The sequence below is a fragment of the Chiloscyllium punctatum genome, chromosome 9, assembly GCF_047496795.1.
Source record: "Chiloscyllium punctatum isolate Juve2018m chromosome 9, sChiPun1.3, whole genome shotgun sequence".
Classification (NCBI taxonomy): Eukaryota; Metazoa; Chordata; class Chondrichthyes; order Orectolobiformes; family Hemiscylliidae; genus Chiloscyllium; species Chiloscyllium punctatum.
In genome coordinates, this window is record NC_092747.1 from 117,166,583 (window position 1) to 117,270,649 (window position 104,067).

The 104,067-nt window shown below is 42.5% G+C and overlaps 1 long non-coding RNA gene across 1 annotated transcript; it reads right to left on the reverse strand.

Moving 5' to 3' along the window:
* Positions 1–48,284: 48,284 nt before the first annotated feature.
* LOC140481640 (uncharacterized) lies at positions 48,285–103,451 on the reverse strand. The gene is made up of 3 exons (XR_011961571.1): positions 103,210–103,451; positions 87,740–88,275; positions 48,285–48,853 (listed from the first exon to the last, which is right to left on the reverse strand). It is a non-coding gene; the product is annotated as an uncharacterized lncRNA (long non-coding RNA).
* Between the last annotated feature and the right edge of the window lie 616 nt (positions 103,452–104,067).

The window sequence follows — 104,067 nt, forward strand, 5'->3', positions numbered from 1 at the left end:
GTTGAATTAACTTTGATGCTAAAAGTCACAGCAAAATATTGTTCCAATGAAAAACCAATGAGATTTGACCATTTTTCAAATATTAACATGATTGGCGATGGCAATTTTTCTGTGCACAGAGGCTGAATAACATAAGGAATACTTGTAAGTAAATCACTAGCTTGCAGTTGGACTGCACCTTTTAGTCTGAGACCAATCTGTAGCTGCAGATTAGGCTACAGCCACGTCACACTGTGACTTAATTATGCTTCTGCTTAGCGTGAGTTCTAATTATCCTGCCAGGATACAGTTTGTGGATGCATCTGCAGAGCCCACTCCCCACTGTTCGAAAATTAAACGTTTATAAAACTGGAGAGTCACACTCACTAAACATTTAAATTGATGCCAGTTTTGTTTTTTTTCTTCAAAACAAAAACTCCAAGTATCCTGGAGAACTGGATTTGAAACTGTATGTTCAGTGTGCAAGCCCAAGAGTTACAAGAATCCCTCCGGGAAATCCAACTGGAAGTCTAACCTAATGTCGCGTCGGGGTGGAGTGAAATTTGCTTCATGCTTGCACTGAACTTGGATTGGAAGTGAACTCTTGGTAGACATCAGATGTCAGAATATTTGGCCCTGTCATCCTGACACCAGGAGCCAAGCCACATTTAAGAAAAGATCTGTTTGCTGCCACCCAGTACAAATGTCTGAACATACACAACCTTCAGATGGTTATTGAATATGAAAAGTTCTCCTTTGTTTTACAGCTTGTTTGTGTGGCTGCTGTCACATAATATTATCACAAATCTCCTGGTTTGTCAAAATACCTTCATTAATTAACGTTTTAACAAAAGTACTGCTGGTTATGTCTGACTGCACTTGTGACAATATTGAGCCGATTTTTTGAAATTTCAAATAAAAGATCCCCCTTTGTTTTGTCGTGATCTGACAAACTGTTAAAATAAAACATTATCTTTAATTGGCACATGTAACTATATTTGTAAGAGATATCAATTCTACATGCTCCTTTAGTGCCAGAAAATGAAGTGAGTGGCAGGGGTGCCTTCTGCTGCAGACCAGATGGTAAAACAATGCTGTTAAATAGGGAGGTCTAGGACATTCACTGAACGGGTATGAAAGAATGACAAGTTCTCTTGGCCCGCTGTGGTGATCTCCCAGTGGCAGGCTCTCGGCCCAGTTTGGTAGCCTTTTGGTGGGCCGTTGTGGAGGTCTCTCGATGGCATATGGCAATCTCTTGGCCTGGTGTGGCCTCAGTGTGAATGGCTCGCCCAGAGTGGTCTCCCAGCCTGGAGAGCCTCAAGGTGAGGCACAACGTGGACTGGAGCCTAGGTACCAGTGCAGACTCTGTTGGAAGGACGGTTGTTCTGAACTTTTTATTTCCCTATTTTCTAATTTATTCCTATGTTCTGGGCTTCTTATTTCTTTATTTTTCTGTATTTTATTTCCTTAAGACCTTGTACTGAAGAAACTATCTTGTACCTACGATGTAGCCATACATGGTGACTTGTAAATTTTTCACAGTAATCACTTGAGTACATGTGACAATTAAGCTAATTCAATTCAATTCAATTCAATTCAATATTTTCAAATCAAATTGATGTGTTCTGTAGAAGAGAATATGTAGGTGCTGATAATCCCATGTATTTGCTATGCTTTCCTTTGGAGGTTATAGGGCCTGTGGATTCGGGAAGTATTGCAGAAGCAGCTTTGGCCACTTGTTGTCGTATATTCCATATGTAGTTGAGACTGCAGCCACGTCACCTCGGTGATGAAGGAAGCTGGTAGTTAGACGAGTAGATGAATGGCTGGTGGAGTGAACTCGTTTGAGATAAATGGTTCATAACATTTTGGATGTGACTGCACTTAAACACTTACAGGTAAACAAAGGTATCCCATCAGCAGCACAATTTATAGAACCATAAACAAGTTGCAGCATAGGAAGAGGCCACTTATTTCATCACATCTCCGTCAGTCTAATCCCAATTTCCAGGATCAGTCCACGTCATAGCTTCAGGTGAAGATTAGTTTTAAGTTGGTTGAGGGTTTCCATCTCAACCACCAAACTAGGCAAAAAACTCCAAACACCCACCATCCTCTTTTTTCCTCTAAATCTTCTACTGATCACTTTACATTTGTGACCCTTTGGTCATCCACCTCTCTGTTAGAGGAACCATTTCTATCCAAGCCCATCGTCATTTTATACACCTTCATTCAACTACCTTTCAGCCTCCTCTGTCTGAAAGCAATTACCCCTCCCCTATATGATTCTTTCTCAAACTTGGAATTTTCAAGCCCTGGCAACATATTTGTAAATCTTCACTGTACTCACTCTACAGCAGTTATGTTCTTCCTGTAATATGTTGACCAGAAAATGGACACAAATGTTAGCTGTGACCTAACTAGAGTCTTTTATAGTTCTGGCATTACACCCCTCCTCATGTATTCAATACTTCACACAATGAAATAAAGCATTCCAAATACCTCCTTCACCACTTTATCGACATGTCCTGCCACCATCAGAGATTTGTGGAGCTATGGATATGCACTTCCTCTTCCCATTTCAATAACATTCTGTTCATTGTACGTTCCCTGCTTTTTAAGTCCTCCCCAAATGCGTAACCTCACATTTCTCCAGCTTCAAATGCATTTGCCAGTAATCCACCTTCTCAACCTAACTATTGATGTCTTTCTGCAGATCATGGCCGTCCTCTTCACTCATAATACTCGGCCAATTTCTATGTTCTCTGCAAATTTCCCAGTCATGCCTCCCATGTTTAAGTCTAAGTAATTAATAAAATGACAAACAGCAAGGAATCTAAGACTTTGTAACACAACTGGAATCCATTTTCTGCTTCAAAAACAGCCATCAACCATTGTACTTTGTTCCTGTTGCTGATCTAAGTTTGGATCCAACTTGGCACATTTTGCTGTATCTCATGATCTTTAACTTTTCTGTACCATTCTGCCATGTAGGACCCTGTCAAATGTCTTACTAAAATCCATGTAGACAACATCCTTGATATGTATGTACCGATCAGGCAGGAAAGAAATGGTCGTGTGAGGGAGCCTTGGTTGACGAGGGAGGTTGAATGTCTAGTAAAGAGGAAGAAGGAGGCTTACATAAGGTTGAGGAAACAAGGTTCAGACAGAGCAGTGGAGGGATACAGGATAGCCAGAAGGGACCTGAAGAAAGGGATTAGGAGAGCTAAGAGAGGGCATGAAAAATCCTTGGCGGATAGGATCAAGGATAACCCCAAGGCATTCTATGCGTATGTGAGAAACCTGAGAATGACGAGAACGAGGGTAGGTCCGATCAAGGACAGTGGTGGGAGACTGTGTATTGAGTCGGAAGAGATAGGAGAGGTCTTGAACAAGTACTTCTCTTCAGTATTTACGAATGAGAGGGACCGTATTGTTGAAGAGGAGAGTGTGAAACGGACTGATAAGCTAGAAGAGATACCTGTTAGGAAGGAAGATGTGTTGGACATTTTGAACAACTTGAGGATAGACAAGTCCCCCGGGCCTGACGGGATATATCCTAGGATTATGTGGGAAGCGAGAGAGGAAATTGCAGTACCGTTGGCAATGATCTTCTCGTCTTCACTGGCAACTGGGGTGGTACCAGGGGACTGGAGAGTAGCGAATGTTGTGCCCCTGTTCAAAAAAGGGAATAGGGATAACCCCGGGAATTACAGGCCAGTTAGTCTTACTTCTGTGGTAGGCAAAGTAATGGAAAGGGTACTGAGGGATAGGATTTACGAGTATCTGGAAAGACACTGCTTGATTAGGGACAGCCAGCACGGATTTGTGAAGGGTAGGTCTTGCCTTACAAGTCTTATTGAATTCTTCGAGGAGGTGACCAAGCATGTGGATGAGGGTAGAGCAGTGGATGTAGTGTACATGGATTTTAGTAAGGCATTTGATAAGGTTCCCCATGGTAGGCTTATGCGGAAAGTCAGGAGGCATGGGATAGAGGGAAATTTGGCCAATTGGATAGAAAACTGGCTAACCGGTCGAAGGCAGAGAGTGGTGGTAGATGGTAAATATTCAGCATGGAGTCCAGTTACAAGTGGAGTTCCGCAGGGATCAGTTCTGGGTCCTCTGCTGTTTGTAATTTTTATTAATGACTTAGAGGAGGGAGTCGAAGGGTGGGTCAGTAAATTTGCAGATGATACAAAGATAGGTGGAGCTGTGGACAGTGAGGAGGGCTGTTGTCGGCTGCAGAGGGACTTAGATATGATGCAGAGCTGGGCTGAGGAGTGGCAGATGGAGTTCAACCCTGCCAAGTGTGAGGTTGTCCATTTTGGAAGAACAAATAAGAATGCGGAATACAGGGTTAATGGTAGGGTTCTTGGTCAGGTGGAGGAACAGAGGGATCTTGGGGTCTATGTACATAGATCTTTGAAGGTTGCCACTCAGGTGGATAGAGTTTGTAAGAAGGCCTATGGAGTATTATCGTTCATTAGCAGAGGGATTGAATTCAAGAGTCGTGAGGTGATGTTGCAGCTGTACAGGACTTTGGTTAGGCCACAGTTGGAGTACTGTGTGCAGTTCTGGTCGCCTCACTTTAGGAAAGATGTGGAAGCTTTGGAGAGGGTGCAGAGAAGATTTACCAGGATGTTGCCTGGAATGGAGAGTAGGTCGTACGAGGATAGGTTGAGAGTTCTCGGCCTTTTCTCGTTGGAACGGCGAAGGATGAGGGGTGACTTGATAGAGGTTTATAAGATGATCAGAGGAATAGATAGACAGTCAGAAACTTTTTCCCCGGGTACAACAGAGTGTTACAAGGGGACATAAATTTAAGGTGAAGGGTGGAAGGTATAGGGGAGATGTCAGGGGTGGGTTCTTTACCCAGAGAGTGGTGGGGGCATGGAATGCGCTGCCCGAGGGAGTGGTAGAGTCAGAATCATTGGCGACCTTTAAGTGGCATTTGGATAGGTACATGGATGGGTGCTTAATCTAGGATAGAAGTGCGGCACAACATCGTGGGCCGAAGGGCCTGTTCTGTGCTGTATTGTTCTATGTTCTATGTTCTATGTTCTATCCATTGCACTACCTTCATTAATCCCCTTTTTTATTTCCTCAAACAACTCCCTTCAGCTATAAGACTTGAATTACCCTTAACAAAATAATGCTAACTATCCCTGATTAATCCCTGCTTTTCCAAATAACAACTAATCCTACCTCTAAATATTGATTCTCATGATGTTTCTGCACATGGTCAGTCTGACTGCCAGAACTTATTGGCCTATTCCTCAAATCCTTTTTGAATAATGGTGCAAGGTCTACAGTCCTTCAATTCTCTTGTAGTTCACCTGCAACCAGTGAGGACTAGAAAATTATTCTCAAAGCATCTGCTATTTTCTCTCCAGCTTTCTTTAATAGCCTAGGACACAATTTATATGGACCTGGTAATCTATCTACCTCCAAAGTGGTCAGTCCTTTCAGCTCATCCCTTCTCATTACTCTTATTTTATGAAATACTTTACACAATTCCTCTTCAATTAGAATGTCTGCATCATAATCCTTTCTTTGTGAAACCAGTTACCACTTACATACTTGTTAGGCCCCAAACTTCCTTGGTCCTTGTTTTGCTCATAATGTACAGATAAAATATCGTTTGACTTCCCTTAATTTAAAAGAAAAATTGTTTAGTTTCTTTTGTATCATCGCTTTTCCTGTTTTGCTTTAACCTCGTTCTTTCTATCCTCTTCTGAGTTTTCTACAGTATTACTTTATTGAAATTGTCATAAGCTTGATTTTTCTGCTTATTCTTACCCTGTATACTTTTGGATAATCAAGGTACTCTAGTTTTGGTAATGCCACCCAGTCTACTTTGTGGGAGCAAATTTAAACTTAGTCTACAGAATCTCTCTTTCCACTGATTTGTCATTGATGTTCCTTCAAGTAGCTGTAACTAGTCCATCTTTGCTAGACCATCTCTCAGCTTTATAAAGTTTGCCTCCCTCAAATTAGAACATCCACTTCTTTCCCAACTTTCTCCTTTTCCACAATGGTGCCAAAGTTAACAGTCTTATGATCACTATCTCCAAAATGGTCACTTCATTTCAACTGCTTCCCCATCCTCATTTCCTAAGATTAAATCTAGAATTTGCATCCTCTGTCAGTCAGCTCATTACATGGTGCTAAAAACATTCTCTTGAATGCAGTTCATGAATTTTGTGCTTTTGAACCTTTTACCCTACTTCATGTCTGTAGCTTCTTCTGGGCATTAGAGTTGAGCTGCTCACTGCAGAGTGCTCAGCCAGGCATTCTATTTTGTCTGTTGTTTTCTTTTCATTCTGCGTTCTCTAAGATTTCAAAAGCTTTTAAATCATTGTCTAATTGTGAGCCACTGATTTTTGTACCTTTACTTTTACTCTTCCCAGTACTGATTGTGATCTGTTGTACAGGCCTAGTCCAGGATTCATCCTGGTTTCAATATCCAAAATAACTTGGAGAATTATTTCAGTGCATGTAATGTTACATTTAGTTCAGCAGGGGGCAGGAGAGCATCATGGTTCACAAGACAAAAGGCACAATCCTGCAGGACCAGGCTTGTTTTAATAAGTTCGTTATATAACAGTCTGACAGCCAGATGGTGCTCTGGTTTTATTTATCAATGTTGTAGTGGATGTTTTTTCTGTAATGCTATTACTTCAATCATTCATTTTTGCAAAAATGTGAAAATATTTCTGAATAAACACCATATAAAGGGCATACTTTACCTTAAAGACATCCTCTCGACAAAAGTTGCTTCTACAATGTCAGTAACAAAAATCTAAAGCATTTTTGCAACCAGTGAAAGTTCTGAGGTTCAGTCATTGTTGCAAAGTAGGGAGCATAGCATCTGAAATTCACACAATAAAGTTCCAGAAGTAGCAACAGGACAATTAGGTGTTGGTTCAAGATGTCCTTCAGATGATGTGACCTATTATCTGACGGGGGCAGCTGGACACGCAGTTTTGCATCTCACCTTACAGTTCAGCACTCTGTCAGTATGCCACCCTAAATGCCAGGCTTTGCGATGTGATCACTTCAGATGCTATGGAATTTGAAGCTAAGGACCTCTGATTCAGAGGCAGATTGGTGTCACCAAGTCTTGGCTGTTTTAGAAAAGCATTGATGTTTATTTCAGTGGTGTATTTAACGTAACACAGAAAGTAACAAAGTGGGGTGAAAAGACACTGAAAAAGTCAGCTCTAAGAGTTTGTTAAGCTATCTGAAAACATAATTATAGAGATCACCATGAAGAGGTTTTTGAAGGATAGAAGTGAAGTTGAAAGGGAGAGAAAGTTAAGGAGATGTGCTAGAATGGGATATCAAGCAACTAAATTTGTAATTAATTTTTCTTATTGATGGATTGTTGAAAACTTTTTGTTACATTACAAAGAAGAGGCAGCTGTTGATGAAAAGATATAGATAAAAAATAGTTTTGTCTTTTTGTGCCAATTACTGAATGCTTAATGTTCAATCAAAAGAAATTCATACAATTATAAGAAGTTATAAAAGTATTTTCCATCACATTCATAGATGCAGAAGTATCTGGACACACAAGTTTAAAACCACTTGATCGTCTAAGAACAGAAACTGAAACATTCAAAATGTTAAATATATCTGTTATCTCTAGTAACAATTAATTTTTAAGTACAAAAATGTTCCCTTCAGTATTTTAAACAAATTAATCTATTAATTTTGGTTAGTTTGTATGCCAGTCTGTCAGATATCTGTTTTAACATAGGAGATTTTAAAGAACAGCACAAATGAATACAATAACCTGAAACAAAAAACTGCGGATTCTGGAAATCTGAAACAACAAACAAAATTTCAGACGAAACTCAGCAGGTCAATCAACATTTGTGCAGAGAAGGCAGAGTCAACCTTTTGAATCCAGTAGCCCTTCTTCAGAATGAAAACAATTTGATTTCAGATTTTCTTAAGCTTTGTTTATTTATCTCATTACAGTGAGATAATTATAAATTATTAAGGCTCCTCAATGACTAATAGCAATATGCAAAATTGCAATTCAGGATTAATTGAGAATGAATCAATGTACTCACAAGCTAATATTTAGAGCATAATATATCGTGTAACAGCATTGGGCAATATGTTTGTGGACAGAGAAATAAAGATTTTTCATGTATGTAAGGCCATAGTCTATCCTCGGAGAAAGCATGTAATTTATTTTTCAAGTGAAGTTACTGACGGCAAACCTTGCAGCAAAGGTGCACACAACAAAGTCCAGCAAGATAATTAGCTGTTGATGAGGTTAGTTGAAGGAGATATACCGATCTAGACACCAGGAGACCTTTCCACTCTTTTACAAATAGGGCCAGGGGTCCAGCCAGCAAGGTCATGACTTGCTTCAACATCTCATCCAAATGGCATCACCTCCAATAGAACACAATTCCTTCAGTAATACATAACAGTGTTAGCTTCGCTTCTGAGATGAACTTCCAAAATGGGACTTGCATTTACAATGTTCAGAGGCAAGAGTGCTGTCACGGAAATAGAATTAGTTATTAGCTGGTGTTGTTTCTAAGACCCAAGACTTCAGTATAACCTTTAGTCAGTGGTCTGTTTAATGTTGTACAAGAGTATTTATTTGTTGTGAGACGCATTTCTTTTGTATGTGACCCAGTATATTTTTACTAATTTGTTCATGTAAAGTGAGTATCACTAGCAAGAAAAATATTTATTAATAAACCTGAATTGATCTCAAGAAGATAGCGGTGAATCACATTTTTGACTCTGTCCATGTATATCCATGATGCTGGAGCAAGAATTTGCAGGATTTTGACCAAGTAATGAGAAAGGAGCAGTGAAAATATTTCAGGTCAAGTTGGTCTGTGACACAGTGGGGAGCTTGCAAGCAATGATGCTGCGATGCTCCTGCTTCCTTTATACTTTAGGGAGTGGAATTGCAAGGTGTTATCGAACACATTTTAGTCAGCTAGTGCAGTACATCTTGTAGATGGTACACATTGCAGCCACAGTGTGCCAGTGGTGGAGTAGGAGTGGGACGTAAGGTAGAGGAAGGGCTTGTTCTGCACCCACCTCGGCAATTTGAGTGTATCCTATCATACTCCTGACATAGATCATAGAATCCCTACAGTGTGGATACAGGACATTTGGGCCATTGAGTCCATACTGACCCTCCAAAGAGCAGCCCATCCAGACCCACTCCCCTACCTTATCCCTGTACCCTGCATTTCCCTTAGCTAGCCCATCTAGCCTGCACATCCCTGGACACTATGGGCAATTTAGCACAGCCAATCCACATACCTGCACATCTTTGGACTGCAGGAGGAAGCTGGAGCAACCAGAGGAAACCCACACAGACACGGGAAGAACGTGCAAGCTCCAGACTCTGTGGCCTGAGGCTGGAATCCTTGGCATTGTGAGGCAGTAGTGCTAACCATTGAGCCAATGTGACGTCTGTGTATTATGTAGATGGTGGAAAGGCTCTGGGGGTCTGAACGTAAATTATTCACTGCAGAACATCCAATTTCTGATCTGTCAAAGCCACGGTGTCTATGTAAGTCATTCATTTAAGCTTCTGGTTAATGGTGACCCCTCAGTTTGGTGAAGGTGGGAAATTCTGCAATGACAAACCCATTGAATTTCAAGCGAATATATTTAGAAACAATTATGTTGGAGGTGGTCATTATCTGCATTTGTATGCTGAAAATTTTAATTGCTACTTACCAAGTCCTCACTGTTACCGAGTCACAGAGTTGTACAAACACTTTGGTCCCACTTGTCCATGCCGACCTGATATCCTAAATAAATCCGAAATTAATCTGGTCCCATTCGTCAGCATTTGGCCCATATCCCTCTAAACCCTTCCTATTCATGTACCCATCCAAAGGCCTTTTCAATGTCGTAATTGTACCAGCCTCCACCACTTCCTCTGGCAGCTCATTCCCTACATGCACTACCCACTGTGTAAAAATGTTGCCCCTTAGGCCCCCTTTTATATCTTTCTCCTCTCACCCTAAACCTATGCCCTCTAGTTTTGGACTCGCCCTACCCTAGAAAAAAAATTCCTTGGCTATTTACCCTATCCATGCCCCTCATGATTTTATAAAACTCCGAAAGATCACTTCTCAGCTTCTGACACTCCAGGAAAAATAGCCACAGCCTATTCAGCCTTTCCATAAAGCTTAAACCCTCCAACCCTGGCAACTTCTTTGTAAATCTTATCCAGATCTTCCTGAAAATGGGCTTAGATTACTTCAGTACAGCAGGAGTTGCAACTCAAATTGAACAATGTAGTCATCAGCAAACATTCCTACTCCAGTATTATAATAGAGAAAAGGTTAGTGATAAAGTAGTTGAAAGCTGTAAAAACACTGTTTTGAGGAACTCCTTCAGCACTACCTTGGGGCTCTTGTACAACCACAATCACCTTCTCCTGATTCTATTGATGATGTGGAGGTGCCAGTGTTGGACTGGGGTGGACAAAGTCAGAAGTCACATGACACCAGGTTTTAGTCCAACAGGTTTATTTTGAATCACAATCTTTCAGAGCACTGCTCCTTCATCATTTCAACTAACAAAGAAGTAGCGCTCCCAAAGCTTGTGATCCTGAACAAACCTGTCGAACTGTAACCTGGAGTTTAGATTAGATTACTTACAGTGTGGAAACAGGCCCTTTGGCCCAACAAGTCCACACCGCCCCGCCGAAGCGTAACCCACCCATACCCCTACATCTACATCTACCCCTTACCTAACACTACAGGCAATTTAGCATGGCCAATTCACCTGACCTGCACATCTTTGGACTGTGGGAGGAAACCGGAGCACCCGGAGGAAACCCACGCAGACACGGGGAGAACGTGCAAACTCCACACAGTCAGTCGCCTGAGGCGGGAATTGAACCCGGGTCTCCGGTGCTGCGAGGCAGCAGTGCTAACCACTGTGACTTGATTCTAGTCAGTGGAGAGTTTTCCCCATTTCCCATTGATTTCACTTCCATTAGGGTTATAGATTAAATGTAACTTTGAATCATTCACATAATCCCTACAGTGTGGAAGCTGGCCATTCTGTTCATTGAGTCCACACCAACCCTCTGAAGAGCAGCCCATCCCCCACCCACCCCACTCTATCTCATAACCCTGTATTTCCCATGGCTAACCCACCGAAACTGTACATTTTTGGACTATGGAAGGAAACCAGAGCGTGCAGAGAAAACCCACACAGTCATGGGGGAGGATGTGCAAACCCCACACAGGCAAGGCTGAATCAAAACGGGGTCCCTGGCCCTGTGAGGCACCAGTGCTAACCACTGAGCCACCATGTCACCTAATATTTGATGGTGCACTCAGTGAAAAACTGCCATAATGCTAAGGGTAGACAATCTCACTTCACCTTTGGGATTCAGCTTTTTTTCTCCATGTTTTGACCAAGGTTAAAATGCGATAGAAAGCCTAATTATCTCAATTTTTGAATGGAAGTCATTTACCACTTTCATTGGTAAAACATTCATGTTAGGTAGAGAATAAACATTTATTTAAAATTTAAAGACTTTATAAAGAACATGAAAATACCTTCTATTGAGAGATATCCTTGTAAGAATTCCTACTAGCACCTAACAGTGTAGAGTTGGCTGTATGCATTATAGCAGTTTGGGTAGGAAATTAAAGTGTCATCTTGGATCAGTGGTGACACTAGTCCCTCTGAGTCAGCATGTTGTGGGTTAAAGGCTTACCCAGACCTTGGAAGATACGCTATAGGCTGCCCTTTCAGTGCAATACTGATAGTCTGCTGCACCATCAGATATGTTTCTGGATTAGTGGTGCTAGAAGAGCACAGCAGTTCAGGCAGCATCCAAGGAGCAGTAAAATCTCTTGTAGAGAGAGGAGGAAAACATCTTCAAGGCAGCCATCCTTGCAAGAGGATATATTTGTCAATGCTATCCCATACTGTTATAATTTTATCAGAGCTGCAGCTGTTTTATTTAAGGGTTAGAGGGATTCTTACTCCTTCTAGAGTTGCCCTTTAGTAGCACTTTTTTTAAAATGAACTGCTGTACCCAACATGTACTGTGTAAAGTGCGAAAAATTGACTGAAGGTTCCACTTGAGAGTGACTAAAATAGGATAGGAATAGGAACATCAAACAATTTGCAAAGAGCTTATCAGATCTCCAGAATCACACGATAAATAACCACTAAAAGCTTTTGGAGTCAATAGCATTAACCAGATGTTCATCCGTCTCCATTTCCTTCAGTGAGAGAGCATTTAAACTGGAAAAACCAATAAACACAGCACATAATAGATCTTGCTGAAAGAACTAGTTCACAAATCTAAAATTCGAGGGAAACTTGGTTTTGAGGTGATCTGTTGACTTCACTGTAATTATTTAACAGTGATTTCATTCAGATATCAGAATTCCCATCTGCCTTTGTCTTTGGTGGGTCAGACCACACACACACTGAGCTACCCATATATATAAAAGTGTATATAATGTACCATTTCATTAGTTGGTGTCACTGTTCTGTCATTTCCAATTACAAATCATTTCTTGTTGAGATCCTGTAGATATATTGCCCCAAAACAACCCACTCACTTTGATTTATGGTTGTCACTGTGTGAAGGGCATGTTTACATTCTCAGATGCTTTCCTTGTTCAGGAACAGAGACGACGGTATAGTCAAATGAAAACATGGGTTTTTTTTGTAGCAATATCACGTTCACTTTTACTCACAGTCATAAAGAGACTTTAACAGTGTGATCAGTTATTGTGGGTTTGTTATAAACAATAATAAAGCATTAGAAATTCTTGGTGACGATGGAAAATTAATTTGATGCTGATTTTCTATCAATGCTCTGGTTTGCAATGTGTTTATTGTTTCTTGCCTGCAGCTACTTGTTTCGAAAACATGTCTACCATCGTGCAAAATTCTTTGGTTCTTCAACTTTCACCATCAAATCAGATAGTATTTCCTTGACACAAGAATTTCACAATTCCACAAGTACATCGCATGACCGCAAAGTGCCAAACTTTCACCGGAGTAATTTAAAGGCAAGCTGTGGAATTGCTCAGAATTGTGTTATTGTATAGACACACCTTTGCAGTGCAGAAGGACAGGTCATTAATGAATTACTTTCAACTGACTTTACGTTTAAATGTATGGCAAAAGTGAAGCAAAAACTGGGAATTAAACAAGGAGGTACCACATGTAAAGAAAACTTTACTGGCACCTGTTCACCCATGGCAGTTAAACTATTTTGCATGCACTGTTCTCACAAACTGAGCATTCTCCTTATAATGTGCTTAATGTGCTGTGACATGATTCACATATTCACTTATAAGCACTACCATTTACCGCTACTGAAGGTAAATGTGTTTTATCAAAGGGAGGAAGTGAGGCGATGATGAGCGAGTAATCAATAAGCACGAACCATGTCACTGTAGTAACTCATCCATTGGTATGGAATCAGTGAGAACTGAATCAGTTTGAGGTGTAAATGGGCCTTGTAAAAGCTGAGTATTTACAATTAACCAAGCTGGTTAGTATGAAAATTACAATGTAAAGCACACCACGATACATGCCTTGTGTTTGCAAGAGATTCGGCTTTAACTGAGGCTTTGAGGTGGATGATTATTGGGGCGTGAGTGAGGCAGACTGTGGTGAGATTTGTAGCAGAATCGTGTGAGAAATCCAGTGAGACCCATTTCAACGTCGGCAGAAACCCATTGCTTCATCTGAGCATTTACTGAGCAATGAGGCGAAGTTCTAACCAGGCAGTGGCCAGTTAGGAGTGTTGCAGCTTGTTAAACACTTTATGAACATCATAACTTATCTCATTAATACTCACCTTACCAAATGTACTAAACCAACTAAACGTTGAGTGCCCTTGCCATGGAAACTGGAACTGGTACTCTAACCATAAGACCATAAGACCATAAGACATAGGAGTGGAAGTAAGGCCATTCGGCCCATCGAGTCCACTCCGCCATTCAATCATGGCTGATGCGCATTTCAACTCCACTTACCAGCGTTCTCCCCGTAGCCCTTAATTCCTCTAGACAACAAGAATCTATTAATCTCGGCCTTGAAGACATTTAGCATCCCGGCTTCCACTGCACTCCGTGGCAATGAATTCCACAGGCCCACCACTCTCTGGCTGAAGAAATGTCTCCGCATTTCTGTTCTGAAATGACCCCCTCTAATTCTAAGGCTGTGTCCACGGGTCCTAGTCTCCTCGCCTAACGGAAACAATTTCCTAGCATCCACCTTTTCCAAGGCATGTATTATTTTGTACGTCTCTATTAAGTCTCCCCTTAATCTTCTAAACTCCAACGAATACAATCCCAGTATCCTCAGCCGTTCCTCATATGCTAGACCTGTCATTCCAGGGATCATCCGTGTGAATCTCCGCTGGACACGTTCCAGTGCCAGTATGTCCTTCCTGAGGTGTGGGGACCAAAACTGGACACAGTACTCCAAATGGGGCCTAACCAGAGCTTTATAAAGTCTTAGTAGTACATCTCTGCTTTTATATTCCAACCCTCTTGAGATAAGAGACAACATTGCATTCGCTTTCTTAATCACAGACTCAACCTGCATGTTTACCTTTAGAGAATCCTCGACTAGCACTCCCAGATCCCTTTGTGCTTTGGCTTTATTAATTTTCTCACCATTTAGAAAGTAGTCCATGCTTTTATTCTTTTTGCCAAAGTGCAAGACCTCGCACGTGCTCACGTTAAATTCCATCAGCCATTTCCTGGACCACTCTCCCAACCTGTCTAGATCCTTCTGTAGCCTCCCCACTTCCTCAGTACTACCTGCCTGTCCACCTAACTTCGTATCATCGGCAAACTTCGCTAGAATGCCCCCGGTTCCCTCATCCAAATCATTAATATATAATGCGAACAGCTGTGGCCCCAGCACCGAACCCTGCGGGACACCGCTCGTCACCGGCTGCCATTCTGAAAAAGAACCTTTTATCCCAACTCTCTGCCTTCTGTTAGACAGCCAATCCTCAATCCATCCCAGCAGCTCACCTCGAACACCATGGGCCCTCACCTTGCTCAGCAGCCTCCCGTGTGGCACCTTATCAAAGGCCTTTTGAAAGTCTAGATAGACCACATCCACTGGGTTTCCCTGGTCTAACCTACTTGTTACCTCTTCAAAAAATTCCAACAGGTTTGTCAGGCATGACCTCCCTTTACTAAATCCATGTTGACTTGTTCTAATCAGACTCTGCTCTTCCAAGAATTTAGAAACCTCATCCTTAATGATGGATTATAGAATTTTACCAACAACCGAGGTTAAGCTAATTGGCCTATAATTTTCCATCTTTTGCCTTGATCCTTTCTTGAACAAGGGGGTTACAACAGCCATCTTCCAATCATCCGGGACCTTTCCTGACTCCAGTGACTCTTGAAAGATCTCAACCAATGCCTCTGCTTTTTCCTCAGCCACCTCTCTCAGAACTCTAGGGTGTATCCCATCGGGGCCAGGAGATTTATCAATTTTAAGACTTTTTAACTTTTCTAGCACTATCTCTTTCGTAATGGCAACTGTACTCAACTCAGCCCCGTGACACCCTTTAATTTTTGGGATATTACTCATGTCTTCCACTGTGAAAACTGACGCAAAGTACTTATTAAGTTCTCCTGCTATTTCCTTATCTCCCATCACTAGGCTTCCTGCATCAGTTTGAAGTGGCCCAATGTCTACTTTTGCCTGTCGTTTGTTTCATATGTACTGAAAGAAACTTTTACTATTATTTCTAATATTACTGGCTAGCCTACCTTCATATTTGATCCTCTCATTTCTTATTACACTCTTTGTTATCCTCTGTTTGCTTTTGTATCCTTCCCAATCTTCTGATTTCCTACTGTTCTTAGCCACTTTATAGGATCTCTCTTTTTCTTTAATACATTTCCTGACTTCCTTTGTCAGCCAAGGTTGTCTAATCCCTCCCCGGTTAATCTTTCTTTTCTTGGGAATGAACCTCTGTACAGTGTCCTCAATTATACCTACAAACTCCTGCCATTTTTGCTCTACTGTCTTCCCGGTTAGCCTCTGCTTCCAGTCTATTTTAGTCAGTTCCTCTCTCATGCCCTCAAGCCCTCTCCTAACGATTGGAGTGAGACTGAATTGAATATGAGCTCCATGATTTGGATTGTTAACCTGGTCCAATCAGGGAGTTCTGGCTGACAGATAGAAACAGGAGTGTTCACTCGGGTGTTTTCCCTATCTTCCTGGTGGTGGAAATTGAATAAAGATTTGTGCACTTTGTGTCTTTTCACTGTGTCTCACACCTGCACACACACACACACTATGGGTGCTGGGGAATAAAAATAAGCACTACCGCACTTAGGCGGTAGTGTGGGGGTTAAATATAAAAAAGAAAAAAAAAAAAATTAACAGGAGAAAAAAAAAATGAAAAAAAAAAAGAAAAAAAAAGAAGAAAAATAAAAAGAAACAGGAGTGTTCACTCGGGTGTTTTTCCTATCTTCCTGGTGGTGGAAATTGAATAAAGATTTGTGCACTTTGTGTCTTTCACTGTGTCTCACACCTGCACGCACACACCATGGGTGCTGGGGAAAAAATAAGCACTACCGCAGTTAGGCAGTAGTGTGGGGGTTAAAGAAAAGAAAAGGGATATAAAAGAAAAAAAAGCAGGAGCGTCTCACACAGCATTGCCTTTTGAGAAGGGCACAAAAAGAAAAAAAAAGAAACAGGAGTGTTGTAGACCGAGAGCCAGGAGGTGGGTAGACTGTCCTCAGTGCTGTCACCTTGGGCAGGTACCGGGACGGTCTGTCCTAGAGGTGGCCACAAGATGCTAAGGGTGGTTAGGGAAGCCGGAAGGTGGGAAGGCCGTCCTGACCGCTGTCGTCCTGGGGGTGTTGGGGAAGCAGGATGGTCTATCCTAGAGGTGGTCGGAAGGTGTGTCAGGGCGGACCGAGAGCTGGAAGGGGCACAGGGTGGACCAAGATCCAGAAGGTGTATAGGGGCCGGGTGCCTTAGAGAGGCCAGAAGGTGGGAGGGACTGGGGGGCCTGCTGGATTGCTTGGGGTAGGTATTATATGTACTTTTTAATGTAATTGGACTGTCTTGTATGTACAAATGTCATTGTTACTGGTTTGTAATGATTGAAACTGAAATTTGAGGTTTGTCCTCATTGCCGGAAAACTGGTTGAACGTTAGGGTTTGGGGCCTGACTTTGCCGATCCTCTCCCTTGTAAAATTGCTGTTTCTTTGTATACAGTTGCTAATGTTAATTGTTCTGTAATTAAGAATTAAGAATTGTTTAATAAGATATTATAACCAGGAAAAAAAACAATAAAAAAGAATTTTTCTGTTCACTTGAGATGTCAATTCTATGCTAGCCGGACCAGTGTCATGCACTATGTACATGTAAATAAAAGAGGACTTGGTGACAGGGTACCAACCTTCGCAGAGTTATTCCAGGTACCTGGCAACATCAGCTCAACTCTGTCTGTGAACATCCTCCAATTAGACACCGGGCACCAACATCACAGGCATGCTGCATGGGCACTGGCTACATGCACCTCACATCCACAGACATTAACATCCAACATGTGCCAGCCTCTGTGAACCCTCATAGTACATCTGCAACCCACTTGTAATATGCTTCTGTCACTTCTGCTATGTCTGTGGCACCTCTCAATGTCATTCTGCAGCAGAGACACTATATGCTCAGTGACACACCTCACTGAGGCTGCATCTCAGAGCTCCTCACTCACTGTCATAGCACCCAGTCACACCTGAATGCTTACAGCATCCTTGCCTTGTCTTGTCTCTTGTTGCCAGTGCAAAGCCAGGAGGTTTATTTATTCTTCACTAGATGAAGGCATTGCTGGCTAGGCCAGCATTTATTGTCCATCCCAGAGGTTGGTTAAGGGTCAACCACATCGCTGTGGGTCTGGAGTCACATGTTGGCCAGATCAGGTAAGGCTGGCAGTTTCCTTCCCTGAAGGACATTAGTGAATCAGATGGGGCTTTCCAACAATTGATATTATTAGACTCTTAATTCCAGATTTTTATTGAATTCTGTGGCAGAATTCGCACCCAGGTCCCCAGACATTCCCTTGCTCTCTGGTTTAATAGTCCAGTGATAATACCACTAGGCCATCACCGTGCCCTTGTCATGGTTGTCAGCAAACCTCAGTCAAGTCATAGAGTCATAGTGTCAAACAGCACGGAAACAGATAGATCTCAAACTAAACCAGTTCTACCTGCCTGATCCTAGCCCATATCCCTCCAAACTTTTCCTATTCATGTACTTTTCCAAAATGCATTTTAAGCATTTCCGAAGGAAGTCAAGAGAGATAGCCTTCATTCAGGAGGGTCCTGGTGCAGTAAGTCAAGGGCAGCTTCTGTTGTCACTCTGGGGGCTTGGATTCAATCAGACTGCATGATGCTTACAGTCAAGACACTCTGCTGCCTGAACTGCTGTGCTCTTCCAGCACCACTAATCCAGAATCTGGTTTCCAGCATCTGCAGTCATTGTTTTTACCTCATTGATTTTAACCCTTCTGTGAATCCACTTGCAAGCATGCCTGCCTTGAAGAAGTTTTCCCCCTCTCTCTACAAGAATCTCAGGGAGACCCTCTCCCACTGCAACTCCCAGGTCATTTCCTCTGCCCTGAAGCTCTTCAACCATGTCGTGAACCAAACTCGCTACCACAGCCACATTTGCTTCCTCAGTGCCTGCCTCCGGAACCAACTCATCCCACACGGACTCCGGACCACCTTTAAACCAACAGAGTTCGGACCCGAACAGGACAAACAGTACAGACTACAGATTCAAAAACACCAGCAACGGTTCTCCTTCAAGATCCTTCGCTCCACACTCGCAGCAATGCACCGGCACCTACCCTCTCTCCAGTCAGCCCTGCCTCAGCTGAGGGCCACACTCTCTCAGAATTGCAAAGGACCCACTCTGTACTACATCCTCAGGAGAATTCATACTCTCAACAAACAGTATTTCAATTCCATCTCAAACATCAAAAACTGTAAGCACAACAAACTTTTATCTACCCACCTCCATAACCAGCGCTCCTCAAACATTCCAGAAGATTTCCCTGTCTTCGAAAACTATCAGACGCCATTAGCTATGTGGCTGATGCAGCTGCCACCCCCATGTTAATAGATGATGTCACTTCCACCCCCCATCATGAGCACTCCCACAACCACTTCTGCCCCCTCACAATTCCTCATGCATTACACGTGACATCACTTCCGCCACTCACATCATCGCTGATGCCACACGCTCAGTGACTTCCGCTACCCCTACTGCCATGGTCACCACCACTTCTGCCCCCATCAGGTCCACTCACCTGCATTCTGCTGACAACGCCCCCCACAGACCCCACTGTCACTATCCCCACCCCCCAGAACCCCGAGGGGAACACTACGCCTGCTCATGACTCCACCCCCATTCCCCCCACCATCACACCCACTCCAGTTACAGGTTCCGCCCCCACTCCCAGCTCCACACCCAGACCAGATCCCAGCTCCCAGCCCTGCCGAGTTTTCACCATCCCCCCAGACCACCCACTCACTGAGGACAAACGATCAGTCCTCAGCAAAGGACTCACCTTCATCCCCCTCCGTCCACGCATCAATGAATTTAATACACGCCATGACATCAAATAATTCTTCCGCTGCCTCTGCCTTCGAGCTTACTTTCACAATCAGGACTCCCGCCCACCTTCCGAGGACCCCTTCGTCCACTTCCAACACACTGCATCCACCTGGACACCCCGCGCTGGCCTATTACCTGCCCTCGACCTCTTCATTTCCAACTGCCGCCGGGACATTAACCACTTCAACCTGTCTACCCCCCTCCCCTACTCCAACCTCTCACCCTCACAACGTGCAGCCCTCCAATCCCTCTGCTGCAATCCCAGCCTCACCATTAAGCCAGCGGATAAAGGGGGCGCAGTGGTAGTCTGGCACACTGACCTCTACACCGCTGAAGCCAAACGCCAACTCAAGGACATCTTCCTACTGCCTCCTCGACCATGACCCCACACCCCATCACCAAACCATCATCTCCCAGACCATACAGAACCTCATCACCTCAGGAGATCTCCCACCCACAGCTTCCAACCTCATAGTCCGGGAACCCCGCACTGCCCGGTTCTTCCTCCTTCCCAAGATCCACAAGCCTGACCACCCTGGCCGACCCATTGTCTCAGCATGCTCCAGCCCCACTGAACTCATCTCCACCTAATTCAACACTGTCCTACCCCCCAGTCCAGGAACTCCCCACATATGTTCAAGACGCCACCCATGGCCTCCACCTCCTCCAAAACTTCTGGTTCCCCGGCCCCCAACGCCTCATCTTCACTATGGATATCCAATCGATCTACACCTCCATCTGCCATGACCAGGGCCTCCAAGCCCTCTGTTTTTACCTCTCCAGACGTCCCCAACAGTACCCTTCCACCAACCCTCTCATTCGTTTGGCCGAACTGGTCCTCACCCTTAACAATTTATCCTTTGAATCCTCCCACTTCCTCCAGACCAAAGGGGTAGCCATGGCACATGTATGGGCCCCAGCTATGCCTGTCTCTTTGTTGATCTTCCATAATTACACCGGCACCACTCCCCACCTCTTCCTTCGCTACATTGATGACTGCATTGGCGCCACCTCGTTCTCCCGTGAGGAGGTTGAGCAATTCATCAACTTCACCAACACATTCCACCCTGATCTTAAATTTACCTGGACCATCTCTGACAACTCCCTGCCCTTCCTGGACCTCTCCATCTCCATTAATGACGACCGACTTGACACTGACATTTTTCACAAACCCACCAACTCCCACAGCTACCTGGATTACACCTCTTCCCACCCTACCTCTTGCAAAAATGCCATCCTTTATTCCCAATTCCTCCGCCTCCACCGTATCTGCTCCCAGGAGGACCAGTTCCACCACAGAACACACCAGATGGCCTCCTTCTTTAGAGACCGCAATTTCCCTTCCCATGTGGTTAAAGATGCCCTCCAATGCATCTCGTCTACATCCCGCACCTCTGCCCTCAGACCCCACCCCTCCAACCGTAACAAGGACAGAACGCCCCTGGTGCTCACCTTCCACCCTACCAACCTTCGCATAAACCAAATCATCCGCCGACATTTCCGCCACCTCCAAAAAGACCCCACCACCAGGAATATATTTCCCTCCCCACCCCTTTCAGCCTTCCACAAAGACCGTTCCCTCCGTGACTACCTGGTCAGATCCACGCCCCGGACCCCCCCCCTACAACCACCCTCCCATCCTGGCACCTTCCCCTGCCACTGCAGGAACTATAAAACCTGCACCCACACCTCCTCCCTCACGTCTATCCAAGCCCCTAAAGGAGCGTACCACATCCATCAAAGTTTTACCTGCACAAAGTTTTACCATTTATTATATCCGTTGCTCCTGATGTGGTCTCCTCTACATTGGGGAGACTGGGCGCCTCCTAGCAGAGCGCTTTAGGGAACATCTCCGAGACACCCGCACCAATCAACCACGCCGCCGCATGACCCAACATTTCAACTCCCCCCTCCCACTCTGCCGAGCACATGGAGGTCCTGGGCCTCCTTCACCGCCGCTCCCTCACCACCAGACGCCTGGAGGAAGAATGCCTCATCTTCCACCTCGGAACACTTCAACCCCAGAGCATCAATGTGGACTTCAACAGTTTCCTCATTTCCCCTACCCCCCACCTCACCCCAGTTCCAAACTTCCAGCTCAGCACCGTCCCCATGACTTGTCCGGACTTGTCCTACCTGCCTATTTCCTTTTCCACCTATCCACTCCACCCTCTCCTCCTTGACCTATCACCTTCATTCCCCCCCCACACTCACCTATTGTACTCTATGCTACTTTCTCCCCTCCCCCACCCTCCTCTCAATTATCTCTCCACACTTCAGGCTCTCTGCTTTTATTCCTGATGAAGGGCTTTTGCCCGAAACGTCGATTTCGCTGCTCCTTGGATGCTGCCTGAACTGCTGTACTCTTCCAGCACCACTAATCCAGAATCTGGTTTCCAGCATCTGCAGTCATTGTTTTTACCCCAGTGGAGATAAATGTCAGGGAGGCCATTACCTGTCTTGATTCTCTCTCTGCCCTATTGTGGGCTCCTTTCCTCCAGGGATGAGAGAGGAGGGTATTTAAGGGAGATGTAAGTGGGTGATGTCACTGTTCCTGTTGGAGCCTAGAGGGAGTTGTCCCACGTGAGTGAGTATGCAGCACAGAGAGCATGTTCTATAAAAGGGATGAAGTCAATGTGAAGAGCGTGAAGTGATGAATGAGTAATCAATAAGTACAAACCGTCCAACTGTTACAGAATCAGTGAAAACGTGCAGTGTAAGGTGACAATGGGCCTTGAGTAAGGTGTCAATGGGCCTTGAGTAAGGTGTCAATGGGCCTTGTGAAGGGTGTCAATGGGTCTTGTGTAAGGTGTCAATGTGCCTTGAGTAAGGTGTCAATGGGCCTTGAGTAAGGTGTCAATGGGCCTTGAGTATGGTGTCAATAGGCCTTGTGAAGGGTGTCAATGTGCCATGAGTAAGGTGTCAATGGGCCTTGTGAAGGGTGTCAATATGCCTTGAGTAAGGTGTCAATGGTCCTTGTGAAGGTTGTCAATGGGCCTTGAGTAAGGTGTCAATGGGTCTTGAGTAAGGTGTCAATGGGCCTTGTGTAAGGGTGTCAATGGGCCTTGTGTAAGGTGTCAATGGGCCTTGAGTAAGGTGTCAATGGGCCTTGTGTAAGGGTGTCAATGGGCCTTGTGTAAGGTGTCAATGGGCCTTGAATAAGGTGTCAATGAGCCTTGTGTAAGGGTGTCAATGGGCCTTGTGTAAGGTATCAATGGGCCTTGAGTAAGGTGTCAATGGGCCTTGTGAAAGGTACCAATGGGCCTTGTGAAGGGTGTCAATGGGCCTTTTGTAAGGTGTCAATGGGCCTTGTGAAGGGTGTCAATGGGCCTTGAGTAAGGTGTCAATGGGCCTAGAGTGCTTGGAAGTTGACAATGGGCCTTGTGAAGGGTGTCAATGGGCCTTGAGTAAGGTGTCAATGGGCCTTGAGTAAGGTGTCAATGGGCCTAGAGTGCTTGGAAGTTGACAATGGGCCTTGTGAAGGGTGTCAATGGGCCTTGAGTAAGGTGTCAATGGGCCTTGTGAAGGGTGTCAATATGCCTTGAGTAAGGTGCCAATGGGCCTTGTGAAGGGTGTCAATGGGCCTTGTGAAAGGTACCAATGGGCCTTGTGAAGGGTGTCAATGGGCCTTGTGAAAGGTACCAATGGGCCTTGTGAAGGGTGTCAATGGGCCTTTTGTAAGGTGTCAATGGGCCTTGAGTAAGGTGTCAATGGGCCTTGAGTGCTGGGAAGTTGACAATGGGCCTTGTGAAGGGTGTCAATGGGCCTTGAGTACTTGGAAGGTGTCAATGGCCTTTGTCTAAGGTGTCAATGGGCCTTGTGGAAGCTGAGTGTTTGGAAGGTGTCAGTCGGCTTTGTGAAAAGTGAGTGTTTGGAATTAATCTCACTTGTTAGCATCAAAACTGCAAAGCAAAGCACAACATGACAGACGTTTACTGTTTGCTAGAGACAATAGACAATAGGTGCAGGAGTAGGCCATTCTGCCCTTCGAGCCTGCACCACCATTCAATATGATCATGGCTGATCATCCTTAATCAGTATCCTGTTCCTGCCTTATCTCCATAACCCTTGATTCCACTATCCTTGAGAGCTCTATCCAACTCTTTCTTAAATGAATCCAGAGACTGGGCCTCCACTGCCCTCTGGGGCAGAGCATTCCACACACCCACCACTCTCTGGGTGAAGAAGTTTCTCCTCATCTCTGTCCTAAATGGTCTACCCCGTATTTTTAAGCTGTGTCCTCTGGTTCGGCACTCACCCATCAGCAGAAACATGTTTCCTGCCTCCAGAGTGTCCAATCCTTTAATAATCTTATATGTCTCAATCAGATCCCCTCTCAATCTTCTAAACTCAAGGGTATACAAGCCCAGTCGCTCCAGTCTTTCAGAGTAAGGTAGTCCCACCATTCCAGGAATTGACCTCGTGAACCTACGCTGCACTCCCTCAATAGTCAGAATGTCTTTCCTCAAATTTTGAGACCAGAAGTGCACACAGTACTCCAGGTGTGGTCTCACCAGGGCCCTGTACAGCTGCAGAAGAACCTCTTTGCTTCTATACTCAATCCCTCTTGTTATGAAGGCCAGCATGCTATTAGCTTTCTTCACTACTTGCTGTACCTGCATGCTTACCTTCATTGACTGGTGTACAAGAACACCCAGATCTCTTTGTACTGCCTCTTTACCTAAATTGATTCCATTTAGGTAGTAATCTGCCTTCCTGTTCTTGCCACCAAAGTGGCTAACTATCCATTTATCCACATTAGACTGCATCTGCCATGCATCTGACCACTCACCTAACCTGTCCAAGTCACCCTGTAATCTCCTAACATTCTCCTCACATTTCACCCTGCCACCCAGCTTAGTATCATCAGCAAATTTGCTAATGTTATTACTAATACCATCTTTTATGTCATTAATATATATTGTAAAAAGCAGCACTGATCCCTGCAGTACCCCACTGGTCACTGCCTGCCATTCCGAAACGGAGCCGTTTATCACTACTTTGTTTCCTGTTAGCCAACCAACTTTCAATCCAAGTTAGTACTTTGCCCCGAATACCATGCACCCTAATTTTGCTCACTACCCTCCTATGTGGGACTTTATCAAAAGCTTTCAGAATGTCCAGGTACACTACATCAACTGGATCTCCCTCGTCCATCTTCAGAGTTACATCCTCAAAAGATGCTGATTTAACTGAGGTTAGGAGATCTACTTATCAGGTAGAAGATTATATCAGGAGTTTAGCTGTGTGAGAGCGAGAGGAAAAGCTTTGATGGAGCACGGTGAGCATGAGAATTAGTGGGAGATGGGAGCACAAGCAGAGATAGAGTGCGGGTGAGGTATCAGAGAGAAGATGACTTTCACTGGTGGAGTGGAGAACATCTTCCTGCTGTGCTGTGCATTTGTCCAGATGGCCAAGGCTGCTTTCACATGGGTAGCAACCTCGGGACAGGTTGGCATGGTCAGGTGTTGGGCCTCCACTGCTGGTCCTGGGGGAAGAGTACACCATCCTGTCCAGCAGTGCCTCCTGCCCCCAGGAGGGACATCAATTTTTCCTTCTGTGCCCGGTCCAGTGCAAATATTGGGAACCACGCAGAGCAGCTCTGGAGTGGTGCACAATGCCCAGGTTCACAAAGATCAGATTCACAAAGGACTCTGGTGAATTCTGGGATGTCTGCTGAGTAGTGAGCTGTTCCAGGAGGGTGCGCGGTGAGACGGGGCTAGGATAAGCCAAGAGGGGCACCATACAAGGAGGGGAGATAATTAATGAAGCGCGCTCAGTAAGTTGCAGTGAGAAAACTCGTTAGGTCTCACAGGGAAAATCTCTCCAAAAAGCCTTGCTGCAGCTCACATTTACCCTGAAAAAGGCAAGATTCAGCCCATCATCATTTTGTGTCTACAAGCCATTTGGAATGTTAATAGACTTATTATTTCCAGCCTCAATGTAAAATGTTGCTCAAAGCAGTGAGGTCGCCCTTTTAGTTTAAATGAAAGAAACTTAATAACTTCAGTAGGTCGTGTGCAGGCTTGATGATCTGCTACATTTGTTGGATGAAGAGAAATGAAATTCTCCAATAGAGGATTGAGAGCAAGAATCTTTAAAGTCGAGCTATGTCATTTCAATGGCAAATCAGGAAGCATGTTTTCACAATCTGCAGTGGAAGGGCTAGAATGCTCTCCAGCAAAAGCCTACGGGTGTTGGAATGATTGAAGCTTTCAAAGATCAAAGCGATAGATTTTTGCTCTGTAAACGTATCAAGGGATATGGATCTAATGATATAACTGAATGGCAAAACTGCCTCAGGAGGCTGTATAGAATACTCCTGCTGCTTGAATCAGTCTGACTACAGTTCAAGAAGTCCAATTAGTCCTATGCTTATCTTGAGTGTAAGATGGTGTATATTTCCAGTAAATGCTGGAAGTGTTCAGCAGGTCAAGCAGTATCGATAGAGAGAAACAGTTAACCTTTTAGGTCAACAGTAACCCTGAATTAATTTTACTTTTTTCTGCTGACACTGATCTGAGGACTATTTCAGTCATTTTCCATTTTTTTATCCACTTGGTTTTCAGCGTTGATTGTTAATATGAGATGTACCCTCCACTTTCTGTGAGTGAACAGCAACAGGCATTATTAAATGTAAATTTAAGAAAAGCTTCATAAGAAATGTCGCAGATCCCAGCTCCTGATATGTGCAATCTAGCATCAAGATGATGTATTTCCTTTTTGCCCAATAGCTCTATCCAGAGTAAAGGTTCAATTCCCTTTACTCTGCATCTCCCCTCAATTTCCCTTTTCGCCAATAACATTCAACCATGAGCATTTAGCACATTGACACCTCCTTCCTCATTCCACTGACAATGACAAATCTCTTGTCCATGAGGGACTAATCTCCAAAAGAATTTTCAATTCTTTTCAGGCAAGTGGAGGATATATATGCTGTCTTGTCATCTGCTTGGAGGGCGAACACACCAGGGGAGTAGAATTAACAAGCTGACACAACCAATGGTTAGACTGTAACAGCACTGATGACCAATGAAAAATAAACTGGTTGATGTGGGGTTAGGGTGAGAAGTGCAGCAAGCACTCCTGTGTTGTTTGCTCAGCTAACTCCGTACCTTCATCAAGATGCTAAGGTTAAGGTTGGAGCTGAATGCACATTGGAAACGTACACCTCACTATCGGGATACTAAAAGCCTCATGTGTGTAGTCCCAATATGCAGGGTGTGCTACCCAGAGACTGGAACATGTTTTGCTCCTTACATTCCCAACAGAGATCATCACCAGACAGACCCCTGTGTCTAGCTGCTGATGGGATGTTGGTCATTATGCTGCCTTCTTAAGAAGGTGAAGGTGGTTACAGTAGGACAAGGGCAGACAGTAAACCCAGAAGGAGCAACCAGCCTTCACTGAGGAGCACCCAGCTCAGGTAGAGATTGCTGGGGTCTGCAGAAGAATGATCACCCATGACGCCACTTCCTGGGAATGAGCTCTGTATGTGTCAGGTCCCTCATGACCCTGGATGGTGGAACGGGAGCTGAGAGCTGTGGGAGTGGTTGGCCATTCTCTCCCCATGGTTGTAAATGTGACAGCGACTTGAACCCCTATACTGTCTCCTTCCAGGGAAAGAAGGGTGACTATATTGGATCCCTCAGCCGTGCACCCACAAATGCATCAGGACAGTGAATGGAGTTATTGGCGTAAAAATCACAACAGACGATTCTATTCTCCCATGGTGAGGTCAGGGCTGCAGCCCAAGTGGTAGAATTTAAATATCTCACTGGTTTCCCCATGTGTGAGGTGGCAGCAATGGCGCTTACGTGGCACTGAGAGGCCCATTTTACACATTGCAGAATTCATACATAGAAAGGGGTTCCTATTGATTAATGTCCAGGTGATCCTGTGATCCTGTGTACCTGGTGTGTTGAGGTTGCACAGGCTTTACAAGTCTGTTACTTAGAGGAAACAAGGGTTACCCACTACGGCCATGACTCATGACACCATTCTGCAACTCCCTGACTGACACAGAGCACAAATGCAATGTTGCCTATGCCACAACGTGGGAGTTGATAGGATGTGGTTCTCCTGCTTGGGCAAGTCCGGGAAGTTGGGTTGGGAATCAGGGTGGGATGATTTCTCTCCATTATAGTCTGGGTAGTGTGTGCTGCTTCACCCTACTGTGCTGGGCTGCACACAATTGGAGCAGGAAACAAGGCAATGTGCTGGATGCTGAGGAACTGGGCGAACAGGAGCTGTCTTCTGAAGATAAGGACATTGGAGGGAAGCAAGCTCTCCCTATCCATGATAGAGCTCAGCTACAGACAGGACCTGATTGACATTTGGCTACAGGAAATGAGAGCTGAGTGCTGCAGACCACTATCTATATGGGACTTCTATTTTGCCAGAATTTCATTTGTATCTGGAGGCATATTATTCATTTTGTTTGTGTCTCCCTTTTGCAGGATGTAAATAAAAGCTCATGTTTGAAATTGTCCAGTTGCTTACCTTGTGTGATGCTCCCCTATGGGTCAATGTCAAGTTATGAGTATCCAATGGGCCCTGGGGACTGAGTAGTGGTGATAGAGGGAGGCTTTCTTAGATGGAATGTAACTAGCAACAGGCTGCCTGTGTGGCCTAGTGTTTAAAGAGCAACTAGACTGAGAGAATGGGCTTTAATGTGTGAGGGAGAGTCAGCCATTTGGGTTTAGACCCTGAGTAGTGTGGCTTTGTGGCTGCTGTACCATCCCATTACCAGTGAGGGGCAATAACAATTGCCACCTCTTCTCAGGGAGCATATCAGCTTTAATATAATGGCACAGGTAGTCTATTGGCCAACATCTGTTGAGTGGAAAGTTGAACCAGGCAGGATGAGACTAGAATCAGCCAGAGGGAGGCGCCAAGGTGGTGGGTTGATTGTCAATGACTAAGTTTGGTGCGATATGGAGAGAGAGCTCACTAGGCCCTCGAGTAGGAAACTCAACACAACTGTCACTTAGTTAAAAAAAATTAAGATTCAGGCCTTAGGGAATAATGGTAAGATTTATGAAAAAGAAAATATGTTTGAGAAACATGGCAGAATTGTTTGAAGATATAACCAATAGAATAGATAAGAAGAAATAGGTGGATGTTGTCTATTTGTATTTCTGCATGTATTTCCATATGTTCTTACACAGGACGATGTGGGATGTGGGATTGAGGGATAGAAGATGTGGGATTGAGAGCAGTATATTGGCATCAATTGAAAACAATAGAGAAGAATAAATTAATCATTTTGAGTTGTTAGGCGAATGAGGTACTGAAAGGATCAATGCTTAGACCCCAACTACTCTAAACATATATGAATGATTTGAATGTGGTAATTAAATGTACTTCTAAGTTTGCAAATGACACAAAATGGATCGGGGTGGGAATGGGAGTTTTGTGGAAGACATAAAGATGCTTTAAGGGGACTGCATGAGGCTAAGTGAATGAGCAAAATTTTAGCAGATGAAGTACAATGTGGGGAAATGTGAAGTTGTAGAAAAAACAGAAAAACATGGTAGAAATCTGGACAACATGGGTGTTGATAAGAAAGTTGGGAAAATCCTGTGGATTTACAGTGATAAGATATTCAACTATGAACATATTCCATTTTGAACCAAAATATTGAAAAGCAGGACGCGAATCTTGCTTGAAAGCTGCAAGAAGCTTATTTGCATCTATTTGCATACTATAACATGTTGATTGCAAGACCATAAGAAATTGGAACAGGGATTGGTCATTGGCTGTACTCTGCCAACACCACTAATCCATTTGGTTCCTCAAGCCTGCTCCAAGCCTCAATAGAGTCATGACTGATCCGACATTGCAGACATCCACTTCCCTGCATTTTGCCCATTGCCCTTGATTCGCTGGCTGATCAAGAATCTATCCAACTCAGCCTTAAATATACACAAGGACTCTTGGCTAGACACATGAATGGTAGTAAATTGAAGGGTATGCAGGTCAGTTTGATTCTAGAGTAGAATAAAAGGTCATCACAATATCGAGGGCCACAGGGCCTCTATTGTGCTGTACTGTTCTATGTTCTATGACACTGCCCCCCCGCTCTCTTTGGCAAGGAGTTCCAAAGACTCACATCCCTTTGAGGCAGGAAATTCCTCCCCATCTCTGTCATAAATTCTGAGACTCTACCCATGAGGTCCCAGACTTTCCCATGAGGGGAAACAGCATTCACCTTTAAGAAACCTGTGTGTTTTACTGAGACCACGTCTCAGAATGGTTCCCCAGCAATTCCAATTTGCGGTTTGCTCCTCCATTTTGGACAGCAGTCACCAACATCTCAGGGCATTGCTCTGCAGGAAGTGACAGCCTGCAGTGTCTCCCCAAACAGCACCCCCACACCCCAGAACCTCCCAATCTATGGACGGTGGCATCAGATACATACCAGCCTTACTGTGCCCGAATGGAATATCTCCGATCCATTGACCATCCTATTCTGCTCTCCAATGCTGCACTTTGAGTGCATTGGAACCTTTCATTGGAATGATTCTGCCAGGATATACTGTACACTGGGGACAAGCACCCATCACGGATCAGACCAGTGGACTTCTCAAGGCTCCTTCCATGCTCTTATTTTGCCTTCTGCCTTGAAACTTTGCATTTTAGCCACCTGAGACAGAGCTGAAAGGCTCTCAGTCCTTTTGTCTTGAGTTGCTTTAACATAGCCACAAAGCCAGGGCTGCTTGGAATGGTTATAAGCAGACATCAGTCAAAGGAGTGAACATGCAGCTGTGCAACACTATGCTATGTCAAGCTAACACTTCCACCGTGTGCCAGCAGTGTAAATGGCAAAGACACTGCGATTGTTTCAGCCAGATAGCCATATCTTAAAGTCTAAGGTGAGTAGTCCTCAGTCAGGCTAAGGGAGAGAGCGTTCAGTTAAGAGGTTGCAGCACAGTAAGTCAAGGACAATGTCTGCGATCAGTCCAGATGCTTGGACATGTTCCGTTGGCCATTTGGGGTGGTCAGAGTCTGGGAGTCTGTACCTGTGCAGCCACTGTCAGTTCTAACGGTAGTGTAACCTGTCCTGAGGTTTGCAAAAGGTCAGTCAGGGAACTGCACGGAGTTCAGTCAGGAGTCCAATCAATCATCATCCAACCAGGTCAATCATAGGGTTGGGTCACAGTCAGTCCTGGCATTCAGCTCAGTAAAAGTAAAGGGGATGGTGATCAGGAGTAATGGCTGTGGTAGGGAAGTTAGGGAAGTCAGTTGTGGGGATTGGAGGCAGCATACTGGGTGCTGGAGTGGATAACAAGGTGTCAACTCAGCTTATAATGGAGGGGAGACAAGAGAGCATGGGAGGGAAAGGGTTAATGTAGGAGGGGTCGCTCCATCGGCAGTCAGCACTATCCTGCTTTCAACTGGGGCACAGTGCAAGATGATAGTTGGCATAACTATGCTGTAAGACTAATGGGCATTGGGGGAAATATAGCAATCCCTTAGATAAGGTTCTAAGTGGGGCTGAAGCTAAGGATAGATATGTTGTGCTGCTTGCTTCTTAAATATCAAAAAGTTTGCCAATGTCCATTTCAAAGTCTCACCACCTGCCATGGGTCCTGGTCACTGTTGGCACCATGTGAGATCCACATTCCCGCATGTATACTGCAACTATCTTTGCAGAATAAAATTAAATCCTGAGGATGGTAAGATCTTAGATCCAGGCCTGAAGACGCAGAGTCCAGTCTCATGCAGTCTGATTTCATGAAATGCAGATCCTTTTGCATATGTTCATGAGCTAAGTCCGGACTAAAATTCCTTAGCTGTCCATCTTGTACAGTATTATGTGTTTTAACATATTTTTAAATGTCTTGTGAACAATTGTGAAGACTTTGTGTGTCATGTTCTTTGAATTGTGCTCAGTGCCATACCAGAATCTATGCACAATGCATTTTTGATCCTAGGCAAGCCACTTGGGGAAAAGCAAAGAGTGGAGTAAACTTGCTCCGATCATTATCATCTCGTGTTCCAGCATCTGACTGAAGGCTGTAAATAGCAATTGTCCAGGATCAGGTCGACTGTCTTCCACTTAACTAAGTTGACTGAGTGTAAAGATTGAGGAAGAAGAACAACTTTTTTTGCGTAAAAAGTGACGTATAAATAAAGTCAGATGAGCAACGTTCTGAGAATGCTGCAAATCAGAAATAAAACAGACACAGATAAAAACTGAAGCAGCTTTCATGAAGCATCATTAACTCCAAACATTGTCTCTCTCTCTCTCTCTCTCTCTACAGATGCTGCCAGATCTCATGCATGATTCAAGAATTTTTTAGAGTCATAGGATCATACAACACAGGAGCAGAGCCTTTGGTCAAACTCAAGCATGCTGAGCAATTTCCCCAACTGCACTAGTTCCATTTGCCTGTGTTTAGCGCATGTACCTCTAAAGCTTTCCATGCCTTTTAGATTTTATAACAGTACCTACATTCACCACTTCCTCTGCCAGTTCTTTCCACATATGAGTCACTTTCTGTGTGAAAATATTTTGTTTTTATTTACAATGAAATGATTCTGTCTTAGGAAGCATGAAGGATATCTGCAACCTTGAGAGGGCTTTAAATTCATTTAGGCAGGAAATGCCAAATGGCTTCCTGCTGTGCTAAAAAATTCCATGTTCCCAACGTGGGCTTTAATTCTTAAAGACAGCTTGAAGCAGCTTCAGGGCAGAGAGACTTGACAGCATGTGCACACACTCTTCAACCTGACTCCACAGATGGAAATCACAGGGATTAAAATCTAATCAATGCAGAGAGTGGATGTGCCTTGAGTAGCAAAATGAGAAATGTTTCTGAGGGAACTTTGCTGGAAATCATCCAAGTAAACTATAGCTTGTGTGACAGGTACCCATGAAGTGTTTAAAGACAATGCTGTTGATATCAGTTCTCGTCTTCTTCTGTGAAACTTTGCAGTAACATAAAATTCAATTTGGACTGAATATCACTCAACTCTCCCTTTGCCCAAGAAAGCTTCATTGATAATCCAATTTCTCAGCTCCAGTAGCCGATTTCTTTCAGCTTATGATGGATGCTGATCAACTTTGATAATCTTTATAATCAATATTCAATCATTGAATGTCCGATGTTTATTGATGTCTTTAAAAGACAGATTGGAGTAGTTATTAGACTTGGCATTGCACATGCAGTGCTCAACAGCACCAAGAGACTTGAGAATGACAAGACAATGTTCCTCAGTCTCATCTATACAACCAGGTGTTGTCCGTACTTTGGACACTTTGACCAGTTTATGTATTAAACCCACTTTATCCACATGCTTCACACAGTAGCTGGACAAGAACTTACAGAATTCTTCTTGTGGCTCAACTCAATTTTATTAACAAAATACTCCTTATTAAAAACATCATGTGACCATTTTCCAAATTCCTACAATATTGACTCTTTATCTACTTCTTTTTGTCTGAGTAAGGATCACTGTTGGGCCTGGTTGGGTCTTCACTGTGAGTCTTCGTTCGGGGGTGCAGCCTCCAGGTGTGTGTATGTATGTCCCTTGCCAAACCTTCCAGAATGTTCTGTGCCCTTTGCCCAATGGGGCCATGAGCTGGGTTCAAGCATCCAGTTGGGTCACGCCAACACCACTGTTTCTAGGCTGGCAAGTTGTAAAGTGTACAGCTAACTTAGAATGTCCAATTCTGGGTCTGTGGTTGCTTGATCACACAGGACCTTTTTTTATTCATTCAGACTGTGGGCATCACTGGCCAGGCAGTATTTATTTCCCATTCCTAATTGCCTAAAGGGCAGTTAAGAGTCAACCACATTGCTGTGGGCCTGGAGTCACATGTAGGCCAGTCTAGGTAGGAGTGGCAGCTTCCTTGCCAAAAGGAAATTCGTGAGCCACATTGGTTTTTCTGAGAATCGATTCATAATCATCATTAGATTCTTAATTCAAGATATTTATTGAATTCAAATTCCACCATCTGCTGCGGTGGGATTTAAACCTGGGTCCCCAGAAACTTGTCTGGATCTCTGGATTAATAGTCCAGCCATAATACCGCTAGGCCGTTGCCTCCTGAAGTTATATGGTAACATCCTGATTCCACAAATAACCTACCACATGAGAAAATTCAATTTTAGGAGACTTTCCTTGCAGGCTGTAAACTCCCACAGCAGGCACAGAGCAGGCAACAGTGCAAGGAGTTCTCAATCCCACAGCGGGCACAGATCAGGCAACAGTGCAAGGAGTTCTCAATCCCACAGCGGGCACAGAACAGGAAACAATGCAAGGAGTTCTCAATCAATTGGAATGTGGAATTTGGGGGTGTATGATGGCACAGATCTCAGAAAGACACTATTGCTTTAATTTTCCATTATGCACCTAAGATTTTGTACCAAGGTATCTTTGTACCTAATTTTATAAGGACTGTAAAGCTGATCTATAAGCATTATTTCTTAATTTTTCTAATTTATGTGTAAGACTTTGTACTTTATGCTTCTGATGGCACCAGAAATGGGTGAATTTGTGCACTTTTCACTGTACACATGTATCCCTGTACTGGAGTACTATGCCAATGAACCTAACTCTAATATCTTGAAGACAGTTGGATGGCATAATGCCATGCCAGACTTTGGCATGAAAGGTGTCCATTTTGCTCTCACTATCTGCCTGAACAGACAGCCAGACTGCCAACCAGTCAATTTGACACACAGTTAGACTAAGTCAGTCAGTCAGTCATACAACTATCTACATTCTGTCGTGATGTGGAGATGCTGGTGCTGGACTGGGGTGGACAAAATCAGACATCACAAGGCACCACATTACAGTCCAACAGGTGAAGTGACTCTGAAACCTTGTGATTTTAAATGAACCTGTTGGACTATAAGCTGTTGTCATGTGACTTTTGATGATATTTTCTAATAGTAATACAAGGTCCTTACTATTTGCAAGCAAGAAAAATCTGAGAAATAGTGAAAAAATGAAAAATAGAGATTCATTTTCCATAAGAAATCATGGAGTAAAGCAAGTTATATGGACAAATTCTTTAAGTGCAGAAGTTACAACGGTAATTTCCAATTCAGTCAGGGTCAGAAAGAGGATTTTTGACCATGATCAGAATACTTGGACCATGATAATTCAATGCAAAGTTACTTGCCAAGATTTTCAGTAGCCCTGTTAAATCTACATGTTACTCCTCAAGGTAATGGATTACCCTCATCAGCTATTCCCATGACTGGAAGATGGGCCAATACAGTTATCCCATCACGCTGTCGCACACTTTTTCTATCCATATATAAATGATACATTGTTGAAGAGAAATGTGAAAGTGGTACAAGAGGATGGTCAACAAGTATGCAAATAATAATCCCAACCTGAAACAGAAGAAAGTATCAGCGTGTTTATATGAATATGTGCGTTCATTGAAGGATACTACAGTGTCCATTTGGATTGTGTCCCACATAAATTGCACAATCTTGTCACAAATAATAATCGTATCCTTCAATAAATCAATTGATGCATTCAAGTTATACACAAACAATTGTCCATCATATAGGACAATACCTTTGACAGAGAATTATTGCCCTAGACAACAACCAGGCATCTGTGATGTGGGGTGCACATCTATCTACAAGAACAGGGCAGCATGCTGCAGAGTGAAGCTACATGGCTGAGTTGTAATCATTGTGCAAGGGCTGGTTGTGATTGCATCACAATCCACCAAAAATGCTATCTTTATGTGTAAAGACAATGTACTGATGCATATCCTTATACACACTTATTAGAGCAGGGTTCCTATTGAAAGGGAAAAGCAGATGTTGTGTTATGGCACAGATCTCAGAAAGACATTTACACTTTTAAGACATCTTGTTGATATCATGACATGTGACCCTGTAATATACAAGGTTTCCAACTTTCTGTTTAAGTAGGTAGCTAGTTTGTTAACAGTCAGTTAAACAGAATCAATTTGTGAATCAATTATATACATGCTTTAATAAGAGGATGAGTAACCACAGTCCAAGGCTATGTCTGGCCTGACAGGGTTTATTAGTGTGCATTGTTTGTTGTTAATAACTATAAGACATCTGACTCAAGAAGCATCTGATTTTCTGTTGTATATGTTCGGCTGACTAATGTGTAATATGCCACAAAGTGCAGTGGGTCCAGCATGCCTGCTCCTCTTAGTGCCTTGCAAAGCTTTTTAACTTGGTGACTATTTTGGTTACAAATCTGTTCTAATCTTTGTGAGAGAGGTGGGTCAGAGTGAGAAAGAGAGAGAGAGAGACTGTGTTGTGAGGGCCCCATTCATTCTTTAAAAAGTGTTCAATTATCCAACGCAAAAACTTAAACTTTAAATTCAACTTATGGCCTCATTTGTGTTTTATCAAGAGTTAAACTGGTCAGTGAGAATAGTTTACACTTGAGAGACAGGGGGCTACTTTCTAACACCTCAGCGAGGGAAAAGAGAGACACAGGAAAAGATAAAAAGGCCATAGAAAAGCAATTCTTCTCATTTTAGTTTGAACAAAACAAAAGGAAGATTGAATATTGTCAGCAACCCAAAGCCATTGAGAAAAGTCAGTATTTAAGGAAGGAAGGAAGCATCTAACATTTCATCATATGTTATTGTGACGGACAGAGAAAGATTGAGGGCAAGACCAGTGGCTGTAAGTGGGGAGGATGAGGGGGCTAAAGGATGTGCTTGGGTAGAACAAAGATGAAGAAGTGAGGTAGCGTTGTGAGTGAGGAAATGATAGAAAAGAACATGTTTTGGGAACATGAAGTGATGGTGGTTTGGGAAGGTCTGAATCATTTAGGAATGAATTGGGAAGTGAGTTGTTGATAATTACGTTTTCCCAGCAATGCCCATTTCAAGTGGAATTCTGCAAATATTGATTACTCCTTTCTGACTCAACAACGTGTGACAGAAACTTTAATGGAACAGAAATAAGAAAGAAATCAAAGAAAGCAAAGACCTAAAGGGAGAAATCAGAGGAAAATGTCATTACAGGAAAGTGCAGAGTGCAGGTAAGAAAGAAGAGATAGCTCTGGTTTGTGTGTCCAAACCAATGAGAATTTGATCAAATTGTATGCACAGGGTGAATACTTACCTAAACCTGTAAGATGATACCTATCAAAAGGCAACAGGAATTAACTGTAAAATCATAGGCATGCTTTTATGTTTTGATCTCCATGGAGGGAGAGTGTTGGTCATGATGCAAAGGTTACCAGTTGGGCTGAAAGAATTTATGATGTCTCCTTATAACCAATCCTCTTTCTCTTACCTCACTTCTTCTGTATCACTGCCTTTTCTTGACCATAAAATTGTAGATGGTATGAGTACTTTTTCTTCACTTTATCTTTCCCCTTGCTTGTCCACTTTTAATTTAAGATATGCAGGAATGTGAATCGTTTAGGTAGAGGAGAAAGAGGACAAACAGGGTTCAGTCATGGGACCACAACTATTCATGATCTGGACAAAGGAACTGAGGCCATTGTTACTGTTTGCAGATGACGCAAAGGTGGGTGGAGTGACGTGTAATGTTGATGAAACGGGAGAATGAAGAAGGACTTGAACAGGCTAGAAAAGTGGGCAAAAAAGAAGATGGAATACAATGTGGCAAAGTATGAACAGGAAAACAGAGATGTAAACTATTTTCTAAATGGGAAAAACTTCAGAAATCTTAAGCATAAAATGACTTCGGAGTCCTAGTTCAGAGTTCTCTTAAGGCTAGCATGCAGGTTCAGTTGACAATTAGGAAGGCACTGTAATGTTAGTATTCATTGCAAGAGGTCTAGAATACATAAAAACATAGCAAACAGGCTCAGGAATGGGCCAGTTGTGCAGAGATGTACTGCTGAGGCTGTACAAACCTCTGGTCAGACGCATTCAGAATATTTTGAGGAGTTTTGGGTGCCATAGCTAAGGAAGGATGTTTTGGGAGAGGAGACCCCAGAGAATGATTCAAGAATGATTCCAGGACTGAAGGGCTTGTCAAATGAGGAGAAGTTGAGGACTTTGAGTCAGTACTCGATGGAATTTAGAAGGATGAGGGAGAATCTAATTATAACTTATGGAATACCAAGAGGCCTGGATAGGGTAGATGTCGAGAAGATGTTTCAACTAATAGGTGAGACTGGAACCTGAGGGCACAGCCTCAGAGTGAAGCGATGACCTTTTAGAACTGAGATGCAGAGGAGTTTCTTCAGCCAGAGGGTGGTGAATCTATGGAACTCATTGCCACAGAGGGCTGTGGAGGCCCAATCATTGGCTTATCTTTAAGACAAAGATAGCTAGGTTCTTGATTATTAAGGAGAACAAGAGTTCAGGTTATAAACTTGCTTGCTGAGCTTGCAGGTTTGTTTTTAGACATTTCATTACCATGCAAGGTTATACCATGAGTGAGCCTCAGGTGAAGCCCTGGTGTTCTGTCCTGCCTACTATTTATGTGTTTTGGTCTCTTAAGGTGGGTGATATCACTTCTGGTTCTTTTTCTCAGAGGTTGGTAAATGGGGTCCAAATTGATGTGTTTATTGATGGAGTTCCGGTTTGAAAACCAGACCTCTAGGAATTCCCCTGATGTCTCTGTTTAGCCTGTCCTCGGATGGATATATTGTCCAAGTTGAAATGATGTCCTTCTTCATCTGTATGCAAGGATACTAGTAATGATAGGACTTGTCTTTTGGTGGCTAATTGGTGTTCGTGTATCCTGGTTGCACGTTTTCTGCCTGCCTGTCCGATGTAGCGTTAGGTACAAGCAGCCTGATAATGGTGATCCCCAAAGCAGAGACTTGAACAAACAGCCCTCCCCATGATCCAATACAAACTTTGGGTCTGCTATGTAGATGACACTTTTGTCATCACAAAACGGAACAAATTGGAAGAAATCTACGACACTATCAACAACATCCTTTCTGTAATAAATTTCACAAAAGAGGAGGAGAACAACAACAGACTCCCCTTCCTAGATGTCATAGTGGAATGAACAGGTAATGGGGAACTGCAGACGTGTCTACAGGAAAACAACAAACACAGACCAGATACTTAACTACAGAAGCAATCATCCCAACACCCACAAACGGAGCTGCATCAGGACATTTTTTAAACAGGACACAACACACTGCAGCATCCAAGAACAGATACCCAATAAACACAGTCCGCTGATTCATAGACAACAAACCTAAACAAGTAGACACAACACACTCAGAAACTCTGGCCACACTACCAGACATCAAAGACAGCTCAGAGATGACTACCAGCCTACTCTGACTCCTTGGCCTCATGGTAGCCCATAAACCTACCAACCCACTGATGAACCTGAGCTATTGATAAACTTAAAGGACGCTATACCAACAACCAGTAAAGCGAATGCCATTTACAAAATACCCTGCAAGGACTGTAACAAACACTACACTGGACAGACAGGCAGAAAACTAGCCATCAGGATAGGCGAGCACCAACTAGCCACCAAAAGACATGACCGATTATCACTAGTGTCCTTACATATAGACGAAGAAGGACACCACTTTGACTGGAACAACACGTCCAAATTAGGGCAGACTAAACAAAGGCATGCACTCAAACCAGAACTCCATCAATAAACACATCGATTTGGATCCCATTTCCCAACCTTTGAGAAAAAGAGCTGGAAATGATATCAAGACCAAGGCACATAAATAGCAAGTGGGACATAGCACCAGCGCTTCACCGAGGCTCACTGATGATGTGACCTAACATAGTGATGAAATGTCTGAAAACAAACTTGCCAGCTCAGTGAGCAAACTTACAACCTGAACCTCACCGTGAGCTACAAACCTTCTCAAAACCAGGAACAGGAGTTATGGGAAGATGGCAGGAGAATGGAATTAAGAAGCATGTCAGCCATGATTGAGTGGTAGAGCCACCTCAATGGGGCTGAACAAACTAAATCTGCTCTGATATATAATATGCATGATGTTATGGTCTTAAGACGAAGACATACTATCCCTTTATCTTTCATTCTCACTTAATGACACTGCATATACTTAAAGATAGTGGAAGAGGGATGAATGTGATAAGACAATTAGTAAAAGTGGGCAGTAGTCAGGATGAGGTGAAAGGTTGACTCAGATGCTTGTGCATGGGAGGGGAAAGTCCCATTGGATTCTACTGGAGAAGCATCAGTTGTGGGTTCTAGCTAGGTTATATCAGGTAGCTGAGTGTAGACAACCAAATTCATGGTGTAGTGGGAACCCTGAGCCAAAGTATCTGCTCAGCGTGAAGGAACATGAAGGAGGCTGACACCAATTTGATGCTGGGCTTTTGGAGATCTTGAACTCCAACCCTTCTGAAATGGAATGAATGGTTAGCTCCATCAGTGCAGCTGTGTAACCTACCCCATAATATATCCAATGGTCAATGTCTCAGTTCCATTGTAAGTCAAACAGCTTCTACAAACAGTGTCGGAGGGCTGCAGTGAAGTTAAGCCCACTGTCATGCAAATTAAGATTGTTGTGGACACTAGAATTTAAAAGATTTTGCAGCCTTAATGCATTCATCAGTCTTCTTCTAGCAGCTTACTGGCATTGTCTGATGACCTTCTTCACGACAGCGATAGTGGCATCATGAAGCATGAATCTAATGTTCTTTCTCAGGAGGACAGCACTATTCTGCCACCCCATGCTTAACAGCCTGGACCCTTGCTATTGTCAGTCAGATAGCCCAGATAATCAAGGCTGAAATGATACCATCAGAATCTGTGCCACCATTTTGTGGAAAAAGAAACAAATTCATTCATGGGACGTGAGTGACACTGACAAGGCCAGCATTTATCATTTATTAATCCATTATTAATTGCCCTTGAGAAGGTACTGCTGAGTCACCTACTGATTTACTGGAGCTATCACATGTAGATGCATCCATAGTGTTGTTTAGGAGGAAGCCCCAAAGTCTTTGATCCACCAATTGTGAAGGAATGGTTCTAAGTCAGAATGGAGTGACTGGGAGATGAACTTGCAAATGGTGTTCCCATGGATTGGCTGTCATTGCTTCTTTGATGATAGAGATTGTTCATTTGGAAAGGGCTTTCAGCAACCTTGACAATTCGTTGCAGTTTGTGCATCTTGCTGATGGTACATTTTGCTGCTACTTTCTATCAGTTGGAAGGAGTGAACGTTTAAGCTAGTCAATGGGTTAACAAGCAAATTGGCTGCTCTTATTTTATGGTATCAGGCTTCTTGAGTGTTGACGTAGAACTCATCCTGGAAAATGGGGAGTTTCTCATCAGACACTTGGCTTGTACAGTGTAGGTGATAGAATCGAAAAGTGTGGCACTGGAAAAACATAGCAGTCAGGCAGCATCCAAGGAGCAATAAAGTCAACATTTTAGACATAAGCCCTTCACCAGCCCCCATCTTTTCCTCTGCTACAAAACTTTCTCCTCATTGTAGATGATTGACAGTTTCTAGAGAGTGAGCTACCAGTCTCAAAATTCTGTGTCTCTCTGACTTCCTCTTGTAGCCACAGTACTTAACTGGCTAGTCCAGAACAGTTACTGGATCAAAAACAGAAATTGCTGGAAAAAACTCAGCAGGTCTAGCAACGGCTGTGGAGAGAAATCAGAGTTATCCTTTCGCATCCAGTGACCCTTCCTCCGAACTGACCTCAGTTACTGGGTGGTTGGAGCGATGGTAATGTCTTCGAATGCTGAAGGGAGGTGGTTAAGTCCAGAGCTTCTAGACATTTTCTAAACTGAAAACCAATCCCTTTCCACCATCTGTGCCCAAGCCATAAAGGAAGCACATGGACACAGGTATGAAGAAAAAAACACAATGGCAAATAATTTATTCCTATTGCTATTACATCATGATGAATTTACAAATTTAGATTGTGTATTTTGATTTGACTAAAACTTTTCATGATGGCAATTTAGAAGAATGGCAGAATCAAAGGAAAGTTGGTGGGATGGGGAGAGGTGTGGTTGAGATTTCTGCGTAACTCTTAAAATGTTTGATTGCCTAAAGTGTCTCTAAGCAGGGAAATGTATACATTGCAGTCTTCACTCCTCCCTTACTGCTCCATTTTTGTTTGTTCTCTATTTCCAATCCTATACTTTGGCTCCACATCCTCTTGCCTGATAAATAATGCACGGGCAGCTCCCTCAGAAAGGCAAGATTGTGTGGCCTGCAGCATCCTGCTAGAAATCAGGGTAGGGACACACCAAAGTGGCCTAGCTATTGGAAGTATTGGCATGACACAACAATGTTGTGCTCTATAATGTTCCTTGTGGCATCATAGCTCCCAGTGAAGGCACACAGTACACATATGTATGTGGGTTTTGGATCATAAACATGAGATATATGATAAATGAACAACCAGTGTTGCTTGGTGTGTGTGTGTCCCCCCCCCCCCCCCCCCCACTTGATTAGCCGTGATGGTTCAATGTAACTAACAGTGGGAAGGCTACCGTAGACTGAAAGAATTGTGACTGCTAGGATCATAGACTTATACCAGCAAAACATCCTACTGAGCTAACAAAAAAAAAGGCACCTCAAGCTACTTGTCTCACAGGCATAGACAATGATTAATTACTTAGAAGAGGGTCTGTAAAATGCCCAGGAAATATGTGGTGCTTTCACATGGAATAATTATGAATTTGGGAGTAAATTGATTAAAACAGATTTGTAAGTGTCATGGGACAGCACTTTATCATTAATGTATTTTCAATGTCATTATCCTTGCTTTATTACTTCATCAATACAATAGCCTGTATTGAAGCATTTTAGTAGAAAATGCTGGAGGTGAATTGCACCTGATAGCTTGGAGACTTTGTCTCTTGAGTACTGAGCTATACAGAGCAGGGTATTTGGATATTTGGATGTTTACCCCTTGATTGCATTAAGTTAGCTTAATTTTTTAGCCTAGTTAGCAGAAATTGTGCTAGCTTTGGACTCTGTATCATTGCAGAATAGAGATTAATTAATTTAAGGATCTGACTCCTGATTGTGATCCAGTAAAGTGTACTGATGTTGCTTGTATATGTATTTCAGTTTAATGTAGATTATTCCAACAGTGATCATCAATAACAAAATGAACCTTTTTAAGTACATATAGCAGGGACTTGAGTGGCAAGCTGAAATTTTAGGGTTACAAGTTCTGAAGCTGCATTGGCTATCTCTTGTCCACTTGCCCTCATAGGTCTTCTCCTTATTATCCTCACAAACCTCCAACTGTTCACTCAGGGCAAAAGATACCCCAGCCTCAAATTGGGGTCACGGTGAAAATAATTTGGGAAACATTGGCTGGGAGTGTGATAAATATTGTGCAATGGATATTGAGCTTCTGTGGGAGAATTAATCTGAAGGTCACCGTAGAGTGCTTCTTTGAGATTGGTTTTAAACGTTGGAAGTGGGGATTGGGGAAGGTAGATAGTTTTGGGGATGGAATTTCTGACAGTAAGGTCAAGCATCTGGCACCTATAACGGAGTAGAGGGAGTTGGAGGAACATAAAATGCCTGAATCACAGGTCAGAAGGCTACCAGAGGTATGCAAGCCTGGAGAAAGGAGCAGAGGTATGATGAAAAAATATGGAAGGAGTTTTGTAGATCATGATGAGGAGCTTATATTCAATCTGTTGGGGAATAGGAAGCTAATATATCAGTTTCAAGCTTGCTGGTTGAGTGTAGATTAGTACAAAATAGAATTTGCTTAGCTATAAATGCTTCCAGAGTTAACTTGTTCTGCTCACTGCCAAAAGGAAGTAAAAGTCTAATAATATACATGCAGTTGAACATAAATTGTGACCAGTTTAGGAGTATCAAATCTGGCATATCAAATATATAAAGGAAATTTTTAGTTACTGAATCTTACAAATTTACAAGAAATGGAAGCGAACAGGATGCAAATGCAATCATCTTTTAAATTTTTTTTAATATTCACAAGGTAGCTCATAGTCTGATGTTGGGTACTTGCAGTGAAAGGTATCAGCATAGGTTCAGGATTATGTATATGGTTTGCCAAAATTATTGTACATCTTATTGTAAAAATGACAATATAATTTCAATGAAATGTACATAATGTGCAAATTCAAGAATGAATCAATTATCTGAGGTACAACGCAGGAAACAAGAATTTGAGAAGGGAATGAGCTAGTAGTCCAGATCTTGGCTCAATTGCAGCTGTATAAACAAGGAACGTTGAAACTGATGTGCAGTAATAGGGAATAGCTTCACATTGTTCATGAAAATCAGATGTGCAATTCAATACCAAGGTCTTAATAAGTGCTGTTCTATTAGGATATTGTATTGCAGTTAGTTTAACAATATTCACCATTTGCTGTTGTGAGTGATTACCTTTAAAGCATCAAAATTCCTGGGGCTGCCTGCATTGTTATATCAATTGACAACTGATTGCAAGAACAACACATTTGAAGGGAATCCAGTCAATCTGAAAAGCCGCAGAGCGTACAGAAATGGGATTTATGGCAACATAAATTGTGAAAAGTCTTCCACCTTATCTTATGACATGTCTTGAGCAATGTAATGTTAAGCTGTCTCAAAACTCACGTCCTTTAAAGATGCAACTGCCATCATTTATCTGCTGTTAGATGCAGGTAATGCCTATTCAGCAGATTCATGTAGTTGATGCCTTTCATAGAAAAGGGAATAATTAGGGGAGAATACACTGGAAAGAAACTCACCATCTGAGCATTAAGTCTGGACAAGAAGGTCCATTGGGACTTACCTGACTTAGCAACATAGAAACACAGAAAATAGGAACTGGTGTAGCCCATTTAGCCCTTCGAGACTGGGTCTGCCATTTATTGTGATTACCCAACTCACCATCCTGTTCCTGCTTTCTCCCAGCATCCTTTGATCACTTTAGCTCTAAGAGTCTGAAGGAAGAAGTGTGAATTAGAATAATTATTGAAATTTAGCCTTGTGTACTGAAAACAAATTAAAGAAGATGAATGATAGGACCCTGGGAAAGTACTGTCGATAAGAGGGACCATGGTGTGCATGTCTATTGTCTCTTAAGTTATCAGGACAGGTGGATAAAGTGGTTAAGAAGGCATGTGGTGCATTTGTCTTCGTTAGTTGAGGTACAGATATTAAGAGCAGGGAGGTTATGCTGCAACTGTATAAAACATTGGTGTAGCCACATCTAGAGTATTGTGCAGTTCTGGAAGGATACAGGAGGGATGTAATAACACTGGAGAGAGTGCAGAGGTGATTTACTAGGATGTTACCTGGGCTGGAGAGTTTCAACTATGAAGAGAGATTTGAGAGGCTGTTTGTTTTCCTTAGAACAGAGGAGATTGAGATGTATAAAATTGAGAGGCATAGATCGGGTAGACAGGAAGAAACATTTCCCCTTGGTAGAAGCATCAGTAACTAGGAGACATAGATTGAAGGGAAAAAGCAGAAAGTTTAGAGCAGATGGAAGGAAAATCCTCTTTTTTTAACCTAGAAGGTGGTGGAAATCTGGAACTCACCGTCTGTAAATGCGGTGGACACAGAAACTCTCATAACATTTAAGAAGCATTTAGATGTGCACTTGTGATGCCAAGTCATACAAGGTTAGAGGCCAAGTGCTGTAAAATGGGATTTGAATAGTTTGGTGAGTGTTTTTGACCAGGGTGGTTTGAAAAGCCTGAGGGGCCGTTTGCTGTGTTGTATATCTCTATACCTCTATTTCACCTAACTTGCCAGCAACTTGGGCCCTCATTCTTCTTCAGCAGTTCCTCAACTGGGGCTGACTCTCTTCCACCCTGACGTTCCAGGTCTTGAGGTGACTAAACTGCTTGCTGCTAGATCAGCACACCACACCACAGATGGTATTGAAGAGTTGGGTGGGTGGAATGCTCAGAATTCTTCTGCTATTTGAATCTGACTTCCTCATGGACATGTCAGAGATACTTGAAATTGAATGGTCCTTCTTCTCAAGTGTGGGTGGCTTCAGGCAAAAGATTCCTCTGAGACAGTGAGGGTATCTTTTTTTTTTGGAAAGCTTTGAGGGTGTACTTGAAGCACATTCACTGCCCACCTGGTAACCAGTTGCCATATCAAAGCTCTGAATAGAGAAACTGTTTTGGAAGACTCAAGTCAGGCATAGAATCCCTAAAGTGTGGAAACAGGCCCTTCAGCCCAACAAGTCCACATTGACCCTCCAAAGAGCAACCCACCCAGACCCATTTCCCTAAATTTTACTCCTGACTAATGCGCTGAACCAACACATCCCTGATTACTATGGGCAATGCAGCATGGCCAATTCACCTAACCTGCACATCTTAGGATTGTGGAAGGAAGCCAGAGCACCTGGAAGAAACGCACGCAGACATGGGGAGAATGTGCAAGTTCCACATAGTCAGTCACCCAAGGCTGTAGACCAGGGTCCCTGGTGCTGTGAGGCAGCAGTGCGAACCACTTAGCCACTGTGCCATCCTGTGGACAAAGTAGCCCACACAATGCATTAGTTTGACAGGAACCAGTGCTTCTGAGCTGGAGATGTTGACCTGCAAGAGATAATCATTGCAGCGTCATTGGATTTTCTGGACAACAAAGTATTTTGGAGAATTCACCAGCAACTGGGGCTCTTAGGCAATCATGGGCACAGGATAGTGCATTGATAAATGCCCTGTAAGACCGAGTTCAGGGCTTCTCCATTCTTTGTGACATTTTGTTGCCGTTTCATAAGAAATACTCTTTCCCATTGCTCAGTTGCTTCAGATGCTTTATTCTGATATAGTTAGTATAATTTCATTCCATTATTGATACATGGTGGAATGCCTTGGAAAAAGTCTAAAATACTCAGATCTGTGGTGATGTGATTTGTCAAGGTTATAGGTTCAATTATGGATGGTAAGGATGAGTTGTGATTTTATTGATCAAAATTTACAAACAGCAGCTTTTTGTCAATAAGAGTATTCTGCCATTCAAGATGCCTCTTCAGCTGACTATGATGTGTTACAGTAACCATAAGGAAGCAAGATATGTCAGCAGTTTGCTGAATCATAGTTTGAGGGCTGATGAAGGGGTCCTGCCCGAAACGTCGATTTTCCTGCTCAACGATTTTGTTGCATATTGCATGTCTTGATTCCAAGAAAAGTTTAGTCCATTCATAATTAACCCCTTGGAAGATGATGGAATGTGACAATGTTGTATTAGAAAGACTAGCATCTAACATATTTAGTGAATTCTTGGGACCAATGGGTTTTGAATAGTAAACTCCAAAGTAAACATTATCCCCAGAAGGTCAATTAGCTCAATGCTAACTGATTGCTGAGAAAAAAGCAACAACTAGGAATTGAGTTTTTGTTTGCAAAACATATTCATCTTTGTCAGATCTATCCTTCCAATAAACTCTGAAGCCTTCCGAACATGCCGCTGCCTCTCCAACAATACTTAACATTATCCAGGAGAAAGCATTGTTTGGCACCACATCCACAAACATTCACATTTCCCACCAATTACATTCAGTCACAGTGATGTGTATCTGTAAAATGTCCAGCACAAATTCACCTAGGTACCTGAGACAACACCTTCCAAATCTTCAATTCTGCTTTCTAGAAGGACAAGGGCAGCAGATAAATGGGAAGACCACCACCGCCAAGTTTCTCTCCAAGGCACTCAATGTTCTGACCAGGACATATATCACTGTTCCTTCAATCGTTGGTGCAAAATCCTGTAACTCTATTGCTAATAGCCCTGTGAGTGTATTTACAGCACATGGATTGCACCTGCTCAATAAGGCAGTTTGCCACTACCTTTGTAAAGGCAATTAGTGACGCTGATAATCACTGATGCTATCCAGTGATGCCCACTTCCCTTGAAAGATTTTTTGAAAAAAATTCAACTTGGAGTTTCTTGTGCAGCAGTCACTGAAGAATTGAGTGGGAAGTAGAATCAATTCACTCTTGATTCTATTTTGATGGGTTGCCATCTCTTGTTAACCTGCACATCTGTGCTTGCTCTACAATGCCATGTATGAATAAAGTGGAAGTCAAAGAATCATAGTCATAGAACCATACAGCATGGAAACTGACCCTTCAGTCCAAGCAGTCAATGCTGAACATAATCCCAAACTAGCCTGATCCCTCCAAAACTTTCCTAATCATGTACCTATCCAGATGTATTTTTAAACATTGTAATTGTACCCACATCCACCACTTGTTTTCTCCAAGTAAACTCAAAAATACCAGAAGGACATCATGCTGCACCTTCCTCAGATTTTGCTTTGTCAGGAAGGATTGTATAAGCACAATACAGCAAGATAAATGAGCTGGGGAGGGTAGGTGATGAAACCTGCCCAGTTTCCATTGTTAAATTCACAAAAGATATCACTGTGAATGCCTGAACATCTGATTTCAACTTCAAGTTTACTTGTGGCCCACAAGCTTCTGTTTCTAATTCATAAAAATGCTGATATGTCAGCTTGGCTCAGTTGGTGCTATCCTTCCTTTTCGAGGTAAAGGATTTTTTAAATTTCAAAAATATACTTTATTTATAAAATACTTTGATGATCTGTACAATTGGTGGTGCCATACATACGTATACATTCCATTTCTTTACATACAGAGATCGGAATTAATCATTCGTATATACAGGTCTGTACATTTATTATTCATATATTTAGCTGAGGCGTCAGCAGAGCCTAAATGACTGCGCGGGCCCCTTGTTCTTCTTAGGCAGGCAGACATTACACGGTGGACTTTCCCCACCGCGCCTTGGCGGCAGCTGCCCCAAGCTTCAGCGCATCCCTCAACACGTAGTCCTGGACCTTGGAATGTGCCAGTCTGCAACACTCAGTCAGGGTCAGCTCCTTCAGCTGGAAGATCAACAGGTTTCGGACAGACCAAAGAGTGTCTTTGACCGAGTTGATGATCTTCCAGGCACAGTTGATGTTCGTCTCGGTGTGCGTCCCGGGGAACAGACCATAGAGCACGGAGTCCTGCGTCACGGAGCTGCTCGGGACGAACCTCGACAAGCACCACCACATTCTTCTCCAGACTTCCTTTGTGTAGGCACATTCCAGAAGGAGGTGTGTGATAGTCTCGTCCCCTCCACAGCCGCTTTGAGGGCAGTGTGCATAAAGGATCTCACAGGCAGACCCCTTCTCACCACCAGCCAAGCCATGTCTTGGTACTTGTTGGAAAGTTCTGGCGATGTATTGTGGAGTTAACCCATGCACCAGAATCTAATGTAAACAGGTAGTAGTGCTGCATTCTTGTACTTGTTCTCTTTCTCATCTGTTACCATCACCTGCAGGTAAAAGACGGCAAATATTATTCAGGCTCCTTTCTCTGCTGGACATATATGGTCCACTTCAGTATTACAGAAAGATTCCTGTATGAAATCAGGGCAAACACGTGCAAGCAACAGCATGACATCTTGCTCAACTAGCAAATGACCTTCAGGGTATTGCCAGCAATTGGTATTTTTCTGTGCCTTTTCCTTCCTCTTTTCCCCATTGGTGAGCATTTGCAAAGGCTGTATAATTAGTTTTGTACCTTTAAAGATATTCCAACATCTTTTATTCCAACATTTACCTTTTAATTTAGAGTTGTATACCAGTAAAAATCCTCAGGTTCCTGACAATCTGTGGGTTCACCTTTATTGTTTTGCACGCATAAGTTTTTTGCAGTGGTTGTCACTGAACAAGATTCATGAGCTGGTCTTGCAACATCTGCTCTGGGATTTGGATTTATATTGTGATCCTTGCAACATTTTGGTTGAGATCACCGAATGACCCTTTATAGATCACGTACCTGCTACATTCCACAATAAATAATCACAAATGCTCGCTTGCTCTAATCCAGTAATCATAGAGGGTAAATAAATTATCTAGAGAGTAGTTACTATGAAAATGAGTTTCTGAACATGAGCCTCAGCAGCTAATCATACATTATGAAATGCTCTAATCATTTAATGTTCATTAATTTAAATCAGAATATGCATTTGTAACTTTATCTTATAGAATAAATAATCATATATGTCATACCTGATAGTTTATATTGTACCTTCAATCACAGGTATTTCCTACCTGACTACAGTTATAGTATAAATGGCCATAGAGATTTTAAATCTTGGCATTTTAGACAATTAATGTATTTTTTTCTAATCTCGTCAGTAACCCAGAACTAAAAAGCCTTTGTGTAAGTAATTTCCAATGGCACTAACTCTGACAAAGTTTACTGTATATATCTTGCTGAATGTCACTTTGACATGACTAAGCCCATGGAAAGAAAGACCTATTGATCATTACTTCAATACCTAAATGTTGAGCATGAGAACATTCCCTGGGGCTGCTCTTAAATCTACAGCCAGGTGACAGCCACTTAATGAAAGGATACTGTTACAGACAACATGAGGCCGGAAATGCTAAACAGAAGGAGAAGCAGAACAAAGTGGGGGGTACTCAGGGAAGAGTTCTCGTCGAGCATTAGCCGAGGAATGCTTAACTGCAGCTTTTAATTTTCACAGTGACTGGAAATCGGTTTGGAAAATGAATGGGTTAAATTGAAATTTTAAAAAAAAATGAAATTGCTATTGATTTTAATATTAACATGCACAATAGTAGAATCAAATTCAGCTATTTTTAAAGAGTACCTTTCTCATTTTGTAATGTGAATGTCTTGAATTAACATATAAAGAGGTCAGAATTTTATCACAGGATCGAAAAACCCAATTTCCCAAGTGGCATTAAAACTTACTTTTGATTGCTGTTGCATATCTGAGAGAAATAGTCAAAATAATAAATATACACGTTCGTTTACATGGTCGGTGTATTTGTAATTTCAATGGAAACAAACATTTGGAGAAATATATAACACTTGACTCATCCATACTGACCATTATACATTTTCACCAAAGTCCTTTGGATGTAAAGATATTGTTGAGAGCACATTTCTAGGAACCTATGTAGAATATTTTTCAATGAAATAAACTGACCAAATCTCAGGAAACTCTAGAAGTTGGGTTTTCAGCTTGCATATGAACTCATCCCTGAGGCCATCATTCACAGAAGCAGACTTTTTTTGATGAATGGTAGAGCATTTAAATTAAATCCAGAAGTTGCTGACAATCTCCATAATGCGTTCGGCATGGTCAACTTAAAAATATTTGTTACTTACGATCAGAAGCCATAAATTAACCTATTTGTTGCTTTCCTTTTCCGAGCTTTCTATGTAATTTGGTTATTATGGTTAGGGGACTGAAAGGATGATGGTGATTTTATCAGATTTTGAACTATGGAAATGAAAGTCTGTCTTCTATTTCCCTTCTCTCCTTCCTTCCATGCCCATGTCTCTCCTTTTACATTTCTTCTTCCTTCTTCTTTCTTGATTTGTCCTACTTTTTCTTTTTTCCTATCTTCATGGAAACCTCTTATAATTAATTAATTCCTGCAAACTGGGGCTCGTGTATGTGGTCCAAATGCATTCTTTTTCTCTACTAAGATGTAAAGTACATAGTTACAAATTCAACATATACAACATATACAACATCGCTGGCTGCAGGTAATAAGGTAATCAGACATCGCTTCTGTGCATGTATTTCTTCTGACTATTCTAACAACTGTTTCTCACTTGTGAGCTCATTGTTGCATGGAAATGCTGTTTGATATGGTGAGATCCTTGTAAATGAAGATGCTGTAAGTGATCATATATCTCTAACATCGGTAAGAGAGAAGACAGCAGTCAAGAATAAGCATTTGAAGAGAGGCGCTGAACAAGAGACCTTTATTTGATAACATCTTGTGCACAGTTGTAAATAAAGAAGTGTTACTATACATACAGAGGTTAAAGAGCCTTACATAGAGATAAAAAGCAAAGACCCGCGGGGACAGCTAGTGCTCAGATACCCGCAGCTAGGGATATTCTAGATCAGTATCTCAACCAGCAGGTAGCAGTATTAGTTTATGTACAAAATAAATCACGGTGACAGTTCGGGACAAACCTCCAGAACCAGGATCTGAAGTTGAACTAGAATCCAAGGGACACAGCTGAAAATCAGAACATCCAAGAGAAGTCTTTGAAGACCAAGAAAATAAAGCTAAGAAAGGAGAAGATTTCAAAGGCAGGGAAAATTCCTCAGAAGCATTTGATTATAGCCTACAGAGCAGGATGATCCTGAAAGACAGGAAAGAGAACATCAAGGTTTTGAAACCCTGCCACCACTCAGCATCATTCTCAAGAGGCCAAATACAGCATTGAAACACTCCAACAGTGAGAAAGAAAAACCCAAGTGTTTGCTTGGGTTAGTCAGGTGGAATAGTCCATAAGAATGGCAACTCTGACTGGCCCTTACCATTACCTCAGCTATTTGGCAACAAAATCCCACAATGAGGCCAGAAGTGAGAACTCTGGAAGCAGCAGTTTCAATATTAGAGAATGCCCAGGCTTAAGCGAGAAGGGGCACTGTCATCAAGTAAGCACACGTTTACTGTAGGCCCTATAACTAACGATGTTCTAGTAAGACAACACATAGAAGAAAGTACTGTGAATTATGAGGAATTGATTAGAGCACTTGACACAAACGTTAACCTGAAAAGGGATTTATTGAGAGAATATGTTTAACCAGTGATCTTAATGTTCAAGGGAATCACTAGAGGCCTTTTTAATGACTTTATCATATAGCAGAATGTTGCCTGTGTGGAACTTTGAAGGATGAATTTATCAGAGACCAATTAGTCACAAATTATATAACAGTTGATGTGAAGGATGAGAAGTTATCAGATATTCTTCAATCCAAGGAAAAATCGATGTTGGAATAAGTAGTCCAATTTGATATGCAAGGAGAGATTTCTTGACTCCATGCAGCCCCTCTTAGGTGTAAAACCCTAGACCTGTCTTGGTCAATAATTCCTCCACACTGATATTGGTGCATAGGTTGTTCACACAGAAACTGAGCTGCAAAGACTCCCCCAAACTGGTAACTTGTTCTCCTTTGGATGTAAGTGTAAAAATAAAAACAGTGTCTAAGGGTCAGGCTGGCACAAAGCCTCATTATTTTAGTGGGATCTTGTTGTGCACAATGACTGACAGATTTTTTCTAAATTGTAACATTTCCTATAATTCAAAGAGAAATCGAATTGTTCTTGAACCATTTTGAGGTATCAACATTGTGAAAGATGTGATGTTGATATAAATATAAGCTTTTCATGCATTCTAACTCTGGTCATTTAGCAAGTATTGAAAACGACATTTGTTACTTCTAACCCACTTCCTTCACTCATTGGTTAGTTGAACTATAAGGCTTACTATAAGGCTCATAAAACAAACCTTTGAATTTTTCTGAAAGATTTCAATAATTCATAAATTAAACAGAAAATCCATGAAATTTTGTAGTAGAAAATGTTATGACAATGAAAAGATTTATTTTATCTCTGAGACACGAAGGGAACTGAAAAAGTGTCATTAACAGACAAACCTTTGGTGATTTCATGCATTTATCAAATATTATAACATGAGAAACCTTGGTGAAGCCAAAATTTGTTGTCCATCCTTAATTCCCTTGGAAAGGTGATGGTAACCATTCTTGACCTGTCACAGTCTATGTATTAAAGATGTTCCCCAATTCTATTAGAGAGTCCAGGACCTTACCCAGTAGCAACAAAGAAATAGTATATGTCCAAACTCGGGTGACTTATCTCTCGGAGGCAAATGTAGAGCAGATGACTTTTGTATGGACCGGCTATCGTTGTCCTTCTAGGAAATGGAAATTGTGTGTTTCAGGGGTTCTACTGAAGAAGGCTTGAGAGGTTGCTAAGTGCTTTCAGTAAAATGTACACGCTGCAGTAATGTTACACCGATAGGATTAGGCAAGACACACTCCCCACACTGCAGAAACATGGACCCCACTGACAGAGAATACCCTGACCAGACATCCAACCATAGCCAGTTCCCAAGACTGGTACTAGAGGATGCCCTTAATTCTATTGTGCCAGGGTTACCTGACTGACAGATGCCTCCATGGATTTTGGTAAGGATTACTCCCCTAAGACCTAGCTGCTTGCTCGCTACACGTGCAGTAAGTAGGATAGATACCATAAGATGGAGGTGTGAGATTGATGCAGCATGACAACATACTACAAGATGTTCATCTCCTTGACTGAGGACTGTTGAACAGCAAGGCAAGCTGACCTGGTTTTATGACTGCATTAATAGGCAGGGCAGGGATGCTGGGAGTATCCAGGTAGGTGTGCTGAGTGTGTTAGTGCAAAGAGAGCAGATGAACTGCCCAAAGATGCAGCCTGCTCCAGTCTGTGTGCAGGGTACTTTTCCCTGTGCACAAAGTGTCCTTGTAACAGCTAGTGTCCTTGTTGATGTGAATTGATGGTGCACCCTGAAATGCAGGCCTCTACTTCCTAAATATCCTGCAGGTGCATTTGAGAGGTGCCATGAGGACCCTCAAGGGTAGGTAGTTATTAAATGCCAAATTTGATGAGGCATGTGAGCAGCTGGTGCCCATGAAGCATGTCGTGAGAATTATTTGCATGGTGACCAACGTGGAGGCTCGTCGTAGCCAGTAGTGAGCTGAAGTTGCCAGGTACCTTCTCTGATTTCCAACGTAAAGAATTCTTAGTGTCTAGTTTGTTCATCGTGAAACATGCAGTAGAATGAAGTGAAATCTACAAATTGAGAAGATTGTTCACAAGCAATAATCCCTTTTAATCTGCAACTCACCATTGGCTGGTGTGAATCTCACTTCAGCACCCAGAATTTAGTTAAAAATCACAGTGGATTATTCCTGACATTCAGTTAGGCCTTGCTAGAGCCCTATCACCATAGCCATGTCATTCAGAATCCTATAAAATTTGGTTTCTGGCATTTAAATAGGGGCTTTAATATATTGAAATATTGCAAGGTGCTTCAGAGCAATATTAATAAACAAAATATTACTCCATGCTATCAGCCATGCACCGCCTACTACTCTATATACTTCATCGGTTTACTCATTTCCCCTCCCCCCACCTTAGCCCAGTTCCAAACTTCCAGCTCAGCCCCGTTTCATGACCTGTTCCCTGTCAATCTTCCTTCCCACCTATCTGCTCCAGCCTCCTCTCCGACTACCATCCACCTATTGCCCTCTTAATTACCTTCTTCACAGCCCCCTCCCATTTATCTCTCCACCTCCGAGGTTCTCAGCCTTATTCCTGATGAAGGGCTCTGGCCCGAAACGTCGATTCCCCCGCTCCTCGGATGCTGCCTGACTGGTTGTGCTTTTCCAGCAACACAGTCTCGACTCTGATCTCCAGCATCTGCAGACCTCACTTTCTCCTAAAAGTTTACACTCACACAATCAGATGATCAAAATCTTTGTAATAGAGTATTCTATGACATGGTTGGAAGGAAGAACATGAGGTAGAGAAGCCAAGTGATTTAGGGTGGAATTCCAGACCTTGTAGTCTAGGCAACAGAGGGCATAGACATGATTGGTGGAGTAATTGTTATTGGGAATGATAGTATTGAAGGAGATTGAAAAGTTGGAAACAGACCCTTCGGTCCAACCTGTCCATGCTGACCAGATATCCCAACTCAATCTAATCCTATCTGCCAGCACCCGGCCCATATCCCTCCAAACCCTTCCTATTCATATACCCATCCAAATGCCTTCTAAATGTTGCAATTGTACTGGCCTCCACCACATCCTCTGGCAGCTCATTCTATACACATACCACTCTCTGCGTGAAAACGTTGCCCCTTAGGTCTCTTTTATATCTTTCCCCTCTCACCCTAAACCTATGCCGTATCACGCGTAAATTATAGATATGTGTGAATCAAGGTACAGTAGGTAATACAAGAGGTAATCACAAGGAGAGAAGGCATTGCACGTGACTTCCAGGCTATGATTAGATTAGGTAATAATGGAATCATGTAAGAGCAGTCTCACCTAGCTGCTATCAGTGTATAGGCTTTGAAGGAGAATGGTCATCGATGATGGCAGACAGTTGGAGATGGACGAGGAGGGAATGTTTCCTTTTCCTGACATCACAGAGGATGTCCTTTCAGATAATGGAAGGTGCAGATGTCTGATTGGAAGAACGTGGTGTTCTGTTGGAAATGGGAGTAGATCTGGAAGGCAATTACATGTCCAGGAAGTTTGAAAAAGAGAGGGAGATTGGAGATAGCAGTTGATAGTTTGCAAACAAAGGGAAATTAAGTGTTTTTTATTTTGGGTGGGTGTGGTGGGGAAGGAATTGATAACAGCATATTTAAATGAAAGAGCAACAACAGCTAAGAGATATTTACCACATTGGCTAACATGAGGGGCTTGGAAGGAAGGTTTAGTGATCAGCAATATATTGGGAATAGGATCAACAGAACAGAAGTTGGTTTTCATGGAGTAAATGAGTTCGCTGGAGACATGGAGGAAATGTAAGAGAAATGAGAGTTCAGGGCTCTAGGAAGTTTCAGCAGATAGTTGAGTGGACAGCTGTGGCCTGTTAGAAGCAGCTGATCAGTTAGTCCCAATCTTGGTACCAAAGGGGTTCATGATATCTCTGACTGTTGGAGGTGAGGGTGTGGGACTCTGAAGATGTCTTTAAGAAGGTGGATTGCTGAAGAGAAATAGGATGGAATTATCCAGGATGTTCCTGGAACAGTGAGTAATTTAAGCAGATGAAAGCAGGACATAATAATGTTTAAAGTAGTCTGAAAAGAACTGACAGTGAATATCTAAACCAATTGTCTGCAACATCCTTTGAATTCTACCTCTTTTGAATTGCGAGGAAGAAGAAATAAGGATGTTAGGACGCTGCTGGGTGAATAATAAGGGGAGAACAGTGTAATGGTTTTAGTCGGAACCAGGACGTCCAATGAGAGCAAGATTGAGGAAATCAGTAGCTAAGAAATATTGTGATAACTGGAGAGGATTTGACATTAGTTTTCACCTTCATCTTTGGCTTACCCTAGTGTAGGGCATCATCAGTTGCACCCAGTGACCATCAAGGTACCCAGTTACCGCCTATTAGATATATTAACGTGGATGCCTTCCACTTCCTGAACATTCTCCTGGTCAGCTATCACATCAAGAGCTTCCTTCACATGTGCTCCCATTCTCCTGACAATTGTCATGATTCCTTCTTCATCTGCCTCAGATCTTCAATATATCCTCCGAATGCTTGGATGGATCCAAGAGGACTAGATAAATCCTGATTCTTCCATCTCTGGAAGACCCAGAAACAGAGGTAATGTGAAAACTGCCAACCGCTTAGCAGCGTAACCATTGTGTAGGCCATCAGATCACGGTGCCTGGATCAGTCAGGATGCACTTTCCAATATCATCCTGCCATCATTTCCATCCCTTTGGTGGTGCGATCTGCTTTTTATAACATCGCCCTCCAGACATGTATGAATCTCCAGGACAGTCAGGCTGAGGAAGGTGACAGCTTCTCAGGGGGTGGAGCAGGAGGCAAGACAGGAAGACATGATTGGATAACAAAGGATTGATTGCTAAAAGGAAAGATTTCCCTGATGTCTAATGAGGTAACTCTTGTTGCTCACCTCCCCCCCCAGCCACCTCCCCCCCTCCCCCCCCCCACCCAATTTCTCAGAAGCGGATATTCTATTTCCCTATCATAACTTGCAACCAGTTTATCACAATGACAAAATGAGGGGCAGCTCTGCCAGCCTGTATTCCAGGCTTCTGGTTCCCTAATGGCACCTATATTCCCTACAGTGCAACAGAGGACTTTGGTACAGATTGCAGATTTCTCCCTCAGGAGGAATAGTAACCTGAATGAGGACTGCTACGGGGTGTATAATTGAATTTTGTACCCCATCACCTGACACACATCTATTCCTAGTCCTTACAACTCTGCCTGGATAGGAAAACCATCTCCATATCTATTAAAGAATTATTCCCATGCAAACTTTATTGAAGCAATCATTTATCATTATTCGCTGAGCCACTTTTTTACTCTTGAGTTTGGGGCGCACCAACTCAGGGCAATGTGAACCAATGATCAAATTTTCATTGTAGAAGAATGGGTTCCAACGAGACTCAAGTCCAATGTCCTGGGACCCATTTGGATAGACAAAGGGATTACTGAATGCCAAAACCTGCTGTTTGAAATGCCTGTCTCCTTCTGGTTGGTCTAGGACTCCTTCTGAGTTGTTTTAAAAAATGTAAAACAAAACATAGCCTTCAAACCTTCAGACTTAATTTCTTCTCACCTCCACGTACCTCCTCATGGAAATTCAAATCATCTCATTCCACTCCCTTCAAATAAACCCCATACCCTCTATGCCAACTCATGAACCCCAATCGTTCCCATTGCCAATTTTAACCCTCATTTCAGTTTCGGACTAAATCATGCCAGTCCATGTCTTTAATTGATATCGCACTGTCCATGTAAACTCACCCAGCAACCATCAAGGACAGATCTTAGAATGTTTTATCTTTAATCCGAATATGGTTCCTAAGGATCTATTACAGACTTCACTGTGTTGTGAAGGCTGTATATCATACTGGTCAGTCTTGGGGTTGGAGGTGTGTGGGGGGTGTAGGACCAATGCAGCTGGAGAAATGTGCAGGCATCAGTCAGAGTTTTGAACATTTTTTTCCCAGGGTTGTGCTCCCAAACATCTAGCCACTGGGAGTTTATGCACACACATCTTTGAAGATATCTAAATAAGATGCTGCTCATTAACAGGAAACAAGTCATTGTGCAAATCTGATGCATATATATTGTCAGCTTTGACTCTAAGGATTACTAGTCACTCAAGCTCTTTTGAATTATTCCTCTTAAAGAAGAAGGAATCTATGAGGAAGCCATAAAGAGGCCCAATGAGATTGAAGCAGAAGTTGAGGAACATAAATGATGTCAACTTTCCAAGGTAGTTGGAGAAACTCAACAGGTTTGGCAGCATCTGTGGGAAGAAAGCAGAGTTAACATCTTAAGTCCAGGGAGCCATTATCAGAACTGTTAGTAGCTAGGAATTGCTGGTAAATTATGCAAAAGTGAGGACTGCAGATGCTGGAAAGCAAAGTTTAGATCAGACTGGTGCTGGAAAAGCACAGCAGGTCAGGCAGCATCTGAGAAGCAGGAAAATCGTCGTTTCAGGCAAAAGTCCTGATGAAGGGCATTTGCCCGAAACTTCAGTTTTCCTGCTCCTCGGATGCTGCCTGACCTGCTGTGCTTTACCAGCACCACTCTGAGCTAAATGCTGGTAATTATGCTGAAGCCAAATGAGGAGAAGGGTTAGGGGAGAATGGGAGAGGTGAGTGGATAGGTGGAAGAGACAGAGTTAAGAGAGAGTGACAGGAAAGGAGTAGGTAAACAAGGAAATAATGGATATCAGACAGAAGAAATGCTGAATGTTATAATGAGAGCTAAGAGTGAGACAATGGGTAAGCTGTGCTGAATGCAAACATATAACGTGATAACGGGCCTAAGAGTTTGTGGGAATGGGTGGCTCTGCTAAAAGCAACCCATGTCATAACGGCATCAGTTGTGGGGGTGGGTAAAATACATGGAAGGATAGAATCAGGGTCTAAAGTTATTGAACTCGATGTTGAATGTGAGAGGCTGCAGGGTCCCAAGCAGAAAATGAAATATTGTTCTTTAAGTTTGACCTGACGCTCAGTGGAACACTGTAGCAAGCTGGTGACAGAAATGTTGGTGTGGGATCACAGTGGTGTGATGACTATAAGACCATAAGACATACGAGCAGAAATTAAGTCATTCAGTCAATCGAGTCTGCACTGCAATTCAATCAGGCAACTGGAAACTCAGGGTCATTCTTATGGACAGAGCATTCCCGCAGCCTCTAGGACTCGATATCGAGTTCAATAACTTTATATTCTGAATTCTAAATGGCTCATCCACCAATAGGACTCTCATTAACTGTTAACCAATACCTTGTTCATAATGAGCTGGGGGATATTACTTTTTGGAAAGAGGTTTTGTGAAAGAAACATTCAGGAGAAAACATGATGAAAAAAGAATTGCTGGAAATAAGTTTGACATTTACAGAAAGTCTGCAGTATGTGCAAGACCTTTCCTGTTACTACAGGGTACTACAAGCAATTACTCTCAGACAGAAAGTAATTAAGAAATGCAGCTTGGCTGTGGATAGAGAAAGAGAGTTAAAATTTTGAGTCAATAGACAATAGACAATAGACAATAGATGCAGGAGTAGGCCATTCTGCCCTTCGAGCCTGCACCGCCATTCAATATGATCATGGCTGATCATTCCTAATTAGTATCCTGTTCCAGCCTTATCTCCATACCCCTTGACTCCACTATCTTTAAGAGCTCTATCCAATTCTTTCTTAAAAGAATCCAGAGACTGGGCCTCCACTGCCCTCTGGGGCAAAGCATTCCACACAGCCACCACTCTCTGTGTGAAGTAGTTTCTCCTCATCTCTGTCCTAAATGGTCTACCCCGTATTTTTAAGTTGTGTCCTCTGGTTCGGCACTCCCCCATCAACGGAAATATGTTCCCTCCTGCCAGAGTGTCCAATCCTTTCATAAGCCTATACGTTTCAATCAGATCCCCTCTCAGTCTTCTAAACTCAAGGGTATACAAGCCCAGTCGCTTCAGTCTTTCCGTGTAAGGCAATCCTGCCATTCCAGGAATTGACCTCGTGAACCTACGCTGCACTCCCTCAATAGCCAGAATGTCTTTCCTCAAATTTGGAGACCAGAACTGTACACAGTACTCCAGGTGTGGTCTCACCAGGGCCCTGTACAGCTGCAGAAGCACCTCTTTGCTTCTATACTCAATCCCTCTTGTTACGAAGGCCAGCATGCTATTAGCCTTCTTCACGACCTGCTGTACCTGCATGCTTGCCTTCATTGACTGGTGTACAAGAACACCCAGATCTCTCTGAACAGCCCCTTTACCTAATTTGATACCATTGAGGTAGTAATCTGCCTTCCTGTTCTTGCCACCAAAGTGGATAACCAGACATTTATCCACATTAAACTGCATCTGCCATGCATCTGCCCACTCACCTAACTTGTCCAGGTCACCCTGTAATCCCCTAACATCCTCATCACATTTCACCCTACCACCTAGCTTTGTGTCATCAGCAAATTTGCTAATGTTATTGCTGATACCATCTTCTATATCATTTACATATATTGTAAAAAGCTGCGGTCCCAGCACGGATCCCTGCGGTACCCCACTGGTCACTGCCTGCCATTTCGAAATGGAGCCGTTAATCACTACCCTTTGTTTCCTATTAGCCAACCAATTCTCTATCCAATCTAGTACTTTGCCCCCAATCCCGTGCGCCCTAATTTTACTCACTAACCTCTTGTGTGGGACTTTATCAAAAGCTTTCTGAAAGTCCAGGTACACTACATCCACTGGATCTCCCTCGTCCATCTTCCGAGTTACATCCTCAAAAAATTCAAGAAGATTAGTCAAGCATGATTTCCCCTTCATAAATCCATGCTGACTCTGTCCTATCCTGTTACTATTATCCAGATGTGCCGTAATTTCATCCTTTATAATAGACTCCAGCATCTTTCCCACCACTGAGGTCAGACTAACTGGTCTATAATTTCCTGCTTTCTCCCGCCCACCCTTCTTAAAAAGTGGCACAACATTAGCCGCCCTCCAATCCTCAGGAACCAACCCCGATTCTATTGAACTCTGGAAAATAATCACCAGCGCATCCACGATTTCCCGAGCCACCTCCTTCAGTACCCTGGGATGCAGGCCATCAGGTCCCGGAGACTTATCAACCTTCAGACCTAACAGTCTCTCCAACACCAAATCCTGGCATATAGAAATTCCCTTAAGTTCAGGTCCTTCAGCCACTGTTACCTCAGGGAGATTGCTTGTGTCTTCCCCAGTGAACACAGATCTGAAGTACCCATTTAATTCCTCTGCCATTTCTTCGTTCCCAGTAATATATTCCCCTGCTTCTGTCTTCAAGGGCCCAATTTTTGTCCTAACCATTTTTTTGCCTTGGACATACCTAAAAAAGCTTTTACTATCCTCCTTTATATTCTTGGCCAGTTTACCTTCGTACCTCATTTTTTCTCTGCGTATTTCCTTCTTACTAATCCTCTGTTGTTCTTTAAAAGCTTCCCAGTCCTCCGTTTTCCCGCTTATCTTCGCTAAGTTATACTTTTTCTCTTTTAACCTTATATGTTTCTTTACTTCCCTTGTCAGCCACGGCCGCCCATGTCTCCTCCTGGGATCTTTCTTCCTTTTAGGAATGAACTGATCCTGCATCTTCTGCATTATACACAGAAATATCTGCCATTGTTCCTCCACGGTCTTCCCTGTTAAGGTATTAAACCATTGAACTTTGGCCAGTTGCTCCCTCATAGCTCCATATTTCCCTTTATTCAACTGAAATATTGTCACTTCAGATTGTACCCACTCCCTCTCAAATTGCAGATTGAAGCTTATTGTATTATGGTCACTACTTCCCAATGGCTCCTTCACTTCGAGGTCACTGACCAATTCTGGTTCGTTACACAATACCAGATCCAGAATCGCCTTATCCCTGGTCGGCTCCAGCACCAGCTGCACTAAAAATCCATCTCTGAGGCACTCCACAAAGTCTCTTTCTTGAGGCCCGATACCATCCTGATTCTCCCAGTCTACCTGCATGTTAAAATCCCCCATAACAACTGTAGTAACATCTTTGCGACAAGCCAATTTCAGCTCCTGATTCAACTTACCTCCAACATCCAGACTACTGTTTGGGGGCCTGTAGATGACTCCCATGAGGGTCTTTTTACCCTTAGTGTTTCGAAGCTCTATCCACACTGACTCTACATCCCCTGACTCTAGGTCCGCCCGCGCAAGGGACTGAATATCCTCCCTTACCAACAAGGCCACCCCACCCATGAGTCCATGAGAGCCTTCTTCAGAACATTCTAGGACAGCAGCTTTATTCTCTTTTTGCATTGTTTAAGCTGCAAACATTAAAAAAGAATGTATTAATGTACAGATAGTTTGGCATGGTCGATAGATGAACTTGGGAGTGGGGTGCAGAAGATCCTGTAAAGGTGATGGACATGAAGGTGGCTCACCATCACCTTCCGCAGAATCATTACAGGATGAGCCACAAAAGCTGGCTTGCTCAGTGAAGCACTCGTGCACTAAAGGCTAAAAACAAAAGTTGTTGAACAACTTCCTTTTTCATTGTAACAGTGGTTACAAGGATGATAGAATTAGCTGGGCCTTGAGCTTTCTTCATCAAACAGCTTCTATGCTCCTCAGACACGAATTCACACTGGATCGATTACACGTTTTCTTTTGCATGTCTATCTGTCAAGAGGCAATGAAAGCAAATTCTGCCCACCTATATATTATGGTTGGAAGATACACCTATTCTTTCTCAGCTTTTCTTTATTCACTTAATTGTTTACTATTTGTTTACTAATTGTTTACTATTTTCATTACAATATAGTTCCAAGAGCAGCATGGACTGACTGTGCGAAAATATTTTTTATTGCTGCAAAGTAATCATGTATTGATTATGTCTAACACCACTGCAAACTTTCAAAATAATTAGACTTACTGTTATAGAAATAGGCATATCCCTTCCAACCATATATTTATGATAAGTGATTTCAACGTCTGAGCGAATTGAAAGAAACGCAATGGATTTTTAATCATCTGAAACTCAACATTTGTAATGTAATATGCTGATTACATTAGCTCTTATTGTACAAAGCTATTGTCAACTTCACAATACTTGAAGCTGGCCATGGTTTATAATATGTCTGACAAATCTCCCATAACTGCAGTACTCAGTATCATACCCCATTGATTTATTAAGTGTGTAATGTAGTTGAAATCTCAAGTGATTTACATCTGCTCCATAATCTATGAAACAACAGATTGCTTCCTTAATCAATTGTAATGTATTCTTCAGCCTAATATCCATTAGATACAAACAGACCTAAATTGTCAGTGTGTACTGACATATCATTTCGCTTTGTGATATGTCCAGGAACCACCAATCCAATCAGTCTGATATCAAGTTGGAATAAGGTTGGAACTAAACTGAATTTAAATCTGCTTAATTTTTGTGAGTTTCTGTAATTTGTCCTTCAATAACAAATCAAGAATTTACATCATGTTGAAATAAATCGCAAGGCCTCTTTAAATTGATAATGGGTGTGATAAAGAAAGGTGATTAGGAAAGGCAAAAGAGAACTTGATCAAAAAAGAGATTTCAAAGATGACCATAAAGGAGGAAGGTGAAGAGGAAAAGTAACGGAGAGGAATTGCTGAGTAATGGGCGTGGAAAGCTGAAGGTACAGTCATCAAAGGGGCAGCACAGTGGCTCAGTGGCTAGCACTGCAGCCTCACAGTGCCAGGGACCCAGGTTCGATTCCACCCTCAGGCGCCAGTCTGTGAGGAGTTTGCAAATTCTCCCTGTGTCTGTGTGGGTTTTCTCTGGGCGCTCCAGTTTCCTCCCAGAGTCCAATCATGTGCAGGTTGGGTGGTTTGGCCATGCTAAATTGCCTATAGTGACCTATATGTGCAGGCTTGGTGGGCTAGCCATGGGAAATGCAAGGTTATAGGGTAGGGGGATGGGCCTAGGTGAGGCAGTCTTCATAGGGTCAGTGGGGACTCAATAGGCTGAATGGCCTGCTTCTTCACCATCAGGATTCTATGAAAGAAGGATAACATGATATGGTATGTCGGAAAGGCCAGTACCACATGATTAGAGTGGGATTGGTCCATGGGGGAAGGGAATGATAGTACTAAGGCAAACCTTTGCAAAAGTCAGAATCTTGGGTAGAATCTCTGGCTCACGTGGTGAGTTTGAAGGCTTGTAGGGCATTTAATCGGGCAGGGTGGTGAACCCCTTTACTTTTCAGCCTGTACTGGAACTGTTTCAGTATAACAGAAACGCTGTTATACACCTTGTGACATCTTATTTTCCCATCACCAAATTGCCTGTGTTCCTAATTAAATTTGTGTTCATGAGGAATGAAAATTCATGTGCACTGCCTACTAGAGGTAACGCAACAACAGCAACAAAAAGTAAGAAAACGGGAAGTTAGAGGAGGAAATAAAGCGCTCCACCCTTTGTTGTCCCCATTTCTCTCCGAAAGATTCCAGACCTCAATTTGAAAGGGTGGGGAAGCTCTTGATTGTCCTTCCTGTCCTGAATCCAAATAAGGTCCTTAAGTCGCCAGATAATGTTGGAGGGCCATCATTTTACTGCTGCTGGAGTTAATTCAACTGCCTGTCCCCATACGCCATGCATAAGAGCTGAAAACATCCAGGCCTCTGGTTACCATGGAGGGGGCAGGCAGGGCACAACTAATCAAAGGCCTGATTGAGAGGCTGAATGTAGGGAACAGAGTGGTGGCTGCAGCAATGTTTTAGCAATCGCCCTGGGCTGCTTCCACGGCAAAGTATAAGAGCTCCCAGCCTTGTTAGTAACTGGTAAGGGTGGGAGCAGGATGTTTGCTGAGCTACAAACCACGACAAATGACAAACTGAGCTACAAACCATTACACAAACCTTGAGCAGGTAAATAGCTGTCATAATAATTCTAGCTAATACATTAAAATTCAAATAATGCCAATGAATCATAAAAATTATGTTTTTTTTTCTGGAAGAGAAAATCGGTGTGGAACCAGTTGGTCATAATTCTAATGTTGCTAACAATTCCCATTGTGTCTTCATCCATCTCATTTGTGCAAATATTTTAGAGCAAATGTTATTCGTTCTTTACAGAGAGGCAGCACTGTTCTCTCAGTCGCCTAACACCTATCAGAACTCATCAATTAATTCCTGCTCAATGTAATGAAGATGCTGGGAATATTTGTTACTACAATAAAGTTCATTAATTTATTGTAAACCAAAATAAACAGGCAGCATAATTATCGACTTTCAATAACTAACAACTATCTATGAGCTTACACGGTATATCTGCACATGGAATTTTTATGATTCATGTACTAGGACCTCCAGGCCCACCTACATCTAAGCACTGCAATCTCTCACTATTCCAATAGGATATTAAAACATATAACCATATTTTGCATACAACAGAGTGCAATTTCATTCGGTAAACAGCTGAGGATCCTGGGATTGTATTCATTTGAGGTTGGAAAGTTGAGGGGAGATCTATTAGAAACTTACAAGATATTGCATACCTTAGAAAGGGTGGACGGTAGGAATTTGTTTCCATCAGGTGGGGATACTAGGACCCCTGGGCACAGCCTTAGAATTAGAGGGGGTCAATTTAAAACAGAAATGAGGAGACATTTCTTCAGCCAGAGTGTGGTGGGCCTGTGGAATTGATTGCCACGGAGTGCAGTGGAGGTCGGGATGTTAAATGTCTTCAAGGCAGAGATTGATAAATTCTTAATCTCGCAAGGAATTAAGGGATACGGCGAGAGTGCGGGTAAATGGTATTAAAATGCCCATCAGCCATGATTAAATGGCAGAGTGGAGTTAATGGGCCAATGGCCTTACTTCCACTCCTATTTCTTATGGTCTAATGGTCTAATTTATGTTGGACTTTATTTGGAGGGTTTTTTGCCACATGCCAGAAGTAATTTCTGATTGTATTTTACAAAAGATGTCTTCTTAAGTAATTAAATGCATCTCTCTCCTCTGATTCTGGCTCCATCTAACTATGTGCCTTTTACAAATCAACTCACCATTCTCCACATGTCCTCTGAAAGGCCAACATCCCTGGTGCCTGAGACATCTGTAAAAGGCTGCTGTGTACCTAGACAAAGACTGACAATCCAACGGTATTCCTCACTAACAGTTTAATGGCACAACAGGCACAAATCCAAGCTGATCATGGCGTATAGTCAGCATAGCTGACACTCACTCATACACATCCCCATTCAACCACCCTGGACATTGTTTAACAATTGTGCTATGCAGTTTAGCTCTCCTACATCCTAAGAAGCCTCTCAAACATAGCGCTACTTTGTCCCCACTGGACACCCACATCTTGTCATTGTCCAGTGGGAACATCACATACAGGGAAGCAATGAGATAATTTGAAACATGAGCTTTTACTTACAACTAGCAAAAGAGAACACAAAAAAACAGAAGCACAGGCTACATATCCCCCCAGCAATGCCAACCCAATACTGGCATTATAACGCACAACTATTTCATGTTCCATAATGGTCTGCTGCACCTGGTTCTCATCTCCTCGAACTAAGTGTCAATAAGGTCCTGGCTGGCTCAGACCAGCCAACACAACTGAGTTCTGTCATGCACAAGGACCTGGGGAGGATGAAGCTCTCCTTGTCCTCCTGCTCTTCAGAAGACTGCTTTCCATTCCTTTCATTTCTGAGCATATTCCTCATTGTCGTGATGCGTGCTCCAACTGTGCTGAGCACGTCACTCAGAATGATGACCCCTATCCACAAGCAGTGAAAGGACCCACAAGACTGTTTTTGCTGCAACCCTCCAATGAGTTTTAATCAGCAGCTCCTGGACATGACAAAGTAGACCTGTGACACCTGTTTACAGCTCCTCAGGTGATGAGACAGGTTTCTCCTTACTTTTATGCTGGCCCTGCCAGACTGACTATCCCATTCCCCTCACCCCACACTACTTGGACGTATTGCCAACTGTGAGAACCTCAAGATGAATACTAACCATGTTGAAGGCCCCAAACTACGCCCAGGATTGTTGGTACTGCAGCCCCCTGACAGACAGTAGGCTGTACTGTGGAATAGCCCCCACCCAATTCTTCCCCATGGTCAATTGTTGAATGAATATGCTGTGTAGGCAGCCGGAACATATGAAGTTGGTGCTAAGTTGATGTCATGGTGTGCTGTTCAGAAATGTAGTGCCTTTCCATGGCACACCGCATGCTGGTTAAGCACAGCAGATTGAAGCAGCGGTACTGACAACCTTTGGATCTGGCTGAAGAGCGAATGTGTTAACAGGTCAGTGCTTAGAGAGAAGGAAAGAGCAGGGTACAGCCTGGTCTAGTCCATGAACCCATTGCCTTGGTTTGCTACAGCCTTTCAATGCAAGCAACCTGCAAGTGGATCAGAGAGGCACTATGATAGTCATGACGAGTTGGCAAATATCCAGTGGGAATGTCTGTGGATGAGGGCTGTATGCAACAGGTTTGTGCTCTGAAATACTGTTTGGTTTTAAGCAACATGATGCCTCTTTGTAGCAAGCAGTGAGTCTAAGTTGCCAGTGACCCGATCAGACTTCCACATCAAGATCCTCAAGTTCTCATTTATCTGGTATATTGATGAGGTGACTTGTGGCATTAATAAGGAGTTTAATAAGTTCTAATTCCCCTTGATTGGTAACTCCCTTCTGCTAATTGAGAAACTTGCTTCGGTGCCTGGCAGGTGTATAAACATGTATAAAAGATTGACCTCATCAACATCTCATCTGATTCCACCACAAATCTCTCCCCGTTGTTCATGTCCTTTGTAACATTCCTTCCACAGAATCGAACAGAAATGCAAAATAGAAGCAACTGAGGTCATAAAGGACTGGGCTCTACATTGCAATTGTGTCAGTGTTTTAATGTTAATCTGTGCTCCAGCAGACTCACTTGCAGCAGGTTAGCGGAACCTGTAGCTTAAACACTATCCAAATGATCCCTCATTTGATGAGGATTTTGACTGATCAAAAGTAAAACATATTCTTAAATGTAAAGATATCAATTTGTGAAAATTAAATTTCACCCTCCTTCACCTCCCAGAAAACTGTCAATTTTGTTTAAGGACCAAAATAAGATCAAAGGGGTCTGCTTGAATCACCTTTATCTGTACCGCTCCACTGAAATCCTGGGTAATGAGAAACTTTTCTTGCTCATACCGGCTCCATGGTATGTTGCCTGTCATTAAATATTTCCTGCATTGTGTTGGAAATGGGGATGATCAACTTTCCTATGCGTCCATCAACCACATGCCTGGCCACAGCTACCATTGCCTTTAGATGAGGTCTGTGTCCTCAGTTCATTGGTCTTTAGATGACAAGATTTTGAGACTTGCATCCCCAAGTTCCTCAGCTGAGAATGGTCATTACTTCTTCTTCATGAAAAGAACTGCGTGTCTTCCACCTCCAGGTTCTTATTCTCATAAACACATTCCATTCACAGTTTTTTTTTAATTGTCTAAGTCATTTCACTTGACCATGTGGGCTGGATGCTTGCAAACAAAACAGAAAGATCAAGTCAGGTGCTCAGCTGTCATTGTCTCCTTGTAAAACACCCAAGTCCCTCAAAGTTTCATTCTGGTGAGGTAGAGAGTGGAATGCAGTTCAGCTGCAACTTTGGAGCTGGTAAAGTGGACAGATCAAAACACTCACCTCATTTCTCTGAGACTTCAGCACTGCTGTCTTAAAAATCATTAGGCCCTCCAGTCCTCACTGATAAATCACATCCCCACCCCTTTCTATGCCCCCATCTACACTTTATAATCACCCTGTCAGCATATCTTATGAACAGATCTCAGGAGACATTTGGATCTGAAAATAAATTAAATTTCTGACGATCTGATGGAGGGGAGTCCCAGCGCAGAGATGAGCAAGCCACAGCATGGAGGAGAATGAGCCCCAGCGCGGAGGAGAGTCAGCCCCAGCGCGGAGGAGAGCGAGCCAAAGTGCGGAGGAGGGTGAGCCCCAGCGCAGAGGAGAGTCAGCCCCAGCGCGGTGGAGAGCGAGCCAAAGCGCGGAGGAGGGTGAGCCCCAGCGCAGAGGAGAGCAAGGCTCAGCGCCGACGAGAGTGAGCCCATATGGAACCCACGGTGGCATGAGTATGGGCCCAGCAGCAAGAGATGGCGCTAGAGCTGGGTGACTTCATTTGTGGGCCCACCAGCTCAAGGCGGAGGCCGGAGTTCTGGCACTGACTTTCAAGACGGCGGTGGCAGCTGGGTAGCCTCTGCAGTCGGTGGAGGGAGCAGCATCAGAATCAGGATGTGGGGCTTCAGCGATGCAGTAGGCCCGAATTTGTACCCCTAGTAAGTCAATGGGAGTGGTGGTGGTTGTATCAGTGGCAGTGTGGTAGGGCTGGTGTGGGATTCCTGGAATGCAGTAATGGCAATCGTGGCCCGAGAGTGGGACTCGTGGATTGGAATGTTATGTGGGGGGGGGGAGGGGGTGCATTCGAGGGCCTTGGACCTGTTCTGGAGAACCCCCATTCCCTGCACCCTCCCCCCTCCCCCACACCATGTCAAGCAGAGGAGGAAGAACTCTGTTTTAATTTACATTATAGTTATAACTTCTGTGTCGCAAAATAGTGCCAGACCATTGCGACATATTACACTTTTCACTGTCTTTATGTGTTAAATACAAGTGACAAAAAAAATTCAATTCAACTCATTCAATTCAAGAGTTAACATTTCACGTTAGTGAACCTTTTTCAGGTGATAATGGAACATAAATGTTGGTAAGGAAACTGTAATGACTCTGTTTTGCAGGAGGGGATTAAGATTTTTCAGATACTGCCTCAATTTTTCATTCTTCTTAAGTGGACTCAAGATGTTCATTCTCTTTTCTCTCCAAAAAGGTTGCCAGATCTGCTGAGTTTCTCCAACAACTTGCGTTTTTGTTTCAGATTTCCAGCATCCGCAGTTCTTTTAATTTTATGAATGGAAACTCAAACATTTCGTTTTTAAATTGCAAGTTATGGGCTCTCGCTGTCATCACCTCTTTCTCCTCTACCAAGTCTCTAAACTCTAACCACAGGCTACAGAACTGATTAAAGGAAATCTTTCAACAAAGGTTGAAGCAAGAATGAGAAAGCATATCACCTTGAACTAATTTTAGGAGCTAAACTCCGGGAGTTGTATTTTTAGCTCCTGTCATGTCAGAAGCTGAACACATGGAAAATATACTAGTTTCAAGGCACCATCCCACACACATTGATTTTTTTCTGAGGTCGGAGGAGGATTACTCACTTGAATGAAGTTAAAAATCACACAACACCAGGTTATAGTTCAACAGGTTTAATTGGAAGCACTAGCTTTCAGAGCGCTGCTCCTTCACCAGGTGGTAGTCGTTCCGAAAGCTAGTGTGCTTCCAATTCAACCTGTTGGACTATAACCTGGTGTTGTGTGATTTTTAACGTTGCACACCCCAGTCCAACACCGGCATCTCCAAATCATCACTTGAAAGAGGTGGATTAGAGTCTAATTAAAGAAGGTCTCCAGGTCCTGTGGGTGATGGGTATAATCGCAATGCTTGGAGGTAGCCCCCTAGAGGCAGATAATGGAAGCAGGGCTCAAGGCTGGCCAAGAACCTTAGACTTACCACCCATACGATGTTGGGTTGGCTCTTTTTTGAAAAAGCTGGAGAAAGGATGCCTCTGTTTTGCAATGGACTCTCCCTCATTTAGCTTGTGTTGTATCTTTCAGGTTGTAAGGGCCAATCAGTAAGGCTCCCTGTCACCTTTAATCAGCCAGCAATTTCACCCTCTGACCATTAGTGTGACAAAGTCAAATGTAAACTTTGTCCGGCTCAGTGTAACGTTGGCACCTTCACATCAAAGTCAAAAATGACTCAACACCAGGTTATAGCTCCTTCCTCAGGCAGCTAGCTCCAAAAACTTGTGGTTTCAAATAAACCTGTTAGACTATCACCTGATGTTATGTGATTTTTGACTTTGTCCACCCCAGTCCATCACTGACACCTCCACATCCATTAATCTGACAGACCAGGGTAGATCGTAATGACTGACTGCTCCCCATACAGTGCAGACTTCTATTCCCCTTCCTGACCTAACAGTGTGGTTCAGAAGCCCACAGGAAATCTTCGCACTCCAGATTTGAGGCAATTATATTAAAATAAAAGTCTAATATTTTGTCCGCTTAATCTGAGCAGGTCAACTACAGAAATTAGGCAAAAGTGAGGCCTGCAAATGCTGGAAATCAGAGTCTAGATTAGAGTGGTGCTGGAAAAGCACAGCCAGTCAGGCAGCATCTGAGGAGCAGGAAAATCGACGTTTTGGACAGTCCTGATGAAGGGTTTTTGCCCGAAATATTGATTTTCCTGCTTCTCAGATGCTGCCTGACCAGCTGTGCTATTCCAGCACCACTCTAATCCAGACCCAGCCACAGAAATCGTTGAATTGTAGCATATCTTCCAGACAAAAGAGACCTATAATTTTATATAACATCATGATAGGTGATGTTTTTGTTTAAAGGTCTCCACATTTAGACACTCTCTGAGTATCTTAGTCGGTGTATGGTCTTCAGACAGTCATATGTACGTACAGTAACATCAGGCACAGAATGTAGACCTGTGTGTTATTTTGTGACATCGTAGTTGGTAATAAACTTGTAAACATCTGCCTCAATAAGGACCTGGCTTGCTGTAAAGTAATCGTCATGTAAACCAACACATAGAAAAGTACGAACAATTGATTTCAATGGTAAGTTTAAAAAGAAAGCTGACATCTAGGCTGTTTTCACAAATTGTTCAACTTTTTGCTTCAAATAACTACAATCTTATAGAGCAGTGGAATTACGTTACAATTACAGTAGGCATCAGTTATTGTTGTAAAATGCTGTTGCTGTTTGTAACAGGCAGCATACATGTCCACATATTTAGAGTTAAAAATCACACAGCACCAGGTTATAGTCCATCAGGTTTAATTGGAAGCACACTAGCTTTCGGAGCGCCGCTCCTTCATCAGGTGGGCAACCACCTGTTGGACTATAACCTGGTGTGTGATTTTTAACTTTGTATATCCCAATCCAACACCAGCATCTCCAAGTCACATATTTAGAGTTAGATCTCTTGGTCATTAGGTTTAAATCTGTGAAAATCTCAAATTCTCCAAACAATATAATGGTGACTGCAAGCAAATGTTATTTTCAACTTTTGAATGATCACCCTTTCTAATATTTTTAGCATGTCTATTCTACTGAGACCAATTGCTAAAGGGGCACAGTTTCTATTTGGATGCTCAGCAGAGTGAAGTTTTAAATGTATTATAATTGGATTTGTTATTTTTCCACAGCTTGTTGGTGAAGGCATTCATCCCCTGTGTAACTCAGGTGTTACCTGCAAAATTGACAATTTTAGCGAACACATTCCTTGGAAAATAAAGGGCAAAGACAGCTAAAACTATGCTTTGCTTTGTTAAAATGGCTTCCTCTTAGGAGAAAATGAATTTAGTATTTGATTCAATTTTGAAGAACAATTTAGGCATTTCACATACAAATTTCAAATGATTTAACAGATAATTTGATAATTTAAAAAACTATGTACCTATTGTTAAAATTAATAAATGAAGCTGATGACTGTCTAGCGATCTGTATTGTGAAGGCTTTTCGTTGTTCATTCATGGAGTGACAGCATCACTGGCTAGTCGGCATTTATTACTCAGTGGGCAGTTAGAAGTAAATCGTATTGCTATGGGTCTGGAGTCACACTTAGGCCAGACCAGGTAAGGATGGCAGTTCTCTGGTCCACTGAAGGATAATGAAGGAAGGCTGTGTGTCGAACCTGAGAGAATGGGTGAGATTCTGAATGATTACTTTGCATCAGTGTTCACAGAGGAGAGGAACATGATGAATGTTGAGATTAGAGATAGAAGTTTGATTAGTCTGGATCACGTTGGCATAAGTAGAGAAGATGTGTTGGGTATGCTAGAGGTTATTAAGGTGGACAAATCCCCAGGACTGGATGGGATCTATTGCAGGTTGCTGAGGGAGGTGAGAGAGGAAATAGCTGGGGCCCTGACAGATATCTTTGTGGCATCCTTAAATACAATTTTAAGGATTGTGGTGAGGTGCCAGAGGACTGGAAGGTTGCTCATGTTGTCCCCCTGTATAAGAAGGGTAGTAGGGATATTTCGGGTAACTACAGATCAGTGAGCCTGACGTCGGTGGCGGGGAAGTTACTGGAAAGGGTACTGAGGGATAGGATCTATTCATATTTAGAAAAGAATGGACTTATCAGTGATAGGCAACATGATTTTCTGCAGGGGAGATCATGTCTTACCAACTTAATAGAGTCCTTCGAGGAAGTGACCAAGTTGATAGATGAAGGAAGGGCTGTTGATGTCATACACATGGACTTTAGTAAGACATTTGATAAGGTTCCCCATGGAGAAAGTGAAGTCACATGGTGTGCAGGGTGTTCTAGCTAGGTGGATAAATAACTGGTTGAGCAACAGGAGACAGAGAGTAGTAATTGAAGGGAGTTTCTCAAAATGGAGAAAGGTGACCAGTGGTATTTCACAAGGATCAATGCTGGGCCACTGTTGTTTGTAATATACATAAATGATCTGGAAGAGGGACTGTCAGAGAATACAGGACGATATAGATAGACTGGAGAGTTGGGTGGAAAAGTGGCAGATGGTTTTCAATCCAGACAAATGTGAGGTGATGCATTTTGGGAAGTCTAATTCTAGAGCAAATTATACAATGAACGGAAGAACTTTGGGAAAAATTGATGGGCAAAGAGATCTCGGAGTGCAGGTCCATTGTACCCTGAAGGTTGCTGCACAGGTAGATAGAGTGGTCAAGAAGACATATAGTATGCTTGCCTTCATTGGATGGGGTATTGAGTATAAGAGCTGGCAAGTCATGTTAAAATTGTACAAGACATTGGTTCAGCTGCATTTAGAATACTGTGTACAGTTCTGGTCACCATGTTACCAAAAGGATGTGGATGCTTTGGAGAGGGTGCAGAGAAGGTTTACGAGGATGTTGCCTGGTATGGAAGATGCTAGCTATGAAGAGAGGTTGAGTAGGTTAGGTTTATTTTCATTAGAAAAAAGGAGATTGAGGGGGGACCTAATTGAGGTTTGCAAAATCATGAAGGGTATAGGCAGGATAGATAGAGACAAGCTTTTTCCCAGGGTGAAGGATTCAATAATGAGAGGTCACGCTTTCAAGGTGAGAGGTGGAAAATTTAAGAGGAATACACGGGCAAGTACTTCGCACAGAGGGTGGTGAGCGTTTGGAACACGTTGCCAGCAGAGGTGGTAGAGGAGGCACGGTAGATTCATTTAAGATGCATCTCGACAGATGCATGTGGAGGTGGGGAGCAGAGGGATATAGATGTTTAGGAATTGACCAGTAGGTTTAGACAGTACATTTGGATTGGCTCAGGCTTGGAGGGTCGAAGGGCCTGTTCCTGGGTTGTAAATTTTCTTTGTCCTTTGTTCTTCCCTACAGGGCATTAGTGAACCAGATGGGTTTTTCCAACAATTGACATTGGATTTGTGGTCATCATCAGTCTTTTAATTCCAGTTAAAGTTAATGAATTCAAATTCCACCATCTCTGATGACAGGATTTGATCTCAGATTTTCCAGGACATTATTTGGATCTCTGGATTAATAGTCCAGTTTTAATGCCACCAGGCTGTTGCCTCACCAGTCTACTACGCGATGTACTGTTTGGGATAGTTGCTACCTTGCATTCGTTACAAAATCTCTATAGTACAACAATTAGTGCATTTCTTGAGCACTGTCTTGCAAGAAAATGCAGTTACCAGACTGTATGTAGTGAGATCCCAAAAACAACAATGACATGAATGATCAGATAAACTTGGATTTTCACTCATGATGTACGATATTTTCTGCTTGGTGCATACAAAACGTGTCCCGAAATATTGAGACCTTTTATTTGGTTCAAGAGTAGGAAGACATGCAGGATAGAGGTTGCCAAATGCTGAGCTGAGCTGTTCAGAAGGGTTACCTTGGTTCTTTAGGATTTTGTTCTTAACGACTTGGTCCTCTTGTCCTCAACTAACATAATCTCTCACTCCCTACCCACTTCCCATGCCCATACAAATTTTAAAAGGCAAGAGAGTTTAAATAACTGGGCAGCTTGGTGGTTCAAAAGATATTAGCAGCTTTTCAAGGTCAGTGCATTGAGCATAGGAGTTGGAAGTTTGTGTTGCAGCTGTACAGGATATTGGTTAAGGCACTTTTGGAATACTACATTCAGTTCTGACCTCCCTGCTATCGGAAAGATGTTGTCAAACTTGAAAGGGTTCGGAAAAGATATGCAAGGATGTTGCCAGTGTTGCAAGGTTTGTGCTGTAGGGAGAAGCTGAATAGGCTGGGGCTGTTTTCCCAGAAACATTGGAGATTAAGGGTGACCTTTTAGATAATCCTGAGACGTTTGGATAGGGTGAACAGTCAAGGTCTTTTCCCCAGGGTAGGGCAGTCCAAAACTCAAAGGCATAGGTTTAAGGTGAGAGAGGAAAGATTTTAAAAAGACTTATGGGGCAACATTTTCACATTTAGGGTGGTCTGTGTATGGAATGAGCTGTCAGAGGAAGTGGTGGAGGCTGGTACAGTTACAACATTTGAAAGGCATCTGGATGGATATCTGAATAGTTTGGAGGGATATGGGCCAAGTGCTGACAAATGGGACAAGATTAATTTTGGATATCTGGTTGGCATGGATGAGTTAGACCGAAGAGTCTGTTTCCGTGCTGTGCATCTCTATGACTCTAAATGAATTTATAGCTTCTCCGAAGATTTATAACTTTCACACAATATGTTAAGGCCTTTGTTCTGACTTAACTAACATGAATTTGTACTCAACACTACAATCAAAATGAGTTTTGTTTTCCTGTACATGAGAGTGAAATTGCACCCCACTAATCCTTGGGTTGTTCTGGTAATGCAGGAAGGACCTTCGAATTTCCAATAGGATTCACCGTGGTCCCCTTTTATGAGGATTCACAGAATGTGCCATGTGCATTCATACAGAATACTGTAGAGTATTAACTGCTGCTGTTCTCAATTCTCTCATTCCCCAAAACCATGACCTCCCAGACCCCAGAAATCCAGGTACATGAACTCTTCAGCGGGGAGGTGGTAATCCCTTTTCTAGACCTCATCCAGTTCATTTTTGTCCAGGTCTTCATAATGGAGAGGTGCTGGTGTTGGACTGGGTTAGACAAGGTCAAAAGTGGCAAGATCCCAGTTTATAGTCAAAGTGTGGCACTAGAAAAGCACAGCAGGTCAGGCAACATTCAAGGAGCTGGAGAATCGATGTTTCGGGCATAAGCCCTTCATCCTTTTGAACTTTGATCTCCAGCATCTGCAGTCCTCACTTTCTCCTAGACACCAGTTTATAGTCTGTTGGACTATAACCTGGTGTCATGTGATTTTTGATCAGGTCTTCATGGTTGTTAAAGATAAAATCACAGCGTTACTGCTCTCCAAAATTGTACGTGGAAAAGGCTGTTTATAAAACTCCATACTTATTTACTGCCAGCGAGCATTTTTACACTAGTACACGGAATAGTTAACAGTTTGCTGTGGGCACTTCACTCACTATCTTTGTTCTGATCTGTGTACAAGAGAAATTGAATCACTATGTTCAACAAACAATCCACTGGGTCTGCTTGCTTTCGTAAAGGTTGGAATAATGAATTACACCATCACATTCCTCATTCATTCAATATTAGATTAGAAGGCTCAATCTGGTAAGCTCCCATCAGGAGTAATTGTGTTCAGTTCTGGTCACAGACTCTCAGGAAGGATGTATTGTCTTGGAGGGGTTGCAGCTTCACCTATTTACAAACAAGTTGTGATGACAGGTCTCATGGACTAGACATGTATTCCCTGTATACAGAAGATTATGGGCTGATCTAACTGAGGTTATTAAGGTAAGAAAATTAAGTTAGGGCTTTCAAAGAGCATGAGGACAATTCAATAAGGTTTGGTTAAGAAAAACAAGGACGCATATGTCAGGTATAGACAGGATAGACCGAGTGAATCCTGAGAAGAGCATAAAGGCAGGGGGAATATACTTAAGAGAGAAATCAGGAGGGCAAAAAGGGAGCATGAGGTACCATTGGCAAATAAAGTTGTAGTGAATGCAAAGGGCTTTTTACAAATACACTCAGGACAAAAGGGTAACTAGGGAGAGAATACAGTTGTGCAAAGATCAGCAAGGCGGCCTTTGTGTGGAGCTTGCAGGAGATGGGGGTGATACTAAGTGAGTATTTTGCATCGGTATTTGCTGTGGAAAAGAACATGGAAGATATAGAATGTAAGGAAATAGATGGTGACATCTTGAAAAATGTCCATATGACAGAGGAGGAAGTGTTGGATGTCTTGAAACACGCAAAAGTGAATAAATCTCCAGGACCTGATCAGGTGTACCCTAGAACTCTGTGGGAAGCTAGGGAAGTGATTGTTGGGCCTCTTGCTGAGATATTTGTATCATCGATAGACTCAGTTCAGGTGCCAGAAGACTGGAGGTTGGGTAACATGATGCTACTGTTTAAGAAGGTTGGTAAGGACAAGCCAGAGAACTATAGACCAGTGAGCCTGATGTTGGTAGTGGGCAAGTTGTTGGAGGGAATCCTGAGTGACAGGATGTACATGTATTTGGAAAGGCAAGGACTGATTAGAAATAGTCAATATGGTTTTGTGCATAGGAAATCATGTCTCACAAACTTGATTGAGTTTTTTGAAGAAGTAGCAAAGAGGATTGATGAGGGCAGAGTGGTAGATTTGATCTACATGGACCTCAGTAAGGCGTTCGACAAGGTTCCCCATGGAAGATTGGTTAGCAAGGTTAGATCTGAAAATGTTTTGCTGGAAAAGCGCAGCAGGTCAGGCAGCATGCAAGGAGCAGGAGAATCGACGTTTCGGGCATGAGCCCTTCTTCAGGAATGAGGAAAGTGTGTCCAGCAGGCTAAGATAAAAGGTAGGGAGGAGGGACTTGGGGGAAGGGCGTTGGAAATGCAATAGGTGGAAGGAGGTTAAGGTGAGGGTGATAAGGTGAGGGTGATAGGCTGGAGTGGGGATGGGGGCGGAGAGGTCAGGAAGAAGATTGCAGGTTAAGAAGGTGATGCTGAGTTCGAGGTTTGGGACTGAGACAAGGTGGGGGGAGGGGAAATGAGGAAACTGGAGAAATCTGAGTTCATCCTTTGTGGTTGGAGGGTTCCTAGGCGGAAGATGAGGCGCTCTTCCTCCAGCCATCGTGTTGCTATGGTCTGGCGATGGAGGAGTCCAAGGACCTGCATGTCCTTGGTGGAGTGGGAGGAGGAGTTGGAGTGTTGAGCCACGGAGTGGTTGGGTTGGTTGGTCCGGGTGTCCCAGAGGTGTTCTCTGAAATGTTCCGCAAATAGATGGTCTGTCTCTCCAATATAGAGGAGGCCACATCGGGTACAGCGGATGCAGTAAATGATGTGTGTGGAGGTGCAGGTGAACTTGTGGCAGATATGGAAGAATCCCTTGGGGCCTTGGAGGGAAGTAAGGGGGGAGGTGTGGGCTCAAGTTTTGCATTTCTTGCGGTTGCAGGTGAAGGTGCTGGGAGTGGAGGTTGGGTTGTTGGGGGGTGTGGACCTGACGAGGGAGTCATGGAGGGAGTGGTCTTTTCGGAATGCTGATAAGGGAGGGGAGGGAAATATATCCCTGGTGGTGGGGTCCGTTTGGAGGTGGCGGAAATGATGATGTATCTGGAGGTTGGTGTGGTGGTAGGTGAGGACCAGTGGGGTTCTGTCCTGGTGGCGAGTGGAAGGGCGGGGCTCAAGGGCGGAGGAGCGGGAAGTGAAGGAGATGCGATGGAGAGCATCGTCGATCACATCTGGGGGGAAATTGTGGTTTTTGAAGAAGGAGGCCATCTGGGTTGTTCGGTATTGGAACGGGTCCTTCTGGGTGCAGATGCAGCGGAGACGAAGGAATTAGAAATATGGGATGGCGTTTTTACGTTTATGGGGGCAGGGTGGGAGGAGGTGTAGTCTAGGTAGCTGTGGTAGTCGGTCGGTTTATAGTAAATGTCCGTGTTGATTCGGTCGCCCGAGATAGAAATGGAGAGGTCTAGGAATTGGAGGGAGGAGTCTGAGATGGTCCAGGTAAATTTGAGGTCGCGGTGGAAGGTGTTAGTAATGTGGATGAACTGTTCAACCTCCTCGTGGGAGCACAAGGCAGTGCCAATGCAGTCATCGATGTAGCGGAGGAAAAGGTAGGGGGATGGTGCCAGTGTAGCTGCGGAGTTTGACCCCACCCCACAGCTCACGAATAGGATAAACAACACACTGAGGAACCCACAAAAAAATGGACAGATAACCAGGTTTGACCTACAAAGAATGAAACCTGAAAGCAACAACACCCCCAGATTCTATGGACTACCTAAAGTGCCCAAACCAGCCATCCCACTCAGACCCATAGTATCACTACCAGGGACACCATCACACAAACTGGCGAAAGAACTACAGCAGAAACTGAGACACCTGATCAGCAGATCCAGACACTCTATACAATCAACACAGGAATTCTTGGACATCATCAGAAATATACACATAGACAAGGAAGAAACCATGGTCTCATTTGATGTAACGGCACTGTTCACCTCTATCGACAAAACCAGAGAAACAATAGCCAACCTGCTGGACATACAGAACAGACAACAGTACGGTGAACCTATCAACAAAGACTGCATACTCAAAGTACTGGACCTGTGCCTCACAACACACTTCACATTCAACAACCAAATATATGAACAAATCAACGGCCCACCCATGGGCTCACCCATATCTGGACTCATAGCAGAAGCTGTAATGCAAAGGTTAGAACAAACAGTCTTACCGCAAATTCAACCCAAACTCTGGATCAGATATGTAGATGACACCTTTGTAATCATTAAAAACACAGAAATAGAGAACACACACCGGATCATCAACGCCACACTCACAGGAATCCGATTCACTAGAGAGGAAGAAAAGGACAACCAACTCCCATTCCTAGACGTGATGATACAGAGAACACCGAACGGAGAATTCACCACAAAGGTTTACAGGAAAGCCACGCACACAGACCAAGTCTTGAACTACGAAAGCAACCACCCAACACACATAAACGAAGTTGTATCAAGACACTATTCAAAAGGGCCACAACACACTGCAGTACCCCAGAACTGCAAAAAGAGGAAGAACACCTATACAAAGTATTCGCCAAAAACGGATACCCGCGCAATTTCATCAACAGATGCCTAAGGGAAAGACAACGGAATGAGGACATGCCACAACCCAAAGGACTAGCCACACTACCATATATCAAGAGCATTTCTGAACTGACAGCCAGACTACTGCGACTACTAGGACTCATAACAGCACACAAACCAACAGCCACCCTCAGACAACAACTCACCAGGACAAAGGACCCGATACCCAGCATGAGCAAAACCAATGTAGTGTACAAAATCCCATGTAAGGATTGTACAAAACACTACATAGGACAACAGGAAGACAGCTAACGATCCGCATCCATGAACACCAACTAGCCACGATACGACACTATCCTTAGTAGTCACACACTCAGATGACAAGCAACATGAATTCGACTGGGACAACACTACTATTATAGGACAAGCCAAACAGAGAACAGCCAGGGAATTTCTAGAGGCATGGCATTTATCCACAGATTCAATCAATAAGCACATTGACCTGGACCCAATATACCGGCCACTGCAGCTGACAGCTGGAACTGACAACCAGAAGCGGCAGAAACAAACCACTATAAATGCCGGAGGAAACAGCACAGAAGTGCTTCACAGGAGGCTTCCAAACACTGAGGATGTCACCTAGACAGGGGACGAAACGTCTGCAACACAAATTCTCAGCTCAGCGAACAGAACCACAACAATGAGCACACGAGCTACAAATCTTCTCACAAAATTTGAACATCTTTTCCCTGGAATGGGTGAGTCCAGAACTAGAGGGTATAAGTTTAGAGTGAAAGGGGAAAGATATAAAAGAGACTAAGGGCAACATTTTCACGCAGAGAGTGGTACGTGTATGGAATGACCTGCCAGAGGAAGTCGTGGTGTCTGGTACAACTACAACATTTAAAAGGCATTTGGATGCGTATGTGAATAGGAAGGGTTTAGAGGGTTATGGGCCAGGTGCTGGCAGGTGGGACTAGATTGGGTTGGGATATCTGGTTGGCATGGACGAGTTGGATGGAAGGATCTGTTTCCATGCTGTACATCTCTACGACTCTATGACTGTAAGCCAAAAAGATGTCTTTCTGTCTTGGAGCTGTTCCATGAACTAGGAGAGTTCTTTCACTCCCACACACCCAGTTCATTATCTCCCAATAAATATCACTCTTATCAAAGCAATGATCTGAGGGATAATCAAATAGTTGTTTTAGGGAGCTTACTGTGCACAATTCAGCTGTTCCGTTTCCCACATTAAATCATAAACTTCACTTCACACAGTACATCACTGTTTTTTAAGCAACGTGGGACTTGAGCTGATGAATGGCACTATATAAATGTTGACTCTTTTCAATCGATTGAGTTTCTGAAAGTGCTCATATTATCAGAACACTGTAACCCTCCTTTCACATTTCGCCTTTTTGTGCAGATGCTGAAATTTGATAGTCTTTCAATTTTTCTTAAAGTATTATCAGTCTATTTCATCATGTTATGTCACGCCTCAGACCTCCTCCTCCAAAGATATGAGCACTACCACTTCATTCCGAGGTAACATTTTCAATTAAAGTAGATTCTTGTCTGACATCAACTGGTGTCATAGTTAGCAGATCTGAAATCAATTAAGTTTCAAGATGTTTTTGCTAGTTACAGCAAGATTCTATTGGTTTAAGTAAACCTATGAAAGTGACTTGCAATGTATCGTTTAAGCCAACTTTAAACAAAGTCAAGGAAAACCTACGAACAAGTGAGCAATTCCTATGAAGAAATGTTGGGTCATGTTCAAAAGAGAGTGATTCAATAAAGTAGCAGAACCAGAAAACAGAATCACAACAACCATCTGGGGCAAGTGCTCCAGCACAGAGCTGGTGTAGCCTCGATTTGCAAAACCTGTGCTGAAACTAAAATGCATCGTGACTTCTCTGCTGTCTAGGAATGCAAAGATAGATGGAAGTTGAATTCCATGAAGGCACATTAAACAAGCAAAAGATCATGAATCTGCTGTACATATTCTTGGGAGCATAAATTCTGACCCACTGGGATTCAAAAAGTGTTCCATTACAACCCATTAATGACAAGTAGACAAGGCTGGATCTGGCTGAAAGACAACGTTCAAAGCCAGAAGAAATAGAAGTTCTCAGGTGATGTTCTGCTTGTAGTACAAACGAAAAGCTCCAAGAGCTTTGTGCAGAATATGAATGATGGTATGGCAGCATATCTGTATGTACCAGTGAGCTTGCACATCAATAATTACTAACAATAAACTGTACACCATAGGAACAGACCCTTCAGCCCACGATATTGTGCTGAACATGACACCAAATTAAAGTAATCCCTTCTACCTGCCCATGATCCATATTTTTTCATTCCTTACATGTTCATGTTCTTATCTAAAAGACCCTTAAACACGTCTAATCTATCTGCGACCACCATCACCCCAGCAGTGTGTTTCAGACACCTACAACTCTACGTAAAGAATAAGCCCCTCATGTTTCCTTTGAACTTTCCCCTCTCATCTTAAATGCATGCACCCTAATGTTAGACATTTCAACTCTGGGAAAATGTTTCTGACTGTCAACCCTATAGAGGCATCTCATTATTTTATAAACTTCTATCAAGTCTCCCTTCAGTATCTGCTGCTTCTGCTTTGGCATCTTTAATCACTCAACAGTACTGTGCTCGGGGAAATCATGTTAGAGTTGAACTTTATTTTACTCATTTATGGGATTTGGGCATTGCTGGCAGGCCAACATTTATTGCCTGTCTTTCGTTCCCCTTGAGAAGGTGGTGGTAAGCTGCCTTTTTGAATCACTGCAATCCATGTCCAATTGGTGGACCAACAATGTCATTAAGGAGGGTATTCCAGGATTTTGACCCATCGACAGTGAAGGAACGATGATATATTTCCAAGTCAGGATGGTGGTTATCTTGGAAGGGAACTTGAAGAGGGTGATGCCCCCATGTATCTACTGCCCTTACCCTTCTTGATAGAAATGGTCGTGGGTTTGGAAGATGGTGTCTGAGGATCTTTCATATTATGCATTGTTAATGAAGTTGCAGATATCTCCAAAATGAATGCTTATAACCATTACAGTTTGAGTTCAGATATGCAGCACCTGCAGGGTATAAGATTTGGTGGAATTATTGAATTACCACTTGGAAAATGGAAGGTATTACAGCTGCTATGAAAGATAGATAGTCAAGCTCAGGGAAAATAATAGTGTGCTGTACAGCTCAAACAATGCATTCCACATTTATATAAGTAGCATTGTGTAACAACATGAAAATCCAGAGTTAGTCAATGTCTGCAAACAACGATGAAGGAAGAAAATTCATTTTTGACAAGAGACACTTTTAAAGTCCATTTATACAGGGATTTGCAAATCTTTAAGCTGAAGTGAACAATTCAAGGAAATGGAAGATAGCACAGAAATGAGCCTGGATCATTTAGACATCAAAATGAAGTGAGGTGGCTCTCCAGACATGTTGCTGTAAATGCTTTGATGTACAAGGATGAAACTTGTTTCAAACCTTTGAACATTACATTTCAGAAAGTAATGGATAGCAAATGCTGCCTGAAGATAATAGCTAGCACTAATTTCTGTATCACACTGATTGTACTAAATGATGTCTTTCTTGAGCTGAAAATGTGTTGCTGGAAAAGCGCAGCAGGTCAGGCAGCATCCAAGGAGCAGGAGAATTGACATTTCGGGCATGAGCCCTTGTTCAGGAATGAGGAGACTGGGCCAAGCAGGCTAAGATAAAAGATAGGGAGGAGGGACTTGGGGGAGGGGCATTGGAAAGGTGAGGTGATAGGTCGGAGTGGGGGTGGGGGCAGAGAAGTCAGGAAGAAGATTGCAGGTTAGGAAGGTGGTGCTGAGTTCGAGGGTTGGGACTGAGACAAGATGGGGGGAGGGGAAATGAGGAAACTGGAGAAATCTGAGTTCATCCCTTGTGGTTGGAGGGTTCCTAGGCAGAAGATGAGGCACTCTTCCTCCAACCGTCGTGTTGCTATGGTCTGGCGATGGAGGAGTCTAAGGACCTGTATGTCCTTGGTGGAGTGGGAGGGGGAGTTGGAGTGTTGAGCCACGGGGTGGTTGGGTTGGTTGGTCCGGGTGTCCCAGAGGTGTTCTCTGAAATGTTCCACAAGTAGGCGGCCTGTCTCCCCAATATAGAGGAGGCCACATCGGGTGCAGTGGATGCAGTAAATGATGTGTGTGGAGGTACAGGTGAATTTGTGGCGGATATGGAAGGATCCCTTGGTGCCTTGGAGGGAAGTAAGGAGAGAGGTGTGGGCGCAAGTTTTGCATTTCTTGCGGTTGCAGGGGAAGGTGCCGGGAGTGGAGGTTGGGTTGGTAGGGGGTGTGGACCTGACGAGGGAGTCATGGAGGGAGTGGTCTTTCAGGAATGCTGATAGGGGAGGGGAGGGAAATATATCCCTGGTGGTGGGGTCCGTTTAGAGGTGGCGGAAATGACGACGGATGATACGATGTATATGGAGGTTGGTGGGGTGGTAGGTGAGGACCAGTGGGGTTCTGTCCTGGTGGCGATTGGAGAGGTGGGGCTGCACCACTCCCTTCGTTAATCCCTCATCAGGTCCACACCCCCCACCAACCCAACCTCCACTCCCGGCACCTTACACTGCAACCGCAAGAAATGCAAAACTTGCGCCCACACTTCCCCCCTTACTTCCCTCCAAGGCCCCAAGGGATCTTTTCATATCCGCCACAAATTCTCCTGCACCTCCACACACATCATTTACTGCAACCGCTGCACCCGATGTGGCCACCTCTATGTTGGGGAGACAGGCCGCCTATTTGCGGAACGTTTCAGAGAACACCTCTGGGACACCTGGACCAACCAACCCAACCTCCCCGTGGCTCAACACTTCAACTCCCCCTCCCACTCCACCAAGGACATGCAGGTCCTTGGACTCCTCCATCGCCAGACCATAGCAACACGACGGCTGGAGGAAGAGCGCCTCATCTTCCTCCTAGGAACCCTCCAACCACAAGGGATGAACTCAGATGTCTCCAGTTTCCTCATTTCCCCTTCCCCCACCTTGTCTCAGTCAAATCCCTCGAACTCAGCACCACCTTCCTAACCTGCAATCTTCTTCCTGACCTCTCTGCCCCCACCCCCACTCCGACGTATCACCTTCACCTTAACCTCCTTCCACCTATTGCATTTCCAACGTCCCTCTCCCAAGTCCCTCCTCCCTACCTTTTATCTTAGCCTGCTTGGCCCAGTCTCCTCATTCCTGAACAAGGGCTCATGCCCGAAATGTCAATTCCCCTGCTCCTTGGATGCTGCCTGACCTGCTGCGCTTTTCCAGCAACACATTTTCAGCTCTGATCTCCAGCATCTGCAGTCCTCACTTTCTCCTAGATGTCTTTCTTGAGCAAGGATGTTGACTCAATGCTTTCAGAAGATCTCTTTAACAAGCTGCACAGTTAACACAAGCCAAGCTCCACGAGGTTAGTGAATCACTTCAGGGAAACCAGTTCTTGGAAAAACAGTGTGAAAGATTTAATTGCATCAAGCAGAAGGGATAAACAACCATGTCTCATGCTCCTTGTGTATGATCAATTGAATAAGCGATTTCCAGAGATGGGAATTAAATCACTTAGCAGCTTTTTGACTTTCTTTCACTTTCATCACAGAAAATCAGGAGTGGATTTGGCATTAGGTCGGGTGTATTTGCAAACACGAGCAAGCTGGTTTGCAAATCCAAAAACATTTTGGATGCCAAGGCAGGCAGAATGGAAGCACTGCCTTGGTTTGCCATTTTCAGTAAACCCTCATCCCTTAACTCAAGGTGATGGTGATGGAGTTGGCAGCATCAGGGCTCTCCCGTGTCCAGGGCTCAACCACGCAGTCTTTTATTTCTCCTTTTAACATTTTGTTTTCTTTCTTTTCTTCGTTGATTTTGTTTTGGCGGAAGGCAGTATTGAAGATGTCTTGGTTGAGGTCCATAGTGTGGTGGTGACTGGAGAGGGAACCTGGAAGTGGCCTCGAGGAAGCGGCTGGTGGAGGGGTGAGCACGGGGATCCAGCATCAGCTGTTGCATTGGTGGAGGCCAATGGCGGCTTCCGCATTGAGGTGGTTTTGGCCTGACATCTGTTGGCTCAGGATTCCGCTTTTGCAACATCTTCCTTCCCGGGATTGGTGATGAGATTAGTCCCTGGGGCAGCTCTTATGGTGGCTTCCAGTGGCCGACATGTGGTGGTCTTGCCGGGGCACTGACTTTTTCCCAAACCCAGGGCCAGGAATTGAACTAAGATGGACTTTGTCCTAACATTTTTTTTTCTTGTCTATGCCTCCTGCTATTAATACAGGCACTGTGGTTATGGTGACTTAAACACTTTTCACAGTTCTTTTTGTAAAATTGCAGGTGACAATAAATTACTAGCCATGAAACGACATGACCAGCTATCCTTAGTAGCCACACACGTAAATGACAAGCAACATGAGTTTGACTGGAACAACACTACTATTATAGGACAAGCCAAACAGAGAACAGCCAGGGAATTCCTTGAGGCATGGCACTCATCCACAGATTCAACCTATAAGCACATCGACCTGGACCCAATATACTGGCCACTGCAATGGACAGCTAGAACTGACAACCGGAAGCGGCAGATACAAACCAGTATAAATACCAGAGGAAACATTACAGAAGCGCTTCACAGGAGGCTCCCAAGCACTGAGGATGTCACCTAGACGGGGGACGAAACGTCTGCAACACAAATTCCCAGCTCGGCGAACAGAACCACAACAACGAGCACTCGAGCTACAAATCTTCTCACAAACTTTATTTCAGACTATAACCTCTCTAACCTGATATGATTTACACAAACCTCAGAAAACTAAACACCTCGCTGGAAGTTTCAAAGTCAACAAAATGCAAAAAATTAAGTCAGGATTAACATAGATATCTTGGCTAATTTTGCTGGAAGAGCACAGCAGTTCAGGCAGCATCCAAGGAGCTTCAAAATCAACGTTTTGGGCAAAAGCCCGTAGAAATCTTGGCATCAGCTCTTGTGCATATTGGATGACAACTTTCCATATTTTCCGTGCCCATCAAATTGCAGCTGGCCAATGAGAATCTGCCTCCTTCTCCCCACTGCATGTTGCTCCATATCAGGACAGCAACGTGTGGCTCGCAGTGTCATCTACAACTCAGAATGAGGCCCTGCAACCTTCCTAGTTTATGTTAGCTCTCTGTGGAGCAACATCATCAATCCCATTCCTCAGTTCTCTATGCTCAGAGCCCTGTGCGGGTATTTAATTCTGGATTCCATCTAATTTTCCTTTGAGATTATTGTCTCTAATTTACCTGCTTCATGTGCGGTGACTTCCAGGTGTGACGATGCTGTCACTTTTAAAAGGTTATTTTGTCCTTGATTTTTTTGGAGAGAGGTCATAAAGACAGAGGTACCCAAGAGTTGAGGGATTATCAGCTAAACAATGGAAGGGGACCGGCCAGTTCACTCCGTTCAGCTGTTTTCTAGTTTCTTTTTGCTGTAGTACTCACAAGATTGGAGTCCAGAAGAGTTGCAAGCTTTAGTAAGAGATTCCTCTGACTTTCTCTGAACTTTCTCTCTGGATGCTGTTCCGTCCTGCCTGTAAGAATCTGTGTTTGAATTTATCTTTTTGCCAAGGGGTGTGTTTATGGAATGTTACTGTATTGGAACAGTTAATTAGCAACAGTTGCTGTAGTGAGTCGGTTAAGTTTTCCATAAGTTCAGTTCCTGTAAATTCTGCTTTCCTTTGTCCATGTTTCAACTGTAGTGCTTAAATAAATTCTGTTTTGCTTAAAGCTGAGTGGTTTCACCAGTCGCATCACACCTGGAATATCCACTCCGTATCTGCCTGGAAAATAAGAAAATGTTAGGATTTAGGCGACCTTCTTAAAATATTTTGAAAGGGGGTGGGGTGGGGGGCGTCTGTCCTAGTCCATAACAGAAGTCATCACTGGTTATTATGCAAAGAGATTATTCTTCATCCTCTTGCTCCAACTCTTCTCTAAATCCTTAAATCTATTTTCCCTGGCTTTAGTACCATCAGCTAAAGGCAACAGTTTGTTCCTGATTTACCTTATCCAAACCTGACATAATTATGCACAACTGTGAAAAAAAATACTGCTCAATTTCTTTTGTTCCAAGGAGGACAACTCCAGTTTTTCATCCCTGGAACCATTCTGATAAATCTCATTGTTACCTCTGTCCTAAAGTGTGGTGACCAGAATTGGGTGTTAGTTGTGACCTAATCGAGACCTTATAAAATTCTTAAAACTTCATTGCTCTTTGACTGAATGCTACTATTTATGAAACTCTAGATATCTATTTGGACTTATTCTTTTCTGAGTGCACCACCAACAAGGGCACAATTTGTTGCTGAGAGTCTGAAAACATGTAGGTTAAGATCATGACAGATTTCCTTTTCTAGAAAGTTACATGACTTTTAGTATCAATGATGATTTAATTATGGAGACTAGATTTCAAAATTATGAATTGAGGTCAAATTCCATCAAATGCTGCGCTGGGATTTGAATGTGCATCCCTGGAGTCAAGCAGCAAAAATCTTAAAATAGCTTCATGTGAGCAGGGACACTAAAATATAAACACATGTCTTTCATATTTTGGACGGTCCTTGACAGTCCAATTGAGTTTAAGCACCTTTTACTCATGTCTGCCATTTCACCATCTCAAAGGAGGCCTTATTTATCCCAGGGGGTGTCTTATCTTGATCACTTACATCTTGAGACCAGAGCTAAAGCAGTAAATCAAATTTCCAAAAGGGAGAAATATTAAGCTCTCCTTCAGCCCCCACCCCTCACACGCTGTCTTTCTTAATTCAAGAAAACCTGGTAAAGTTGGCTCCTTTTCAAACTTAAGTTCATTTCAGTTTGGAAAAGGGTATCTGCAAAAGAGGGCATGCTTTCGGAACTGGTCTCATTGCAAGCAACCACAGAGAGTGGGTGAATAACGAAGAAAGGCCTGTTCATCCCCTCACCTGGCGGTGTTAATAGTTTGGGGTATCCCATTTGGAACTGCAGGAAATTGAAGAATTCCGCCCAAAGTCTATTTGTACCCAAAACGAGGCTCTTGTTGTGATTTGAAACCACGGATTAAATGAAAGGATCAGACTGGGTAAATTGTAATTTTTGAAACAAATTTAAAAGAAAAACTGCAAGAGGGTCTACTGTTGAAATATCTGCTTTTGATGTCAGTGCGTTGTTAGCGGAGATGTTGTTTATTTAAGGCCTTACCTCCACGAAGACTGTAAGATTGCTGACTGTTGGGAGGAGGGAGTTTCAGAGTGTGTGGGACAGTCAGTTGGCAGGGTAGTGCATCACCACTTCCTGAATTGCAGCCCTGTCAAATGTTAACTCGATAATGACCATTCCTGTGTAGGTTGTCACATCAGACATCTCACTGCCGGCTGGATTGCCAACTGGACGAGTGGAAAATGCTGAGGGCCTTCCTCAGGACAGGACAAGGCAGTGCTGAGGTACAAGGTGAGGCCAAGCAGCCCTTTTGTTTTAAATGCTCAAAGTCAGGGTCAACTGCTGGTGGCTATGAGAGGAATCAGTGGGATTTGTTGTGGAACATTGACCCCATCCAGATAATGGGAGGCAAACAGAGTAAAATAGAATATCCTATGTGTAATGATGCTACTCCTTTAACAAGGCTATGTTGTCCTTGGCTATTTTTTACAAAGAGGTTGTAAAAGACACAGACTCTGAAAAGTCTGGTTTTGAAGGATTTCAGGCTCAATATGTTTATAGCTAACAGATACTGTGTCAGGCAGAAGGCTTTTAAGTTTAAAAACAACACTTGTATAATGAAAAGGGAGTGGCCAGTTCTCTCATCTCAGGTTTTCTCTGGTTTGGTTTAGGTTTTAACAGTAATGTGAAAAAAAAGTTGCTGGACTCAAAGAAGCAGGTCGAGGCTGGTCCTCTCTCTCTGACTTGTCTCCTGTAAGAATCAGTATTTGATTTTACCTTTTATGCCAAGGGGCGTTTATGGGGATTGTTGCAATTATTTGGAACAGCATTATTAGATCGGGATAATCTGTTGGTTTTCAGATAGGTTATGTTACTCAGTATTCTGTTCTCTTTTGTTTGTCTTCCATTTGGTAATCTTGTAAATGCGTTCTGTTTTGTTTAAAACAATTTGATTTGACTGGCAGCATCACTCCTAGAGTATTCGAATTACACCTGCTTATTAAAACAACTAGCAAAGTTATGGTCAGGACTACTTTCTTGAACTGTTTTGAGAGGGTATGGACTCACCTATAGCATATGTCTCTGAAGTTGCAAACCCCCTTTGAGGAACACCTGAGAGCACAGGTGAGGTTAACTAACTCTACAAGTTAACAGAATTTTGCATCTGAAGGAAGGGGGAACCACAGTTTGTCTTGGATGAGGCATACAAGTCAGCAGCAAAAGTGAAGGACACAGGGATATTTCAAAATCTACTGCTTGGGAAAAAAAAATCACTTTTCCACTAAGCGATTGCAGTAAGTGAATCAAGGTGTTGGTAAAATAGATTGAAGGAGTATATGCCCATTCCCCTTTACCAGGTACATCTGGATTGAGGCCTGCAATCATGTATCAGATTCAGTGGGTGTGGAAGGCTTACCCAGCCTGGGAACTAACTGCTCAATGATCTGGTGGGTTCAAAGGTGATCACATTGCCAGTGGACTCCAAGAGGTCCATTTAATTCAGGGAGGCGTCAGATACAGGCGAAAGTGCTTGGTATTTTCCATGACTGCACGGCCTCACAGTTTATGGCAGGACAAAGCTCAGAGCAATGGTACTGCAGACAGAAGACCTTCTGCACTGATTATCTGACACCTTTTTCAGAATATGAGAAGACAGAAATTCTTATTACCTCCGTTAGGAGGTAGCAAATTAAACTAGCTTGGTGGCAGTCTGACAAGGTAAATCAACTGGGAAAAACATTATCTCAGACTGCTGACATTGAAACCCAGGCAGAAGCAGTCCCTGAATGTCTCTGTATGAGAAATGAGGTGCTAATGAAGAAAATGAAATCCCCTCCCCTTGCCCAAACCTGCAATGACAGTGATCCATCAGGTATTGGTGCTGCTGAAGTTCTGTGGGAAAATGCCAAGCCTATTGCACACAATTCCCACGGCTGGGCCCGCCAGTATATACTGTATCAGCCAGCTATTTTACTGGCCACTATTCGACAAGTATGCAATAAGGCTTTATAACATCTACTAGAGCTAACCTTAATTTAATTGGCACCTTATTAACCAGCACTCTTGATAAACCTGCAAAAATTATATACCTTAAATGAGGGCATCACCTGCTAGGCCAGCATTTATTGCCCTTCCCTAATTGCCCAGAGGGCATAAACTAAGGGTCATCCATATTGCTGTGGCTCTGGAGTTACATGTAGGTCAAAACAGGCAAGGGTGGCAACTTTCTTCCCTGAAGGACACTAGTGAACAGGATGGGTTTTTTCCAACAATCAACAATCAATTTATGGTCATCACTAAACTCTTAATTCCAGATTTTTATTGAATTCAGATTCCAGTATCTGCCAAGGCAGGATATAATTTTTGGTCCCCAGAATATTAGCTGGGTCTCGGAATTAACAGTCCAGCAGTAATACCACTAGGCCATTTCCTCTCCTGTTTATGTTCTCTTTAGATTTCTTTTTCTTTATCTTTATCTCTTATAATGTACCTATTTTCAATAAATAGGGAAAAGTGACAAGAAAGGTTTTTTGTTTGACTTGGTGTTCCTGACAAATAGCCTGACTCACTCACAATGCACAATGAAAATTCAGAGGCATCAATCCAAATCTTTAACTGTTAATTTAAATGGTTATAATATCAGACATGGTATGCACTCAATGAATGAGGCATTTTACTAACAGTACAATGATAGATAGTACTCCTATGCCCATATCACATAAAACTCATGGATTTATGCATCTATAGAGAATGAGCAAAATGGGAATGAGTTATAGAGTCATAGAGTCCTAGAATCATACAGCACAGAAACAGACATTTTGGTCCAACCAGTCCATGCCGATCATAATACCAAACTAAACTCGTCCAACCTGTCTACGTTTGGCCCCATATCCTCACAGCATTTCTTACTCATGTACTTATCTAAATGCCTTTTAAATGTTGTAACCATACCCGCATCCACCACTTCCTCTGAAAGTTCATTCCTCAAACAAACCACTCTCTGTCTAAAAAATGCTCCTCAAGTCTTTTTAAAGTTTTTTTCCTCTCACCTTAAAAATATGCCCCCTAGTCTTGAAATTCCCCACCCTAGGGAAAAGACACCTGCCATTCACCTTGTCAATGCCCCTCATCATTTTATACACCTCTATAAGTCACCTCTCAGCCTCCTGTGCTCCAGTGAGAAAAGTCCCAGCCTATCCATCCTCTCCCCACAACCCAAACCCTCAATTCCCAGCAACATTTTGGTAAATCTCTTCTGAGCCCTATCCGGCTTAATAATATCCTTCCTACTATATCAGGGAGACCAGAACTGGACACAATACTCCTGAAGAGGCCTGACCAATATCCTGTACAATCCCAACATAACATCTGAAATGCTATACCTAAAGGACCAAGCAATGAAGGCAAGTGTGCTACGTGTTGTCAGTTGTGAAGCCTGGTGAATTTTTCTTTTCTGTCAACATACTTGGAACAACACAAGAGTTGGGACATAACTTGCATGCTAATAATACTTAAATTCACTTACAGGTTGTAGGCTTCTCTAATCAATCCAAAGTTAATTGCCTACGCATAACTATCTTTGCGTAGGATGTAATTAGCCACATCCTTGTACTGTTGCAGTTCATCTGAAGTGGGTACCCCACAGTCCCATTCGGGGAGTCCCCAAGTGAGATTTGAGGAATAATGATATAGATCCAGGCTTTGATGTGTCACTTGAAGAGCAACCTGTATATAGTGTGGCTTCGATACATCTGCTACTCCTCTCCTTATAGGCGGTCAAGGTCACATTCTGTCATTCTTGCATTTTTGCGAAGCGTCAATCCTACATTCTTGCATTCTGTTCTTTGGACGTTCTTGCATGCTTGCATTATTAATTGTCATCCTTGCATTCAGGTCACAGGTTGGAAAGGGCTGGCTCAGCAGCTTTGATGACTTACTGTATGCAGTGCATCTTGTCAGTGGTGTGCATTGTTGTCACTTTGTCATCAGTGGGAATGAATATTTAACATGATAGATAGGGGAACAAATGAGCAGCTTGCTTTATCCTAGAGGGTTTCAGGCTTCTTGAATGTGTTTTAGCTTTACCATCCAGGAAGGTGAAGAGTTATCCATCACACTCCCGACTTGTGCCTTGTAAATGATGGGCAGGTTTTGAGGAGTCAAGACCTGAATTATTCACTGAATAGCTTTTGACATGCTCTCGTAGTGTGATATTTATTGGCTGCTTCTGTTTAGTTTTTGGTGAATGCTAACCCCCAGGATGTTGATGGTTGGGGACTGAATGATACTTATGCCAATGAATGGTGAAGGATTTGGTTAGAGGTTTTCTGAGTAGACCGTGCATTAAATATACACTAACTTTCACAATATTTCAGTGAGAAAGCATTAAAAAGTAAAAACACCTCCTGTTTAAGAAGGGATGTACTTGCACTGGAAACAATTCAAAAAAGGTGTACTATGTCCATGGTCATCCACCTGTAGGTTGTAATTGATGAACCAATCACAGAGTTTCTAAGAGTTGATCTCACCACCCCTGCACGTTCCCTCGCCATGCCCATTTGACTCCTCGTGTCTCTAAGCTTGAAACCAGCCAGCACCATTCTGTATGCTCCTGAGGTGTGGATCCACAAGAGCCTAAGAATTGGGAAAAGGATAGGCCATTCGGCCCTCTAGTCTGCTTCGCTATTTTATACAATTATGACTGATTTCACCTCAGCCTCAACTCTGCTCTCCATAACCCGTCAACTCATTACTAATTGAAAATGTGTCTCTCTCTTCCTCGAATTTACTCAGTGTCCCAACATTTACCGCACCTTGGCATAGCAAATTTCATAGATTCCTGACCCTTTGATGGAAATAATTCCTCCTCAGCTTTGTTTATAATCAGCCATTCCTTAACCAAAAATGATGACCTCTCATTCTAGACTGCCCCATGAGGGAAAGCATCTTCTTTAGTCTACTTTTCAATCCCTTTTACTATCTGATATACCTCAACTAGATCTCCTCTCATCCTTCTAGACTCTAGAGAGTATAGGCTGAAACTGCTCAACCTCACCTGATAAGGCAAATCTTTCATCTCACAAATGTCCGAAAAGACTTTCACTGAGCTGTCTCCAATGCAATTACATCTTTCCCCAAGTAAGGAAACCAAAACTATACCCAGTACTCTAGAGGCCTACACGCAGCATGACCCATGGTAGAGTGGCACCATAAACTATAAGGTGAAGCAAGAATGATGAAAGATGAACCTCGGACTAACTAAAAAGGAACCAAACATGTACAATTTGCATGTGGAATTGCAAAATTAATTTTAGTTCACAACTGCAAAAGGTAAGACAGTTTGCATTATATGTCCCTGAATTATATTGATAAGTAAAAAAGGGGGACTTGGATTGACACTACACAACGTTGCACAGTAAATTCGAGGATAATTTTCCGTGCAACGACATACTTTGGACAAAATAAATTTCGAGCTGAAGGCTATTTTGAAAGCTCAGGTGTCATTTTTGTTCTGATCCAGTGGCAAAAGGTGAGGGATACACTGAGGCATCGTTTAATGTTCACCATCTTCTGGCAAATTCATAGTTGGCAAAGTAATTAAAAGAGTAAGCCCTAAGGCCACTAACTCTTTTATTCAAATGTCGTGCCAATACCCCTCTCAGTTGAAGCAAAACGCTCAGACACAGTATAGTTTTACCTCCTTCATCTTTATTCCGGGCCCTGGAGGGAGAGAGAACAGTCACCCAGGTGCACAGGGACATGTGTGCTCGGTCTTCTCTCTCGAACAGCAGATTCTTAATGAATTATATAGTCATTTTACAGGGAGGAGCCTCCAGATAAGGCAACATGCATATTGATTGGGTGACCGTTTCAATCAGTGAATGTCAATAGTAAAGCTGAAGTCATCTGCTGTTTACACAATGAATGTTCTTAACCTTAACTGGCTTCACAAGATGAATATTTTTCACCTTGTTAAACTGACCTTACATACTGAATGGTTCCAATATTGTTAAATGGCTCTACATAATAAATGTTTTTCCATCTTGTTAACCCATTATCCTTGCCTCCAACACCCCACTTTTAACCGTAAGTTCTTATCTGACCTGAGTCATGCTCAGCTGAACTTCTTGTTTCACGAAACTCAGAACTTAACTCTTTTTCTACCTGCTCATGTCAGATACACACTTTCACAAAGTCTTAAAGGACAAAGTAGAAATGACAATGACAATCTAGAGCAAGATGAGTGGAATCTTTACCCAAGGCATTTTTCAGCAACTATAGCAGGACCTGAAGGGCTGTGAACAGTTCTCACTGCAGTTTGATGAATCTATCTAAATGACTGACATAGCTGAGCAGATTGGTTTTGAGTGCACAGTTTTAATGACAAAACCACTTAAGAGGATCTTCTCACCATTCTGCCTTTTAAAGAGATTACAAATGATTATTATATCTGCAATGAGTTCAAAATGCGTGAACTTGAGAAAAATATTCTAATCAAGAATCTGGTTTATATCACAACTGATGGTGGCTTCCCACTCTTGGTGTAAATATGAGCTTTGTTGCATTTTGCAGAAATGATCTTGATTTTCCCTGTTTTATCAATTAAACCAGAAGATCATAAGATATAGGATCAGAGTTCATGGCTGATATGTTTCTCAAGCTCATTCCCCTGTCTTCTTCCTGTAACTCTCAATCTCATTACTAAGTAACACCAATCTATCTCTGTCTTAAAGACACTCAATGACGTGATCACCATAACCCTCTGCAGAAAGGACTTCCACAGTTTCACCGCCCTCTAGCTGAAGAACTTCCTCCTCATCTCAACTCCAAAGGGTTGGCCCTGATTAAGAGAATAGTCCCTATGTTGGCCAGGGGTGGCCAAAGTTAAAAATCACACAACACCAGGTAATATTCCAACAGATTTATTTAGAAGTACTAGATTTTGGAGCACTGAAGGAGCAGCACTCCAAAAGTTTGCACTTCCAAATAAACCTGTTGGAATATAACCTGGCATTGTGAGATTTTTAACTTTGTCCGCCCCAGTCCAACACCGGCACCTCCACATTTTAAAAAGATTGGAAACATCTGCATTAGGCTGATTCCTGAGATGAAATGGTTGACTCATGAAGAGCAGCTAAACGGATTAAACTTTTATATATTGGAGTTTAGAAGAATTAAGGGTGATCTTATTGAAACATATAAGATTCTGCGTGGGTTTGGCAGGGTGGGTGTTGAAAAGATCTTTCCAACAATAGGGGAATCTTGAACTCGGGGACTTGACATCAAATAAAAAGTAAGATATGAAGGAGTTTCTTCTCCCAGAGTGTAGTGAATGTTTGGAGCTCTATGTCACATAGCTATGGAGGTTAAATCTCTAAATGTAGTTAAAGATGAGGTAGGTAGGTTTTTGAACTACCTGGGAATTGAGGGCAACAATGAACAGGCATAGAGGAAGAGATGGGCCCAGTGCAGATCAGCCATGACCTTGTTGATTGGCAAGACAGGCTTGAGGGCCTACTTCAGTTCACATTCCTTACCTTTCTATGTATTTTTGATTAATGGCTGCCTTTATCCAAATAATTACAAAAAAAAACTGATCGTCTCTGTCAGACTTCACAGCTTCAACGTGGAATACCAATGAGTTGTCGTGAAAGACTCCTATTGATCAGAATGAGATGTGAATGGTTGAAAATTGGACCTTATTGTTTGTCAATGGCTGGGTCATCAAAGACAATTTGTCTGATAATCAAACCCAGATGCACTGATTACATGACAGAAACTTGGTTTCTGATGACAGACCTTTTATAAGACATGTTGTTGAGATCAGAGACAGAAGGAAGGTTGCAAGAACCAGAAAAAGAACAGGGACACTGGCTGATCTGGGGAGAGAATTTAGGTAATCCTTTACTGACTTTTGCCATAGGTATTCAATTGGCATGAAGTCAGAGAAAGTCTTTGATGCAAGCAGTAAACAACTGCAAATCCATCAGCATAAACTTTCAGCTTCTATTTCTTCAGTGGAACATAAGGAAATCAGAAGCATGCAATGTTTCAATATTTTATCTCAAATGAAGCGAGTGTAACAAATCTTTGGACTTTTCAAACCCAAACACATGTTGTGTCTTTTGTAATAACCATATTTTATTGAGTATGTCTTTGACCATGAGTGTGTGGTAGGACTTATTGAAAATACCTTCGAGTGCTGTATAATAAACATATATCCTTCTATATAAGTGGAAGAAAAATCGTCAATTGTCTGTCCAGGACAGTTATAGCATTCGAGAGATGAAAACGCTTTTTTTAAGCACATGTGTTTTCGGTCAATTGAAACTTGGGATAAGGTTGTTGGGGAGGGGAGGTGGTCATAATATGCAGGGGTGCTGTGGGAGCATCTCAGAATATTTCCCAGCTTCATTACACTGCACATAAAAGACCTGTGCAATGAAAAGATTCAATTAGGGTAGGATGATCTGAGGGAGTGTTCTGTGGCCTTGACATTTGTTATAGACAAATAGATTTGATGGAGTCAGTGTAATTGAATCAATCTACTGTATGTCTTAGTAGATGTTTAGTAAGAAAGAACTTGAGTATTGCTGAAAAAAGCCCCTTTTTGTTAAAACTTTTCATCTTGCACATGTCAGGACAGTTCACAAGAATACCAATTCAAGGGGAAAAACCATACTAAGCTCAGTTCAACAAAATAGCTGACAGTCATTTCATCTCTCTGTATGTGCCCTGAACAATCAGAGTCAACCTGCCTGGTTTTAAAATGGAAATAAATGGCTGTTTACTGTCAATCATCATTAATTGGTGCATTGTCCCCAGTAATGCCTCTGAAAATCAGAGTCCACTTGCCAAGTTATCAGCACTCTGCTCTCATGCAGTATAAATGTTTTCTTTCGATTTGACAGTGCGAGATGAAAAACTTCAACAAAATGCATTTTATCAGGAAGATGCCTTAGTAGCTTATTATTTTATAATATCTATCTAAGAATGAATTGTAATTGAAATCTGTTAATTGTTTTGCTGTCTTCAAATTTCACTCATGACTGTTGATCATTTTTACAAAGTAAGCAGCACTCAATGGCATGACATATAAGTAACTAGGAAACTGAACTGCTGATGTAAAACAGAATTGCATGCAACACAAAGAAAAACACAATTAATTTAAGTTATAGTATAATTCCTCTGTCATTCAAGGACAGTCAGTCCAGTCCATTAATAATGAAACATTCATTTCAAGTATGTTTATGTTAATGCAATGAAACCATTCATACCTTAATTTCTAATTATGAATATTTTAAAAATAAAATTAAAATGCTTGAATGAAAATGATGTGGAATTTCTGTTTTTTAATACTTTTGTCCAGGATCACAGTAACTACTGAAAAGGTTGCAGAACTAAAGTTAAAGTTTCACTTTATGTATCCCATATCCTCACAGAACAATCACCTATTCATCTTCATCAATGACCATTGTGAGTTTCTGCTAACATTCCATTGTATTGACTCACTGGGAGACTTTTAAAAATCAAAACTGATTCTTTTGGGACATAGACACTAAAAACTACCAAGTATAGCACTTTTTGTGAAGAAAATACTTTTCTAGTTTTACTAAGAAACTAACTACTGTGGCTCGATCTAACAGGAAAACAGTGTTGTAAATTTTTAATAAGTTATTTCCACCTATTTAAGATCAGATTATTTACTGTTGTGACATTGGCATCGTGATTCAAGTTGCTTATTACTTTGTGATCAAATCATTTCAATTGTGTTAATGAACCTGAACCAAGTTTCCCCTGAAAATATATTTACAATAATATAAAAACATGTTTCTAAAAATTACATTTTGAAGTAATTGTAGTGGTTCAAGCCAGATTTTGCATTCATTCATTTTAGCTGGAATGTCAAGGAGAAATGTGTGTGATAAAACAATGGTAACATTTGGGTTCAGTTTGCACTCAGATTGGCACTTGGAAATCATGGCTAAAAGGTAACGGGCTGTGTTAGGTGTATGATATTCGAGGAGACTAACACTTACACACCTATCACTGCTGCATGCCTTACCTCCATATCTCAGAGTTTGCACACATTATTTAACCATCACAAGCAAATCACCCACGTCCCATCTAAGGGAAGGATGGGAAAGCACTTCTCTCAGGAGTTGCTTTGTATCAGGGGCAATTCTTTAAGTACTTGCTGTCCATATATGGTTTCAATCCTCAGTATGTGAAACCCAAATTTATTAACCCCCTTCCTCACTTCTCTACAGAGCTTGATCCTTTGCTCTTCTAAAATCCTGACTCTCCTCACACCACCTCCATTACTGACTTCTTCCCAGAGACACCTGCTGTCTGAGTTCTGACACATTTGGACTACATAAAAAAACTGAAAACAAACTGTGGATGCTGTAAATCAGAAACAGCAGTTCTGAGGAAGGGTCACTCACCCTGAAATGTTAACTCTGATTTCTATTCACAGATGCTGCCATACCTGCTGAGCTTTTCCAGCAATATTTGTTTCTCTTTGCGGTTAGCACTGCAATTGGTTGGAAACCCTTGAGGCAGGATTTCCTTCCACTGAGGAACAAAGGTCTCGCTCTCAGTTCGTTTAAGGCCATCTGCAATGTTACAGTCCTGTATAGTATTCTTCCTTAAAAACAAATTACTGCCTTTTGACAAGGGAGACCAGCGATAACTGGGACCTACCCTCAACCAACTCCTGTAAATGTTAGGCCATTTTGTAATCCATAGGATAGCTTTGAGATAAGGTCAGCACATAGTGACATACCAGAACAAATATCCTGAAGCTCGGGAGGGGTCAACATTAGTGTTGGAACTGGCTTGCCAGAGGACAGAATCAGACATGGATTCACTGTAGTAGGATTCAATGAGAACTTTGATGGGAGAAGCTGTTGGTTTGATACACTTTATACTTTCCACATTCTAGTGGGCACAACATGTACCAAAGAGGGTTGGGGGTCTTGCTGAATCAGACAATTTGAATTGAATTTGAATATGGAAGAACTGAAACCAACATGGTCCTTCTAAAAGATGACAGACTTAACAAACAATCCAGGTCTTTTTCAACATATGATTTCAGTTACATCACACTATAAACTTTTGTTATAAATTCTGTGTCTTACTATCTTATACTCCACAACCATCTGATGAAGGAGCAGGCGCTCCGAAAGCTAGTGCTTCCAAATAAACCTGTTGGACTACAAGCTGGTGTCGTGTGATTTTTAACCTTAAACAATTTGAAGGTTATCAAGAATATGAACCACTTACATGGTAACAATATCATAGCCTTATAAATAGACCTGTTTCTGTGATTACTGCTATTACTGTCTATTACACATACATAGTTGACTGACTAAAGATACTACACTGACTCCATGATACAGAAAGAAAAATTGCAGGTAATATGATTTCTACAGGAATATCTCATTTAAAGGCATCACATAAGTGTCTTAGAGGTACAGTACTGGAATTTGTGTTTAAATGCAGCATTCCCTCTTTTCTTTTTGGCAAAGAGAATGAGAAAGAACTTTTCCAATAAAGATGTTTTAATTTTAAAAACATCCGTTAAAAATCTTTTAAAGTATGTTATAGGCTCACAAATGCAGGTTGGCTCTGTACACTATCATATAAAACAAACGAAAATCAGAGTTTGACTCTATCCAACAAATGGGTATTGTCTCTGCATTCAGATAAACTCCTTGTTGGACGACACAATCAGGTCTAACCGTTTTACAGTTTCCATGACTAATGGTGTACTTCTAGTGCATGATGCTTTATGTGTTGCCACCGATGGATGTGGATCCCTTGCTGCATGTGCTGTTGGATATTTTCTGTATTCAAGCCATCATGCTATGTGATGGGTGGGTGATCAAATGCAGTTCGGATATGCCATACATTCCTTCATTGGATTTGGCCACTATTCATTTCAAGTAGTATAATTGCATGTTTATTAATTATGCTTTTGAACTATGTTGTCCCTTCTTTCCAACAATACATTTTGTACATTTGGTTGGAAGACGAGAGTATGGAAGGGAAGAACTGTGGGGATCAATCTGCTAAACATGAGAGCTACCTGTGTGGCTGCACCGTTATCTAAAGGACTGACATGCAGATTTAAAATAGCTACTCAAAACTCTTGTCAAGTCAGTTTACATTTAATGATTATGGATTTTACACTGTTAACAGTGCATTCTATCTGACAAATGGCCTGAGGGCAATGAGAAGATGGGGTTATATGTTGAATGCCCCATTTCCTGCATGTCTTGGAAAGGGTTACTAATGTACTGTGGTCCATACATTAAACATACTGACTATGTAGTCGATGAGTCAATAACCATTGCACAGTGATAAGAATGGAAGAATTGACCAACTAGTGGTTGGAGCATAGGGGCAAGTCATGTGATGAAAATGTCACCAACAGATTTAGTTTAAGTTGACAATCCCAAGCCATGTGCATGGGCACCATGGATGCTATTTGCCAACACAGTACCATAGCCCTGAAAATGCAAGTGCGACATAACCAAATTTTGCAGTAATAACACATGCTTCTGCATCACCCACACCCCCCAAAACTTTAATTGTCGCATCAATTTCACTTTGAGAGTCATATGAAGTAATTGAAGACGATAGCTAAAATATAAACACGAAGTGCTGAAGAAACTTAACAGGTCTGGCAATATCTAGGGTTGCTTCTTCAGAATGGAGTCTTCTTCAGTTCTGAGAAAGAATCATTGAACTCAAGCATTAACTCTGTTTCTCTTTCCTCAGATACTTCCAGACCTGTTGTGATTCTCCAGCACTTTATTTTTGTTTCAAGTTTCGAGAATCCACAGTACTTTGGTGCTGCTTACCTATTATTTACTATCTATGCTACCTATTTATGTGATCTGCCTGTATTGCTCGCAAGACAAAGCTTATCACTATGCCTCGGTACATGTGACAATAAATTCAATTCAATTCAATTCAAGTAAACTTCACGAGTTTGTATTCAAAGCTCTGGTCAGTTAATTAGAGTCAGTCGGATATTCCTTTTATGCAAATGAAACATTTGGACGATCAAAGGCAAATCCTCTTTCAGCTTTCTGGGCAGCATTTGTGTCCCATGCATATGAATATAACTAGGGTCATATTATTGGTCACAGAAGAATTCCAGCTACTTAAAAACCTGACATGATTACATTTCAAGCTGTTGAGAGACCTGTCTGTTAGACAGCTTAAAAATTAAATTGTATGTTGAGATCAAAAGGAAATTTAAAGAAAGCATTCATTTGACTAACCTCTTGAAAGCAGTACACTGCTGCAATTAGTAAGGCTTTCTAATTCTATATCAGCTTTTCTGAAATATTTAAGCACCCGCAGTGCTGCAAATTAACCACATGTAAATTCCACAAGCCACCAGGGAACTGTTAGGAACAACTTACCAACTGTTTCCCTTCTACATCCAAGGGCAAAATAGAAAGCAAACCTAAGAAAATTACTGACCTGAGACCACCAACATAACCATTAAAATGAAAGGGAAAAAGGTAATTATCCACGGGAAGAAGAAACACCCTTACATTTTTCCTGTCGCATCCAATTTGACTGCAGGGCCCAGGCAGAAATCTTCATCTTTTGTCGATCAGTTATTATAAAGTTTCCGTATTCATTATTTTACCTGTTACTAAAGAGAGTGGAATTAAACCTCAAATATTGAAAACTCAATTATTTCTGACATCCACCTATGGCTTTGTGTTCAGTGAATCTGCAAAATATGATAGATTTCTCCTGGTCATTAATTCTCAGTCTTGGAAACACAGGAGCTTTCAAAATGTCTGATAGAAGGATGAACCAACATTCCTTTCAAAGCCCTCAGGGGCCCCTCCTTGCAGCAGTGGTGTATCTCCGCCCCTGCAAATTACTTTCAAAATAACTTTTACTTTCAAGTCACAGATGGTAGAACAAATGAGTTACATGTGTTTTCAAGTTTCATAACCACACCATTGGGTTTGAAAAGTCAGAGTAAAAGCACATCATACTCCACAATGACTGATGTGATTGTCTCACCGTGACATTGTTCGGATGTTAGGAAAAACTTCAGTTACTCAGTTGATGAGATGTTCTCACTCCAGGTAGCATTGGTACATTAAACTCTCATATGTGCAGGACCACCTACAAATTAAGATCTCCTTAGCCATCAAAGAAGGCCGGTGGAATCCGGAGAGGACTGTATAATTTGTAACTGTCAGGAAGACTTTAGTGTGGAATTTTCCCAGCCCATGAATGAAGTGGGCAATGTTAAGTCAGTTGGGAAAATGTGGTTGAAATTGGAAAAATGAGATACTCGGCACTGAGAAACAAAGATCAGATTTTCCTTGCAAACTTCAAACAGCAAGATGGGATTTCACTAGTAATTGGTGAGAGGTCCATTTGCATCC